Raw genomic sequence first — 137,340 nt, forward strand, 5'->3', positions numbered from 1 at the left:
GCGGCTTTAATTACAGCTTATTTATGCAAAGTGCTGCTACCTTCACATAGACTTGCACTATGCAAATATTGAGGCCTAACAGTCCTGAGCCTCGGATAAAATGGGCCCTCAAGAAAACAAAATGGAAAAGCCGGACATCAACTGAGAACCTGTATTGTTTCTTAATCAGACCGCAGATTCCCTCCCTACCATTCCGGCTGGAGGCCATGTGGTGCCCACCCCCTCACCTTCTGCTGGAGCTCCTCGATGGTCCGGAAGTAGGACTGGTAGCTGGGGCACACGAAGGGCACCTGCTGCTGGCACCACTCCCGGATCCTGGTCTCCAGCTCCGCGTTCTCCCGCTCCAGCTGGCGCACCTTCTCCAGGTAGCTGGCCAGGCGGTCGTTCAGGAACTGCATGGTCTCCTTCTCGCTGCCATTGAAGGAGCCCTCGCAGAACCAGCCGCAGTTGCCCACGTTGGCGGGGATGTTGCAGGCCCCGGGCAGGGTACAGGTGTGGCAGCTGGGGGGCACGCAGGGCCGGGAGCAGCAGGTGGAGCGGCAGCTCAGGTTGGGAAGGCAGCAGTTGTAAGGCATGGTGCGGGAGGGAGCGAGACGCCCGGCTGAACACGGAGTTCAAGTTCTCCAAGCCACAGAGCTATGGGTCTCCTGCCCCTGGGGAGCATTTATACCCCTTCCACAGAGGGTGTGGACATGGAAGGCCTCCCTTTTTTTCTTACTCATTTGGTGATTGTCAAAAGCCCTTCCCCCCTGGTTTGTTATGTTTCCTCAGAAGAGTCCCTCACCTCGTAAAAGACTTTACTTGGGCTTCTCGCTAAGTCAGGACTCCTCTGCCATGCTGTGCATCAATGAAGTATGAGCTTCATAGAGTGGCTTCAAAGAGCTGGGCTCATGAATGCCCTGGGCTTCATTAGTGGGGTGGGGCAGGTCCGGGGACACTATTGCTGCTTTGCCTCCTGGCTTGATGGCCCTGACTCCTTGGCGAGCCCCCAGCTCTTCTTGCTAAGATGCGAAAGCACAGTTCTTGCCCGTGTATCTTTTGCCAGGTCAAATTTCCAAATGCCAAATGTCAAATTCATGGTTCTCAGAGAGAGGAATAGATCCCTTCTGGAATACTTAAAATAACCTGGCTCCCAGTGGCTCTGTTTCTTGATATGGCAGAAATTTCCATGATAATATAAATCAACCAAATAACAGATAGTCACCAGGATAACAGTATGTCCGGGGCACTGTAAGGAATGGAAGGTTGGCCCAGAGCTGCCGGAAGGAGTTCACACTTGTTGAGCACCTGTACAGGCTCACCTTGGTGCTAAGCCCTTTTCACAAACATGATCTCATTCATACCTCACCATGACCCTACAAGGTACATGATATTATTCCCATTTTACAGGTGGGTAAATGGAGGCATAGAGGGTAGGAGGTAATGTGTTGCGAAGCCAGGATTCCAACACAGAGAACAGTGATCTCTGTTCATCACCCTATGCTGCTTAAATACAAATGAACTATCTCCTTCCCTAACTTTTTCAGACAGATAATTTCTTCCTCCTCTGTGAGGTCTCATCTCACTTTAAGCATGGCAGTACACAACTTCTGTGCTCATCTATCTCTGTATCTGAGTTCCCTGAAGGCAGCAGCAGAGTCTAATTCTCTGAATCCTCAGCTTTAAGTGCATGGTACTCAATAGACACTCAATGGATGTGCGTTGAGTGGATGAGGAATGAATGTGGAATCATAATCTAAGGCAGGAGATGGTAAGTGATAAGTGAGAGATTGAGGAAATGGGCAAGAGGGCACTGCCAGGATGGGAAGTTCACAGGAGCATATATGTGCTGGGGCGCAAGGCTTCTGAGACGCAGAGGAGAAATATGGGCCCTGCAGGTGGAAGAATGGTGTGCACACACAGCGGGCAGGTGTGACACACACAGTCAATGAGACTAGTGGCTGGGAGGGAAGAGGTGTGTAGGGAGGTTGTAGAAAATAAAGCTGTATGGGGAGGTCGAGGCCATATGGTAGAAGTCCTCTATGGCAAAGCTAAAGAGCTTAGACTGTCCTGGAGGGAGATGTTTTAGGAAATATTTAGCAAACATTTATCTGTTTTAGCAAAACGAAGGTAAGGCTGGAGGCAGAGGGGCCAGCAAGGAGGCGACTGCAGTAATCCAGGCCAGCGGTGAGGTGGGGCTTCATTTAGGTGTCTGCAGAGGAAGCATAAAAGAAGAAATGGTGTTAAGAATCATTCTCAAAGAAGACATTTTTTTTTAACCAGCAATCATTTAGAAAGATGAGATGTGGGAGAGGATAAAGAATGAACCCAAAATTTGGCAAGCAAAATATTTGAGAGGAACACAGACTGTTTTGCTCATCAAGGATGAGCTAGCCCACTTCCTTTAACAGACATTTAACTGAGCCCTTCATGTGCCAGCAACCGAGCAGGCACGGTGAGCGAGAGAGACAAGCCTACAATCTGGTGGAGGATGCACACCAGCTGGGTGCAGGATACACCTGTGACAGGGCAAGCCCCAGCGGCTATAGGAACGTGCAAGAGGACCTTACCAGACTGAGTGGGGGGGTCTAGTAAGGCTTTTTGGTGCAAGTGCACATTGTATTCAGGCATGCTTCCCATTTTTCACACAAAAGCTTATGTAGGAAATGATCACACTTTGCGGCTCACTGGGGCAGTCTGGGCTGCCTTGGCCAGCCACTCCAAGGATTCAGAGCATGAGCACCATGGACCCTCCAATCCGTTCACCTCAGTAAGGTTGGGAGGTTCTGCAACAGAGGAACTGAGAGAAGCTCAGTAAGCACCATGTAAGTCAGGGAGTGATAGATGAGGGTGGAGGAGAAGTAAACTCTGTCCATCATCTCATGTTGTTTAGATATAAATGACTTAGCTCTTTCCCTAACTTCTGACAGATTATTTCTTCCTCCTCTGTGAGTTCTCATCTCACCTTGAGCACATGGCATTGTCATGACCTACATTCTTCTCTCTCTCTCTCTCTACTTGAGTTCCCTGAAGGCATGGAAAGACTTTCATATGAAGGACCTTGTATACCTCCTTGAGGAGCTTAGGCTTCATCAGGAGGTCAATGGGAAGCCATTGAAGGTTCTAAGGAGAGCAGTGATATAGTTTCATTCTTGATCAGCTATACTGGAAGGAATGGTGGAATCTATACAGGAAAATGTTCATCAGGTCCTTGGAGTAACAAAGCTAGAATTCATGGCGGGTATGAGCCTAGTGAAGATGTGAAAGCTGGAGAAATGAACCAAGAGAGAATGTACGAAGAGAAGAGCAACAAGGACTTAAGGACCAAACTTTGGGGATTCCCCAACCTAAGAGCAGGAGAAGGAAAAAGAGTCATAAAGAAATGGAGAAATGGTTGGAGAAAATGAAGAGAGCCAGTTCATGGCATCAGAGAAGGTTAGGGAGGAGAGCTTCAAAGTGGAGGTGAAGGTCAAAAGTGTCAAGTGTGGCAAAGGGACCCTATAAGATCAGAATCATGGAAAGGGTCTTGGATACATTGGCCAACAAGTTGCCAGGACCTTTCCATGGTCACATGAGTGTGTTTACTGTAAACAGTACCTGTGTTCTTGAAGTACCTCCACACTGAACTTTAGGCAATCAAGATTTTAAATAACCCAGAGGTGAGATGTCCATTGTTTAAAGAAGTCCTGCCACAGTACGTTTGTACACCTGATTATAAAGATTGTGAGCTTTGGTCTTACCAATACAAACTTTCTACAATAATTAGAGTGTGCTTTAAGTAGTTTAAAGATGTCAAGCTTGTTTGGATTTGATGATTCATAATAGTTGATGATTTAGGAACATCTACCCAAGAAGCACAAGCAATCAGAAATGCTCATGAATATAACACAATTTCTGGAGTTTTTTTCAAGGCATAAGATGAGACTTATTTGTTATCTTAAAGAGAAGCTATGAGGAAAGAATTCAGTTGTGTGCCTAGGTGAAGAGAAAGGCTCCTTACTGCTGTTCTAGCGGAAGACAGCAGAACTCAGGGACCTGCTCACAGCAAGAGTCCATGATTCAGCTGTAGCTGCAGATCCAAAACCAGGCTGCTTTGCATTTGGCTTTTCTGATCCTCCCTTCCACTTCCTAATGTAAATCCCAAAAGCCAAAATTGTCAGAGAGGGAGAAAATCTTGGGAAAAGAGTGATACCAGAGATCATCATGATCATCTTATCCAAGCCTCTCATTCTATAAATGAGGAAACTGAGGCTCAGAATGGAGAAATGGCTTACTTAGGATCATATAATTAGAAGCCAAATCTGCTAATCCCCATGGATTCCCAGCCCCCATCAGCAGACTGCAGAAATGTTGAATAATTTCACAACCAATATGGTCTGTCAACTACTTAGGGGCAGATATCAAAGACAATTAAAAAAAAAAACAGAAAAAACACACTTGTTACCCATAGATATGCCATGTTGAAGAAGAATAAAGGGTGAATATGGAAATGATACAATTCAGTGATATTAAGGTTCCTTATTGCCATCCTGATTTCAATCATTATTTCTAAATTGATGATACAATTTTGTTTCAATAGTTTGGAACAACTTAGATATAATTATATCCCATTGGTTGAAACAACTTAGAACCACAAATAGTGACCCTACTCAAGAGCAGTATAGTTACCCAAAATAACACACAGTCATAACAAAATTAATGTACATGATTTTAACAATGGGGACAACTGAGAGATAAAAAGAACCACACTATAATGATGACATTGGATGCTTTTAAATGGTAGGGTTATGAATGCTTCCCCTGCCCTTCTCTGTACTTTTTTGTTCTCTCCAAATTTTTTGAAAACATACCTATTCCTCCTACACAAGCAAAAGGAATAAAATTTACATGAAAAAATCCAAAAGGAAATTCTTGTAAGTGTTCTAAATAAGTAAAGAGTTGTAAAAAAGACCAAGTAAGTCTCCTATTCCAATATAATCACTAAATTACACTTGAGCTTGTTGTTCTGGAAATAAAAGTTTTGTCACGATTTTCACTGTCACCCTTGTGATAACTGCTGACTTTGCCAATTCTGAAGGGGAGCTATTAGGAAGTGAGGAAAGGACACCAAGCTTCCTATGGGATCAAACAATCTGTAGTTCAAAAGTGACTGAGGTGTGGTTATGAGCTTCAGGCAAAGAGAATGCCAAAAGGAACAACCCCTGGAAAAATGTTCTGCCAATTTACTGCCAGTCCATAGTCCAAGATCATGTATTAGAATCACCTCACACTGAGCCACACTCTAAGAATGGACTTCCCACACAAATAAAGGATTGTGAAATTTCTCTTCTGGAAATCATGTCTGAGTCAGATAAAGCCTAGAATCTTAGAATGTTGGAGCCACCAAGGGCTCAAGTGGTCATCTCACCCAACTATGTTACAAATGGGAAAACGTTAACCCCAAAGAGGAAGTGATTTGCTTAAGGTCACACAGAGAGTTTGTAAAGAGGCTAGGTTGAAAAACAGTGAATTAGAAATGAGGGACAGGGGACAACACCTTCAGTCTGTATGAGAACGTTGGAGCTCAGACAACAGGAAAAACCCGTATCTCTCAAGGGACTGTACCCTTAGTGAAAACGTGATCTAGAAAAAGAAAAAGAAAAAGAAAAAGAGAAAGAAAAAAGTATGCTCATTGTCACAGAAAGATTAAAAAAAAAAAAAGCTGAACTTTTATTTGGTCTCTAAATTTAAAACATTATGTAAAAGAAGCCAGTCCAAAAACACCACAGATTTTACGATTCTATCCATATGCAATGCCTAAGCTAGGCGACCTTATAGACACCATTGTGGTTGCCTAATTTGAGGTGGGGTGTCCTAGGGAATGACTTCTGGGTAGTGGGTACACGGTATCTATTTGAGGTGATGAAATGTTCTAAAATTGTAATAATGGCTATACAACTCTATGACTACAATGAAAAGCACTGAATTGTAAACTTCATACAGGGGAATTTTGTGGCATATGAATTATATTTTACATAATATGAATTATACTTCAATAAAGCTATCTTTTAAAAAGGAATTCAGACGTGGAAAATCGAATAAGACAGAAGTAATACACAAACAACACAATGGCTGAGAATGTTCCACTGGTTCTGAAAAGCATGAATCAATTCAAGAAGCACATCAATCCTAATTAGGAAAACAAAACCAGACCCACCGCTAGACAAAATATAGTGAAGCCACACAACACTTCAACACAAAGAAGCCATCTTAGAAACAAAGAGAGGGGGAAATAAATAAAAGGATTACCAACATGGAACCACACTTAGATGGGTAGTATGCTTTTTAGCATCAGCAACAAAATGCGAAAGACAATGGTATGATAATCTTGAAAAGACCGGAGGAAAATAGCCACCCTTCTGGAACTCCACACTGAACTAAACCATCGTTCAGGAGGGACCACTAAGAAGAGACATTTTCAGACAGAAACTGGGAGAACTTATCACAGGTACTGTAGGAACTACCAAAGAATGCATTTCAGAAAACAAGAAATTAAAGCCAGAAAGGAGGAGGAAAGTGCAAAAAGCATTGGGAGCAAACAACCCAGTAAACATACAGGAAAATCTAAAAATAATAGTAACAATGACCAAATTTTTGAGTGCAAAAACAAGGCAGAACTATGGGCATCCGGCTGGCTCAGTCGGTTAAGCGTCCGACTTCAGCTCAGGTCATGATCTCACAGTTCGTGAGTCCAAGCCCCTCATTGGGCTCTGGGCTGACAGCTCGGAGCCTGGAGCCTGCTTTATATTCTGTGTCTGCCTCTCTCTCTGTCCCTCCCCCGCTCACGCTCTGTCTCTCTCTCTGTCTCAAAAATAAACATTAAAAAAATTTTTTTTAAAAAGGCAGAACTTAAAAAATAAAGAACATAAATCAAAATTTCTTTGCACCTTGTTTTATATGCAAGAAGAGAGAGATTAGTTAAAATTAGCACTATGTCTGCACATTTAAAAATTAATAAGCATCAACAAAGAAAACAAGATCAAGCTGATAGATCTCAGGAAAGGGGAAAACAATAAGCTAAGAAAGAAATCACAATTGATAGCAAGCACAAAATAAGATTTTAAAAATAAATCCAAGTGTGTCAGTAGTAAAATTCAATGCAATAGACTAAACCCTATTTTTCTGTCAGACGTTCAGTGCCCTGACCACCCTATCTGAAAGGCTTCTTCCCCCATCCTTCTCTGTCCCCTTGACCAGTGTCTTAGTCCAGGCTGCTATTGTAGGTTACCAAAGACTGGGCAGCTTATAAACAATAGAAATCTATCTGTCACAGTCGAGAGGCTGGGAAGCCCAAGATCAAGGCTCCTGCACACTCAGTGTTCAGTGAGGGCCCGCTTCCTGGTTCATAGACAGTAGTATTCTCATAGCAGGAGAGGTGAGGAGCCCTCTGGGGTCTCTGTTTGTAAGGGCTCCAACCCCATTCATGAGGCTCTATCCTCAGGACTAATCAGCTCCTAAACGCCCCCACTTCCCAATACTATCACAATGGGAGCGAAGATTTCAACATGAGGATTTGGGGGGCACAGTCTACAGCATCCAGCTGTGTTTTGCTTCTTAGCACTTACCACTTGACATAGTCATGTTTGTCTGACTCTTTTTACTGCCTGTCTCCCTACCTGAACGTAAGTTCCTTGAGAGCAGGTCTTAATTTCTTTCACTCCCTTGTCCTGACACCCAGGACAGTTTTAGGTCATCGTGGGCATTCCATGATTATTGAGTTGAATTTATTGAGTTGATAAGAAACCCAAACGGCCAATCAAAAGATTCTTTAAAGGCTTAATTTCACTAAGAATAAGAAAACTACAAGCTATAACAACACGATGCCATCATACCCACATTTATTGGCAGTATTTGTATCTGTTGGCACTGCACAAATTTGCAAGTGAAAACAGATTGCTGGGTGTACAATTTGATGCTTTTATATACATACACATACATTGTGGAAGGATCACCACAATCCAGCTAAATGACGTATTCATCACCTCTACTGGGTCACCTTCGGGTGTGTGTGTGTTTGGGGGGTTGCAGGTGCACGCATGCATGCTGGGAAGATTTAACTTAGGATTTTTCTTCTTAGAAAATTCCCAAAAATACAATACAGTATTATTAACTATCATCACCACACTGTATATCAGAGCTCTAAGACGTACTCATCCCGTATAACTGAAACTTTGTACACTTTGACCAACAGCTCTCCATTTCCATCACACCCCTGGTCCCTGGCAACTACCTTTCTACTCTCTGTTTTTATGAGTTCAGCTTCTTTAGATTTCACATGTAAGAGAGAGAATGCAGAAATGAATGCAACATTGTGTGTCAGCTATACTCAAATAGACAAAGGTTTTTTTTTTTTAATTTTTTAAAAAAATGTTAACAAAAAATAGGCCATGCAGTATTTGACTTTCTATGTCTGTCTGGCTTATTTCACTTAGCATAATGTCCTCCAAGTTTATCCACTTTGTCACAAATGACAAGATTGCCTTCTTCTTTCCCCTTCCATCGTGTGTGTGTGTGTGTGTGTGTGTGTGTATAATCTGTATATATATTACAGTTATCTGTGTCTACAGACATTTGTTTCCACTTATGGCTTTTGTGAGCAATGCTGTATTGAACATGGGGGTGCGGTTATCGCTTTGAGACAGTGATTTCATTTCCTTTGGATGTATACCCAAAACGTTTTTACAAAGTTGTAAAACAAAACAAACAAAGAAAAAATAAACAAAACAAAACAAAACAGATTGCTGAGCCCTACCCCCAGAGTTTTGGAGTTAGTAAGTCTGGGGTAGGACTGAAGAATTTGCATTTCTGACAGCTTCCCAGGTTCCCAGGACCACACTTTGAGAACCACGGCTCTGGAGAACGACTCACACAGGTACATAAAGAGAGATGTTGACAAGGATGTTCTTGCAACACTGTTTATAATGATTAAAGAAAGGAAGAAACACCCTAACTGTCCTTTAGCAGTGGAATAAGTAAATAAAAACATGATCTGTTTCATTATGAAATACTACAAAGAAGTTAAAATAAATTATAAGAATAATGTGTATTAACACAGATAAATCTCAGACACGTAATGTTGAATGGAGAAAATTGACGGCAAGCTTTATACCACTTGTATTTTCTAATTTAAACTGCTAATTCATACACACACACACACACACACACACACACACACACACACACACACTGTACATGGATACCCTATGTATAATTTTTAGAAATGTTTAAATTGGAGAATAATATATCACTAAATTTAGAATGGAATTTACCTCCAGGGGGACAGAGGGAGAGAAGAATGGGTAACGGATCAGTTCGAGGTCGACTTGTAACCTTTTTTTCCCAAAAACTAAACCAAACAAACAAAACACACACATAGCAATGGTATAAATACAGCACAAGGTTACATCTATCAAATCTTGGTTGTGGATTTATAGGTGTCTTAATGGTTTTTTTTTTGTATTTTCAGATGTTTGAAATACTTCATAATTAGCAATTTAAAATAAGAAATAGCAGCAGTGCCTTGTTTCACCAGGTGGCAAATCACAGCTCACCGGCAGGGGACTTCAGCGCATGTGTCTTGCCCCATATACGAGGTGAGTAGCACTGAAACCCACCCAGACAGCTCAGAAATCAATCTGGCTTTGTCCTGGGACAGAGTGATTTCCTTGAACTCCTTTCTCTTCTTCACCAAAGAAATCACTGTGGCAGAGACCAAGATTCAGGACAGCCTCCCCCAGACCTAGTCCTCCCATTGATAGACTTGACTAACATAGAGACAACGTTTTGTTTGATGCTCTACACACTGAGCGGTAAGAGAAAGTGTATTTACTGCGCTGAAACATTGGAGCTCTCACTCGCAAGGCAGAGGACTGGGTGTCTGGGAGGCACCTGTCCCTGATAAAGGCAGCTGCTGGTACCCATGGGTGAATGGTGGTCCCAGCACATACGGAGAACTGATTGCATAGGGTGCAGAAGTGTATTCATAGCCCACATGCAGGTGGCTTCTGGGAAGGAAGGATGAGAGGCTGAAGTACACCAGCTGGATCTGGGACATTCTGAGCACAGCATGGAGGGTCACTCTGTCATTGTCCAGGGCCACGCCTGAGGTCTGGATAAGGGAGCTCCAGCAGCACCAGCTAAATCAACGCCACCGGAGCAGACACTAAGGAAGCTAAGTGTGTTAAGACAAGAGTTTATGACCAACACTGGAGCAGCCATCATCCTAGCAGCAGGACATAGTGTCAGCTGCATCTCAAGGAGAGATTACATAACTAGCACTTTAGCCCAAGATGGGACAGTTGGCTTGCATGGACTCAGCACGCACAACGGTGGGAACCATCAACCGTGGCCGGACATCAGGAGGCACCAGCAGGAGCAGGGCACTAGCATAACTGTCACTTCTGGGCTCCTTACTGGGTGCAGAAGAAAGAAAATGAGTTGTGTAGTTCCTGGTACTTGCTCAGTGTCCAATAAATGTTAGCTCCTGTCCTTCTTCTTGCAGGCACTTAGAAAAGAAAAGGGGGAACTTTCTAGAAATGTTAACCACTGTGCATTATTGAGTCAGCTCCCATAGTGAATATACACCATATTCAGATGAATCCTGTTGACTTAGTGGTCCTACTGGTTTCCAGCTGGCCCAAGTGGACGCTGGGCTCACTGTACCTAATGAATGTTAATTAATGGTGATGAAGCCCTTTGGGGAGAGGATTAATGACACAGTCCTCCTGTGCTTTCAAGTGGTTTTATAAGAAGCACGTACACACAGAGTGAACACTTTGGAAAGAATGAATACAAATGAGAACCATCACTGCTTTGCAAGAGGAAAGTTTATTAGATTTACAAAGGGATTCGGGGACCCGCAAGGGAGGTCAAAGCAACAGAGAGAACCACAACACACATCGTATGACACCTTCACAGCCCAGACCTGGCAGACCATCAGGTCACAGCATAACTACAAGAGAGCAGCCTTGAATGATGAGGGTCAGGTGGGCTGGGCTCAGTGCCGGGCCACACCTGGGCTCTTTCTCTCCTTCCAGATCGTGATTTATAGGGATGCCTGGGGCTGGCTCCTGTGGCTGATGCTCGTCAGAGAAGCAGGGCTGGCCCATCGATGGCCCCTCTGTCTTCATGCAATCCTCTTGCTGGCCCCTGGATATCTAGCACCCAAAGGTGTTGCAGGGCCCGCAGCGGGAGCGTGGGCCACACGGGGCGCAGGGATTGGTGACGCAGGGCCCGATGGGCTTGTCACACGCATTGGTCGTGGCGCAGGGGTTGCAGGGCAGCCTGGGAGACAGAATTAATAGCTCATCAGCATGAGAGGGATCTTTTTTTTTTTTTAATTTTTTTTTTCAACGTTTTTTATTTATTTTTGGGACAGAGAGAGACAGAGCATGAACGGGGGAGGGGCAGAGAGAGAGGGAGACACAGAATCGGAAACAGGCTCCAGGCTCCGAGCCATCAGCCCAGAGCCCGACGCGGGGCTCGAACTCATGGACCGCGAGATCGTGACCTGGCTGAAGTCGGACGCTTAACCGACTGCGCCACCCAGGCGCCCCGAGAGGGATCATTTTTAAAAAGGAGGGAGGTCAACCCAAGGAGACAGAAAAAGCAGAAGCCATTCTCCGACATCTTAGGAAGCCAAGCCTTCTTCAGACTGTTCCTTCTACAAAGCTCTGAGACAGTGTCAGAGAAGAGCAAAGAAGACTGAGGGTGGGATTCCAGCCCTCATTCTATAACCCTGGAGCTATGGGGAAGTCCCTTCACCCCTCTGAGCCTCAGTCTCCCTGCCTGTAAGATGGGATTGGTAATACCTACCACACAGAATGTGTTCATGAAAACACTGTGTCATGCTCATATGTGAGTTGGCTATACTGTCCCCACTCCGCCTGCCTCGGATGATTCCAACAAGGATCAATGAAATAGTGGATTTGAAAGTGTGGTTTAAATCTGAAAGCGCTGCTCAAATACATGTGATGGTTGTTGAGTTTTGTTTTCCCTTTTGCTGTGACAGGCCAACCGTGAAGGTAGAAGGCTTTATTTACCCATCAGCCTCCAAAAGCTCACCAGCTGGAGAAAACAGTCAAGTCTCCTGAGTATCTTTTGGAAAAGAAAATACCTTTCGGCCAGGTAATGACAACAAAAAATTCCCTCTACGGTACACTATTGTAACAGAAACCTCTGATCTCTACAGACATGCTGGCCTCTGAAACTTAACCCGAAAAGTCTCTGTTTTGTCCTTGAGTAGAACCATACATGTGCCTTGCAGGGATGATGTCTGCTGGCCACTCACTTGCAATCCTCGCTCTCCAGCAGGCCCCGGTACGTGTTGATCTCGCACTCCAGCCGGGCCTTGACGTCCAGCAGCACCTGGTACTCCTGGTTCTGCCGCTCCAGGTCACAGCGGATCTCGGCCAGCTGGGACTCCACGTTGGTGATCATGCACTGCACCTGGCCCAGCTGGGCGCTGTAGCGCGCCTCGGTCTCCGTCAGCGTGTTCTCCAGGGAGTCCCTCTGTGTGGGGAACATACGGAACGTCACAGAGCCGCTTCTCAGGGGGCGACTCCGTGGGACTCCAGGGAAGTCACGGGCTTCACCAGGTGAGGAGAGGGTGGGCAGCACCCCGAGCGACACCCACCAGGTTGTGCTGGGCCTGCAGCTCGATCTCCAGGGCGTTGACCGTGCGTCTCAGCTCGATGATCTCCGCCTGGCAGGACTGCAGCTGCTCCGCGCTGGACACCACCTGCTTGTTCAGCTCCTCGGTCTGAAACAGCACAGGGGACGAGACAGGGTGAGACCCTGCCTCGAGGGCCGCGAGGGGCCGAGGGGCCCGGGTGGCCGCGTGCTGAGATGCCCACCTGGGTGGTGAACCATTCCTCCACGTCCCTGCGGTTGGTCTCCACCAGGGCCTCATACTGGCTCCTGGTCTCGTTGAGCACGCGGTTCAGGTCCACGGTGGGGGCCGCGTCCACCTCCACGTTGAGGCGGTCTCCGATCTGGCAGCGCAGGGTGTTGACTTCCTGAAGGAGGAAGGGAGAGGAATGAACTCAGGAAAAAAAGTCTGTCAATAAACTCTCTTTGAGCAAGTTCAGTATGATGGGAAGAAGTTTGCAATGAATTTAGGAAATATGAGTTGAGGCCCAGTTGATGTAGAACCAGCTGGTTACTTCTGTGTGATACAGGCCTCTTACCTGAGTGTCTTCTCATCTGCATGATGAGGCTGCTTGAAAAAGTGATTGCTAATGCTTCTTCCCAATCCAGGATTCTATCATTTCTTTCTGATTTTCCCTTTGCTCAGTGATAAGCCTGGTATGGTAACTGGTTTATAATTATTGCTATTTCAATACAGAGAAACCAGGCATAACTCCTCCCATTTATTTCCTGTTCTTCTGCCATTATATAGTGTATACATAGTTTCCTCTTCTACGTTAGCCAACTTGACAATACATTATATTTTTAAAAATCTAATGTTTGATACATGCATCTGACATCCTCTATTACATTCAACCATGAGGTCTGAATCACCCATTATTTCAGTTCCTTCATCTCTAATTTTTCCCATTCATCCACCCACCCATCCATTCACCCACCCACCCATCCATCCATTCATCCACGCCCCCCATCCATCCACCCCCCCCCCCATCCATCCACCCATCCATCCATCCATCCACCCGCTGGGTTCTAGTATCTAGGTGACATATAACATGAGGGAGTTTGCTGTCTTCTTCCAGTCTTAGTCCTTCATTTGTCACCTTCAAAAGCTAATAGAACTTGTCAAATAGTAGAAAGTACTTTAAATATCTTTGTGTGGACTTTTGGCCGTATATCTGGCCCCAAGGGAAAATAAGTCAGCTGACCACATTCTTTTAGGTAAAAGAGGTAAGCTTATGAGCCAGTCCCTGAAAATTCCCCCAAGAGGGTTTTGAGCAAGCAGCAAACTGTTGTGTTAGTTCTAAGACGCTTAGTAAAGACCGACCTTATCCTGCTCGGGGGAGGTATGGAGTGCTCCATTTGGGATGATGGGGGCTGGGACTCCCTCACCTGCTCATGGTTCTGCTTGAGGCTCAGCAGCTCCTCCTTCAGGGACTCCACCTGGGCCTCCAGATCGGACTTGCACAGAGTCAGCTCATCCAGGATCCTGCGCAGGCCGTTGATGTCTGACTCCACCAGCTGCCGCAAGCCCATCTCCGTCTCATACCTGCACACATGCCAAAAGGTCAAAGGGAGTGGAAAAAAAAAAAAAAAAGACTTTTTTTCCAGGGCTTTACTTGGCTGGCCCAGTCGAATTAATTACATTTTGCAGGTTTTTGAATTTCTAAAAAGTTTTTTGGAAGGGAAAAAAAAATGCTACCATGCTGAATGAAAAAAGACTTATTTCTTCCCTGAGACCCACAGGGAAGGTATTGGTTGGGGGCCTATGTACAGTCTTAATCTGATATTAACTGCATTTGTTCTAAGAAGCCCATGTGCAGGCTGCTATGGATTAGGCCTTGTCTTCTTGCCTCTTTCAGTGAGTTGGTGAACTTCATAAGCCTGTTACATAGATTGTCTTACCATCCTTTCCAACCACCTTGAAAGCAAACTGATGTAATGAAAACATTGAATTAGAAATCAGAACCATGGATAGATTCCTTAATGTCTCTGAGCCTTGACTTCTTCATCTATACAATGGAAACCAAACTAACACTTCACAGGTTGGTCCAAAGATGTAGAAATGGCATAATAATTACAATTACATTGTAAGCTATAAAGTCCCTTAAACATTCAAAGGATTCTTATGATTGTAATGATCACACCTAGAAAAAAGTCATTCGCTAAAATGGATTTTGCTTCCTATTTTTGTGATTTAGTAACTTTTTTCTGACGGGCTGATAGTGGTGAACCTACACTAAGAAACAGGTGTGAAATTCACTTTTAACCTGGGCCCACATATTAAGTTGAAAAAGAGAATGGGTGGGTGGTTTCTTGCACTCCTTAAAAGGAGGCTTAAAATGCAACATTCTTGCATTCAGTGAGGAAACTGACATTTAACCTGGCTAACCCAATGCAAGAATCCTCCCAGGGTCACCCCAGACATCTGCTTGCTCGCACCCAGGACCGAGTTCATCAGGTCATAAGTCAGCCTGTGTGTTACTAGAGTGCTCTGATCCTCAGAAAAACCTTACTTGGTTCTGAAGTCATCCGCAGCCAGTTTGGCGTTATCGATCTGCACCACCAGCCTGGCGTTCTCAGACTTGCTGCACAGGATCTGGGGACAGGATTCATTATGAAATGAGTTATACTGAGAAGGAACGCCTGTGCCTTAAAGTGAAAAGCTTTTTTTTTTTCCAAGCACACATTCTTTCCAAATAGCTTTGAGTCTTTTCAGATTTTCAGTTTGGGAATAAAAGGAAGATGAACCAATTAATAGCACCGTTCATTTCAAAACTAAAACAGTCAAGGGGAAATGTGCCCTTAGTCATTAATTCTTCCTCTCTTTGGTCTGCCTCTGGCTTCTTGCAGGAATTGAGCAAACTGGGTAATGAGCCTCACTTAGGGTGACCTGTGTCCCAGTTTGCTTAGAAATAGGGGGTTCTTGGGGCGCCTGGGTGGCTCAGTGGGTTAGGTGTCCAACTTCGTGTCAGGTCATGATCTCGCAGTTCGTGAGTTCGAGCCCCACGTCAGGCTCTGCGCTGATGCCTCGGAGCCTGGAGCCTGCTTAGGATTCTGTGTCTCCCTTTCTCTCTGCCCCTCCCCTGCTCATGCTCTGTCTCTCTCTGTCTCTAAAAAATAAATAAATGTTAAAAAAGAAAGAAAGAAAGAAAGAAAGAAAGAAAGAAAGAAAGAAAGAAAGAAAGAAAGAAAGAAAGAAAGAAAGAAGAAAGAAAGAAATAGGGGGCTCTTGGAAGGCTAAGCCCAGAAGAATCCCAGCTAAACCAGGACAGGTTGGTTTTCCTACCCTTACACCCCTTTACTCCAGCCCTGCTGACCTCTTTCCACTCCCCCTCATATTACCCTTTTCCATGCTTTTGTACAAAGCTTCTCTCTCTATCTGGAATGCCCTGGGATGTCCTTGCCCACCCAGCAAGACCCCTTGAATGACCCACATTCCCCCTCCACCCTGCCCCCAGCTCCCATAGGGGGTCACATCCCCCGTGCATGCCCACAGTACTTTGCACGTAGCCAGTTACACTTCTCACCATGTGTTTCCATGTCTGTCTCCCCTATTAGACTGCGAGCTCCTGAAGGAAAGAGACTAGACTATCTTACTCTGAACTTTATCCCCCACTCAAGCACTGTGCCTTGTGTTCAGTAAATATGGGCAAATGAATACATGATCTTCAAATTGCACGGCCCCTTTTCTGGCATTCACTTTGTCAGCACTACTGAGCAGTGACCAGTCAATCTCCTTGGAGAATCAAAGGCTTGTGCCACTGGTTATAAACTATTCATCCATCAAAGCCTACTCAGATATTCCTCTTGTGGGAAGCCCTCCCTGACCTACAGCATGTATTAAGTCTCTCTCTCTATGCTGACTCTATACTTATCCCCACTTCTGCTCCTGCATTTCTGACCCTGAATTCTCACATGCATGCTTGCTCTAGTGGATGGTACAGGGCCTGTGTATATTAGTGAGGCTTATGGGGTCAACAGCTCTTTTGCTTTGCTATGGACGTAGTCTCTTGCTACAGCTTTGAAAGGCTTTAAATATTTGAGGATCTACTCAGGAAATTCCTAGCTGAACTAATTCAGGTGCATGCTTTTTTAAGCCTACAGGCCTATAGGCCTAAAAACAAGACCAGGATATCATAACAGAACTAAAAAATCAGATGCTCTGGTTTTAGGTAAGAAACATCTTACCTGTCTGATGCCTTATCCTACCCCAGTCTGCATCCTTCCTATAGAGCTTCCCAAACAGATTTCCTAAGATGTCCTACCTAAGCCAGTGAAGTCAATGTCTTTATTGGTGTAGCTTTGAACAGCCTTAGATCCATTAAGAAGTTGGTGCGTTAAATTTAAATAGTTAACCTGGGGCGCCTGGGTGGCTCAGCTGGTTGAGCTTCCGACTTGGGCTCAGGTCACGATCTCACGGCTTGTGAGTTTGAGCCCCGAGTTGGGCTCTGTGCTGACAGCTCAGAGCCTGGAGCCTGCTTCCGATTCTGTGTCTCCCTCTCTCTCTGCCCCTCCCCGCTCACACTCTGTATCTCTGTCTCTCTCACACAAATAAAAACACATTCAAAAAAATTAAACAGTTAACTAAGTCGGCAGTGTGGTGCCCACCCCCTCACCTTCTGCTGGAGCTCCTCGATGGTCCGGAAGTAGGACTGGTAGCTGGGGCACACGAAGGGCACCTGCTGCTGGCACCACTCCCGGATCCTGGTCTCCAGCTCCGCGTTCTCCCGCTCCAGCTGGCGCACCTTCTCCAGGTAGCTGGCCAGGCGGTCGTTCAGGAACTGCATGGTCTCCTTCTCGCTGCCATTGAAGGAGCCCTCGCAGAACCAGCCGCAGTTGCCCACGTTGGCGGGGATGTTGCAGGCCCCGGGCAGGGTACAGGTGTGGCAGCTGGGGGGCACGCAGGGCCGGGAGCAGCAGGTGGAGCGGCAGCTCAGGTTGGGAAGGCAGAAGTTGTAAGGCATGGCGCTGGAGGGCTTTTCAGCAGAGCTCTGAAGGTCAGTTCCAAAGGCTGATTCCTCTCTCTGGTGTAAGCCCTGGTCCTGTCCAGAGCTTTATATTCTGTCAGCAGTGGGTGTGGTGACCACATGCAGCATTACCCACCTTTTACCTTATTTACCCATTTTTCCACTCGTTATTTAGCCACCTCACACGAGTCCTTCACCTCATAAAACGTTTTACTCTGGCTTCCTGCTAAGTCAGGACTCCTCGCCAATTATGCTGGTTGGTTAAGTGAGACCTTCAAAGTGACCAACCCATGACCTTGTCAACAGCAGCGCTTATTCATAGGGTTTTGAGTTAGAGTGACAGCTGTCCCCTGTCCCCCAGAGATGGAGGCACTTCTGTGCCTCTTTCTCCTAAAGGAGGAAACACTTGTGCCTCATCCAGCTCCCATTCAGTGAGGGCTCTGTGAGGAAAGCCACTTAAGGAAGCCTGCCTGGAAACTGGACTGTTCAGTAGGGAATCCTGGAAGCTGAGACCAGAGCAGACCTGTGAGGCCATCCTGTTCAACAGCCCTTTGCCCTTGCATGCGGACCAGTTGGAGGCAACTCTCTGCTCTCCTTAGAGGGGCTGCAGGAAGCCCCTCCACCCACCACCAGACTCCATTTCTACTGTTACTCAGTGGTCAGCAACGTTAAGGAAACAAACAACTTGGGAGTACCCACCCTGCATGAAGAATGTATTGTGTGCTTACACACAACGGGAGTGTTATCGGAATGGCACCGGATTCCTGAGGACCACTGTTCGATGCACCTCATATGCATTATTTCCTCCCGGCCTCACAAAACCCTGCAGGGTTTGTAGAGGAGGACCCCAAGCCTCTGAGAGGTTGCCTGTGGTCCCAGGGCTCCCACACTGTGAGCCAGCATTCAAACCCAAACCTCTCTGACTCCAACAGCCACGCTCTCTCCATCACACCGTCTCTTCCAGTCTCCTCACTACTGACTTGCAATAATGCGCAAGTGGATTGAGTTCAGTGAAGCTCAGTCACTACCAGACACTATCCCCTCCTACATTAGAGTGGGCCAAGAAACAAAAGCCTGTTCTCCATCAAAGAACCAAAGGTCCTTTCCATTCTAATGGAAGGAAGTCTGCTAAATGAGAAAGTGTAATACCTGCTAAAAGCTTGAAAAAAAAAGAAACCTTTGGTTGATTTGACAGAGAAACATCTGAGCCCAGTTCTCCAAAGGATGTGATCCTGAAAAACCACCACGCCGTGACATGCTTAGTAACATCTTTGACCATCAATATATTTCTGCCCCGGTGCTATTCCAGATGGAGATATGAACTATGAGCACTTTACGTTTCATCTATCAGCACTCAAAATAGGACAGAGACACCTTAAAGCAATTCCTTCTGGAAGCTATGTGCTCATTCCTCCTGTATAGCCACCGCTCACATCACCTCTTCTACAAAGCTGACCTCACACTCTGGGACACTTTCTTTTGGTTAGCCTCATTGAAGACAAATCTTCATCTTCTGAGAGTGTGTCTCCTTTTGAAACTCACCAGATATCATTTGGAACCAAGCCTAGTAAGTGGGATAAGCAACGGAATTTGGTAGCATCTTTAATGGGTCAGAAACACATTGGGACTGTAAAATAACAATGTACTTTTTCTTGGGTGATTCTGAAAGTCATTGCCAACATGAAGCTTCAGATCTGCTCCCATAAAGGGCAGCGAATTTGGAGTAAGTGTGCAGTCTCCCAGAAGGTAATGCTTTGAAGACACTGACATCCTTACCCACGTTCACAATCCACAATTCTCTGCCTCTCCTGCCTGAATCTCTACGTTTAGAGAGAGATCGGACGGGCGTGCTAGTTTAAAATCAGTACCAATAACATAAAACAAATAGCTTTCATCAGATTCATCAGCTTTTCTGTTTCGCTCCTTCTTCTATTTCTCAACATTCCAAAGAGGAAAACCGAGACAATGGCACTTTTTTAAAGAATAGGAGAGATGCTGTATTCTGGATTGATAAATATGTCCGCAGGGATTCCTAAACCATGATGGCAGCTTCTGCCTCAGAACAAAATGACCCAGAGATAAATACCCTGAATCTTCAAAAGTGGAGGGCAGAGTTTAGAAAACATGACTACTCCCACCTCTTGAGCAAAAATAACCATGATTGCTGCATAGCTACATGGTAATTAGATTATAATAGCTGAGAGGACTTGGGTTTATTTAGAAAAGAGCCAAGTTTTATCTCCCAAGATTTCTGGAAGGCAGTTGTTTTTTATTTATTCCACTTACTGTGTGCTTGAATCCTTCCCTTTACATAAGCAATGTCATTGTCTCTAGTTAATGACCCTTCAATAAACATGATGAGCAGATCAAATCCTAACAAACAAAAAAGTTTTAGACCTGCCTGTGTAATTGTGGCAGACGCCACGGTAAGGCTTCTGGTCTCCAGATGTGAGAAAATTGCACTTGAGGTGAAAAGATACTATTTATTATGGAAGCCAAGACTATATCCGTGGGAGAGATCACATGCCAACCCACCGGAGGCACTCAACCACAGAGTGGATTCAGGGCAGATCTACTGAGACCATCCTCCCATGGCAGAACTTTAAAGGTATTAGGAAGCCTCCCTCCTCCTTCCCAAAACCATCTTCTCTGATGGCCAGGTACTGGCACTTGAAATTCTCACCAAGAGAAATATAAATTGCATTACTTGGGAAATGCAAAGTAACATACTGGGCCACTTACAGATTAATTCTATTTTAATGTAGACAAATGGCAAGAAGAGACCAGGAGTGCCATTGCTGGGCACACATAGACCAAGATACTGATGTTTGCCTAAGAGATGAAGAGTTATTCACTGGAAAATCCGAAAAGCAGAAACACTGTTCATTATCAACCCTAGCCCACCCTGCTGGGCCAGCCCCCGTTAGAGCTGCTTATAAGAACAAGATATAGGGCTTCCATAGACTATTCCATAAAAGTGTCTATTGCCAGTTTATCAACCACTCAGTCTTACCACATTGAAGGGAGCAATTGTCATGGTGATCCAGGAATTAAACCAACAGGTTTGGCTTTGGGAAGATGTTCAAACAAGATTTTCAATGAGGAACAAGCAGAGGAGGATATGCAGAATGAGCTAGGTCAATGCTAATATGGGCTGATCAAAATGCACCCCGAAATAGGATTCAAAGCCCATCACTCAAATCCTCTCCAGGACTGCTGTTCTGTCCCTTACACTCAGTCTTCGACTCCCAGTGGGAATGGAGTTTGGAGGTCTTTAAGGGACCAAGCCAAATCATAAAAATGCAAAGCTCATCAGTATGTTAACTCTATCCAGTCTAGAATAGAGAAGTCAAGAAGAATGTGAAAAAAAATCCAAGACAATATAACTTAATGGTCCTAATCTGCGAAAGCTGGATTCAGGAACCACTCAGAGAAGGAATGAACACCTGTTTATGTGACTGCTCTGCATACCAAAGGGAAGAGCAGGTGCTAAAACATTTTGAGAGTTCCACAGAGAGGGCACCTGGGTGGCTCATTCAGTTAAGCCTCTAACTTCGGCTCAGGTCATGATCATGGGTTTGAGCCCATGTTGTGTCGGGCTCAGCACTGACCGCTCAGAGCCTGGAGCCTGTACAGATTTTGTGTCTCCCTCTCTCTCTCTCTCTCTCTCTCTCTGCTCCTCCCCCACTTGTTCTCTCTCCCCCCCCCCATCTCTTTCTCTCTCTCTCAAAAATAAATAAACACTTAAAAGAGTACACAGAAGATAAAGCAAAGTAAGCTTCATGTTTAGTATGAATACATTGTGTTGAACTTTTGTGTTAAGTTCACTATTAAGTTGGTAACTTGAAAAAGATGTGAAAGTCACTGAACTATGACTTCTTTCCTCAGCAACCTATAGACCCTGCTCTCTCTATGGTCACCAGTGATCTCCCTATTACTATGTCCACTGACTTGTCTGAATTCTCCTCTTTCTCTCCCTTCAAGAGAGACAATATCTTCACCTAATTGAAGCCTTGTGTAAACCAAAGAATACTGTAAGTGGAATAAATAAGGAACCATAACACTAATGAGGATTCATGAGAAGGATGCCATTGACCATTCCCTCATCAAAACCCCAATTTCTTTTGACTTCTTTTTTTTTTAATTTTTAATGTGTATTTATTTTTTGAAAGAGAGAGATGGAATGTGAGCAGGGGGTGGTGGGGGGGGGGGCAGAGAGAGAGGGAGACACAGAATCTGAAGCAGGGTCCAGGCTCTGAGCTGTCAGTACAGAGCCCGATGAAGGGCTCAACTCATGAACCGTGAGACCATGACCTGAGCCGAAGTCAGACGCTTAACCAACTGAGCCATCCAGGCACCCCTTTTCTGACTTCTGTGTTGCTTCAGCTTCCCACTCCCAACTGCTTTTAACCAGATATCACCTCTCTCCTTGGGGACTGGGCCAAATCAAGAAGGAACCTCACGTCAGGGATTTTGGAGAGCCTGAGGCCACTCTGTCATTTCTACCAGTGGTTCCCAAGGTTGTCCACAGTGTAACATCATCCCCTTGACAGTCTTAACAACTCCTATGGTTCTAACTGATCATCTCTGTTTAGGTAACTCTCTGACGTCTCTCCCAAATCCAGTCATTCTCTTCCAGCCTTCTCCACTGGAGCCCCACTGGTGTTTCATTTTCTCAGGCTCAAAAAATGTCTCTCATGTTGACCCAAAGCAGGTATTCAATCAGTACTAGTTTCCTTCCTTCCCTTTCCATTGCTCCTCTACCCCGAATTTGCTTCCACATCCCAGGCTGTGCCTCTGAAATCCACCCCACCCTTGGCTCCCCAACCACCACCCCCATCTCTGTCCTGTTGTCTCTCACCAGCCCCCCAATGATTCTTCCTTCTTTTCCACCCAATCTCACCAACTTCTAGGACTCATCACAACCCGCCTTATACATAGCTCTCGATAGATCGTATACCAAACTTCCTTACAAAGAAATCTCACAGATAACCATGAAAAGCGCTGCCAGATATGGTGCTCCATGACTACTTTGCAGTTTCATCATCAGCCACTACATTTATGCTTTGCTCCAGTTAGAAATTGGTCTGCCAAGCTCTAGACACATTTCCTGCTTCCTCTTCTCCTTACCAGGCAAAGTTCATGTTTGGGAAAACTTTCCCTCTTGTCAGACCTGCATATACTCATCTGTCCAAACATACCTCATCAAACTTCGTTTCAGAATTATGCTAATATCATACAGTAATCGTTGACTGAAGTTGGAACAAGGGAAGTATATTAAGTTTTAATAACCTTCTCATGAATCCTCATTAGTGTTACTGTTCCTTTATTCCACTTACAGTATTCTGTGGTTTACACTGGGCTATAACTGGGTGATGATACTGTCTCTCTTGAAGGATAGGCAGACAGTATTTATATGAACAGAATATTTGGGTTTTCAAAGCTCTGATTGAGCGCTACCTCCTCTCTCTTTTTACCACTCTCTCACACTTAAACTATAAAAATAATTCCTGAAATCATATAGTTTTTCTCTCACAGGTCAGAAATGTATCATTCTTTACTTACACCTTTCTTGAGCCACATGGATGTTTGTCTGCATAAGGGTTGTCTCTTTGTCTTGTCCACTCTAGACTGTGAACATGCTGTGGGCCAGGACCAGGGCTCATTTATTTGTGTATTCTCAGTGCTCCACATGGAGCATACAGAACAGATGGTTGGTTGCAGTTGTGTAGGTTAGATAGGGTCAAATCGAATGAAGACTTGACACAGTGACCAAGAGAATTGAGAGCTCTAATAATTCAGATATGAATCACGTGGGGGGTAGGGTTCATGTCTGTTGGGGGAGACAATGAGCACTGGTCTTTCTTGAAATTATAAGAAATAAAATGATACAGAAGTTACAGAAGAACATTGTAGATAGGAGAGAAGACCTAGAGGAAAGAGGGAACTTGAAAAGAGGGGGAGGTGGGGAGATGCGCTTACCTGCATTTAAAGGGTCTTTAGATTACGAAGTGTTGGGTGTAACAAGTGGGTAACAAGAGGAACCAGTTTGATGAAGATAAGTTTCAGTCCAATTAAATGTGATGTGGCAGCCTAGTATCAAGTGAAACTGTCCTATGGGCAACTAAAGACCTGGGACTTGAACGAAAATGAGAGCGAGATTCGGAGTTGTCAGCATAGAGGTGCTAGTTCTTCCTGAACAGAGATGGAGGAGAAAAAAACACAGCTGAGGATCTAGGCATTTCCTCCAATTGGGACAGAAAGGAGAAGGCAGGCTAATCAGGAGCTGGAAAATGGGTAGCAGGAGGTATAACGAGAGAACCCAGAGTGTGCTGGTTTATGGAAATCATTGAAGGCACGTCTTCAGGGAAAGGCAGCTATCTACAGTGGGGATGCAGGTACAGTTGACAGGTTGAAAGGAGAGGGTAGCTGCTCTTTGAGCAGTTTCTTCAGAAGCTGGTCTTTAGGCAGTTTACGAGAAAGGGGAACAGAAAACCAACCCCTGAATGATGAGGATGACCGTGGGAAATAGCAGTCAGATCTGGGGAGGACTCAGTATTGCCAAGCACCCTGCAGCCGAGGAAAGAGGGGCATGAGTGTTGGAGGCCAGGTTTCCTTCATGGTCGCCCCTTGGCAGGAGCTTCCCAGGAGAACAGTCCCTCCCCCTGCCAGCAGTATTTACCAGTGGAGCATAATGGCTGGGGTTAGTCATTTAACCCATTTCATCCTAACAAAGGGACGTTTTTATGAAATAGCCACAACAGGTACTTTACAGTGCATAAATATGAATGAGAAACACATTTACTATGCCAGAGAAATGAAGTTTATTGGGAAGTAAATGAAGTAGCTTCCTTGCATTCCAGAGAATACCAAAGAAGCAAGAAAAACAGGAAACACAATACATACAGGAAATGCCCTAAAAGTAATACCTGGAGCTCAGATACCATGGAGCTGGACATCTTCAGAAACAAAGACACTCGAACTTCAACAGAAAGGGATTTCCCAGACATTGGAAGTTAACCATGTGTGCCTTTGCTTGTTGAATCTGGAAGGCATTTTCATGTCTAGAGATATCATATTTGGCATGGCTAGGCTCCAAAGAAGGCAAGACCCGAGGACCTTTCCTTTGCTTGATCAGAGTGGCTTCATTGTTGTCTTCAAAGAGGGTGCAAGTTCTTAAATTAAGAGCAACGCGTTTGAGAGGCACCACAGGACCCGCAGGAATTGCCACAAGCGTTGGTGGTAGCACATGGGTTGCAGGGAAGCCTGGGAGGACACAGAGGTTTAGAGCGGGTTGGGGATGGTTGTGGAGAGAGCCCTAAGGTGCCTAATGAGACAACCCATGAATTCTCAGTGGTTGGAGATAGTTGGAATCAAATTTGATTGCCATCGAATCCTTCTCCCCATCCCAGAATGCCATGTGCTGAGGTGGAAATTGTCCTTTTGAAAAATGTTACGCTCTTGAGCTCTCCTGAAAACAATACACGCTGTCTTACCCAACAGTGATTGTTGCAACAATCTGTCCACCACCACTTCTCTATCGTTAGCTCCCTGATGCAGGGGATGTATGCCCTTCACCTCTGACCTTCCTTTTCTGCTTAACTGTCACATCATGGACTCTATACATGCACGTTGTTCTGTGAGTTGAAAACGTGGCCGCCACGTGTATGCTCACAATATCTTGTAGTCCCACCACATGTCCTCCAGAGTTCTTTGCCTCGCACTCACTTGCAATCCTCGCTCTCCAGCAGGCCCCGGTACGTGTTGATCTCGCACTCCAGCCGGGCCTTGACGTCCAGCAGCACCTGGTACTCCTGGTTCTGCCGCTCCAGGTCACAGCGGATCTCGGCCAGCTGGGACTCCACGTTGGTGATCATGCACTGCACCTGGCCCAGCTGGGCGCTGTAGCGCGCCTCGGTCTCCGTCAGCGTGTTCTCCAGGGAGTCCCTCTGTGTGGGGAACATACGGAACGTCACAGAGCCGCTTCTCAGGGGGCGACTCCGTGGGACTCCAGGGAAGTCACGGGCTTCACCAGGTGAGGAGAGGGTGGGCAGCACCCCGAGCGACACCCACCAGGTTGTGCTGGGCCTGCAGCTCGATCTCCAGGGCGTTGACCGTGCGTCTCAGCTCGATGATCTCCGCCTGGCAGGACTGCAGCTGCTCCGCGCTGGACACCACCTGCTTGTTCAGCTCCTCGGTCTGAAACAGCACAGGGGACGAGACAGGGTGAGACCCTGCCTCGAGGGCCGCGAGGGGCCGAGGGGCCCGGGCGGCCGCGTGCTGAGATGCCCACCTGGGTGGTGAACCATTCCTCCACGTCCCTGCGGTTGGTCTCCACCAGGGCCTCATACTGGCTCCTGGTCTCGTTGAGCACGCGGTTCAGGTCCACGGTGGGGGCCGCGTCCACCTCCACGTTGAGGCGGTCTCCGATCTGGCAGCGCAGGGTGTTGACTTCCTGAGGGAAGAAGAGGAAGAAATGAACCACAGAAATGGATCTGCTGTATATCTTCCTACTGTAGGAAAGTGAGCACAACCCTGCCAAAAATGTATATCCTGATCATTCCCAAAGACTGACACAGATACGATGTAGGATTAGACCCAAATAGGGATCACATCGATATATTTCCCCCCAAAACTGAAAAAAGCTCACGTTTCCAATAAGACTTAAGTCCGAACTCCCTGGCCTGTGCACATCCTACCTCATTTCCCAACTCACCCCTATAGGTAATGCATGCCCAGCCATATCAATCCGTGTGCCAAACTCTAATACACCTGCTCCTCCACTTCTGTGTCTTTGCTCAGTCTCTTCCCCCAGACTGAAACATCCAAGTGTGAAAGCCTCCTCCTTGCCATGACATGTCTCTGAGAACATTCCCTGTCTCCTTCCAGGTAGACTGGACTATTCCCTGCATGTGTTGCTCATACTTCTCATATGGAACTACTTTCCTCTGCCCGTATTCTACCATTGTTTGTACATAGCCATCTGCCTAGGCCACTGGGAGCCCGTTGAAGAGAGGGAACATGTCTTAGTTCTTTTTTTCCTTCCATCTCTACCACCAGATTTAAAAACTGACAGTGAGCAGCAGCGAGCAGGGCTCGATAAATGGATGCCTTTTCTCAGCATCTCCAACACCTGCCCAACCTCACCCAGTTGCTGGAGAATAAGCAACCCACCTCCCTACGTGCTATGGGTATAGTATCATCATTCTCCGAAGAGTCTTGAGTTCTTCAGAGAAGAGTCCCAGCTCAAGAAGCCTGATGGCACTTGCCTCCTGGTTGCTGATGCTAAAGGCTTGGATCTGAAACCTACTTTTTTTTTTCCTTTTCCTCTCACCTCCTCGTGGTTCTTCTTGAGGCTCAGCAGCTCCTCCCTCAGGGACTCCACCTGGGCCTCCAGGTCAGACTTGCACAGAGTCAGCTCGTCCAGGATCCTGCGCAGGCCGTTGATGTCCGACTCCACCAGCTGCCGCAAGCCCAGCTCCGTCTCGTACCTGCACACACAGATCAGAAAGGATGAGGCAGGAGAGAAGCCGGTCCCCTGTTCTGTGTCTTGTGTGCATGGACTGGCCTCCATCTCTTTGAGCTGGTACAGTTTTCTCCCCCTTTTCTTCCATGTTTCCCTCAAGCTCTGCACAAATAGATTGGAGAGGCCCCTGACTCACCCTAACACCAGAAGGTCCCCACAAGAACTCATGAGATGGAGTCTCTCATTTTCCTCTCAGTTTGGTTGGTTAATATACCACCACTCCCCATAGAACAGTCTCTGTCAATCTCTGAATTTGGGGATTTAAGAAGGCCTTCCAGAGATAGCAATATAGGCTGAAGTGCACACAGCATATGAGTCTGGATCTCTGTTTGAAACCAGTTTTAGATAAAGCCGGGCTTCAGAAGAGAAATCAAAAGGGAAAAATGGCTGCCTCTCCCCTTCCAGGACATGTTAGTCCCACGGGGCCATGAGAGAGCCATAAGTACCTTAGGGGTCACCTAGCCTAAAAGTCTCAACCTACTTGGTTCTGAAGTCATCAGAGGCCAACTTGGCGTTGTCGATCTGCACCACCAGCCTGGCATTCTCAGACTTGGCACACAGAATCTGAAAACAAGATTCTACTGTGAGGGCCACTTGAACTTGAGAATGTCTTATTGTTCAAAGACAGTCAGCTGCTGCTGTGCCCCCACATGGCACCCCCTCACCTTCTGCTGGAGCTCCTCGATGGTCCGGAAGTAGGACTGGTAGCTGGGGCACACGAAGGGCACCTGCTGCTGGCACCACTCCCGGATCCTGGTCTCCAGCTCCGCGTTCTCCCGCTCCAGCTGGCGCACCTTCTCCAGGTAGCTGGCCAGGCGGTCGTTCAGGAACTGCATGGTCTCCTTCTCGCTGCCATTGAAGGAGCCCTCGCAGAACCAGCCGCAGTTGCCCACGTTGGTGGGGATGTTGCAGGCCCCGGGCAGGGTACAGGTGTGGCAGCTGGGGGGCACGCAGGGCCGGGAGCAGCAGGTGGAGCGGCAGCTCAGGTTGGGAAGGCAGCAGTTGTAAGGCATGGTGCAGGGAGAGGTGATGGAGAGCAAGTAAGCTAATCTAGGTGGATGTGGTGAGGTTTGAGTTTCTCCTTCCTCCATGGTCCTTTTATACCCTTAATGGTGGGTGGGGGTTGGCATACAGCATAATTTCCTTTCCTAATGCTTCAGCTAATTTTTTCTCCAAAATATGCTAGTTAGATGCCTGCAAAGAGTCTCCTCAACCCATAAAATTATTCCATTTAGCTTGTGTCACACCAGGTTCCTCATGGGTGCTAGTGGTTGGTGAAATCAGAATTTCATCAGATGGCTTCAAAGGAGACAGAATCATCACAACCCCAAATGGCTCTCTCCATTACTCAGAGGGTAGGACAGCCAGGGACATGGGGTGGAGTTGTTTGGAACTCCTCACCCATGAGGTTATGCCACTAGATTCCCTGGAAAGAGAGTCTGGAGTGAACAGTCTTCCAAGGGGCTCTCTTTTCCCAGTCCTACCCATGGTTCAGTGTTTGGTTCAACTTGACTTCATAGCAGAAATTTGTCCCGCATTAGTTGCAAGAAACCTGGGCCCTACTTATGAGAGTATTAATTGGGGCTGTGGAAATTTATCAATACATGGAGATTGAAAATAATGGAGTGTTCATGGCTGGGAAGTAAAACTGGCTGAATGGGTGGGAATAGCCCTGAAGCAGATATCAGCAAACTAGGGCCCACAGACCAAGTTCTGCCTCCTGCCTTTCTTTCTAAATATAGTTTTATTGGCACAGCCATGTTCATTTATTTAGGTATTGTCTATAGCTGATTTTGTTCTACAATGGCAGAATTGAATAGTTGTAACAGGGACCATATGGTTTGCAAAGCCTAAAATATTTAGTCTCTGGCCCTTTATAGAAAAAGTTTACCAAACTGTACTGAAGCAACAATCTTCCTAAAGATGAGAAGGAGAAGAAATATCTAGAAGGAAAATTATGCCTGGACTAGTCCATAGAGAGAGTTCAAGTGGCAATGTTGAAGCATAAATTTGAAGCATAATACTTCAGACTCAACAAGAATAGAAAAACCAGAATGAGGAGCTCAGAGCTATCTTTGTGTGCATGGTGACCTTATCTCAAAGTCTCTGGATATTTCTCTCTCCTCGTTCCTAGACTTAATCCTCTTTGTGAGAGCAGAATACGTCCCTAGAGTTGTGACTCTGCCAACCTGAGATGCTCCCAAAACCAGTCACAACGCCCATGAGAACGCACCTTCACTCTGTCGTCCCTAAGAAGTGACACCATCCCTGATGAGTGGGTGCCTCTCTATCACCTGTGGGGTCAGATACCCTTGGACCCTTCCAAATTCCTGGGAGTCTCCCTATTGCCCAATAAAGAATCTTAACGAAGTAGCCCTCCTCATCTCACCTTCTGTTCCTTGTCACTCTGTCTGTCCTTTATTCCACACAGAAACAAAATCACGGGGGGCGCCTGGGTGGCTCAGTCGGTTAAGCGTCCGACTTCAGCTCAGGTCACGATCTCGCGTTCCGTGAGTTCGAGCCCCGCATCGGGCTCTGGGCTGATGGCTCGGAGCCTGGAGCCTGCTTCCGATTCTATGTCTCCCTCTCTCTCTGCCCCTCCCCCGTTCATGCTCTGTCTCTCTCTGTCTCAAAAATAAATAAACGTTAAAAAAAAAAAAGAAACAAAATCACGGTTCAGACAGAAGTCCCAAAAAATTATTTGTGGAACACAATATGAGTCATTTATGAAGGATGTGCCCAGATTTCAAAGGCAGTATCAAGGTAACAGAAAAGCACACACTTGGAGCTAAACCACCTGAGTTCACATTCTTACCGATGAGATGAGCTCCAAGAAGTGAGTTCCCCTTTTTCACTCTTGTTTTCTTCATCACTTAAATTTAAGTAGGAATAATCCTGCCCGCCTCATAGTTCTGTTATAAAATTTAAGTAATGTATTGTGTGTGAATATGGTTGGGGGTGAGACCAGTGATTCTTTCTTTAACTTTTATCCTTCCTAATGTTGGCCAGATGGCCCAGATGTAGAATTTTTTGAAAATTCAATTCTGTTGAGCAGACACATGGGTACATTGCCCAGGCCAATCCAATGGTGATAATACCTCATTCACCTACCTTGTGAACACTAGGGACATAGAACTAAATTCATGAATTAATCAACAAAAATACAAATTTTAACATTGACTTGGTAGCCAGAATAGGAAGTTGGCACAGGGCACACTGTGCCTACATTCTCTGCTAGGTTACTGATCTTGTGGGTTTGGTTATCTTGTCTGGGGTGGTTTTTGAGAAGACAAGTTCTCTACATGGAGATTGTATTGCCACCAAAGCCTCCTTTCTTGTATTGGCATTGAAATGGGCTCTACTCATTTTCTGAGATTTCCCCAGCCTTGCATTTCTGTGCTAGCATCCATAATAATGATGACAGTGGTTTTGGTGATACTGATGATGTTACTTACCACTTCATGAGTACTTATTCTGTGCCAAACAAGCTAGGTGCTAAGTGTTATGGCACATTTATTATTTGACCCTCTCAACAACCCTATAATATCGGTCTATAAAATTATTCCTATTTTACAGATAAATTAACAGATTAGGGAAGGCTCAGAATTTTCCCAAGACACAAATAGTAAGTGGCAGAGTTGGGATTTAAACAATTCATTGTCTAACTCTTGAGCCCAAATACCTAAACACAATGCAAACATTTGGCATAGAAATTTCTCTGATTTTTTAAGGGGAAGAAAATCTTAGATTCCTTTCTTCCCATTGCCCCTCTCTTTATCATTTTTGCTTCTGATTCCCTCTGGGACCCTATTCCCAACCCTTTCCCAACCCCATCAGTCCTCCAAAGCCTTGTCTGCCCAAGCAGCCCTTTCCCTCAGCTACTTTTTATGGTACCCTCTTGAACCAAAACCAAGTTACACTTATTACTTTTCTCCACAGGGAAATGGTTGTCCTTTTGCATTACTGATTGATGCGTCCAGATTGGAGATTACACTGCCTCTTCTTAGCATCTAAACAAATCAAAATGCACAATGGCAGGACCTAAAGTGATTTAGAATCTGAGAGACAGGCTTTTTGCCTCACCCTGAACTTTTAGCCCTGTAAAAGTTCACCTCTCAGAAGTAAGATCTATTTTCTAAGAATCAAAGAATTCTAAAGCCAGAAAGACCTGAATTTATGGAGAAGAAAACTGAGGTCCAAATGGCGAGGCAGGAAAGTAATGAGTATCAATATGTCATTTCCTCATCGGGTAGTCTACTAGAACCCTTCACGTATGGTATTCTACCCTCACCCCAAACTATGAATGTTTCAATGCCATTATTGTCACCATATATCAGAGATAAATAATCTGAAAAGAAGTGAACTTGTTCAAAATGATACAAGCAAGTAGACTTGAGTCTGCTGGGCCCTCACTGTGAGGTAGAGAGATGAGACACTGGCCAGGGTGTGACAAAACACGAGAACTAGAAGAAAACAAAGAGGTGAGCTCATGAATTCCAATGCCAGCTCTGAGCGTGGATGGCAAGACACACCTAGGCTTCCTGCATATTGCTTTGCTCCTCAGTAAACTGGAGGTTAAAAAGTGACAAATCCCACAAGCTTGTGATGAGGCGTGCCTCCTGGAAGTAATGAAATGGGCTTTTACAGAGAAAAATGCTATGCGTTCCTGGACCATCCTGCTCTTCCTGAAGACACTGACAGTAGCCTCAGGCCTCAAAGAACTTAGTGAATGACTTTGACCCCAGATATAAGGATGCAAAAAAGTGCCTTAGCTTACCCATAGCAAATACAAAATTTTCAAGGAAACAGGAAAAGAACCAACAAAAATATTCAGGACACAAGCTTGGAGTTGGGTCAAGTCTCTGAGGATGATATTCCCAGTGGGCTAAGAGTTCAGACCAGGACAGCCAAGAGCCAATAAAACAGGTCACCAAAGAGCACTGGGCATGCCAAATGAGAAGGGCCTTGGGGCCCATCAGAAGATGGGTCTGGAGACAAAGAGCATCAGATAATGCTGAATAGAGCACATACACCAGGTGCAGAGCTAGGTGGGGGACTTAAAGAAAGAAACAGTGGTGTGAAAGACAATAGGATGGTATACAAATTCTACCGTTGGGCAGGAAACAACAACAAAAATGACTAGGTTCTCTATTCTTAAGAAGCTTGTCTATGTGTTAAGTCATCAATAATCAAAATAATAACCCTGATAAAAATGTCTGGCTTGCAAAGTGTTTCCAGGAACACAATCTTCCATGATCCTCTTGGCAAGTGTATAAAGCAGGTAGAGAAGAGATTGTTACCTCCACTTTAAGGAAACCGAGGCTCAGAGAAGCTATGTGTCTCGTCCAAGGACACAGAGTAGGTGAGAGGATAAGAGAGAACCAAAACCCTGGTTTTGGCAAGTGGGTCACAACCTTGCTCATTAGAACCCCCAGTAGAGATTCTAAAACTCCTAGTGGCCAGGCTGTGTCCCAGACCAATTAAATCAAGCTTTCTAAGGACAAACTCAGTCTTCAGCACTTGTTTAGTACCCCAGGTGATTTCAAAGCACCACCAAGGTTTAGAACCACTGTCCTCATGTGTGATGATGATGACAGAGTACTTGCCAACAGTTTAAAAGCCACATAGGAGTGCTTAAGGGGATGTAGAGCACATTTATTTACAAAATTAAGGTTTAACTCTAAGGATTGAGATTTGTTTTGAAAGAACATGACAGAATTTGCAGATCCAAAAAGCTTTGCCTCTGGCCAGAATCTTCCTTTGTTCTAATGATGGCCTCTCTGTTCAAATCATGTTTGGAGCTTTATGTTTTGGCAATGTATGTATCTTTTTAACATCCAGTTTGTTGATAGAAAACCTTTGTCTTTTAAGGATGGATTTGATTTTTTGGAAGCCATTCAACAAGAAACCTTGTGAAAAAGATAAACAATCAACTTAGATAATTAAAACAACAATAACACCAGGGCACCTAGGTGACCCAGTCCATTAAGTGTCCGACTCTTAATTTCAGTTCAGGTCATGATCTTGTGATTCGTGGGATAGAGCCCCACGTAAGGCTCTGCACTGACAGTGCAGAACCTACTTGGGATTCTCTCTCTCCCTCTCTTTCTGCCCCTCCCCTGCTTATGCTCTCTCTATCTCTCTCAAAAATAAATGAATAAAGCTTTAAAAAGGAAAAAACCTCCATATGTGGCTTATAATTGATTCAAAAGCAAACTTTTTGGGTTTTTTTAGAGAATGCACAAGGTGAGGGAAGGGCAGAGAGAGAGAGAGAGAGAGAGAGAGAGAGAGAGAGAGCATCCCAAGCAGGCTCCATGCTCAGTGCAGAGCCCAACATGGGGCTTGATCGGTGACCCTGGGATCATGACTTAAGCCAAAAGCAAGAGTCGGAGGCTCAACTGACTGAACCACCCAGCTGTCCTCAAAAGTTAATTCTTAAAGAGACTTGCCAAAATTAAGTTGGAATCTTTATGTAGGGAACAATTTTGAAGAATATCATTGACCTGGATGTATTCATTCTGCTCTGATTTTTAAATCATTCTTCATACTCTATAGTGGTGTCATGTGCACCTATAACTAGAACCTGGTTCAAATATCATAAATGCTAATAACCAACTGTGATTTGAGCAAGTTTCCAAAGTTCAGTTTCCTCATCTGTTAAAATGGGTTTAATTTGAAGCATTTTATAAAGATTAAGATTAGTTCCTAGTGTTTTGCCTAACCCATAGCTGATATTCAAAAGATGTTCGCCATATTAGTTCCTTATTGCTACCATCACAAATCACCACAAATTTACTGGCTTAAACCAATACAAATATATTATCTTAAACTTCTATATGTCAAAAGCCTAACATAGGTCTAAAATCAAAGTTTTACTCTCACTGGGAGTAAAAAAATTTTTTTTAATTACAGTAACATCAACAAGAATAAAATACTTAGGAATAAATGTAACCAAGGAGGCAAAAGACTTGTATGCTGAAAACTGCAAAACATTACCAAAAGAAAATCAAGAAGATACAAATAAATGGGAAAACCGACAGTCTTTTCAACAAATGGTGCTGAAAAAACTGGATACTCACAGGCAAAGAATGGAGCTAGACCCTTACCTCACACCATATGCAAAAATGAACCCCAAATGGATCATAGACCTGAATGTAGGAGCTAACATTATAAAACTCTTAGAAGAAACCATAGAGGAAAATTGCATGACATTGGGTTTGGCAATGATTTCCTGGCCATGGCACCAAAAACACAGATAACCAAAGAAAAAATAGGTAAAATAAACTCCAGAAAATTTAAAAGCTTTTAAATTTCACTATCAAGAGAATGAAAAGGCAATCCACAGAATGGAAGAAAATACCTGCAAATTATATTCCTAATAAGGAATTAATATCCAGAATGCATAAAAAGCTCCTACAACTCAATAACAACAAAACTAAATGACCCAATTAAAAAAAAAATGGTCAGAAGACTTGAATAGACATTTCGCCAAAAACATGCAAATGGTCAACAAACACATGAAAAGATGCTTCAGCATCACTAATAATTAGGAAAATGCACATCAAAACCACAGTGAGGTACCACTTCACACCCACTAGGATGGCCATTGGCAAAACAAAAAACAAACAAAAAACCCAGAATTTAAAAAGTGTTGGCAAGGATGTGGAGTAATTGGAACACTTGCGCATTGCTGGCAGGAATGTTAAATGGCATGGCCTCAAACAATTGAACATAGAATTGCCATATGATCCAGGAATTCCACTTCTAGGTACATACATAAAAGAAACAAAAGCATGGACTTGAATATATATATATAATGTATATACATATATATTATATATATGACACATTTTTAATATATATAACATATATAATATATATTATATATAATATATGTGTATAATATATATACATATATATGTGTATGTGTGTGTGTGTGTGTGTGTGTATATATATATATATGTATACATATATATACACCACTGTTCACAGCAGCATTAGTTACAATAGCCAAAATACGCATCCATGGATGAATGGGCAAGCAAAGTGTGATACATACAATTGGATATTATCTAACCTTTAAAAAGAACAAAATTCTGATACATGCTACAACATGGATCAGCCTTGAAAACATTATGCCAAGTGAAATAAGTCAGACACACACACACAAAAAAAGAATACTGTATGATTCCACTTATATGAGGTACCTAGAATAGTCAGATTCATACAGACAGAAAGGGGAATAGAGGTTACTAGGGGCTTGAGGTAGAGGGGTTAGAGAGTTCGATGGGGACAGAGTTTCAGTCGGGAAGATGAAAAAGTTCTGGAGATGGATAGTGCTGATTGATGGACAATAATGTGGATGTACTTAATGTCCCCGAATTAAATGCTAAAACAGATAGATAAAATGGTCAATTTTATGTTATATATATGTATTTTATCCACAATGAAAAAAAAATCAAGATGTTGGCAGGGCTATGTTCCTTTCCGGGGGCTCCAAGGAAGGATCCTTTTCCTTTTCTTTTCCAGCATCTAGGAGCTACCTAATTCCCTTGGCCCATGGTCCCCTTTCTCCATCTTCAGAGCCTGCAGTGAAGGGTCCAGTCCTTGTATCACATGGCTCTGACATGTGTCCTCAGTCATATCTCCCTCTCCCTCTCACTGTCTTCTGCCTCCCGCTTCTACCTTGAAGGACTCCTGTGATTACATTGGGCCCACTGGATAATCCAGCGTAATCTCTCCATTTTAAGGTCAGCTGATTAACAGCTTTTGTTCTATCTGCACCTTTAATCTCCCTCTGTATGCAACCTAACATACTCCCAGGTTCCAGGAAGCAACATGGGCATCTTTGCCGAGAAAGGGGGCAGTCATTCCTCCCGCAGGAGGTAGTAGCATTACTTTTCCATTATTGTAAAATAATATATGTACACAGGATGCGGAATAAAGGAACAAGCAAAATCAGGGAGGGCCTCTGAACTGAGGTTGACCTTGGATTTGGAGGAAATCCAAGGTAGGGGACCACATCAGGGACGGGATTCCAGGTCAGAGGCTTCTCACAAACCAGAAGCCAGGTGTGCAAGTCTGAATCCACCCTGGAATTTGCGCTTTAAAAATAAGAGTCAAGGGGACAATTGTGGTAGAAACAATAAATAGTTCCTTTGTCAAATATATATGTAATTTCAATCCACTTGGTTATTCCAGTACACAAGATTGTGTTTCACCAAAGTGGGGTCCAATATCTGCCTCAGAAAGCCTGGTGTGATGGGAAGGTTCGTGGGAAAAGATAGAAACCTGAGTGGTCTCTGATCCTTTCATGTCAAAATGGTCCTCTGGGGTTTTAGTGAGTCAGTGTTTAGCATTTCCATGGCTCTTCTTTCAAGTTAAAGATTCAAGTTCAAGCCTTTCTTGATGAACACTGATGTCACTTCCAGTACTCGGAGTTTCGTTTGCAGCACAAGCCTGCGTGTTCGGTGTTTGGGGATAATGCCTTATAATAGCACTACTTAGGGACTAGTTTTATCCCTTTAAACAAATTGTTGGGGCGCCTGGGTGGCTCAGTTGGTTAAGCGTCTGACTTCAGCTCAGGTCATGATCTCGTGGTTCGTGAGTTTGAGCCCAAGTCTGGCTCTGTGTTGACAGCTCAGAGCCTGGAGTCTGCTTCAGATTCTGTGTCTCCCTCTCTCTCTACCCCTCTCCTGCTCATGCTCTCTCTCTCTCTCTCTAAAAAATGAATAAATGTTTTTTAAAAATGTCTTTCTCCGTATGTCTCTCCCTTCCCCACCATCCAGGGTGTGTACAGGGTAACTATTCAACAGGTACTGGATTGAGAAAGGCAGAAGTCTCAGATGAAGAGTGAGGAGGTCTCTAAGCCCCAGAGCTGGGAGGGGAAGTGAGCTGCTGGAGCCCAGGCTGATAATGATCCACCTACGCAGGAGGGGGATGTCCTGAACCCGGCAGGCAGGCAGGCCAGAGCATTCCTTTGCTGGGTGGCCCTGAGGCTGCTTGGAACGCTCCAGCCACCAGCCCCCAGATCATACAGCACTGGACCTGAAGCCTCCTGCTGAGAAAAGATGAACTTTCCAGAGCCTCTTTCTAGCCCCCACTCCTGCCTCTGCACTTCGGATTTAGATGCAATCAGCTCTGGGAGACATCCACGTCTCGAGAGGAGAGTGGGGAACATCCAAGAATGGTCAGGGGGAGGTGGGTGCACCTCATGGCAGCTGCCCTGCCCTCCCTCCTGCCAGTCTGCCTCACCCAGGCGTCCAGGGCGCCAGGCCAGCCGTCTGCCCGCCAGGCAGAGAACGGCTCTGGTATCCAAGAGTCAGGCCATTATGTAGCCTGACTTTCAAGTGGCTTTTTATAGAGTGCTCAAGTGATGGGCGCGGTGAAACAAATGAATACCAATGAGAAAGGTGTCTGCTTTGCCAGGGAAATCAAGTTTATTAGCAGGTTACCAGGGAAGGCCCTGGCACTTGCGAGGATTCTCTGGGCAAGTGAAGAAAGAACACACCTCCATGAAGGAAAGGGTGGGCAAGGAATGGTCTGCAGTAGGTGGGGTGAATTTCGTGGCTGTCTTACTGGGGCAGCTCCAGCCACGCAAACTGTGTTTTCTGCCCTTTTTTGTCGAATGAACCAGTGCCGGGTCAAAGCTCTGGAACCGTGGGCCCGGGCTCCTTGCTCCTCTGGTAGCCCCTGGGCTCTAGCGCATGAAGGAGTTGCAGGGCCCACAGCGTGGGCGGGGGACACAGGGCGTGCAGGGGGCGCAGGAATTAGAGACGCAGGACCCGGCGGATCCGCACGCATTTGTTGTGGCACAAGGGTTGCAGGGCAGCCTGGAGAAAAAGAACCATGTGGAAAGGTGAATTGAGGGAGGCTCGTGGTACACACAAGAGAGACCCCAAGAGTGGAATTGCCTGTGGGATTTGGCCTGACCTATAACAGAAAAGGCCACAAGCTTCCCTGCTGCAAAGCTCCCTATCAGACCCCTCCTGGTCTTCCCACCATACAGTGCCCAAAGCGCTAGACAGAAACTCCAGAACCTTTGACTCCCCACACTGTCCATTCCTAGCTAGCGATCTTGGGAAAGTCACCTTAGCTTCTCTTCACCTACAGAATGGGGAGAATCCTGATCCAACCTGCTTGGCGGCAACTGCAAGGTCAGATAAGGTAGTGTATGCAAATGCTCCCTCTGCGCAATACGGTCTTGTAACGTGTGAGCAATCGCATAGATCTCATATCTGTGTGGTCACAGAAGAATGCAAAGAACTGGCTGTACAATTTCAGTGTGTGCCTCAAACAGTTAGTGCTTCCCTGTATTTTGAATGATGGCCATATTGTGTTTTCTGAGTTCTGTTTGATCATGCCTGGGGTGGAGGCATGATTTCCTTTTGACAGTATGTGTTCTTTGCCCCGGGGTCAAATGAGAACCACGCTCCTGTGAGCATGGCTTCATCGGATCCCTCCAGCTGGCCACTCACTTGCAGTCCTCGCTCTCCAGCAGGCCCCGGTACGTGTTGATCTCGCCCTCCAGCCGGGCCCGCACGTCCAGCAGCACCTGGTACTCCTGGTTCTGCCGCTCCAGGTCAGCCCGGATCTCGGCCAGCTGGGACTCCACGTTGCTGATCATGTACTGCACCTGGCTCAGCTGGGAGCTGTAGCGCGCCTCGGTCTCCGTCAGCGTGTTCTCCAGGGAGTCCCTCTGTGTGGGGAACATACGGAATGTCACAGAGCCGCTTCTCAGGGGGCGACTCCGTGGGACTCCAGAGAAGTCACGGGCTTCACCAGGTGAGGAGAGGGTGGGCAGCACCCCGAACGACACCCACCAGGTTGTGCTGGGCCTGCAGCTCGATCTCCAGGGCGTTGACCGTGCGTCTCAGCTCGATGATCTCCGCCTGATAGGACTGCAGCTGCTCCGAGCTGGACACCACTTGCTTGTTCAGTTCCTCGGTCTGAAACAGCACAGGGGACGAGACAGGGTGAGACCCTGCCTCGAGGGCCGCGAGGGGCCGAGGGGCCCGGGCGGCTGCGTGCTGAGATGCCCACCTGGGTGGTGAACCATTCCTCCACGTCCCTGCGGTTGGTCTCCACCAGGGCCTCATATTGGCTCCTGGTCTCGTTGAGCACGCGGTTCAGGTCCACGGTGGGGGCCGCGTCCACCTCCACGTTGAGGCGGTCTCCGATCTGGCAGCGCAGGGTGTTGACTTCCTGTGGATGCAGAAAAGGCAAGAGTGACTCTCCTCAATGAAGAATGGACTTTGCTTGTTGAAGCCCCGTTAGTCTATTTCCTTGGGAAAGAGACCTTGAGTGGAGCAGTCTGTGACAGCTCGAGGCAAGGTGCTCTGTGCTCCATGTGGAACAGCTCCCTCCTCACAAGACTGTGCCCTGTACTTGGATTCAAAAAGAATTCCCAAGGATTTGCTCAGATGCCACCAAAAGATGGACTAATGCCTAACTTTCCCAGTTTCCAGATTGTTTGCATAAGACTTCATAATGCAAAGAATTGGCCATACAATTTCAGATCGTATAGCAAACAATTCTGGCCAGCAAATAAGATGATGGCGTGACCCCTCCAGGAGAGAAAAGGAGGAGTCTTGGCTCATTTTTCACCAAGACTTTGGAAGAGTGGAGGCTCAGATTCACCGGCTTGATTTGGTGACCTTTGGGGAGAGAAATGACTTTGCACAGCATGAATAAAGCAATGCTGAGACTCTTTCTGCAACTCAGTAACCAATCACAAGCCGATGGGGGAGCACTGGGAAATTCCCATGATGCACCAGTTTTGAGTGAAAGTACATCTTCTCTGGGAACATGGGGAGGTTTCATCTCTCCATTTTTTCACACATCATGAAGTTTTGGTGTTTTTAAAGGAAAATTATAAAGTCAACCTCAACCTCGTGTTCTGCATTCTGCCACTCCAAATCACTCAGGTCAACCTGAGGCTGAACCAGGTTTCTTCATTTCTCATTTCCAGTCTCACCTCCTCGTGGTTCTTCTTGAGGCTCAGCAGCTCCTCCTTCAGGGACTCCACCTGGGCCTCCAGGTCGGACTTGCACAGGGTCAGCTCGTCCAGGATCCTGCGCAGGCCGTTGATGTCTGACTCCACCAGCTGCCGCAAGCCCAGCTCCGTCTCGTACCTGCACAAGGACAAGGTCAGAGCAGTGACCAGCAAACACTCAAGACTCACAGGAATGATCTTTGATAACCCCATTCGCTTAGTCTTCCCACTTTCTGCAATGAGTAGACCCAGGAGACACAGGGTTCTGGAGGCTCAGTCCAGAACAAATATTGATCCAAAAATAAACAGATTGATCTGAGTCCTCATCTATTTTTGTGATTCCTTTGCTTGATTCCCCTCAATCTCTATAGAATGTCTCACCACCAATGGATGGGAACTGCTGCTCGGTAAAGCCATGGAAATCCCTTTCCTTTAACCACAGGTTAAACAAGAGGGGTGGACACCAGTGTGAATTCTGAACAACCTACTTGGTTCTGAAGTCATCTGCGGCCAGCTTGGCATTGTCAATCTGCACCACCAACCTTGCGTTCTCAGACTTGGTGCACAGGACCTGGAGAATGAGAGGCTGCTTAGTGAGGACTGAAAATAAGTATGAAACCAGCCACTTCTTTAAAATGGCTTCGAAAGCTATTCCAAAGATAAAGGGGGAAGCAAGAATCACGGTCACATAGACGCAAGAGACAGACACACTGCTCTGCTACAGACTGAGAACCACAGCAAACTCCTCTTGCTCAGAGATAACAGCAAAGACCTTCACCTTCTGCTGGAGCTCCTCGATGGTCCGGAAGTAGGACTGGTAGCTGGGGCACACGAAGGGCTCCTGCTGCTGGCACCGTTCCCGGATCCTGGTCTCCAGCTCCGCGTTCTCCCGCTCCAGCTGGCGCACCTTCTCCAGGTAGCTGGCCAGGCGGTCGTTCAGGAACTGCATGGTCTCCTTCTCGTTGCCATTGAAGGAGCCCTCGCAGAACCAGCCGCAGTTGCCCACGTTGGCGGGGATGTTGCAGGCCCCGGGCAGGGTACAGGTGTGGCAGCTGGGGGGCACGCAGGGCCGGGAGGAGCAGGTGGAGCGAAAGCTCAGGTTGGGAAGGCAGCAGTTGTAAGGCATGGTGCTGGAGGGAGCGAGACACCTGGCTGAACACAGAGCCCAAGTTCTCCAGGGAGCTTGTGGATTTCCTTCCTCTGGGAAGCACTTATATTCCCTCCACAGAGGGTGTGGACGTGGTATGTAATCTTTTTTCTTTCTATGTCTTCACTGGTTTTCAAATGCCCTTCCCTCAGTCAGTCTGTTATTTGCCTTCCTCAGAAGAGTCCCTTATCCCATAAAATTCTTTACTTGGGCTTCTTGCTAAGTCAGGACTCCTCTTCAGGAGGTATACCCATAAAGTCAGAGTTTTGTGGTAGATCTTGAAAGAGGCCACACAGTCTGGTGCAGGTATCTGCCCTTGTTAATAGGGAGTTGGTCCATCCAATGACATTCCTCTGTCTTGTGTGATCCTGTAAACCCATATTCAGACTCATTTCCTGGCCCACCTGGCATTTCTAGGGAGGGACTGAGATTGAGTCAAAGCAGAAGTTGCAGTGAAGTTCTCTATCTGCTTTCAGAGAAGAATTCTTCTATGCTGCAGCATCCCAAGCCTTGGAAGCCTTGGGGTGGATAAGGACTGAGTCTGGTCATGGCCGAAAAGAATGGGCAGCTGTTTGGGGAATGCTTCCTATATATCATGTGCAGGGACTGTAGAGGAATTTTTAAAGGAAGAGGCTCTGACAATTAGCTTAAGAACAGGGAAGGCTCTGGAGGAAGAGATCATTTGGAAGGAGGGCTGAGAGACCCATATACGTGTATTTAAACTACCCAGAAAAAGCATCTCAGGGAGATGTGGACAGGAAAAAGGCATTTCTTATGACACCCTACCATCGAAATGTCCACTGTATTAGACTAAGGTGAGCAGATAATTGAGAAAGTCAAGAGATCACCCGAAGGAGCCTCCTCAAGCATGAAAACTTTGAAGTTCATCTTAAAACCTCATGTGAATAGGCCTTATATTCCATCGTATACCTATGTGGGCTTTAACATTAAAAACAAACAAACAAACAGTTTTACAATTTCCAGTTAAACTTTCTAAGGTTTGGCCCCATCCTCTGAGCAAAATCAACCTACACCCATCCTGTCCTGGGCTCCCCTCTCCGGCCTTACTGGGTTACACGCAATCTGGCTTGAGAACCAAGCATTAAAAGGTACCAAGGAGGGCTCCGTGGTGGTGTAGTTGAGTCCAAAGACTTGGGCACCAAGACAGAAACGGCTCAGGCATAGAAGAAGGAGAAGATTTGGCAAAGCAAGTTTGGAGTCATGCAGGGTTGATTTGGGAGCTGAGGGAAGGCACCAGAAGGTCTGAGGAAGGGGGTGGCCAAAGTTCTGACTATATAAAGGTTGCGTAATTATAGGCACCATGGGGGTACCACCCGCATCTTGGGCAGCAGCATCTCAACTTCCACTGTGGCTTTGGCTGCCAGCCAGAGTGGCAGTTTTATTGACAAGTTATTGGAGTCCTTCCCCCCAGCAAGCTTTCATGATGAGATTCATGTGGCATGGCGCTTGGGTCTCAGATAAAAGGTCCTTCATCTACCCCCTCCAAGGTCATTATTTCGCCGCTTATTATAATGCTATTCTGACGGAAAGTCCCACCACACTACAAAGAAGCCCCGGACTTATAATAAAACCAAAATTTCTTTGTTTTCCTCCAAGGCAATTAAAGGGGCAGAAATAGGTGGGTCCTGAGGCAGGCATTACAGAGACTTTCCAGAGGCAGGATGCAAGTCTAGGTGTAAGGAGCTCCTTTCTCGCTTCGGCTGGGCTTGGGACAGATGGAAAGGCCTATCAATCAGACTGATGAACATTTACCCATAGGGCACAGCACAGGCCTCCTGCTTCCTGACTCTTGTCAGCCTGCTCCAGAGCCCTGGCTTTCCAGCCTGAAGCTGTTCCCCAATCCTGCCTCCCTCCCTGTCCATGGAGACTTGCGCCTGAGCACAGACCAATGGCAGCACCTCTTCAAGCTTTTTGGTCGCATCCATTGATTGACCAGTGCAGCCTCATGGGGGCTTTAGTCCAAGAAGAGGGTTTAGCTTGTAAGTACGAGAAGATTCAAGAATTGGGTCGACAACAACAACAACAACAACAACAAAAACACCAAAACTAGAATTTGCATAGAGTGCCAAGAGATCAGAGGAATGGAAACTGAGAGCACGATGTTGACTAAGAGATAAGAACACACAGAAGAGGCAAGGAGAAAACCAGAAGAATCCTCGGAACCACACAGGCTCATGCTGCTCAGACAAAGCTAGCCCACCTTCCAGTGAGTGATCCCAGAGAGTACAAAGCTGAGAAGTAGCCAATGCAACCCAAATCTACGGTCAGAAGACTGGCCCACCCTGCCGAGTGTCCTGCATGATATAAATCGAGATGATTCAGGAAAGATCTACAGACACGGGACCACAGTCTCTGAGGCCTCCAAAAGCAGTGACATTTTCCAAGGTGCCCAGATCAGAGCATCATCTCCATGATGCAGTCTGAGATTTGTTTGTGGCTGAGAAATACAGCGTTGCCTATACCAGGCAGCATAAGGTCAAAAGGGGACAACGTTACCTGTTCCTGAATGAGTACGGCGTGTGGACAGGAGAAAGGGAGAAAGAAGCAGAGGAGATCATACCTGTACTGGCTTCGGGTCACAGCCAATCGGCAGCCACACAGAGACGCAGGAAAGTACAGGTTACAAGCGGAGATTCCTTTTTTCCCCTGCTGGTTGCCCCACAGGTGAAATGGACGGGGCCACAGATGGAGTGACAGGTGAGTGGACATAATGTTGCCGTCCCTTGTAAATCTAGCCTCTGTCTTGCAGTGTTTTCAAAATATCAGTAGGCTTGGGTGAATTTGCTTTTTGAACTAGTGGGGAAAGGGGACGTGGGCGTTGTAAGGTCTTCAAGACTTCACACAGGTTGGGAGCAGACTTCGTGTACTGTCTTGATTTCCTAATTGAAATATCCACAAATTGTATTCGTTCAAAGAGAAATTGAGTGGTCAAGGGACTATCAACCCCACTTTCTTTATTTAGAGAAATTTTATTCAAAACATTTATCGCGTGGCTCCTCCGTGCTGGGCACGGGGCTACCTTGAAACAGAAAAATCATAGCTCTGGTAAAGGATTGTATTTTTGTGGGCAATTCAGGCTAATATGGGTCCCCCCCAAAATATATCAAAAGCAACAAGAAAGTAAGGAGGTGAGATATTTAAGAGGTGTGAGATGGACGTATCTGGAAATATGTGTGTATTTAAACGTAACTAAGAGACTGCATATACGACATCAAGGGCGGCTCTCATTTACTGAACATCTGCCAAGTGCCTGGCACAGCCCCAGAACTGAGGATGGGGACGCGGGGACAGTGGGGAGATGACACGGTACCGTCCTCTGTGAGCCCTCGGTCCTGCGGAGCGGACAGGCAGGCCCGCAACGAACTTTAATGTAGGAGATATAATTGGGCCCTTCCCTCCAAGAGTTTCTTCCTTCTCCTTCCAGTTCTTCCCATACCTGTTCCTGCCCCAACCTCCGGTTGGGCCATTTGGACCATTTTCTGATTCTCTGCCCCAAGAGGAGGAATGAGGCCATTTCAGGTTATCTGTATCCCGAAGGAGACTTGGTAGTGAGGCGACTCAGAAGTAGAATTCAAACAAGTGGCCTCAATCGAACCCTAATCCCTTTAAGACCCTTTCTTCCACTGGGCCTGGTCATTAGGGTTTTTTTGATATTTGGTCCTTGTTGCTTGGGAGACCACAGTTGAGTGGTGTGCCTGCCCCCACAGAGGCTCCATGACTTTGGGGTGAGTTTCCAAGCAGGTGGAAGTGGTTTCCGAGGACCCAGAAAGAAGAGAGGCAATGCTAAAGCAAGCAAGTGAAGAGGAAGTGTCAAAGGGCCTGAGATTCGTGGAGGGAAATGGAGGTGACGTGTGAACCTACTGGTGAGCACAACACAAGTCTGCCACCCAGGGGACGAAAGGCATCTACTGCAGGGCACAGGCATCTCGGCAGGGGGCCTTTGGGGGCCCGTGTGGATGACCGAGGCATGTGTTTGGGATGTCCGGCAACCAGGCAGGGATAAGGGAGAGGCAAGCAAGAGAGCTTTCCGTACAAAATCCAGCATAAAGGGGGATCCTGGGCTGGAGAAGGCCCGGGGACAGCCGAAGCCCAGAAGCACTCTGTCTGAAACGGGGTTGGGTGAGGACACTGCAGGATGGGAGTAAACACCAAGAAAATTCTCCCTGGGGAAACTCCCAGGTCCTGTAAGATCCCTGTGACCCACCTCACCCCAACATCAGACAGCGGGTCCGAACGGGCAGTTTTATGCAGATGTACCACTAGCAAAGCCCTTCGCAGTTGGGTGCAGGGCCAGGTGGTGGGCTTGAGTGAGAGACCACCTGTGAGACTCCTTGGCTCATTTCCCTCCCTAACGCCGAACTTCTCTCCCTGCGAAATGGGGACTGTGGAGCCTGCTCTGCATCTCCCAGGAGTTTGGGGGATTTCAAATTGGACAGCCTGGGTGAAAGTGAGCTTTAATGGTGGTAAAGCAACAGACATACAAGCAAGTTTGCCTGTTTCTCTTCTCTTCTTCCCCAGTAGACAGAGTGTTTTTAGCAATGGCAGGGGGTGAGTTGACCTTCTTTAGTGATTCCCAGTCATTACAATTGCCAGTGTTCTCAGGCTATTTTGAAATGCGCTGCCCCTTTTATCTCTTGTACAGCCCTTTGTGGCAGAAATTCCCAACAGTGGCTCCTCCTCAAGGAAAAGGAATCGAGACAATGGGGTGATTATGGTTCTGTCATCCTGCAGACACAACCCAACCAGAAACTTGGCTTCCGTGAAGCACAGGGGTTAGCAGCGCAATTGCTGGAGGTAGACTGCTTGGATCTGAATCCTGGCTTCACTGCCTACCAGCTGTGTGACCCTGGGCATGTTACTTACCCTCTCTGAGCCGTGGTTTGTCACTCCAAAATGGGGATTATACGAGTCTATATGCTTAAATGTATCTGTAACTTAGATCGGTGTGCGGCTCATGGAAAGAGCTGGATGAATGTGAGCTTCAGTGCTGATGGTGGTGGTGATGGTGGTTAACGAGGGACTGTTTAGTTTCCAGGGAAGCTCTTCACACTTCCCCAAGTATAGTGATCCCTCCACCCAGTATTTGTTCCCAGGAACCCAAACCACTTCACACACACATACACACCACATACACACACACACCAACAATGTCTCATCAAAGCTCATCTTTTAATTATAAATGACAGGGATGTGAACTTAACAAACACAGGTCAATTACCTGGGGCATCACTGACTCATTTCATGTCACCTGATGAATCCCTCAACCACTCAGTCCCTCAATGACTCACCTCCTCTCCCTCTCCTTAAAAGGGAAGAGCAATGCTTACCTACCCTGTCTTGATGCAGGAATAAGTGGGTTTATTTTGTTAGACAGCTTTGAACTTATTGGATGAAAGGAGCTATTTAAGTACAAAGGAAGTGGTGAAGGCATTTGGGCCAGGTGCTAAATTAAGACTTATCAAGACTGTTTTTTTTTTTCTTATTGGGACCTACCCTCAGAGATGTGTCACCTGTATGCTGTACAACTTGGGAGAAAGAGCAGAGGCCCAGTAGAGGGGAAGGGAGGAAAGGGTGTGACCACCTCTGACCGTTCCAGATTCCCTATGATGGAAGTCCTGAAGCCTCCCAGGCAAATCAGTCCTGTCCACACAGACAGTGGCCAACAGGTAGGATTCTGGACTTGACAGCAGTTGGAGGCACACCAACCAGCCCCTGGCTTAAGATCTCTCAGCCCTTGGGGCTTGGGACTGTGGTCCCTTCTGCACTGAGATGCGCTAGACTTTGTAAATTTCTCAACAGGCTACTCTGATGCAAATTGCTCAGGCAGCAGAGGGAAGATAAGAACCAGCTCCACTTTAACATCTATAATCTCACTGATGAATAAGACCTAGACCGCAGGAAGTCATAGAATTTAGGGCTAGAAGACCCTCTGCAACCATCTCATCCAGCCCCATCAGATACCTGAGTAACCTCTCAACGTCCCCACAAGGTGGCTGTAAGGGCCCTGTTTGAATGCCTCCAGTGATGGGGAGCTCACTGCTTCCCAACTTTGGCCAGCTCTGACACTGCTTTCTGGAGACACGCTGTTCCTGGCCATGGCTGCCTAAATATGGAGCTTCTGGTTCATGTGTCTACTGCCCAGAAGGCCCAAGCCAGGCAGCTGCCCAAGGGCTTTCTGGTGGAACCTGTGGGGGAGCTTAGATGGGTCAGTTTGGCCTTTTCTCAACTGATAGCCTAACAGGCTCAGAAATTGCCATCATTTAACACATTCGGCATTTCACAGCACGGAGGGAAAAGTCACGATCTTGATCGGATGAAGCCTTCCTCACACATGGGCTCCATCAGGAGCCTGGAGCCAACTCCTCCTGGGATATATCTGGCCTGTAAGGGGCTCAGTCCCAAAATAAACCCCCTAACCCAGTGGTTCTCAAATTTGAGTATACATAGAATCATCTGGAAGGCTCAATAAACTGGACTGCTTATTCAGAAAGTCTGAGGTGGGGTCCAAAAATTTGCCTTTCCTAAAAGTCCCCAAGTAAAGTGGGGGACTCCGCTCTTAGATCCGCCACCCTAAATCCCCTCGTGTTTAATCTTTTTCCTTTCAAAGCTTTCAGAGTGCAGGGTTTGGGCCTAATTCAAAGAAACCAGAGTTCAAGTCTTGATTCAGCCACCCGCTGCTCCCCTCTTTGCGGGGTTTGTGTGGGACGCTGCATCCCAAGATCCATAAAGCCTCACCAAGGGCGTGCCCCCCATGGGCATGTGAGCACAAAAGCTAACTTTAAATGGAGTCTTCTAGGGGGTCTGGGCAGAACCTCGAACCTGAGCTTTTCCTTTGCACAAGGACCAGAGGCTTCATCCTGACAAGAGGTGGAAGGCGAGGGGCGATATCTGTTGTGTGTATTTTAAAGCTCTGTGAATCAGGCTTTAGATACCCAGATACAGCTGGGTGTCTCTCAACTGTGTCATTCTGCCGCAGTCCTGTTTTCAACTGCGGTCCTTGCTGGCTTTACCATCTCCCAGAAGCCCTCTGGTGAGGGAGCCCCAGCCCCTGCTTCCATCAGCGGGCTCCAGGACACCTCTTGGCACGGCGTGGAGACCTTGGCCACAGGCCCTGGCCTCTTCATGCTGCGGAACTGAAGTTTATTAGCAAAAAGTTTCCCTACCACATCTCAGACTGTGAGGCCACAGAAGAGAGGAGAGAGGAAGCACAAACCCAGGGGTGAGGGCTGAGCCGCTGGACCGGACAGCCCATCAGCAGAGAAGCGCTGCCTGGCGTCGTCAGTCTGCAGCCGGGCCAGGCTGAGGGGGCAAGACCCGGGAGGGTAGGGGCTGGGGGAGGGGGCAGGCCCGCAGAAGGGGGCCGGCGGGGCTGCAGACATTCCCCATCCCCCGATCCCTCAAGCTGAGGGGAATGTCAGCATCGAGACGATGAGCGGGAGGCACAGGAGGCCCGAGGAGGAGGAGGAGGCCCGGAAAGGCAGGGAGAGCAGGGCCCAGAGGCCACAGGGGCCGGGCAGGGCGTCCTGGAGGCCGGGGTTGCACAAGGGTTGCAAGGCAGCCTGCGGAGAAAGAAAAGGTGTTTCAAACATTGGCGTGAGATGGGGCATGAAAGACAAAAAGTATGCGCTTTAGCATCGGAAACGCCAGAGGGGATTTTAGATTTCAGAGGTCCTGCCAGGCCTAAAGACAGGGTAGCGATGTGGTTGGAGCCCACTGTGGAGCTGGGACGGGAGCTCAGGGGGCCACGTGCAAAACCTGAGCTTCCTGCCACAGGCGAAGGAACACGGCGGAGAAAGGCAGAAAGGCTGGCCAGGCGAGAGCAGGCTGGGCGTCAGCTGCCCTCCAGATTTACACACAGCCTGTAGCCTTGTCCTTTATTGCTTAAAGGGGAGTGTGTAGCCCCCTTACCTTTCTTACAGTGCAATGGAAGGACAAAACGAGACAATGGCTGCGAGTGCCCTTAGCAATATATTTTAACGTTGAGTATGAAGATTCCCTGTTACCGGAATACTTCCTCCAGGGAGTTTAGCAAAACCTAAATGCACTGAGCTCTCCAGTATGTCAGCACCTCTCCCCCTCCCCCGTGGCAGTGACTGGCATCTGGGAACGTGCTCAGCAAAATGGAAGGCGTGAGCCGAAGAGTTCCCACGGGCCCTCCTCCGCATCCAGGCAGCTCACCAGGTTTACCGGGTACCAAGTCTGTCCCCAGAGATGTGGTCGGCAATGCCGCTCCTCCTTTCAAATCACTCCCATGAGAGGTCTCTGCTTTCACACCCGACATTGACACGAACGTCAGGGCACGTACTTGCGATCCTCGCTCTCCAGAAGTTTCCGGTACGTGTTGATCTCGCCCTCCAGCCGGGCCTTGACGTCCAGCAGCACCTGGTACTCCTGGTTCTGCCGCTCCAGGTCAGCCCGGATCTCAGACAGCTGCTCCTCCACGTCGCGGATCAGGATCTGCATCTGGGCCAGCTCGGTGCCGAAGCGCGCATCCGACTCACACAGGGAGTTCTGCAGACAGTCCTTCTGTAACACGAAAGGGGGAAGCAGGTGGGAAGTCACGGAACGCAGCCCTCAGCCTCTTCAGTAAGACCTCGACACCCCAAGGCACTGCCCAGGCCCAGAGAACATTCTGGGTCCCGTTAGCAGGCCGTCAGCTGGAAGAACGAACATCGTGCTATTGCTCGTCACTGGAGACCCTCAGGAGAAGTTTGCAGAGCCTCCCTCCCCTGGGTGAATGTTCATGCCCTCAGCCTCCACATCTATGAGAAAGTCAAGGTTTGAGCCGTGTCCTGGTCTGTATTCAAGGGAGACCCGTCCTGACCCGGAAGTGCCCTTGGGCGTGGGAGCCAAGCCGGGTCTGCCAGGCGTACAGAGGGGCTCACCAGCGTGTGCTGGGCCTGAAGCTCCACCTCCAGGGTGTTCACCGTGCGCCTCAGCTCCAGGATCTCCGACTGGCAGCACTGCAGCTCCTCGGAGCAGGACATGTCCTGCTTGCTGATGCTCTCGCACTGAAGCACAAGGGCACAGAGACATCACATCACCCCCCTGCCCAGGTGGAAGCCGGGGGGCCCTCCCTGCTCCGAGGCGGCACCCTCACCTGATCTCGGAACCACTGCTCCACGTCGTTGCGGCCGGTCTGCATCATGGCCTCATAGTGGCACCGCATCTCGTCCAGCACCCTGCTCAGGTCCACGGTGGGCTCCGCGTCCAGCTTAATCTGGAGCTTGTCCCCCAGCTGGCCCCTCAGGATGTGGACTTCCTGTGGGCACAGGAGGAGGACATCCCATTCGTGGGACCCCCCCACTGCCCTCCACCCAAAGCCTCGTCCCCCACTTCCTGTCCCCCGCCCCCGACCCCCGCCCAGTGATTTCCCTGTGCCACTCCGAGGGAGAGTCACCTACGGCACCAGCCCCACAACTCGCAGAGGCTGCGGAGGAAGAGCGGGCCCCCACCAAAGCCGGAGCTCACCTCCATAGCTCGTGAGGCTTAACCATGAGGCAGAGCCTGCAGAACTTCCATCCTGAGCAGGACGAAGAGCTTCATTTCTTCCCCCAAATGAGCGTGAATTCCCCCCCCCCCCCCAGAAAGTCTCACACAAAAGGCCATGCACCTGTTCGTGGTTCTTCTTCAGGCAGAGCAGCTCCTCCTTCAGGGACTCCAGCTGCGCCTCCAGGTCACACTTGGCGAGTGTGAGGTCGTCCAGGGCCCTGCGCAGGCCGCAGACGTCGGCCTCCCCCAGCTGGCGGAGGGAGTGCTCCGTCTGGTACCTTTAGCAGGGCACGTACAGAAATCGAGGTTAGAGAGCAGAGGGGCCCCAGGACACTGGCAGTCGACATTTCCTATGTGGCTACACGCCCAGCCCGGCCAGCAATGGGTGTTCCCCATGCGTGTGACCCTGAGCACCTAGGACAAGCCTGGCAGAGTGGCCGGTACTGAGAGTGCCAGGGTGGGCTGGTGGCCAAAGGGGAGGCAGTCGAATCACACCAGGCAGTTGCCACGCCAGGTGACCCCTGCGGACCCTCCTCGTCCCCGTCCCCTACTGAGACAGAACCTGGGTTCTCTCTCGGATTAGAAGCCAAATGCCAAAATAGGAGGATGGAAATGGCTTTCTTTAGCTCCAGAGGAGTGAGACTTCTACAGGGCCCTGAAAAAAAAAAAAAAAGAGTAAAACACAATGCCCCTTCCTATTCCCAGGTTGGACCTTCTCAGGTGGCATAAACCTTTTGATCTTCACATGCCTCCCATCGTAGACTGAAGCATGATTTCTGTCATGAGTTACTAGTGCTTACAAATTGGTCGGGCTGCAGTGTGGAAACATCCTCCGGGAGGCAGCAGAATTTGGTAGGAAATGGCCTCGGGGTAGGGAATGCGGGGCCAAGCTCCAGTTCTAGCACTCAGGAGCCACGTGACTTCAGGCAGGTCGCTTCAGGGCCCTGAGCTTCTGTATCCTCACAAAGATGAGGCCACCACTGCTCTGCCTGCCTCCCCAGGTTCTTGCAACAGTAGCAGCAAGTGGATGATGCCTTCTCAACAGTTGTGAACTGTAAAAGCACAACTGAGGAGCAGGGTGGGTGTTCTTTCAAAGTCTCAGGCATAAGGCTCTGTGTTTTCTCCTGCTGTAACTGTCGGTCTGGGATCTTGGTCAATTACATCTCTGACGCCGGCTGCATCACAAGACCGAAGAAGTCAGGGAGGCCCCTGGCTCCTCCCTCTGCGTGCCCTACCCCAACTCACTTGGTCCTGAAGTCATCTGCAGCCAGCTTGGCGTTGTCTATTTGCACAACCAGCCTGTTGTTCTCAGATTTGATGCACAGGATCTGGGGAGAGAAAGCAGGCTCAGTAATTCACTACCTCCAGAGCCATCAATGGCCTCAGGTCAAAAGACGTTCCATTGGCTAATTCACAGCATCACCCTGGGACAGCGCAAACTCCCAACACGTAAGAGATGCTGGTGTGGTGCAGGACGGGGGGTGGTGTGCAAGAAGATGCTTGGCAGAGGCTGAAGACGTAGAGCCAAAGGAACTGGGAGATAGAAAGGAGTAGCAAACCAAACATTTGACAGAGACTCAATTTTACTTCTCCAGCTGTGATGCTTCCCCTGATATAAACAAGATCTGAAATCTAGGCCACAGAACAATGGGCTGGATATGAAAGGTTTACATAAAGGGGGACCTGTTCTTTTTTTCTATACATAATTTTTTAATGTTTATTTATTTTTGAGAGACAGAGAGAGACAGAGCATGAGCGGGGAAGGGGCAGAGAGAGGGAGACACAGAATCCAAAGCAGGCTCCAGCCTCTGAGCTGTCAGCACAGAGCCCGACACGGGGCTCGAACCCACAAACTGCAAGATCGTGACCTGAGCCAACGCCAGACACTTAACCGACTGAGCCACCCAGGCACCCCAGGGAACCTGTTCTTAATAAGAAGTCCCTCATGTTGGTTGGCCAACCTCCCCAAAGGTCTTCTGTGAATCTAGCCAGGTTTTTTGGCCCCTATTCTGACATTCCTTGCCTTCCCATCTCCAAAACTAAGATGTAGGCTCTTAAGAAGCATTGCATTGACCTACAAAGGGGACAGCAGATATGCAGAAGAGACCAATGCTACTGAATGGCCGTATACTGGCTCATGAAGGACATTACAACATTCTACCTTGTGCCATGCCAGAAATTACATTGCACTGCTTTTGCAACTACAATTTGTAAGGACTGAGACTAAGTAAACATAAATCCTGGAGAGCCAAATCCTACATCTCGTCTTTTACATGTTCCCATTCACCTCCACTCAAGAGATTCTCTTCCCACAGTCAAAAAGAAAGAAAGAAAAAGGAAGAAAGAAAGAAAGAAAAAAGAAGAAAAAAAAGAAAGAAAGAAAGAAAGAAAGAAAGAAAGAAAGAAAGAAAGAAAGAAAGAAAGAAAGAAAGAAAGAAAGAAAGAAAGAAAGAAAGAAAGAAAGAAAGAAAAAGAAAAAAGAAGAAAGAAAGAAAGAAATTTCAGCTATGGCTGTTTCCACTGTCAATCAGGCCCTCAAAATTCTATGCAAGTATCAGTAATCTTTTTCTGAAAAGGGCAAAACAGTAAATATTTAAGGCTTTGAAGGCCATGAATCTCTGTCACAACTACTCAACTCTGCCATTATAGCACAAAAGCAGCCATATACAATACATTAATGAATGAGCATGGCTGTGTACCAATAAAACTTTATTTACAAAATCAGTCAGTAGGCCAAATGGGGCCATAGTTTACCAACCCCTGACCTGGAGCACCACAGACATCACCTTCTGCTGGAGCTCCTCGATGGTCCGGAAGTAGGACTGGTAGTCTGGACACACGCTGGACTCGTGGCATTTGCTCGACTCTAGGATCTTGGCCTCCAGCTCCGCGTTCTCCCGCTCCAGCTGGCGCACCTTCTCCAGGTAGTTGGCCAGGCGGTCGTTCAGGAACTGCATGGTCACCTTCTCGTGGCCAATCGGGGCACCTTCCCCATAGTTCTCACACACTCCGATGTTGCCGGGAATGTCGCGGGTCCCTGGCAAGGGGCAAGCGGTTTGGCAGCTGTAGGGTACACAGAGGCTGGGTCGGCCCAGAGGAGTTGTCCCCACACGCACCCGGTTGGCATGTGCCAGGGTGGCGGAGAGGCACAGGGAGGCAGCCGTGGGCTCTGAAACCTGTCCACTGAGGAGAGAATCACAATGAGTAGAAGTCATGGTGTACAGGCCAGGCTCGTGCTTTGCCCGCAGTTGGATTTGCTTGAAGATGAAGCCTTCCTTCTCCTCCAGAACTTATATAGGCTTGTAGTGGGTGTTGGTGCAAGAAAATAGGCATTTTCCTCATTAATATTTATATTGATTCTCATACAATCACTCTATTAGTCAGTGATTTTGTCTCTCATAAAGAGTTAATGAGCTCATGAAAGAGGCCTTCACCCACACAGGAAGCTTCCCCCTCACTGCAGGGTCCTAGAATACAGAGAAAACGAGGTCTTCTCCAAGTGGCCCGCATTCTGTGGTTTATGTCCCTTTCCCCTCAGTCAGCTTATCTCTGTGAGATCATCAAGACCCAGAGACTCCCAATATCCCCCCAAAGTCTCTCCCATTCTATATTCCTTTCCTGCCTCCAAATGTTCCCATCATGGCAAAGTCTAAGATAGTAATCAGGCACATTGAGGAAAGAAAATCAAATCACAATTAGTTTGTTTCAGCGGATGTGTATGGAGTGTCCAATGTGGGACGTGGCTTAGCTTGCTTGGAGGGAGGGGGTTAGATTTTTAGTAAGGGGAATAAGAAAGTAAATGACCTTAATATTATAAAGGCAATAAGAGAGGATGTTAAAAAAAAAAAAAAAGTTGCATAGATTTTAGGAAGAGAAAACACTGAGTGACCAGAAAGACTTCATAGAACAGGGAACATTTAAACTGTGTTTCTGATAATGGTTTCCAGGAGGGGTTGAGGGAGACAGCATCTCTCATAGAGACCAAAATGAACAGAATCAAACAAGTCTGGGAAATGGAAAATAGTCTAGCTATGCTGATGCTTATAATGAACACACATTTGCCAGCACTGGAAAGTTGCATTTAGTCCAGGTTGTGGGAAGCCTTGAATGCCAGGACCATCCCATATATAGTCTTCAGGTAAAGGTAAATCAAAGGTAGGAATCTGCCCCTGGAAGCTGACTCTCCTCAAATATGAGGGAAAATAAATATCCACGCTCCTTTCGAAGCAAAGGAACAGAAGAGAGATGAAAGTTTCCTGTATAAACATTAGAGAACAACACCAGACCAGAACAATGAAAAAGAAACCTAACTTCCAAATTGATTTTGGTGTTTGGAAACTGAATAGACACTTTTTAATTACCCATGGGTCAAGGGAGACATCAAATGAGAAATTATTTTAAACTGAATTAAGACGAAAATACAACCTATCAAACTGATGTGGGAATTAAAACTTTCCCTGTGCAGGCGTGAAACAGATAAGTAGTTTTGGAAGTGGGAAAAAAAAAATCATGAATGAAACGGGGTAATCTGTGATCCCAAGGAATAAAATTATGTTTTTGTGTATTAGAGTCTATAGACTAATTAAAGGCGGGCAGTGATTAGCACTTTATGGTGTCTGTTCTCAGGCACCTCCCCCTCTTTTCTGGCATCTTCCCTTGTAAGACACTGGTCATCCCACCGACTGACTCCCTCTTCACCTTGTTTAAGAAGATACACACTTAAGAACTTTGATCTTTCATCTTTTGAAACTTCGTACATTTCAAAGAAATGCACGTACCTTGATTGTCCATTACTTAGCAGACTCTAGAATAAATTTAAATTTCCTTAATCTTCAGACACACTCAGAGCATCAGAAGGTTTACGGCCTCCTCTATTCCTAAATAAGTCAGTGGCCGGTTGTTCAGTAAGCCCTGCAAAAGGGCAGCCTGCCAGCTTCCAGGCTATGCTAATGAAGACGCTTTGACCCCATTCCTAAGATGAATGCATTCACCAGGAGGGCCCTTGAAGCAGCAGTACGTGTTTTAGGTGGCTCTAAAACATGGAATCTGAGCTGAAAGGAATCTCAAAGTCCTCTAGTCTAGGGGCCTTTGGCATTGAATCCCTTCTGATAACCTTCCAACTCAGCATCCAGTCCACCACTCTCCAGAAGGTCTATCCCATCATTGGCCAACTGGGCCCCTGTAGCCCACAGTTTCCCAGGCTTTGTGCAAGATACTGGGGTCAAGAGATAAATAGCAGCCAGCTTTGTCTTCAGGGGCTTACAATATAGGGGACTATTAGAAAGTCCTTTATGCAGAAACCTATCTACCTCCATGCTATTTATGTCCATTGCTTTCGTTTCTTCCTTCATTCATTCAACAAATATTGAGTGAGTACCCATTCTATGCCAGACAGGCTCTGATGCTGGATGCTGGTGGTATGTTAGCAAGTAAGTCAAAGAGTCTGTCCTTTAATTTACTTTCTAGTTCTATCCATGGTGTCCCATACAGGATAAATCCAATCATTCTGCCACAATGGCTGACCTGCAGCTCTTTATGACAAATGGTTCTAATCCCCCTCACCATCCTGAGTACATCCCTCTGAATACATTCCATGGAGTCTCTACCACTCTTAAGTCAAGGCTCTAGAATGGAATTTTGGATGAGCTGGAATTAAGAGGCTGCCAACAGATGGCCCAGCAAATCTTCTTGCCCAGGAATCTTGTGTGGAATGTGCTGGTGTCACCAACTCTTCAACCATGATACCCACCCAGCCACCAGCCGGTCCCATATACGATCAGTGAGACCCATGAGGACACTCCCTCTTAACTACTCCTTGTAGAGATATGGACAGTATTCACGAAGGCAGGGTTCACCACCATCCGTGAACTTGTCCCAGTGAGCTACTCCGAGGGATCCAGTATTCGTATACGCTCCAATATTCAAAGCCCTCTCAAGGCACCATGAGGACCTCAGGGCTGAATCAGACAAATTCCCGTTGCAAAAATTGCAGAGCAGAAGGAGAAATAGGTCATGTCACTCAGAAGAAAGAGAAGTCACAGAGAGAGCTGGGGTGAGGGGCGGACATCAAAGAGACTTTATCTGGAGCTTCAAAGATAGGTAAGATTTGGACAGGCAGAGGAAGGAGAGAGAGGATTTTCTAGAAAAAAGAGGCAAGCACAGGTACACACTCAGAAGCAGAGACACGTGTGGTGGGCTCTGGAGAAGCAGGGGGTGCAAGCTTGGGAATGTAGGTGTGCAGCCAACAGAGGCCCACCTGGAAAGAAACCACCTTGAATGACACAAAAACGTACACCTTGCAGAGTCAAACCGCATTTTTAAACCCTATGAAACTGAAATGTGTGCTCATTTACGCTAAAAATGTGGTCGCCTTATATCTTCATAACTTCTACACAGATGATTCTCAAACTTTAGGCCACATCAGAATCATCCAGCGGGCTTGCAAAAATGCAGATTGCCAGGCTCCGCACCAGAGTTTCTGATTCAGTAGGTTTGGAGTCAGGCGCAAGAGTCTGCATTGCTAACAAGTTCCCGGGTGATACTGACTCTGGGGATCTGGGGAGCACACTTTGAGAACAGGACTTCTGCTCTCAGGGAAAGAGGAGCCTCATGGTGGTTGTCATCCTATGTAAACAAAGCACAATGTAGCAAAATGGTATTTTTGCGGAACATTTGTGCACCGATGTTGGGGCACATTTCAGACACGTGAGCATATGTTTTCCTCAATATAATAAGCAAGTTCTGTTTGCTTTCTTCCTGGTTTACTCTTCTTCATAGAGGTTTGTTTTGCAAGGACATCTAAGACCGGAGAAGGGAGGGACAAAAGGGGAAACCCATACAGTGTTTGTTAAACCAGTGGGTAAGCCCACATGAAACAATGTCTGTAGAGGACAGATGAAGGTCAAGTGAAGTGATACACTTTAACATTACTAGGTGCTGGGATTCTGGCTTGGCACTTACACAGGATTCATCTCTCTCTCTCTCTCTCTCTCTCTCACACACACACACACACACACACATACCTATATATCCAGAGTTGATACGAACTATCACATTTGACCACCTACTATGTGCTACACCATATTGTACCTGGTGCTTTAATCCTTTCAACCACACTGAAAAGTAGTTACCAATGTACCACTGTAGAATAAGAAAAAGCTCAGAGTGGTTAAGTAACCTGTCTGAGCTCACAAAAGTAGAAGAGGAAGTCCGTGAAACATTAGCTCAGGTCCGCCAGACGCTCAAGCCCAAGCTGCAGCTCCCAGCCAGGAGCCCAGACACCCACTCCATCCACTCCGTTCATGCAACAAACAGGCGTCGTCCTCCTCTGGGCTGCACCCTCGTCCAAAGAGCTAGAAATATATGGGGAGACAGAACAGAGTCCTCTGGAAAGTTTTGGGCAGACAAGACAGATGACCAAAGTAGCAGTTTAGGAAAAGTAGTACCCAATAAGCACCCCTGGGATGGGAACGCTGAATCTCGATTTTGTGGGCTCTCTAGTAAGTACTGCAGCGCCTGATACAAAATGCACACTCCGGAACCATTAAGCAAGAGAGTGAAAGGCTGGTGGTGTGTGCGGCATAAAGGTGGCACAGAAGAGATGGGGCAGACAGAAGAGGAGAAGGCTCTTACGAGACCCCGGGCAGCACATGATGGAATCCAAATCCTACCCCCAGCAGTGCCGACAGGTAGGAAGAGATGGGAGGCAGAGGTGTTAAAAGAAGATTCTGCCAAAAGAGTCCTCGAGGCTGAGTGATTTGCTGTATATGGGGGTCAAAGGAAGGAGGGACACCAAAAGTGCTCTTGCGGTCCCTGGGCTCCTGGAACAATAATGTGCTGGGAAAGGGAGCCAGGAAGTCAAGGCAAAGAGTAGGCTCAAGGGGGGAGATGCTGAAGTGAAGTTTGGAGAATGTGAAATATAGCCAAGTGGGACTGTCCACCAGGAGATCCAAGACCTGAATTGCTTGGACTCACTGAGAAACTCTCCTGAGCCGCTAAGTTTTCTTCTTACACCTGGCAAGCAGGTAGGGCTGTTGAGTTAGCCCAGAGGCTCATACCTGAACAGGGCAGCAATTCTCAAAAGGAGGGTTCCCTCCTCCCCCCGCCCCCCATTAGAGGGGAAGTGGCAAGGAAGATAATTTGGCGAGAGGGAGTGTCACTTAAAAACAAATACAACCTGTATTCGAAATGAGCTTTTGGCCATGATTGAGTTCCGTATTTATATTTTTGAAAGCTAAAACAACATTAAGTGACAAGTGAGGGATTTCTTTTTTTAACGCTTATCTTTGAAAAAAATGTTTATTTTTGAGAGAGAGAGAGAGAGAGAGCACAAGTGGAGGAGGGGCAGGGAGAGAGGGAGAAGAGGACCCAAAGAGGGCTCTGCACTGACAGCAGACAGCCCTATATCAGGCTCAAACTTACGAACCACAAGGTCATGACCTGAGCAGAAGTCGGACACTTAGCACCTGAACCACCCAGGCACCCCAAAGTGAGGGATTTTTTTTTAACGTTTATTCATTTTTGAGAGACAGAGAGAGACAGAGCATGAGTGGGGCAGGGGCAGAGAGGGGGGAGACACAGACTCCAAAGCAGGCTCCAGGCTCTGAGCTGTCAGCACAGAGCTGGATGTGGGGCTCGACCTCATGAACTGCGAGATCATGACCTGAGCCAAAGTCGGACGCTCAACCGACTGAGCCACCCAGGAGCCCCAGAGGGAATTTTTTTAATATGTGTCAAATGAGAAAGCATGGAGAGAAAAAAGTTGAGAAACACACTAACTTAGGTGGAGAAAGACAAAGACAACAAGATGAGCTAGTGAAGATTCTTATAAGTGGTCCTCAGAAGGGGCGAATTTGAGTTTGTTCTTTGTAAGGAGGATGATGCGGGTGTGACGAGGTAGAGCCTTAGGTATCATACATCGTGGACCACAACACACGAAAATTGGTGCCTAAATAAAAAATGTTCCTGTTCCGGAAAGTCCAGAATTCCACCTCGATATTCTTGGCTTCCAGGTTAAACAGCGGGAGCAGAAGTGTGGGCCCTTCCCCCGAACTCGCTCAGTGACGGCAGCATCTGCCCCTGAGGACGGCAGCGGGCCACCCTTACTCCTTCCACTTTCCTGGCATTTGGGAGAAATGGCATTTGAGTGAAAAAAACAAACAAAACAAAACAGGCAATGAGTACAGGGGCCTGCAGAGGCCTGCCTGGTGTCATAGGTGAAGCCTGGAAGGAAATATTACAAACCAGCACGCTGGTAGTGCAGGGGTGGTAATCCGAAAACCAATGGGCTCAGTACTTTACTAGGTGGCTCAGAACCAGATCCGGTCCCAAGTCAGAGTCTCAGGGGAAGAAAAGTAATCAGTCAACCTGGTTGAAATTATTGTGACCACAGCAAAGCCTAATAATGCATCTAGGCTGTCGGTCCAATCTGGGAGGATAGCGAGATGTAGGGGCCAGAGCGCCGCCAAGGGGAAGGTGCAGAGATGGGAGTCACTCTGTGAGTGCCCGGGTTTGGGCACCAGAGGGCGCCCTGAGCCCTCAGGCCATAATTACGGGTGAGGGTAAAACCGCAGTGTCCAGGTGCCCTGGGCCAGGCTGGATAGATACCTGCCAGCCTCCCTTGCCTGCAGCACCCATCCTGCATCTGAATTGCCTTTCTTGCCACACCCAGGAGCTTCGGGAGTCCCACACTTAGCCTGGTCAGACTAGCAGGGGGACAAGGCCCGATTTTCATGGCGCTGTTGCATGAAAACGTATGGCTACTCCTTAAAACATACGATTCTTGTGAGGTATTTATTAGAAGAAAGCCCACAGAGCCTACTGGACATTTGGACATTTTTGTCCTCTGACAGCCCAAAGAATGCTTTTTTTTTAATGTTGGTTAGGACACTTGGAGTGAAAAACTAAGCTGCAATAACAACAGTGATTGATTTTATTATTTATTTATTATTGCTTATAAGTGGACAAGGAGGGTGGTCAAACTTCTAGGCCACCAACTCAGAAATACATGGCCCCTGATACTGCTAATGGGTTTTGCTACCACCTCCTTAGTCCCTCTTTCCTTCTAAGAGGGAAAGATTATCCCTGCCGGTTCCCAGGGAGCCCCATAAACCAATATCCACCTTCTCTGTGCCAGGAGCATTGTATGGATTATCCCTCAGCAACAGTGAAGGAAAATAGAATCTTTCTAACCTTACAACTGAAGAGTAAGTCTCAAGAGAGTGTCATGGCCCGGCGATTTCACTTAACTGGTATCACAAAGGGTGGCATTTGAGCCCAGATCTGCCCAACTCCAGAGCAAGTGCCCTTCCCACCATACTGTGCTCCTGGGCAGAAGATCCGAATTTGCATTGATCTTGGGACCAGGTTCCGCAGGTGAGCCGAAACCTGAGAGCTTCATTCTTCTGGGCATGCTCAGCACATTCCAGAAGCTAAATTGAGTAGCACAGCAAAGAAGGCACATCATCTCTTGGGTGGTCTTCCACCATGTCTGACTGTGACCCACCTGGGCCTGGGTCAGAGCCATGTCCAAGAGGCAGACTCATGCCTACTGTGCTCCTCACCTTCAGCACCCCAAAGGCAACAGCAAATAGACAAGGACACCTCTCTTGGGAGGGAAATATGCCCAGGACCCAGAAAACTGTCCTGAGTACCCAAGCTAAGAGAGCAGGTAGTAATTCCATGCCTCCACACAGGAGCCAGTTTGAAGGAGAGAAAAATAAAAAATAAAAACTTGGCAACCTGGCCAGGGCAGTTCTCAGCATGACCTCCCTTTGGCTGGATCGGAACTCTAAGTTGTGTGATTTTGCTCTTGGACAAAATACCAAGACGCTAAAGATGCCAAAAGCACGGCAGGGACATGTTAGTTCTGAGCTGTTCTGAAGGAATTCAACCTTGGCAACCAACATGTCTTCCTTTCACCAGCCCATAGAGATGGATGGGCAAGGTAAATCGAATGTCAGCAAAGGGCCTTCATCCAGAGGCTAAGACCCCAGTGCCCCAGTGGAAGATCCTGGCAGTGACAAGACATGTCGGGGCCAAGGATCACCCAAGGTCTTGAGGGCCAGAGTTGTTTATCACACCATATACATTGCCAAGCACGAGAAACGTAGCACAGGACGTAATACAGGAAGGAGATTTATTGACCGTTTCATACAGGAACCCAATTACATCTTAGGAGACTCTGAAGCATAGGATTAGAAGGCAAATCCCAGAAGAGGTACTGGGATCAAATGATAGCTTAAGTGAAAGACAATGATAGCATTGGATGGGGGGGGGGGGGGGCGGATGCGGTGTGGGGACACACAGGGAGCCATGGTTTAGAAGTTTCTGTTATGCTCTGATTTAGTGAACATGCCTCCAGTGAGTTCAGTCTTCCTGGAAGGAAGGCTAATGAGCAGGTGAAGGCAATCCTAGCCTGGGTACAACCAGCCTTGACCTTCTGCACCAGCACTCAGACCTTCAGAATCACTTCTCAGCGCTGAGGCCACTTGCTTAGAGAGGGCAGGTGGCTGGGACACAGCTTGGATGAAGGACACAGGCAGCAGCCGTAGAGCAGGGATTGATGGGGAGTCTGCAGGGAGAGAGAGAGAGAGAGAAAGAGTTAGACACAGGGAGTACAAAGATGTCTCAGTGATGCACGGAAGAGGCAAGACCAAAATGGACAAAAGACAAGTCTGCCACCAAGTCACAGAGCGCAATGAAATCTGTGTGAGTAGTTCCTCTTCCAGTGCCATCTGTGTCTCTCCGTGTCCAAGGGTCCTCTAGGGGGACTTGGCTTAGGAACCAGCTATCGTTTATGTAACAGTCAATCCACAGTGCAATCCACATACACCAGGAGAGTTGAGCACATCACTAAGCCAGTGTGGACAGGGAGGCTTGCTCTCCGTGCTGATATCTCCTTCCACAACCATGTCAGTTATCTGTGAGGAACTGCTTTATAGTCAGGTATGTGCCTTGGTGAGAAATTGACTCTATCACACGTACTTGCAATCCTCGCTCTCCAGAAGTTTCCGGTACGTGTTGATCTCGCACTCCAGCCGGGCCTTGACATCCAGCAGCACCTGGTACTCCTGGTTCTGCCGCTCCAGGTCAGCCCGGATCTCAGACAGCTGCTCCTCCACATCACGGATCAGGATCTGCATCTGGGCCAGCTCGGTGCCAAAGCGTGCATCAGACTCACACAGGGAGTTCTGCAGACAGTCCTTCTGTAGTGGCAAATAACCGGGTAAGAGACCGAGGTGTCCCAAAATTCAGCAGTAGGAATCATGGCCAACCTCACCATGTCATAGGACATGCCCAGAACTCTGGAGAAATCGCTGCCCATATCACCACGACTTTTCACAAAATTCTACCTGGAGGAAGTGTTCATCCCAGTATTCCCAGTACCTGACCAAGTAGACACCCAGTGACGTCTTGTGGAACGAGGGCCTGAACCGCCACCCTTTATTGTAAAGGAAGTGGAGTTGGCTTTTTAAAGGAACCGGTTTTGGGGATCAAACCAACCTTGATGACGAGGCATCTCCCCCAGGGAGAGAGGGACCCAGCCCCTGAGTTCTGATTGTTAGTGGGACTGATGAGTGGGACTTCTAAGACACGCTGCTGCCAGGCCATGGCCTGTGGCCCCAGCAGCACGGTGAGGGCAGAGGACCGTACCAGGCTGTGCTGGGCCTGAAGCTCCACCTCCAGGGCGTTCACCGTGCGCCTCAACTCCAGGATCTCCGACTGGCAGCACTGCAGCTCCTTGGAGCAGGACATGTCTTGCTTGCTGATGCTCTCAGACTGAAGCACAAGTGCACACAGACATCACATCACCTCCCTGCCCATGTGGAAGCCGGGGGGCCCTCCCTGCTCCGAGGCGGCACCCTCACCTGATCTTGGAACCACTGCTCCACGTCGTTGCGGCCAGTCTGCATCATGGCCTCGTAGTGGCACCGCATCTCGTCCAGCACCCTGCTCAGGTCCACGGTGGGCTCCGCGTCCAGCTTAATCTGGAGCTTGTCCCCTAGCTGGCCCCTCAGGATGTGGACTTCCTGTGGGCACAGAAGGACCAACACTCTGAGTGAGGAAAGGGCTTTGGACAGAGCAGATGGCACCTGAACCCCTTCTCTGATGAGCAGCACGAGGGGTGAGCCCACTTGTGCACGATGTGAAAGATCTTGTCCAGGATCCACTGGGAAGAGCCCAGTGGGTCGCCTTCCTAAATTCACAAGGCAAACCTTTAGAGACAAGGAACCACCCCCCCCCCACCCCCACCGCTACCTCTGCTACGTCCTACAGAGTCAGCCTGACTCCCACACCCAGATCAACCCCTCATCCTGATGCCAGCTGAGCCTGGCTTCTAATCCTACAGCCACAGGGTGGGCGGTGCTCCCTTCTCTGCTCAGTGCCCTCTCCCATGGGTCTGCAGCCCCAAGCCCAGACCTGCTCGTGGTTGCTCTTGAGGCAGAGCATCTCCTCCTTCAGGGACTCCTGCTGGGCCTCCAGGTCGGCCTTGGCCAGGCTCAGGTCATCCAGGAGCTTGTGCATCCCACACATGTCCGCCTCCACCACCTGGCGTAGGGACAGCTCACTCTCGTGCCTTCCAGGACAGGAGATGAAAGGTCAGCAGGATGACAAGGACAGCCCCTTTCAGCTGCCCCCAGTTTCCATTTCCTTCACCAACTTGGATCCTCATTTCCTTGGTTAATCAACATTCACTGTGTTGGATCCTGTACCTACAGAACTCATTGTTGGAAGAAATATCATTATGCCCACTGGATGGAACTACATGGGAAACTGTGGCTCAGAGAGAATAAATGGAGTATCCAGGATTGTATATCTTGGTTAATAGTAGATACATGGATTCACCCTAAGTCATCAAATTAACGCAGTATTCATTCTGCTATAAAGGAGTCATTTAGCTAGGAAAAAGAATAGCTTGAAAGTAAGTCTTTTGGACCTACAGTTTTCTAGTTTACCCCTTGGATTAATTATTTCAAGTGATTTTTATGCCTTTCTCATTCATTCAATTGCAACTCTTGATACCAAAAAGCTATAGTGACAATTCTTCCCACTCATAAATTTAGTGAAGAGTCAGTGAATCTGTCAATGACCAATGAACTGAAAGATTATTCTTGCAATGATTTGATTTTGTTTCTGGCTATAACACAAAACCTTCTTATCTTCTAGATGGGGAGAAAATGACATAGGACCTGACCCATCTAGATGATTCTTCCTCATTTTGTTTCAATGCTTTTGTTCACTTTCAACCATTTCTAGGTTCTAGTCAGTAACCACTTTTTAACATCTACTTTGGGCCAGTACCATGATGGGCACCTAGAAATAAAACAGAAGAGGAGTCACTCTGAGCCTTCTTCCAGCCCTACTTACTTGATTCTAAAGTCATCGGCAGCCAGCTTAGCATTGTCAATTTGAGTTACCAGCCTGGTATTCTCAGCCTTGCTGCACAGGATCTGTGGAAAACCAGGAAGACAGTTCATGCACAAAACATCATACTCTGGGCTCCAGCTCTATGGGTGACATCTATGCTCATGCTCAAGAGAACCCAAAAACACAAAGACCCTTGAGTCTTCAATGGCCCTTTGACTGCCATGCCCTTCCACCTTCCTCAGACCCAGCGTACCCCAGGCTACTTCAGACCTCACCTTCTGCTGGAGCTCCTCAATGGTCCGGAAGTACGACTGGTAGTCTGGACACACGCTGGACTCGTGGCATTTGCTCGACTCTCGGATCTTGGTCTCCAGCTCCGCGTTCTCCCGCTCCAGCCGACGCACCTTCTCCAGGTAGTTGGCCAGGCGGTCGTTCAGGAACTGCATGGTCACCTTCTCGTGCCCGTTCGGGGCGCCTTCCCCATAGTTCTCACACACTCCGATGTTGCCGGGAATGTCGCGGGTCCCTGGCAAGGGGCAAGCGGTTTGGCAGCTGTAGGGTACACAGAGGCTGGGTCGGCCCAGAGGAGTTGTCCCCACAGGCATCTTGTTGGCATGTGCCAGGGTGGCAGACAGGCACAGGGAGGCAGCCTTGGCCTCTGCCCCAGGCTGGCCCCCAACGTCAATGCAGGAACCGCAGACATTTGCAGCTTCGGGCATCTGAGTGCTGCCCAGACAGCGGGATGAGCTGATGTAGCAGGAGGTCATGGTGTGGGCTGAGGTAGCACAGGAGCTTCAGAGCAGCTGTGAAGGCCGAGCCACTGAGTGTGACAACCCCTTTCCCTGCTAGGCCTTTTATACCCCATCCCAGGTGGGTGTTGGCTCAATGCTTTGACCTCAGCGCCTTGATTTTCTACCTACTGTTGTACTGTCATCCTGTTACTCAGCTGTTGGTTTACCATTAAGAGTTCCTCGCCTCATTAAAGGAATGTTGATGAATTTGACATGCCCCTTGCTGTTTGATATCAGGTTGTCGGTTGATGAAAGATCAAAGATGTATATTTCTACTCAACAATCACCAGCAGTTAATTCAACTTCCAGATGCCCTCTTGCTGGACTGAGCCAGTCTGTCTGTGGATATAGCCACACTCAAGGATTGAATCTTTCAGTCAGTGATCTGTATGGCAGGAGGGACAGTGAATCCATCACCAGCATTTAGACTCACCCAGCGTTTCCTCTGAAGAGAAAACACCACTTTATAAAACTGGGAAGTCTACAGATATTGATTATTGTAAAGTCCCCTTTCTTCTCTCTTCTGTCCTTTACACTACATACTCCTCTTGAGAAGCTTTAAAGCATCAATGCATCCCGAAACATTAGTGCTGGCTAAGTTTTGGTTGACTAGTCAGAATCAGCTTTCAGTCATTCACTTGTTGAGCATGTTTCCTGAACATTCCCTTGAACTCAGGCAGTGTGCCAATTCTTGAACATGCAGGGGTCTCTTTTCCTCAGGAAAAAACAGTTCCCCAGAAATCTCAGGATATCTTTAACTTGAATGAGAACCATAGATCAATGGGGGTTAGTGAAAGACAGAGGATCCATGGTCCTGATCAAGGATGTATCTAGAGAGAAGCTACTGATAAAAATAAAAAATAAAAAATAAAATAAAATAAAAACTTTATTTGATCCAGAAAAGGGAACTGGGCCCAGAGCTCAAGGGGTATCTCAAAAGTTTAAGAACCAGGGCGTCTGGGTGGCTCAGTCAGTTAAGCAGCCGACTTCGGCTCAGGTCATGATCTCGTGGTCCATGAGTTCTAGCCCCACGTCAGGCTCTGTGCTGACAGCTCAGAGCCTGGAGCCTGCTTCAGATTCTGTGTCTCCCTCTCTCTGACCCTCCCCTGTTCATGCTCTGTCTCTCCCTGTCTCAAAAATAAATAAATGTTAAAAAAAAAAAGTTTAAGAACCAAAATTTATGGGGACGTAGGTATATATTGCTATTATTATTAGGTGTTCTTTCCTATTGAATCCTTACTACCTGTGATGTAGCTCTTGGTGGCTTCAGTGTGCAGATGAGGTAACTAAAGTCCATCTTCTGATTCACAGAGAAATAAATTGGCAAGGGCTCGATTTGGTCTCATGTCTGCAAAGCCCATTCATTCTCTTTCCAACCCACCATGACTCCCAGTTAGAACAACCTGTGTACTGCCTGTGTTGTTGCTCAGGGGGACGCAGAAGGCTTAGTAGTTGGGCAAGAAGCTGACGTGAAAAGAAATAAAATATCCGAGGGTCCTTGTGTTCCAGCAAAGGAAGATATTTAGACATAGAGCAGGGAGAACAACAAAATGCACATAGAAAAATTATACTCAAAAATCAAGAGTCTAAAGTAGACCTCAAATCCCAGAGATTTTCGTTAGAGCCAAGGGACCAAGGCAACCGGCTCAGGAGGTGCCCCTGCAGAGTGTTGGGACCAAAGGACTGAGGGAGATCTAATGGAGGAAAACCCCAGAAAAGTATAAGTAGGTCTCTTCTCTAAGCAAAATTCAAGAACAAGCAGCCCCGAGAAAACCAAATGGGAGGATGTTGAGTATTGGTGAAACCTGGACTCTTAGAATTCTCTCAAAAAGAAATAAAGGGATCTGGAATTCTTCCCAAAAAGAAAACCCACTCTAGGGTCAGTGCCATTTGCCCTGAGGTCACCAATGAATAATCCCCTTACAAACACCATAAATTAGGAGACCTCACGAGGCCAAACCATCCCATCCTTCAGAGGCCTCTGGGTGCAATCTGCATATATTCCATCTTCAAACACCCCTTTAGTTCCTTCTTGCCTCATCACAGTGCATCACTATAATCCAGAGAATTGGACCATTAAAACTGTTTCCTTTGATTTGCTAAACAGGCTCCATGTTTTGACCCTACCCCCTGGCAGGATTTGTTCCATCAACTAAAATTATGGTTCCTCCCATCTCAGAACACCCGCGGTTTGTTACTTCTTAGGCTCCACAGCTGAAGTTTTGATGCCCTGACACCTCTCTGTAAAGCCCTGGCTTGGGCTCAGCAAGGTGTTTTGCATAATGACACTGATGCCCGCCTGTGACTCTGTAGAGAAGTGGGTTCTGCCAATTTCTTCCCTATCAAAGAACTGGCAGTAAGTGGAAAGCATGAGGCAGGTGTTTGAGATGCACTCCGCTGTGTCACTGAGGAGGAGCCCATTCTTGACACCCCAGACCGCCTCCTTCGCTCCCCATAAAGAGTCACTGGCCCCAAAGAACAACGTGAGAGCCAGACTGCATGAAGGGAGGTCCCGGCACTGAGGGGTGAAGAGGGAGGAGGTCCTGCAGCCCCTCCTTCATTCACAGAGGCCACCTCATCTCTCTTTAGGAGTAAAAGTTTTGGAGTTGAGTCCGTCTTCAAGGTGGGGGGTAGGACACTGGGTCTGGAACAGCACCATTCAATGCCATGGTGATGGGACCTACTGAGGCAACTCAGATTGAAGGAGAAAGCAGTCAACTGGGAGCAGCCCACGGGGTTAGGGTCTGATCTACGCTACCTTATCTGTTGCAAAAGGGTGACTCTGAAGTTGTCTAAGGAAGCAGGTGCTGTCCCCACACAGTGTGCACTGTGTTCACCCGGAAGAAGTTGGCAAACCACAACAGGTGGTCCATCCTGGCACAGCTGTGCCTGCGACACCCTCAGACACTCTGGGCCAGGAGACGGGGCTTCCAGGAAGAACACCCTCAGGGAGCTTTGTGATCTCAAATGTCCAGCTCTAGAGACTTTGAAATAGAGGCAACACTGCTGAGGTCTTCTCTATTAAGTGGCATTTAATAATATGATTATTTGGGAATCTTTAGTCTGACTTTAAATGTGTTTATTATTATCAGTCGGCTTTATTTCTGTCCCAGGTCTCCAGGTCATTAGAGACTAGCTGACAAAATAATTGTCCTTCTCCTCTCCCTCCTGCGCTGATGGCAGACTTCCTTTATCCACATTCTAGGGCAGCACATTTGCCCTTATTTATGTCCTACCTGGGCCCATGACAAAGCCCTTTAATGCAGCATAGTAGTATGGTCAAGGCCAAGAACCCTGGGGTCAGCCTGCCTGGATTCAGATTCTGGTTCCACCATTTACTAGCTGTGAAAACTTGGCCTGATGGCTTGACCTCACTGTGCTGTGGTTTCTGCACACGCAAAACGGAGGCAGTAATAGCACCTAGCCCACAGATTTGTTTTAACCATTAAAGAATTTGATCTCTGTAAATCATTGAAAATAATGGCCAGCACGTGGCACCGTAAACACTAAATAAGTGTTGGCTGTTTTTTTTCAAGTGGCTTTTAATCACGGGTCTAGATGCTCACATCATTTACAATTCAAAAATGCCTATTAAATTACCATTTTGTACCTATTTAGGTTAAATTAACAAAGATCAAAAAGGCTACTGGCACAATGTTGGCAAGATGTAAGAAAACAGGCATCGTCAAACACTGTTGGGGTGGGGGGTGAAACATGCAGCCTCTTCAAGGCAGTTTAGCAATATCTATGCAAATGACAATTGCACCTACCCCGTGACCCGATAATTCCACTTCCAGGAATTTATCCCACAGACGCACTTACACGCGTACAAGGATAATAAGAGTATTTATGGCAATATCTGGGGGGTCATAGCAGACCGAAGAGAAAATGAAACGCCTACCAAAAGAAGCCTGGTTAAGTGAATTGCAGTGCATGAATATAGTGAAAAGCTGGTAGCCATCACAGATACTAAGGTAGATATAGACACAGCTCTAGATCTAGACGTAGTCATAGATATAGACATAGACATAGACAGACATAGATATAGACATAGACATAGATATATACTACCATAGAAATGACAACTACAATGGAATTTTCAGTGAAGAAAAGGCAAAATGCACAACAAGATACCCAGTATGCTACTTTTTATATTTACCCAAAGAAGGACATATGTGAGATTACATTTATAGCAAAAATGAATCTCAGACCATAAAGTCAGGTGTGAAAAATATATACCTTTATTTTCTTATACTTAAACCAAATTGTACTTTTAATCTTCATCCCACACTACACCAGGTAGCAGAACCTTAATCTCGGTCATCTTGAGGACCCCTTTCCAAGAGGTCACCCCAAGTGCCAAAGGCCTTTCCTCCAGGATGTTGGGAGACAGGAGGTGGGCAGGGCTCAGCCCTTGGCATTTGCATCCATCCACACGGCCACAGAGACCCACGTGGGTCCTCCTGCCCAGTTCTTGGCTGCCAGAGCTCCCAGTGTGGCCAAGGTGTCCTCATTCTCACCCATGTGGCTCTTGAGCTGTCAGATTTCCTTTTGCTCTGTTCATGCTACTCTCTGATGCACAGGGTCATCTTTCAGATTCGGTACCACCCCAGGTCTCAGGATAGTCTATGATTTTTTTCTCAGGACCTTCTGTCCAGACTCCCCTGGGGTCTTGGTGCCTCTCCACATTCTACCTGGGAAAGGGAGGACATATGCCCTCTGCTCCTACATCCTGAACCTATTATCCTCCTGCCCTTGACTCTGTATCCCAGCCCAGGAGAAGGGGTAGGGCAAGCAGGACCCACCAGCATCTAAATTCTCTTCCCTTCCCCTCCTTTTCATTCCCTGATCCCAGCGTGCCTTCCTCTAACCAGAGGGCAGAACATTTCCCCTTACTCATCTCATCCAAGTCCATTCTCTTGTCATTTCAGGGCTTGGACTTGTGAGACTCAAAACCCTCTTCCCTGCCTTCTACTCTGCCATCCCTCTCCCAAATCACTGAGTGCTGCTTGGGCTATAGCTACTAGAAGGGCCCTGGTGTACAGTGAGAAATACAGTGAGAATCGTCTGTTAGAACCTCACAATACCCCCCCTTCCCTTGTATACATATGGAAACTAATTTGTGGAGGAGGACTATTGGCTTAGTGTAGCCTTCACTTCTGTTTCAAGTTTTTGCAAGATGTGTGTTCTATGTGTATAATTTCTGTAAGCTAGGCTTTTTTAAAGAAGACCTTCTACAAACAAAAATAAAAATGCTTGGTATTTTGTGAGAGTTTGGACACACTTGGGCTCCATTTCCCCTTTCAGGGGTCTATGTCTTTTGTGCTGAACCAGTTGGGTTCAGATGTGCCCTGTCCCAGAGTTCAGCTCTCCACAGCCCCACAGCCTCATCTTTGATTCTGGCTGATGAGGTCCCTGAGGCACTGGATTAGGAGCCATCTCTTTTGTTCTGTGCCCCCCAAAATTTGTGGATTTCCCCTCAATGTAGGAGTCCATTCCTCTGAGCTTCTCAGGGGACCACATCTTGTGGATGTGATGCTAATAAATCTCTCCCTGATCTGGCTGGAGACAGTCCTGGGACAAAGGTGTGCTGAATGAAAAGGAGGAAAATGCAATTGTAGAAACTTGTAGAGTAGATGATTTAGGAAGTCGGGAAAATATGAAATTCTGAGTAAGTCATTATAGAATTACTTACTTGGCCCACTTCACAGATTTTATGCAATAAAAATAGGGAAATATTGACAACTCTGCTTTATTTTGCACATTGACAATCCATTATTAAATACCCTAATTCTGAAACATTCTGAAGGTCAAGTCCATCCCTGGGAGTTCATATTTTTCAGCTCAAGAACTGCCTTCAAGTGAAAGCTTCCACTCATACTGAATCCTCAGTTTACGTCCTGGTAGTGTGCTTTGTTGTTGGCTTATGAAGAAGACCCTTGTAAGCAAGGATTTTGACTTACTTTTGTCTTGTTCATCTCTGGGGGCACCTGGGTGGCTCAGTTGCTTGACTATCTTGTTCATCTCTGTAATTTCCAACATGGCATCTGACTCACACAAAATACCCAGTCAATGTAAACATGAAAGAAAGAACCAAATGAGCTCAGCTATGGAGCAAATCATACCCAGTTTTACCCTCCACAGTGCCTAGTGCATGGTGATGCTCAGCAAGTGTGTGTTGAATGAATGAATGAATGAATGAATGAACGAACAAACGTGATATGAAACCAAACAATAGCTTGTTGTTCCAATGATAGAAAATCCTTGACTTCTAAACCCTGTAGTCCTAAATCAAATCAAAATCAGGTTGACATGTTTTCATCTAGGAATGTATTTCTACGAAAAGTCCTACAGAGCATTCAAAAGTAGATCACACTGAATTATGTGTTTAACTCATGTCCTTTTGGGAAAAGAATAGAATTATTTAATGACAGCATCAGTCGCTTTGGTTGTACTGGTATTAGTCCTTCTCTGCTAATGATGTACTCTCCCCTCGAAAGTCATCTTCTGTCCCTTCTCAGATACTGACATTGACCCATGAAATGTTCAACACAGACAAGGCATTCAGGAGGAGTTAGCAGTGAGCTGGGGGCAGACTAGCTGGTTCAGGAACTGACAATACACTGTCCGGTAAGGCTTGTACTAAATTGATCAAGCAAATGACATGATTTCAGCGACCCTTTCCAAATTACACTGTCAGTGACCCTGAGTGTGAAAAATAGGGACATCCAAGTCTCACATTGCAGGGTCTTCCTATTTTGTATTTTTATTCAAGTATAGTTAACATACGGTGTAATATTAGTTTCAGGTGTACAATATAGTGATCTAACAATTCTTAGAGTACTCAGTGCTCATCATGATAAGTGTACTCTTAATCGCCTCTATTTCACCACCCCTCCCCCTCCCATCTATCTCCCTTCTGGCAACCACTGGTTTATTCTCTGTATTTAAGGGTCTGATTTTTTGTCTTTTTTTTTTCTTTGTTCATCTGTTTTGTTTCTTAAATTCCACATATGAATGAAGTCATACAGTATTTGTCTTTCTCTGACTGATTTAGTTCACTTAGCATTATACCCTTTAGGTCCATCCATGTTGTTGCAAATGGCAATAAAAAGATTTCAATCTTTTTATGACTGAACAATATTCCATTATATATGGAATATCTCCATCCATTCATCTATTGATGGACATTTAGCCTGCTTCCATGTCTTGGCTATGGTAAATAATGTTGTGATAAACTTAGGGGTACATATATCTTTTCAAATCAGTGTTTTCATTTTCTTTGGGTGAATACCCAGTAGTGGAATTACTGAATCACATGATAATTCTATTTTTAGTTTTTTGAGGAAGAAGGGTCTCTCTTTAAAATGCAGCTCAATCACTCAAAGGAACAGAGGATAAATACGTAAGTGATATAATGAGAGTTGCTTTGTAGCCAAGCAATCTAGGTCTGAGTCCTGGCTCAGCCACTTGCCAAATCATATCTTTAGACAAGCTATTTAACCTCTGTGAGCTTTACTACTTCATATTTTAAAAGCAGTTACAATGCCTACCATGTAAGAATGCTAGAGAGTGGTATTAGCTTCTCAGGAAGAAGCGGCAGCACTTAACATCAGGCAGGAGGAAGCTACCACTATATAAAATTCCATTTGGGGGCACCTGGGTGGATCAGTCGGTTAAGCATCCAACCTTGGCTCAGGTCATAATCTCACGGTTCGTGAGTTTGAGCCCCAAGTCGGGCTCTGTGCTGACAGCTCAGAGCCTGGAACCTGCTTTGGATTCGGTGTCTCCCTCTCTCTCTGCCCTTCTGCTCGTGCTCTCTCTCTCTCTCTCAAAAATAAACATTTAAAAAAAATTTTTTTAAACCTCAATTTAAAAATTGTGCAGTTCTATTCAAATGTTTAACCATCAAAGAGGAAGAGAGCAAAGCAGGTTCTGTGTTTGACGTAGATGTTGCTGTTCACAAGAAGCAAAGAAATGCACCAGACACAGAGTCAGGGGACTTAAAGTTGACCAGAAGCAGGAGCCTGGGTCTTTCTAAAAGGCAGTGCTCCAAAGGTGGGCCCCAACACAACAGGCCCCATCTCATTCATTTTGCTTCTCAGAAAAAGCCAAGGTTGCAGACGAAGCTTTCTAGCTCAAATCATGGACAAAAACCAAGCCAGTTTCTGGAAAGACTCCTGTTCCTGCCCCCAACCCAAGCCAGTCAATCAACATCAGGCAAGATGGTGCCTTGTTATCATGAGAAGTTCTTCCTGAAAGTCACCCCTCACCACCAAGACCACATTCAACACTGGAAGTTGTAGCTCCTAAATGCCAAGAAGCATTTTGTCCCCATGAAGATGAAGCTGCCTTGAGCCATCCCAGTGTTACTCTGACATGGGTGGGTAAAGTGATTTCATTTCCCCATATTGCCCTTTCTCATATGATGGCACAAGATCTGAGAAGGGAGGCTAACAGGAGCTATTTTTTTCAAGCAGCTATCAACCACATTCAGAAATCAGGACTGCAAATAGGCATAATCTGCACTCCTCCCAAAACGTAGCCTCCAAAATGAAGTTCTACAAGAATCACAGTGGCTCTTAGAATTACTGAGTGCCCAGGGCAGTAAGGTACATTTGCACATCACGTCACCACTGGTGGACCCAAAGGGGGAAAAAGGAAACGAGAGCACCCATACAACTGGGCCCTGTCTTCTTGGATGGATTCAATATAAGGGAGTTGCTAAGAAGGCTCTGCCTCCTACCCCCGAAGCAAAATTTTCTCATTCTTTGAACTAATGCAGATACTCAAATCAAATTTGCTCTGGAAAACAAGTTATTAAGTACACAATTTCATTTCTGATCGCCTATAGCTGCTAAAGGAAACTAATTCTAGCTGCCCAGAGGAAACAGCCTGAGGCCACAGGTGAATTGTGAGCAGTCTGGCTCAGTACCCACACTCCTAATTATATGACACTGGCTCTGCATGAGGTCAATATGGTGCTTTCTCCTTTTCAGACTTTTTAAATTTCTATCATCTCACTTAATCCTAGAATCCATAACAATTCTAGGATGTGAGTGGGAAAGATGACATAACCCTCACTGTATGGCAGGGAAAAACGCTGAGTTAAGTGATGATTCTCAAGCCCCGTAACAAGTCAGAGATAAAGTCAGGAAGACACATTCATTCTTTCAACAGATGTTTATTAAGCATCTACTCTGTACCAAGCAGTGAGCTAGGCTCCGGGGAAGCAGCAGTGCATGAATGCTAATCTCCAGTAAGCATTTCAGTGAGGAAACAATGCAAGAGCTGGCAATTTTAGCTGTTGATGATGACAATAAGCAAGACAGAGAGTGACGAGGCTGTTGAGTATGTGGACTGATGGCCAAGCAAGAGCTCTCAGAAGCAGTAACATTTCTGCCGAGGCCTGAATAACAAGAAAGAGAGGGGAAGCATTCCAGGAAGGAGGAAGAACAGGGTCCAGTCTCAGGGATGTCCAATGGAACATACTGGCCAATGCGGTGGCATTGTGGTCAGGAAGGGGGAGGGTGGGAAGACACGAGGTGGGAGCAGAGAAGGTAAATAAGAATAAAAACTTTGAAAATATTGTAATAATATATTTTCCATCACCCTAAATCATCAGGCTTAGCAATGGTTTAATATTCCAGGAGAAACTACTAGAAAAAAATAAAGTCATTGTCCAAATTTTACTGTAAAATTAGATGAAGAGAGAAGTATAGCCAGACAATAGTTATGAGAGTCCAGATTTCTAGAGAAGAGAGATTTCTTAATCTGAAAGTTCTCTTTACATAGCAAGAGGCCAGCCTGGTCCTTTGTCAAAGAAAGGAACTCTGAGTGAAGAGAGCTCAGATCTGATACAGGGAACTCCCACCTTACTAGAGAGGAAATGAAGCCACTTCCAAGGCGGGGCGGCAGAAGGACAGGAGGAAGGAAGTGGATGAGGAATTGTTCACATATGTCATATCTAGTTTCATTGCCCCCCTCACTGGGGCCATTATCTGGGGCTGCAGATGTTAGAAACAGAATCAGTACATCGGGGGGGATGGGGAGCCCAAGCAGTGAAGTTTGTTTCTCACTTTCCTGGCCACAAACTGGAAATTTTTCAAGCTAAAGTTGGTGCTTGAAATGCAAATGCAGTTTCAGGTCCTGCCCCATCCTCGCCCCATGATACTTCTTCAATCTGATCCAATGCCTGAGTCTCTCCAATGTAGATAGTCCCACCAGTGGTGGCCGGGATCCGGCCACTGAGAGCATGGAGCTAATCTGGGAAAATCTGCAGCTGGGAAAGAAGCCTCCTGACCAAGATTCCACTTCTCCTGATATCTTGTGGCCTTTGGACAGGCTCTGCATGCAGAAAGTCAGCAATAGTTAGAAGCCATATTTTCTGGATGTATAACAAGCATTTCTCTTTAGGCATCCCCTTGCTCTAACCACCCTTGCTGGTACACGGGCACTCAGAATCGGCTCCCAGAGCTGACTCCACAGGTCGACCCAGGCCCGCAAGTGGTGCGGGGGGCACAGCTTGGACGAGGCGCACAGGGGGGAGTCACACAGGCAGCAGAGGTGGAGCATGGATTGCAAGGGAGTCTGTGGAGAGAGAGAAAAGGTGAATGAAGTGAGGGATGGGAAATGAATGATGTGTGATAGAGCACAAGGAAGGAGTCCCCCTCTTTAAAACTACAAGACGGGGACCCAACAGATGCCCTAGCCATTGACCCCCTATTGTGCACCCCTAGTGCTAGACTGAGGGATCTCTATCTACAATGTCATCCAGAATTAAGGTTTTCTAGACGAGAACCGGGTTCTAGCCTACAAGATAAAAAATACAAACAAAGATTAAAAAGAGAGCAAACGTGAGTTCAACAAACCTGCTGGGATCTATACTCAAATTGCCTGTTCAAGATACAGCCATGTGTCTACTCTCACCAGTGAATGGCTAGCCAAGAAGCCCCACTGGAGACCTGGCAATGGATCCTAATGGATGGTCACTCCCTTCATATTCTGTCAATGAGGCAGAGTGTGAGGGGCAATGGGTCACTCAACAGGAGCATAGACTGCCTTCTGGTTTGTAGACAACACTACTGTTACCGTAAGGAACTCATAAGAATTGGGCAAATGATTGGCCAAGAGTGCCTAGATCACACATACTTGCAATCCTCACTCTCCAGAAGTTTCCGGTATGTGGCAATCTCGCTCTCCAGCCGGGCCTTGACGTCCAGCAGCACCTGGTACTCCTGGTTCTGCCGCTCCAGGTCAGCCCGGATCTCAGACAGCTGCTCCTCCACATCACGGATCAGGATCTGCATCTGGGCCAGCTCGGTGCCAAAGCGTGCATCAGACTCACACAGGGAGTTCTGCAGACAGTCCTTCTGTAGTGGCAAATAACCGGGTAAGAGACCGAGGTGTCCCAAAATTCAGCAGTAGGAATCATGGCCAACCTCACCATGTCATAGGACATGCCCAGAACTCTGGAGAAATCGCTGCCCATATCACCACGACTTTTCACAAAATTCTACCTGGAGGAAGTGTTCATCCCAGTATTCCCAGTACCTGACCAAGTAGACACCCAGTGACGTCTTGTGGAACGAGGGCCTGAACCGCCACCCTTTATTGTAAAGGAAGTGGAGTTGGCTTTTTAAAGGAACCGGTTTTGGGGATCAAACCAACCTTGATGACGAGGCATCTCCCCCAGGGAGAGAGGGACCCAGCCCCTGAGTTCTGATTGTTAGTGGGACTGATGAGTGGGACTTCTAAGACATGCTGCTGCCAGGCCATGGCCCGTGGCCCCAGCAGCACGGTGAGGGCAGAGGACCGTACCAGGCTGTGCTGGGCCTGAAGCTCCACCTCCAGGGCGTTCACCGTGCGCCTCAACTCCAGGATCTCCGACTGGCAGCACTGCAGCTCCTCGGAGCAGGACATGTCCTGCTTGCTGATGCTCTCGCACTGAAGCACAAGTGCACAGAGATATCACATCACCCCCCTGCCCAGGTGGAAGCCGGGGGACCCTCCCTGCTCCAAGGCGGCACCCTTACCTGATCTTGGAACCACTGCTCCACGTCGTTGTGGCCGGTCTGCATCATGGCCTCGTAGTGACACCGCATCTCGTCCAGCACCCTGCTCAGGTCCACGGTGGGCTCCGCGTCCAGCTTAATCTGGAGCTTGTCCCCTAGCTGGCCCCTCAGGATGTGGACTTCCTGTGGGCACAGAAGGACCAACACTCTGAGTGAGGAAAGGGCTTTGGACAGAGCAGATGGCACCTGAACCCCTTCTCTGATGAGCAGCACGAGGGGTGAGCCCACTTGTGCACGATGTGAAAGATCTTGTCCAGGATCCACTGGGAAGAGCCCAGTGGGTCGCCTTCCTAAATTCACAAGGCAAACCTTTAGAGACAAGGAACCACCCCCCCCCACCCCCACCGCTACCTCTGCTACGTCCTACAGAGTCAGCCTGACTCCCACACCCAGATCAACCCCTCATCCTGATGCCAGCTGAGCCTGGCTTCTAATCCTACAGCCACAGGGTGGGCGGTGCTCCCTTCTCTGCTCAGTGCCCTCTCCCATGGGTCTGCAGCCCCAAGCCCAGACCTGCTCGTGGTTGCTCTTGAGGCAGAGCATCTCCTCCTTCAGGGACTCCTGCTGGGCCTCCAGGTCGGCCTTGGCCAGGCTCAGGTCATCCAGGAGCTTGTGCATCCCACACATGTCCGCCTCCACCACCTGGCGTAGGGACAGCTCACTCTCGTGCCTTCCAGGACAGGAGATGAAAGGTCAGCAGGATGACAAGGACAGCCCCTTTCAGCTGCCCCCAGTTTCCATTTCCTTCACCAATTAGGATCCTCATTTGCTCACTGTGCTCAGCACTGGCTTCAGAGATTAATTAGACTCAACCCCTCTACTCAATCAGCTCATGGTCTAGCAAGGTATTCATAGTAGGTATCATTTTTACCATTGAGCATTGAAGAAACTTTTGTTCCAAAAGATGAATTAGCTTGCATGAGATCATGTATTTCAGGATCCAGTACAGGACTCACACCACTAGGTTAAGCAACATCCAGGTACCTGGTCAATGATTTGCTCCCTTATTCCTTGTGTTGGGCTACTTGTCTATCTCTGACCTTTGTCTGGTAGAAATGCCTGGTATTTGAGGTCCCCATAGATAAATTTGGACCCTGACCTATCTGTAAATGGTTCCTCTAACTTACATGTGAAATTCAGTGACTGTCCTTGCTCAGTTTATTCTTGAAATCACCTTATTCTGCTCCTGATGAGTGAGCTCAAGCAGCCTTACCTTCCATTTTAGAGAAGTAAATGAAGGAGGCATAACTCTAGGCTACACCATACATACTGAATTTGATGTATTTTTTTTTCCTCAGCCACTTTCTATTAGTTTTGTTTGTAATAAAAATTTTTATTTGGAGAATTTAGGAAAGAAGAAACAGGACAGTAATTCAGTCAATTAAGTAGTTGGCCATTGTGACTTAGGGTAGAGGAAGGAGTCACTCTGAGACCTCTTCCAGCCCTACTTACTTGATTCTAAAGTCATCGGCAGCCAGCTTGGCATTGTCAACTTGAATAATGAGCCTGGTATTCTCAGCCTTGCTGCACAGGATCTGTGGAAAACCAGGAAGACAGTTCATGCACAAAACATCATACTCTGGGCTCCAGCTCTATGGGTGACATCTACGCTCATGCTCAAGAGAACCCAAGAGCACAAACACCCTTGAGTCTTCAATGGCCCTTTGAGTGCCATGCCCTTCCACCTTCCTCAGACCCAGCGTACCCCAGGCTACTTCAGACCTCACCTTCTGCTGGAGCTCCTCAATGGTCCGGAAGTATGACTGGTAGTCTGGACACACGCTGGACTCGTGGCATTTGCTCGACTCTCGGATCTTGGTCTCCAGCTCCGCATTCTCCCGCTCCAGCTGACGCACCTTCTCCAGGTAGTTGGCCAGGCGGTCGTTCAGGAACTGCATGGTCACCTTCTCGTGCCCGTTCGGGGCGCCTTCCCCATAGTTCCCACACACTCCGATGTTACCGGGAATGTCGCGGGTCCCTGGCAAGGGGCAAGCGGTTTGGCAGCTGTAGGGTACACAGAGGCTGGGTCGGCCCAGAGGAGTTGTCCCCACACGCACCCGGTTGGCATGTGCCAGGGTGGCAGACAGGCACAGGGAGGCAGCCTTGGCCTCTGCCCCAGGCTGGCCCCCAACGTCAATGCAGGAACCGCAGACATTTGCAGCTTCGGGCATCTGAGTGCTGCCCAGACAGCGGGATGAGCTGATGTAGCAGGAGGTCATGGTGTGGGCTGAGGTAGCACAGGAGCTTCAGAGCAGCTGTGAAGGCCGAGCCACTGAGTGTGACAACCCCTTTCCCTGCTAGGCCTTTTATACCCCATCCCAGGTGGGTGTTGGCTCAATGCTTTGACCTCAGCGCCTTGATTTTCTACCTACTGTTGTACTGTCATCCTGTTACTCAGCTGTTGGTTTACCATTAAGAGTTCCTCACCTCATTAAAGGAATGTTGATGAATTTGAGGTGCCTCCTGGCTCTTTGATATCAGGTTGTCTGTTGATGGGAAGTAAGAAACTTTTATTATTTTTCAAAGAACAAAATCCTTTTAGCCATCAGATGTTCATACCTTGACTAGAGCTGATGTGCCCACACTGAAGGCATGACTGTTCCTGTTGGTCATAGGATAAACCCTATGAGAACAATGGTGCCCACCTGGGTTAAGACTAAATCAGCCTTCTCTATCCAGGGAAGAGCCTGGTTTCGGGCTGATAGATGTTATGGGTTTTGGTTATCAAAAACTTCACATTTCTTCTTTCTTCTCTCTGCCTTTCAAACTCACTTTGAGGAGCAATAAGACTTTGGTAAGTCCATTCATTCAACATTCATCTCGTGGCACATCCCATGTGCCAGGCACTATGCCATGCCCCTGTCATACAACTAGTTAAGCCTGACATAGTTCCTGTCCATCAGGAAGCAACCCAAACTTAGGTAGCCATGGATGTTTTAAATAAGTTGTCTGCAAAGATCATCAGTACAAGGGTGACCTTGAACCTTGCCTGATCTGGACCAGGAAAGATAAGCTCAATAAGCCAGAAACAAGCAAAAATGAACAATAATCTTTTTACATTCCAAGGCTGTGAAACTCAATGGACATTGAGTTATCAGAGTCAGTATGGTGGTTTTTCCTGCCCTACTTCCTTGATTCTAAAATTCTTTACTGAGCACTTAACATATGTGTTAGGGGGCTTATCAACAATATTGTTTAATCCTTCCTACCATCCTGTAAGGTGGATATTCTTACCATAACTTTGCAAAAGAAAGAAAAGACATTGAGGACCAGAGACGTGAAGTTGTTTTTCTAAGATCAACCCCCTTATAAAGTGGCAAAGCCTGTTGTTAATATCAGTTTCTTTCAACTCCAGAGCCCATTCTTGTTCTCTTCACCTTGCACACCCCCCAATAGGGGAATAAGTGTGTCATTGCCAGAATTAAGAAGGATTATAAAGTCTAGAAATTGTATAAGAAGTTGAAATTAAGAGATAAAATAAGAATTTAACATTCTATATTATTCTTTGTGTCTCAGAAAATACAAGTGTTGAGATACCAGAACAATAGGGCAAGGCTTCTCCAAGGACCATGCAGAAGGATGCCCAGGAGAAATCTCCATCCCCAAAATTATTATACTACATCTCATACCCCACTAGCTCTTGGCATCAGAGAGCCAAGACTGCTGACTACTAAGGTCCCAAAAGTTCTCTTTTAAAATTTGTGGCAGGAGATAGATTGCCCCCTAGGACTGAGAAAGACCTAATATGGAGTAAAACTAAGTTATCAGAGTCAGTGTGGAGGTTATAGCTAAATCTTCATGAAAATGAATATTTTCCAGTGCTCTAAGCATTCAGCAAAAGCAGAATAGACATCTCTATAGGGACCAGATCTGTATATATGAAACAAACTATTGGGGTTCTATCAAGAAGAAATACAGAAGTCTGAGACTTCTGTTCAGAATGGGTTTCCCAGGAAGGGTAACTAGTGGTCAGCTCTGTCCTAAGGGTTACTCAGAGCTCATCAATGAATAACTCTTTATAGACATCATAATTAGAAGACCTCACCAGGCCAGCCCATCTCATCCTTCAGAGGCCTTTGGGTGCAATCTGCATAGGTTACATCTTCAAACACTGCTTTGTTACTCTCCTCTGTCTCATCACATAGCAACAAGCTTCTCTATAAACCAGGGAACTAGACTTATAAAGTCATTTCTTTTGACCCGCTAAATCGAATCTATCTTTTGACTTTATTCTCTGGCAGGATTCATTCCATTAGCTAAAACTCATGATTTCCTCCATCTCAAAATACACAACACTTGTTACTGCATAACATCGCCGCTGAGGCTTTCTATGTCGGGGTGACGCTCCTCTGTACTGAAGCTTCATCATGGTCCTGGCTTGGGCTTCAACCGAGTGTGCTGTTTTGCATAATGACACTGATGTTGCGTGTCTCTTTGTAAAGCTGCTTGGTTCCACTGAGTTGCATTTTTCTCAAAGGAGGTGAGTGTGGGGTGAAGATCCTTGCCCTCATATCTAAGACTGCCTTTCTTCCCAACCCTTTAAAAAGAGTCCCTGTGGCCCTTGGTAACCAAACATGAGCCAGAGTCAGTGACAAGAAGTGGCGAAGACAGAGTGTGAGAGACAGAAGCCTGTAGCCCTCCTTCACTCACCTGTGTGCACACAGTTCTCTCACTGAGTCTGACTTCAAAAATACCAGTCTCTAGAAGCAGGAAGCCCACTGCAGATGGAAAGGCAGAGCTGTGGTCTTGGGATGCTGTTTTCAAACATGGTGGTGTTACAGATGGATGCATCTCAACCAGCGGGAGGGAAAGGTGTGGACCTGTAGACTAGCCCCCAGGAATCGTGCCTAGCCCACAACCTACTTTTTCTATGCTGTGGCTCCTGCTGCAGGAAGATGTGTGAGGCATCCAAGGGTTTGTGCCCTGTAAGGGAACCTCGCCCATCACATAATATAGGGGGTGCAAACGTCGAAGACAGCTCCTGTGTGTGGAGCCTCATACTGCCGTGTCCTCTGGGTGTTAGGAAGTGGTGCCAGAGAAAACTGTAGGTCAAGAAAATTATGAAGACTCTCAAAAGAAGAGTAATAAATAATAATAATAAGTAATAAATGATCTATTATTCTAGGTGTACAACTCTTGAGGCTTTGATGAATGGAAAAACCACACTTTTATTCAAATTAGATAGGATTTTGCCATCAGGTTTCTTAGATCCAGCTCCATAATCCACAAAGTTTATCCACTTAATCAGTGTTGTTTTCCTCCTACCACGACATCATCTAGACACTAGGAGTGCGTCTATAAAAGACGCAGTCCCTGCCTTAGAGTAGGGGAGACATTTGTGACACGGCACCACAGTGGCCTGTGGAGGTGGTGCCACACTCACTCTGAGGCCTTCAGACATGTTATCATCTTTCTCCCCATTACCCATTACCCTGCGGATGGCCCCAGAGCAGAATCCACTTTTCCCTTGCAGCTGTCTATTCCGTATACCAAGTAATTCTCTGTGGCATCAGCTGGGTGTCCTATAGTTCAATTTAATCCCTATGTTACCCACCTGGATTTAGCATCAGATCTCACAAGGCAAAGGCTCAGTCCCACAAGGCTGCCCTTCTTCAGACACCAATCGTAAGTTCCAGGTTGTCACCTGTCCTTCTGAATGACTGGCTATAACTCAGTGTTCCCGTGACCCCTTCCTTGGGTTTGATAATTTGCTGGAATGACTCCCAGAACTCAGGGAAACATTCATGTTTACCAGTTTAGCATCAAGGATATGATAAAGGACACGAAGGATAGCCTGATAAAGAGACACATAGGGCAAGATATGTGGGGAGGGGTGCAGAACTTTCATGCCCTCTCTGAACGAGCCAGGCTCCCTGCACCTCCATGCGTTTGTCTTTGTACAGTGTTTATGTATCCTACTCAGCAGAACTTTCCATACACTTCATGGCAGAATCAGTAAGGAGTTTGTTCACAAGAGCTTCCCCAGAAGCTCAGAGGTCTGGGAGAAAGAGCACCCAGCCACCAGGGGGCTGGGGGAAGGTAGGGAGGGGGACTCTGCGAGGAATCCACCTTCTCATATTCTTTGGGTACCTATAAAGGTACTCTTTATACCTTGAGTATGTGAGTATAGTATAGTATAGTATAGTATAGTATAGTATATGAGTATGAGTATAGTCTCATAATCTTCGGGTACCTATAAAGGGATGGCCAGGGTCATAATGTTGAATCTGGTGTGTGGTTGAAGCCTGTGAGAGTAGAGCCACTCCCCTGGGCAACGTGGAGACCCATCCAATATATCCCTCACCTGCAGAGGAGGGGCATTCACAGAAAGGAAAGAAGCATTCAAGGGCTTAGGTCCTCCTTGGCCTAGCGTCTGGGAAGGAGCTCCTGGGAGCCCAGGGGCTGGGTACGGTATCCAGCAGACAGAGGGAAATGGGAGCTAGAAGGAGAGGGTGTCAGACAAGATCCCTTTCCTCCCAGAACCATGAGATTGGACAGGTCTGTGTGCCCCACAAGCAGGCTGTAAGTTGGGTCTAGACTCATGTCCCATAGATCCCTTTTGCTATTATCAAGGTGGAGCTGAATCCCCTCTCAACCACCCATCCTCCACCCAGCCACAGGGAATCTGGGGTCCTTTATGCACTCTTGACCAGTATCAGAGTGACAGAATGCTCCAAGTCCTGGCCATGGAACTTAGTGCCTGAGGACAGGTGACCCAAAAGGCAGGACCTAATTATTTGGCCCCTTCTGCACCCCAGGAGAGCCTCCTTCTAGGGCTGACAAGGCAGGATTAGGGCTGTGTTTTCATTTAAGGAGGGGGTATTTCTGGACAGCCTCTGCTCCCAGCGCTGCCCCTCACTAGCCAGGTGGCCCAGAGCAAGTCAGCCAGCTCTTCTGGTCCCTGGTTCCCCACTGAAAATACAAGCTCTGGAACAGACCATGGGCTTGAACTCTTGAGCACAACCCAAGTAAGAATTACACTGAACATTTTGCAACTATATATGTGCTAGACACACATACATATTATTTTCTATTCTGTTCTCTCTTTCTCTCACTCTCTTGCTCTCTCTCTCTTGCCCTCTCTCTAGCTGATCAAAATCCACTAAAATGACTTCACAGACCATCAACGGATCACAGCCATAGTTTAAAATACACCACACAGGTGCCCACTGTAACTCGGTGAAATAACCTGACAACAATAGACACACACAACAGGCAGCTTCATTTATTAATTTATTCTTTTAACTTATTGGCCAGGAACCAGAAGAGAGATATAGCTCCCCAAGTGCTGCAGAAGGAAAATGGCCCCGCTGAGAGAACTTGAACGTCAAAACACAGGCGGAAGTCGCGAGAAGCCGCAGGGCCTCAGGGACGCCCCACCCCAGAGACGAGCCGTCTGTAAGGTGGGTGTCAGCCACGGGGGAGTCTCCGGCTTCCCGTGTGTGTCATGTGCGGCGACAGGAAGGTCCCCACTGCCCTGTGTACAGGATCTGCTGCTACCATGGCAGCCTTGGGCTCACAGGGTGAGCTCAAGGAGGAGGTGCCGTGTGGGGCTTGTGGGGTGCAGGTCACGGGACACACTTGTGGGTCGCCCGAGGGAGCGGCATGTGGATGGAAGGCATTCTGCAACCCAGATGCACAGAGACGTCCATCCTCAAGCCCAGCAGCTAAGAAAAGACAGACTTGGCCTGAGTCCCTGCCCTCCTGCCTTACTAGCTCAGGCCCCGGGGCCAATTACGTTCTTTGAGCCCCGTATCTTCATCTACAATAACAAGGACGGTAATGTTAACTGCATGGCCTGCTATTAAGTCTTAGGGAAAATAATGCTGAAATCCATAGGAAGAGAGACAACAGGGCTCATCAGAGAGGACTGGATCTTCTGTTCACACATAGGTGCTCTTCCCACATGCAACACTCCAAATACTTTCCTGCCACATGAGTTCTTTGCTGCCATCATTCTCTGAGCCTCAGTTTCCTCGATTACAAACTGGGGCCCCTAGTACCCTCACATACTCCTTCAGCTATGGCACAAGCAAAATTGACTAGGCCTGATAGAGATGAGGGGAGTCCAGTCAGATTTTTTTTTTTTAAAGAAAAGTGGCATATCTTTATTTTAATTTTTTTAAATGTTTTTATTTATTTTTGAGACAGAGACAGAGCATAAGCAGGGGAGGGGCAGAGAGCGGGGGAGACACAGAATCCGAAGCAGGCTCCAGGCTCTGAGCTGTCAGCACAGAGCCTGATGCAAGGCTCGAACCCACAAACCGTGAGATCATGACCTGAGACGAAGTCAGACGCTTAACCGAATGAGCCACCCAGGCGCCCCCCTTTTTTTTTTAATGTTTTTATTTTTTTTTTTAATTTTTTTTAGATGTTTATTTATTATTGAGAGACAGAGAGAGACAGAGCATGAGCAGGCGAGGGGCAGAGAGAGGGGGAGACACAGAATCCGAAGTCAGGCTCAGGCTCTGAGCTGTCAGCACAGAGCCCGATGCGGGGCTCGAACTCACAAACTGCGAGATCATGACCTGAGCCGAAGTCAGGCGCTTAACTGACTGAGCCACCCAGGTGCCCCTGTTTTTACTTATTTTTGAGACAGAGAGAGACAGAGCATGAGCAGGGGAGGGACAGAGAGGGGGGGAGACATGGAATCAAAGTGGCATATCTGAAAGAAAGAAAGAAAGAAAGAAAGAAAGAAAGAAAGAAAGAAAGAAGAAAGAAAGAAAAGAAAGAAAAATTTAAGGTAGGCTTTATCATGTTGCATGGATTCAGTGAAGGAAGACAAAGTGCCCAGAGCATCAGAAACGTTCTGACCACAGATATTCCTCCTTATCCCTCACCCTGCTCATGGCCCAAGGCCACCGGCTAAAAGGAAAGAACCAAAATTAAGGGCCAGGCATGAGAGCAGTTGGGCACCCTGAGGAAACAGAACCCCAAGTGTCCGCTAGGACAGGGTGGCACCCGTGGCCGAGAAGGAAGGAACTCAAGAGCTCTGGGCAGGTGTGTGATGTAGGATGGTCACAAGACACGCATCAGCGTCCTGGAGATGCTACAAACACTGGCCCTCCTCAGCCTCACACGTACCCGCAGTCCTTGCTCTCCAGAAGGTTCCAGCACGTGGTGATCTCGCCCTCCAGCCTGGCCTTGACTTCCAGCAGCACCTGATACTGCCGGTTCGGCTGCTCCTCGGCCAGCTGGGCCTCCGCGCTGCCCATCAGTAGCTGGATCACCGCCGGTTCCGGTGGTAACCGGACCCAGGCCTGTCCTGCGAAACCGCCCTTAGGCAGTGGCCGGCCCCATGAGTAGCTCCCCACCCTCAAATCAGAGAGGGCTAAATGCGCTCCTTGCCAGTGCCCTCTGTTGCTAAAAGGGAGGTTTCATGTCATCTCTTTGGAGAAGCTGAGTTCTGTTCCCCGAGCGACCATCTGGCGTCTCCCTAGAGGGGCACGGCCTTGAAGATGCAACAGTCACCTGGAAGAGGTAGAGCTCGGTGAGCGCGGGGGCCTCTGGTCTCAGCGCGGGCGCCCAGAGAGACGGGGCAGTAGAACGGAGGGGTGCCGACGTGTTGGAACTAAAGGAAAATTAGAGTGGCTTCGACCCCTTCCTGCCCCAACCAGAGACCAGAGGGGCTGTGCGCTCCCCGGGGACCCAGAGCAAGTCAGCTACAGGGTCCGGACTGAGGCCTGGCGCTCCTGACTCCAGCACGTTCTCTCCCTCTACACCAAACCTGTCCTGTTAAAAGGCCAAGCGGTAAACATTTTGTGCTTCGCAGGCCATACAGGCTGTTTGCGCTAAACTTGCAGCGCGGGGCAGACGCAGACAGTGTGGCTGTGTCCCGGTGAAAGTGTATTCACCAAAACAGACAGCAGCTGGGTGTGACCTGTGAGCTGCAGCTCGCTAACCCCACTCTACACGACACAACGAATGAGGCCTGAGAATTGGACCCCTCACAGCACGTGGGGAGACCCTTAGCCTGCCCTGGAGCCAGAGCGCTGGGACAGGGGAAGGGCATTGCCCAGGTGGACTCCAGAAGTGGGCACTGCACCATCCCCTGCCCCAAGACATTTAGACCGAGACCGGCAGTCCGTCCAGATGCTCTTTAACCTCAGAGCAAAGCAAAAGCTGCCCGGGTAGGGGCGGGTGGGGGGGGTGGTTGGTGTGGTGGCCTCGTTACTGCTGCTACTTCTGTTCTTTCTGAAACTTGGGTGTCCAAAGGCTCCAGAAAGTAACTCAGCTGCCGAAGTCACTGGGGGGAAAGTCAGAACGGGGAAGTGGGGGGACTTGTGTGCCAGCCAAAGCAGATTTTCTTTAATTGGCATTAATTGAGCACTTATACTATGCCGGATATCACGATAGTTCAGATGCATTCTGTGCCAGTAACGCGGTGAAGGAGGTAGAATTACCCCCCTTTCCAAAGGGGAGGAGCTTGCAGTTTACAGAGGTTAGGGGACCCGCAGAAATCACACCGCGTGTGGTGGCGGAACTAGGATTCCAGGAGATGTTTTTTGAAGCCGGAGTCACTGATGGTTTCCATTATGGCAAGAGGCTCATCCGGGTATTTGGTTACTTACTTAGGGCTAAGGGGCAGGGACTATCTGGAAATAAATTTGCCTCGACCAGTTGTTCAAAAGGATAGAATGCAAACGATCTTAGGACATTTCTATTTAGCAAAACTGAGATCATCACACTCATGTGCTAAAATTTATGAAACACCAGACGAGAATTGTTTTATTGTTAATGATCTTCCCAGTTACAACTCAGCATATCCTTTTTTTGATCATACTGGAGAAGTCTTCCCAATATTATAGGGAGGGTGCTAATCAGTGTCATTCAGTCCACAAGCTGTCCTGGTGACTCTGCCAGTCACTGTGTCTGACTGCTGGGCCTTTCTCTCTGGAAGCCGTCACCCTCTGGCCAAGCTTCCCCGAACCCAGCTCTGCCCCGTGGGCCCTCACTCCCACGCCCAGGAGGAGGCCTTGCCCTTGCACAGTGAGAGACAGACCCAAGGCTGCGCACCAGTCTCCTTAGTGCCTCAGGGAAAGTCTCATCTTTGAAACACATGTCCTCTTTCTTTTCCAGTCCCCACTCAGGGAGGATCCTGCTACCTGTGGGAGTTTCTCCCAAACATCAAATACGACAGAGGTTTTATTACTTTACCGTGGTCCTAAGTTTTCCTGTAAAGTGGAGTTAATGAAATCCAAATGCTTTGATATGAGGACAGACTTCCTCTGAGGATCCCCATATGTGTAACACGAGGTCCACTTTCCAGGCGGTCCCGGTGCTGGTGGGCAGAAATATTCCCCAGCGTCTACATCCGTAGCTTCTGCATCCCTCACAAAGTGGAGGTGGACCAGGAGGGAGGATAGCTGTCAACCTCTCTAGCTTGGAAGCATCATCCCAACACAGAGGATGGCGACCATCCATGGCCAGCAGAGGGGGCAGCACTAACTGCGCCTGAGCCTTGGGGCTTGGTATCCTATAAAAAGCTTTAATAGGCATTTGGGTTGTCAGACAGGTCCTGGCAAGTCAGATGACACACAAGGTGGAAAGAGGAACCAGGTTGGATCGGACAGTATGCTCTGAGGGAAAAGGAGCCTGCACAAGTCCCCAAAGGGCCCAGGGGACCTGGACTCCTGGCCTACAACCCCTGTGTCATTGCTCCTGGCCACAGCCTGAGTCCGTCCTCTTATTGAGCCAAAGGCTCCAAGGATAAGGAGATTCTGAATTTGGTGGTTTCCAGATATTTTTTTAATTGGGAACTACGGTCCTGGGAAGGAGTTTCAGCATCTCAGAGAAAATATCTCCGTTCTTAGGGACAGGAAAGAAGGCAAAAGGAAAAGTATTTATTAGCCTGAAATAATAATAAACCTTCGTGCTTGGAGAAAACATCAGGGAGACCCGCTAGGCTTGGCGTGAGAGCACTTACTTTGATTCCCACCTGTTGGTTGGTGAGTGCATCTTTCCAGCTCTCTGGGCCTTAGACTCCCCATCCATAAATGGGAGAGGCTGGGCGACATCATCTGGAAGGCTCCTTATGATTCTGATAGCTTAGGATAGTGTTGTTGAATAGAACTTTCTGGAATAACGGAAATATTCTACATCTGCACTCTAGTATATATAGTACCCCTAACCACATGTAGGTACTGAGCACTTGAAATGTGGGTAGTATATTGAACTGAATTTTTCAATTTTATTTCATTAAAAATTCAATAGCCACATGTAGTCTGTGGCTACCATATCGGACAAGACAGAAGAGGCCTAGGATTTTAGAACCATAGATCTGGTTCTGTTCAGTCTATTGTGTTTATCAAGCTAAGCACATTCTAGACAAATTTGCATGGGGACTGAAATTAAGAGGTATTGCCAGTTTGCACTCAGTTATGAGAATATCCACATGGCCAGAAGCTCCTCTCTCTCGGCATTCCAGATCACCGAAATGCTACCCTCACCTCCCCACTCAGGAACCACAGCTGGCTAAGCAGTGTGTTTGTGTCTCCCATCAGGCTCACAGCCTCGCCTGCCAAGCCTGCATGCCGAATCCTGTCCCGAGAGCCCCAGGCGGCTCCAAGAGCCAATTCACTTCTCATCATTTCTTGGCAAGTCCGGAGGGCAGATCTTTAATAGAAACATCACCTCAGCTCATTAAGGAAGAACAGTGTGTTTAGAGGTTGAGGTTCAGAAAGGTGTACAAGATTCCTGTTTCTGGCCCTTTCCTCTTAATCCACCATGGCCAGTCTTGCCAAGTCAGGTCCTCTGCTGAGCCTCTCAGATTGAGCCCTGATTTTTTCCTTCCCACTGTCACAGCCTGAGCTGAGGCCCCATTAGCTTCTTCCACATACTAGTTATCAGCTCTGTCCCTGCCCCTCAGCCATCTTTTTTATACTCCTCAGTGAAACTTTCTAAAAGGCCACTCCGGCCATGCCATCCTTGGGCTCAGAACCTACAGCAGCCCTCCCACAGCTTTCCGGATGGAGTCCAGGCTCCATCAGAGATACCTGGGGCCTCCCCGTGGTCTGACACCTTCCTACCACATGAGATTTATTCCCACCAACCTTCCACAGGGACCCGCTGCTCCAGCCGGCAAGGCCACTCAAGGCGTCTGGAGCCAGACCTTGGCTTCCACGCAGGCCCCACGCGGCTCTACCTCTTTTTTGCTCAGTAGACATTCAGGCCCATCTCAAATGCCACCAGCTGCAGGAAGCCTTCCCTGCTCTCTCCAGGCTAGTACTTTGTCCCAGCCTTTGTTAGCATGTGCTCTTTCTAGGTGGCAATTTGCCATGTAGTGGAGTGCTTCGAGTAAGTGCTTCAGGGCACACAGCTGGACCTGGGTCCGAATCTTGGTCCTTGCATGTAACTTTGGGCAACTGACTAACCCATTCTGCACTCCTCGGTTTTCCATTTCTAAAACGGACATGAGGCCTACCTTACACGGTGGTTGTGCAAGCCGCATAGGCCGGTCTATGCGTGCACCATAGATGTGCTCAGGAAGCGGTAGTCATGGTTATTATTATTTACACTGGCCCCAGCTCCATCGCCAATCATAGGCTTCCGGACAGTGGGGATCACTTGCATTGTTTTTTTTGGTAGCCCCTCCCTGCATAGAGCTGTAGTTTGCAAATACGAGGACTCAGAATACGAATTGCTTGATTTATCCCTGGGGCCTAACAGCCTATACTGAGTCCTGGGTCCACTACATACTAGTTGGATGACCTTTGGGCAAGTTTCTTAACCTCTCTGGCTCTCAGCTTCCTCATTTACAAAGGGGAGAAATAATGGTACCTTTTTTCACAAGTTGTTGCAATGTTTAAATGGGGCACTAAGGAAGTATCTGGGGGATGACCCTGGGGGTATCTACATGTAAGTAGGCCATTAGTGAAGACGTTTTGAATGAATGAATGAATGATCCCATTGTAACAGCTGTAATGAGGTGGGGAGGTGGGGTCATAACAGTATTCTTCTCAATTACAGTAGTTTGGCCTAGGTTTCAGGCATAATTATCTCCCTCTTCTCTTTATTCCTTTATGACTTGGCTCTGGACTGATTGCCTGGCTTTAACTGGCTTATGGCATGCGGGCCTTTCTAGCGAATGCCTCCCAAGCCTCCGTGGAAACAGACGGGGCCCAAAAATAAGTATAGAATTTGGCCACTTTCCTCTTGAGCCCAACTGAGTAGAACTGGCTGGTGGATACAGCAGCAAAGGCGACAAATAGAGAAAGATGCGTTTGCAGGGCCACTGGATGAGGCTTTATTCGCCAGTTTACTAAGAGCACGTGCCCTTGAGGCAGCACAGACAACCAGAAACATCAGCCAAGAGAACAGTCTGGCTGTGGAAGTGAGAGGCAGTTTTCCAAGACGTGGGGGCCCGGGGCGCCCCCTGCAGATCCGAGCGTGTAGCACACAGCCCACCTCCCAGCTGGAGGGCTTCCTTGCTGACCACTGAATGGGGGTCAGACTCCACCTGAGGAGGCTCCAGCCTCCCAGCTCCGGTCTGTCCAGGATCCACCGACCCTGAGGGACTTTCAGTAGCGGACCTGAGGACAGGGCACGCAAGGCACACAGACGGTGCGGGGCACACAGATGGTGCGGGGCACGCTGGGGGAAGGTGCACAAGGGGGACAGGAGGGAGTGGAGCACGGGTTACAGGGCAACCTGCGGAAGACAGGCACAGGGGGCAGGATTAGAGAAAAGCCCAAGGCAGCAACGAGTGCGTGGCTCTGCCCCAGATGCCTCGCAAACTCACCCGCTGCTCACCTTCTCCACTCGGCTTCCCTAATCCCACCTCCGTCATCTTTGCCTGTGTAACCCTTAACTGGCCTCCCCAGCCCCACCCTGGCCCCTCCTAACCACTGTCAGCTTCGTGGCCAGAGTGATCTTCCACAGACACAAATATAAGTATGCCACTCCCTGCCTAAAACGTTCGGTGGCTCCCATTTGGGCCAGGATGGAGAGCAGCTTCCTTCAACTCAACTGTCACAACCTCCTTGAAGCCCTCCATGATCTCTCTGTGTCAAATCCCCCAACGGTACCGTGTGTCCCCTCCCAGAGTGATGTGTGATTGTCCTGTTACGGTCTGTCTCCCCATTAAACAGTGAGGTCAGCAGCCGTGTGTGCATACACATTCTGCATACCTGGCCTGGAGCAGGCACTTAATAAGAATGTGTTGGATAAGGTGAACTCAGTAATTAAAACAGAACGAAGACATGGCAAAAGGAGAAAGGATGATCTCAGAGACCAACAGGTGTGGGCTCAAAACCAGAAACCACAGCCTGGACAGTAGATGGGAACCAAACAGCCCAGAAACTGGACAGGGAGCCCAGGGACCACATCCAGCCTGAAATATGTTTTGTGTGGCCAGCACCATATTCTTTTTTCATTTGTTGAAAATATTTAAAAATTTTTAAAAAAAATTAAGAATTTAACATTTGAAAGACATCTAGATTCCCAGTTTCTCTTGAGCAATCAGAAGATCCAACCATACTGGATGTGCCTCTCACACGGTAGAAACGGTCCTCCTCGGGGGTGGCGCCCTCGCCGGAGTAGACATCGCTCTCTGGTTCCCCAGAGTCCCACCGTGACCCACGTCACACATGTGCCTCAGCACCCTGTTCCTTGAAAAGCATTTGATTTTGCAACCCTTGCCCCAGAGGATGAAACTGAATGACAGACAAGCAAAGCTAAATGTGGACTAAGAAACCGCCTAGAGGGAGCGCCTGGGTGGCTCAGTCAGTTGAGCATCCGACTTCAGCTCAGGTCATGATCTCACAGTTCATGGGTTCAAGCCCCACGTCGGGCTCTGTGCTGACAGGTCAGAGCCTGGAGCCTGCTTGCAATCCTGTGTCTCCCTCTCTCTCTGCCTCTCCCCTGCTCATGCTCTGTCTCTCTCTGTTTCTCAAAACATAAGATAAAATGTTTAAACAAATTTTTTTAAACAAAAACAAACAAAAAAAAGAAACTATCTACAACAGTAATCAGCCCAGTGGGTGTCCACGGACCCGAGGTGTCCTGTGCCCAGGTGACTGCCAGGCCTTGTTGAGTGCCTGCCCCACCCGGATTCCTCCTCTCCCCACTGCTCACATGACCAGGACCTCCTGGACAGTTTCCCTGCCTGGACCCTCTTCCCTCTACTTCCTGCAACCACCTGTGCCGTCTTCCTGAAGAACAGCTTTGAGCTTTCACTGACTCACTCAGGAAACATTTACTAAGCATCTACTACATGCCAGGTGAAGGAAATAAAAATAGTTTCTATGATCTCTGAGTTCTAGATGATTACCATCTCACTGGAGAGATAGGCCGTTAAGCAAACTCTATCATTTCCTCCTCAAAACAAAACAAAAGGACATCCCACTGCCTATTAAATAAGGTCCTCCTTCCCCAGCATGGCCTTTATGGTTCCCCATGAACGGGCCCCACTGACCTCTTGTGTCTTCCTTCCTTCCCGCCACAGCCCAATCACGTTAAGCCACCTATTGGTCCTCTCAAGTGCAGAAAAATCTTTCCCCCAAGTATGATCTCCAGTTGCCCGTCTCCCTAACCAGACAGAAACAACCTGAGAGCAGATGCCTCGTCGTCATCTGTCTCCACATCCCTAATGGCACCGGGTACATGGGAAGCCCTTGGAAAGAGTTTGCTGACTTGGGAAGGAGCGCAGTGGCCTCCAGTGGGCCAGGTTTGGGATGATAGCATGAACACCTGCCTGACTTTCTTTGGATCATACCAGCTTCCTAACTGCTTCTTAATCACGACAGGGCTCTATCTCCTGGGTAAGCCCTTATAGCCTTCTCCTATAACCTCCTATAGCCTTCTCCAAACCCATGTTTGCACCCATGTGTACAGCCTCAGCTGGGCCCACTCACTTGCAGTCCTCGCTCTCCAGCAGGCCCCGGTACGTGTTGATCTCGCCCTCCAGCCGGGCCCGCACGTCCAGCAGCACCTGGTACTCCTGGTTCTGCCGCTCCAGGTCAGCCCGGATGTCGGCCAACTGGGCCTCCACGTTGCTGATCAGGCACTGCATCTGGGCCAGCTGGGAGCTGTAGCGTGCCTCGGTCTCCGCCAGGGTGTTTTCTAGAGAGTCCCTCTACGGCAAAAGGAAAGACACAGTAGCTGAGGAGCAGACCTATCCTCCTGGTTCAGAAAGAACAAAGAAAAACCAGGTCTCTCTTTGGGCTTGGGAATGACCCCTCCCTACCTAAGTCACGGTGGAAACTGAGGCCCAGGAAGGTTGAATGACTTGTTCAAGCTTAAGCAGCTGGCAGGTAACAGACTGGGATGTGAACCCAGGTCCCCGTGACCCTAAACCCCTTATTCCTTCTTCAGCCTCGGTCTGGCTTCAGACTTTGGATCTGAGGTTCCCCAGGCTCCTCCCCGACAGCATCGTCAAGATCTGTGGCCTTCAGCCCTGGCTGTGCTTTGAAGTCACATGAGTGCCTTTAAAAGGTCCTTGTGCCCGGCCCCCACCTCCAAGAGACTCTGATTTCACTCATCCAGAGAGGAACTAAGCATGGGGAGTTTTTAAAACTCCAGTAGGAAGCCTGGGTTTAGAAGGTTCAGACCAAGCAGAGAACACGCCTTCCTGGGGAGTTGTGTTTGACAGTGTCCAGCTAACCCATGTCAGGGTTGAGACAAGCCCCTTTGATCTCTGGGATGGGTCTTGGGAGCTACCTCAGCCTAGGAGAGGTCAGCTGGGCAAACGTCCGTGGTGGCTGAATCGGGGCCCCCTCCCCCCGCCTGGATGCCGGCACCTAAGCGCATTTGCCGCCTGGGATCCAGAGACCACCCAGCAGCACCCACCAGGCTGTGCTGGGCCTGCAGCTCGATCTCCAGCGTGTTGACCGTTCGTCTCAGATCGATGATGTCCGACTGGTAGCTCTGAAGCTGCTCGGAGCTCGTGGCCACCTGCTGATTGAGCTCCTCCATCTGCAAAGGGGGAGACAGGAGAAGGGCAGGAGAGCCTTCTCAGGGACCCTAGGGAGGCCGGCCCACCTGCGAGAGGCCCACCTGCATGTTGAACCATTCCTCCACGTCCCTGAGGTTGGTCTCCACCACAGTCTCATACTGACACCGCATCTCCTCCAGCATCCTGTTCAGGTCCACAGGCGGTGCAGCGTCGACCTCGATATTAAGGCGGTCCCCCAGCTGGCACCGGAGGGCACTGACTTCCTGAAAAGGCACGAGTGTGAGGTCACGTGATCCCACTCACCACCCCAGGGAGACACAAAATGGTGGGACGAAAGATGCTAGGATGTCTATGTTACAGGGGCCCTTTGAGGCTTGCCGTCCACTCTGCGGAAGCTCTGTGGTCTTCCAGCTCCGACCGGATGTTCCCATGGTGGCGGCAGCGCTCCATCACACTTCCTGTCACTTTGGCAGAAGCCAAGAGCAATGCCAGGGTTTGTCTGATCTCCTCGGGCCAGAATGGGAAACCCATGCCCCCGCATTCCCAGCCACCCTCCCAGCCTGTGTTCGTCTGGGAGGGAGGACAGCAGGAGCCTGGCTTCACTTGGTTCAAGGCCTGAGTGAGAGCAGACGCCTCCCCAGGCTTGGCTGCCAAAGAGAGAAAGTTGTCTCAGAGGCTGCCCGAGTGTGCGATAATGCCTCATTAGTGGCCTCTTGGTGCCGTTCCCAGTTCTCTGATTTAAGTAGGATGAGTCAGGTACCTTAGGGCACCCAGTGAGTACATGGTGACTGATTGTTACTTTGCATTTAAGCCTAAGGAAACCCAGCCAGGTTTCAGAGGCACTTGCTCTTTCAAATCCCCACTCAAGAGGTTGAGAGTCAACGCAGAGAAGGTGGAGGGTGGGGGGCGCGGCACCAGAGGTCCGGTGGTCTATGCAGCACACAGGTGCCCGGGAGGGAGCGATCTCCCTCTGCGGACGTGCGGGAGATGAGAAGGAAAGTCAGAAAATAAAGTGTCGACCGATAGACTTTGGATTAAGTATATTATATGCAAACAGGAGCAAAGAAGGACAGAATGGGGTAAGAAGAAAGAAAACCACTGCAATTGACTCTCCCTTGGAAGAGCCCCAGCGGCCGAGCCTTCCGGAGAGGGACAGGCCATTCCATGTGAGTTCTGGAACACAACCCCTCTGGGCCTCAGGCACCACTCTGCCCCCAGAAAGTGATTCTCATGAGAAAAACACAAGCATCTGGCAGTCACACAAGACCAGGAAATGCAGAAGAGAAGGTTGCTTGCATTTCTGAGCAGGGACCAAGTGACGGGTGTTTCACACCCATGACCTCATGGAATGCTTGCAGTAGCCCCGTGTCATAGTGCTGCTCCGTTTTACAGGTGAGGAGGCTCAGAAAGATTCAGTGAGTTGGGCAAGTCACAGAAACAACACACAGCAAGCCTGGGAATTTCAACCCAAGTCTATCCAACCCAAAACCTCACGTGCTTCCCATTCCACTTCCCGGGGCCACGTCAGCTTGATTTTAGGGCTCACCTCCTCGTGGTTCTTCTTGAGGCACAGCAGCTCCTCCTTCAGGGACTCCACCTGGGCCTCCAGGTCGGCCTTGCACAGGGTCAGCTCGTCCAGGATCCTACGCAGGCCGTTGGTGTCGGCCTCCACCAGCTGCCGCATGGCCAGTTCCGTCTCGTACCTGCACAGGGACAGGGTCAGCAGCCGAGGGCTGAAACTGAATACAGCACTCAGGGAAGACCCACAGCTACTGGCACTTTTCCAACCCTCCCTGAAACTCACGGAGAGCTGCCCCCAAAGATGTGCGGGAAGGGGGGGGAGGGGGAGGGGGAGGGGGAGGGGGAGGGGGAGGGGGGAGGGGGGTACCCCACCATCCCCGGGCCAGACTCACTTGGTCCTAAAGTCATCGGCGGCCAGCTTGGCGTTATCAATGTGCACGACCATCCTGGCGTTCTCTGCCTTGGTGCACAGAACCTGGGGGCCAAGGCACAAGAGGGGGTGCGTTCAGAATAAGAAGGAAAAAGAGCCCAGAGGAAAAGCTGGCAGCTGAAGGGACTCAGCAGCCTGGTGACCATCCCTTCAGGAGCCCCTCTTCTCTGGGACTCTGGGGAATATTTGGTGAACTGCTAGTCCTTGGAGAACTACGAGGATTTATATTTGAAGCACCTAGGTTCTTCATAAATCCAAACGCCCCACTTTGGTCGCAGTGAACAATGTGGAAGGAAACAACGTCGTTAAGTCCGAAGTCCTTCGTGGGACAGGCAGATCCTTAACAAGCGCTAACATTGACTAAAAACTCACCGTGTGCCAGAGGCTGTGTTAAACACTTCACGTGCATCAACTCATGGAATCCTCTGGACAGACCCCTTAGGTGCGAACCATTACTGCAACCAGTTTACCGATGAGGACACTGGGGCCTAGGGAAGGGAAGGCCCCCCTCCCAAAGCCACAACGTGGTAGAACTGAGTCTAGATCCCAGACCTCTTTCCATGTTAACGACTCTAGCTGAACCCTCAAACTGTGAGACAATCCTATGCACTGGGGAAGTCTCTTTCCCCTGAATGAGGCTTAATAAGCTAATGAGATTCAAATCTGGAGCTCCAGGCCTTCCGGTTGCCTTCCCGGTGAGTCCGTTCACCGCTTGCCCTCACCTTCTGCTGGAGCTCCTCGATGGTCCTGAAATAAGACTGGTAGTCAGGACACAGGGTGGGCACTTGAGACTGGCAGGCCTCTTGGATCTTGGTCTCCAGCTCCGCGTTCTCCCGCTCCAGCTGGCGCACCTTCTCCAGGTAGCTGGCCAGGCGGTCGTTCAGGAACTGCATGGTCTCCTTCTCGTTGCCATTGAAGGTCCCTTCACAGTACCAGCTGCATGTGCCCACGGAACTGGCGATACCACTGGCTGGCCGGCAGATGCTGGGCCAGCAGGAGCTGGATAGGTAGGTCTTGGAGAGGCAGCTGGCTGGCCGGTAGGCGGTGGGAGTGCAGACAGAAGGCACGTATGTCACGGGCTGGCAGACGTAACCCAGGCACAGCTCGGGCCGGCAGCTCATGCTGCTGGAGCAGACAGAGGGGGGCCGCGGGCAGCTCTTGACGGAAGCTGGTGAGCAGTTGGATACCATGTCAGGGAGGCCCCTTCGCAGCTACGGCTACCTGGATTGTCAGTGTCCACAGACCCCATCCTGCTCGGGCCTTTTTATACCCCTGGAATGAGGGGGCTCACGCTAGAAAGTCACCATGGGGTGGTGTGGATGTTTATACACAGCCCCAGAGGAAGCTGCTAATTAATTTATAATTTGGTTTCCAATAAGGAGTTCCTTTCCTTGTAAAAGAGGCTAAGCTAGTCATTTGGCTAAAGCAGGACTCTGGGCTCCTGTCATTGATCACCAGGGGAGAGCTTCAGGACACATCTTCAAAGGATCAGCTTTGGGCTTGGGCCCTCATTACCCGGGCGGGGCCACCCGGACACCACAGCACCTGGCCCTGTGCCGCCAATGCCCGCTGCGCCCCCGCCCGCTCGGGCCCTGAGAAAGGGCCGCAGTTCCGTGGGGTAGCTCTTCCTTTTAATGAGAGCATTCCCTGTGGGAAGAGGCCGGCCCCTTAAGGAGGAAATGTGTGGGTGCCAGAAGCTTCACCGATACTGGCAGTGCTATAAATCGAAGGAGCTGGGAAACAGAACCTCAGAGCCTTCTAAACCTGCATCACCGCCCTACCTAGGGGGAGAAGTGATCTCAAGGAGGAGAGATCCAGACAGAACTCGAGACCCAGACAGAAAGCCTAAGAATCAGGGGCATCTTTGCAGCTGGATGCTACTAAGAAAGAGAGACGTGGGGATCCCGCTCTCGGGAAAGTGTCGTGATCATCCCGGTGGGGCAGACGCTCTATCTTGACCATCTCTGGATCCTCCCTTCGTGAATCACCACCCCCATAGACAGAGATGTCGAGAGTTCATGACTGTTAAAAGGACAGGGGTGGACAGGCTGGAACAGGCTCTACTTTCGCTTTCTACAGCGCAGGGCTCCCCGCGGGACCTCAGAGATGGGAGGCAGTGTGAATCAGCTCCCTGGAGAAGTGGCACCCTGCAGCCCTGGTGTGAGCTAAGCCAGGGGACTGGAGCAGGCGTCTCCAAGTATAGAAGCCTCAGGTATTCCTTAAGAAAGCGACAGGCAGGACCAGTGGTTTCCTGTCCTGCCTGCGATACCCGTGGGCTGACACTTCACGTTTAATCTATGGGTGTTACATGGCCACTTTTTATTCATTAATCCTCTCAATATAACACTGGGGTGTGAGTGCTTGTCTTTTTCTTTCATATATTTCTAGAAGTATTGGCGAAAGGGTAGGGAAGGGAAAATGCCACTCAGCCCTGTTCCCTGAAATCTGTTGCTTGAGAGAAGTCAAGATCGAGAATGCTACATAGAGCCAGTGATCTGGCTGCAATACACACCGATAAATAGGCAAGAACGGCTTCGGTCTATGGGAGGAAAGCAAGAAACAAGGCTGACAATTCGGTTTTAAAAGGTCTTCAAATAAAAGGAAGAATTCTTGAGTTTAAAAAAAAAAAAAGATAGAGATGCTAACCTTCTAATTTGCTGTGTGACCTCGGGAAAATTGCTTTACCTCTCTGGGTTTCCATTTCCTCATGCATATCGAAAGGGTTAGACTAAATCATCTCTCAGTTAGAATTCCTGCACCAACCATCAATTCCAGGTCCTTTGTCTGGATGAGCTATTTAGAGAAGACAGTAGCATCAGATGGGAGGAGGTATGATGGCGATACCAGCCAAATGGAATGAGGCGCATTGGACCAGTCTTCAAAATCATAACTAGCATTTATTGAATCTATGCAAGTACCAGGCACTGTGCTGGGTGCTGGGCATTAATTTGCCCATTTAATCCTCATCCAAAAAAAAAAAAACTGTGAAAAATTATTATTGTAATAAAGTATAGCAGTGGCTCTCGAAATGTGGCCTCCAGACCAGCAGCATCAGCATCACTCAGGAACATGTTAGAAATGCAATTCCTGGGGGCATCTGGGTGGCTTAGTCAGTTAAGCGTCTGACTCTTGATTTCGGCTCAGGTCACGATCTCACTGTTTGTTAGATCGAGCCCCGCGTCGGGCTCTGTGCTGACAGAGCTCTCCCTCTGTCTCTGCCCCTCCACTGCTCACACTCTCGCTCGCTCTCTCTCAAAAATAAATAAACATTAAAAAAATAAATAAATAAAGGTAGGTGGGATGCATGCAGGGGTCTGGCCCAAGACTGTCTCCGTTCTTTGAAAAACCAGAATGATTCCAGACAAAAGATTATAAAAGCTGAATTTAGGTAGTTCTACCATCCAACAAGCCAGTTTGGGGGCGCCTGGGTGGCTCAGTCGGTTGGACATCTGACTCAGTTTCAGTCATGATCTCACGGTTCATGGGTTCGAGCCCCACATTGGGCTCTCCTCTGACTGTGCGGAGCCTGCTTGGGATTCTCTCCCTCCGTCTCCTCTCTCTCTCTCTCTCTCTCTCTCTCTCTCTCTTTCTCTGCCCTCTCTCTCAAAATAAATACATAAACTTAAAAAAAAAAAGCCAGTTTGCCAACCCGCCCATACACACAGCACTTTCCATCAGCTTTTAGTGTCATGTCTTCAAATATAAGCGGAAGGATCACCAGACGTTTGAGGGAAGTTTCCAGCATCGCAAAGAGAGACAAAACAAAACAAGCCAACAAACAAATTGTTGAAGAGGAAACTGGGGGAGACTGAAGCAAGGCAGAATTTAAGACAACCTATTAATACATACGTACGTGTGTGTCTGTTTTTTAATAACCTCAGGGATAAAAATGGCAGTCTTGAGACAGTGTTATGGAAGAGGAAGAGAGAACAGCAAAAACATAACTCTTTGAAATTAAAACTATGGGAACTGAAATTTAAACTTCAGTGCGGGTGTTTGAAATTAAAGGAGAGAGTAAAGCCGGAGCTGAGGACTAGTCAAAAAGTACAGTTCAGGAATCCGCTAGCCCTCAGGGAGACGTCAGAGCTGCCCTGAGCTCCCAACTGCCTTGCCAAAAGGCCCTCCCACTAATGGAGGAGCCCTCAATCCTGGCTGCACCCCGGAATCACTCGGGGAGCTTTCTAATATCCCAACACCAGGCCATATCCCAGTCCAACTAAGTCAGGATTGCTGGGGGTCAGACCACACATCCCATATGCCCCCCAGGTCATTGCAATGTGCGGCCAAGGTTGAGAATCTCTGACCTAATGGAATCAGCATTATATTCAAAGTTGAAGTAACTAATAATAGGAATAAATAAATAATAGTAAGTGGCAAGGCTACGCAGGATCTGGTTCTCTCCATCTGGGGAGGGGAATTCTGATGGGTTTGGAAGGGGTTTGTACCACAGGGAATGTCCTAAAGAGGACGTGTGGCTGATAGTAAACGGAGTTACCTGGAGCCTGTGCGCTCGAGACGGCGCCCACGCATTGCTTGCTAACTGTGGCTCCCCTACGCCCGACTTTCTTCCGAGTCAGAAAAAATAATAAGTCATGGAACTGCCTCTCCACCTCGGCTGCTAGGCGTTGCTGCTTGGAACAAAAGCTCAGAAATGAAACTCCGGGCAGGGAGAATGTAGACGCCCACCCTCACAGCGATCCAGGCCTCCAGCTAGCATAGACAGTCAACAACACGAGCCCTTTTCCAAGGCCCAGCAAAGGCTCGGCAAAGCAGGATGGACCTTATAGTACAGTAAGTGTCATGGCCTCTGTTTTACTGATGAGGAAACTGAGGCTCGGCAAGGGGCTGCCCCGTGCCAAAGCTCCCACTGGCGGTAAGTGGCGGGGTCGGGATATGAACCCCAGGTCAGTCTGACTCCACGTTCAGAGCCCAATTTCATCACACTAACGCCAAGGCCCCTTTGCCGGGCCTCGTCCTGCCACTGAGGCAGGGAGTGGGTGCCCTTGCTTTCCCATCCCAAGGCCTCCCTCTGATGAGGGTCAGTCCTGCTCCTGGCACCTGACACACTGTCCAACCCAGGGAGGCACCCAGTAAAGACGTGTTGAATAAACTAAATGATCGCGAGACCATCAGCCTCTTCGGGGGGCTGAGCCTCAACAAAAGCAGCCAAGGTGTTCCAAGAAGGCCAACATGGGGGTGGTCAGGATTCCAGGAGTCAGGGGGCTGGGAGAAACCAAAGCCCCGGGCCCTCCTTTACAGGGGGTTAGAAAGGGGCAACTCTAGGGGCACCTGGGTGGCTCAGTCGGTTGAGCATCTGACTTCAGCTCAGGCCATGATTTCACAGTTTGTGAGTTCAGGCCCCACATCGGGCTTTGTGCTGACAGCTCAGAGCCTGGAGCCTGCTTCAGATTCTGTGTCTCCCTCTCTCTCTGCCCCTCCCCTGCTCTCTCTCTCTCTCTCTCTCTCTCTCTGAAACAAATATTTTTTAAAAAATTTAAAAAAAAAGAGGGGATAACTCTAAAGTAGAATCAGGGTGAATTATACCAGGCCCTCTTAAGAGGTGGGGGTCTCAGGCCCACCTTTGTCAGCATCTTTCCCCGATCAGTTCTCCACCTCCTGTGCTATTACAACTCTCTAAACATCGCTAACATTTCATAGTGGTGCTCTTGGCATCTTATGAATAGCACAGGGCTATCTGGAGAAACCGGCCTTCCTTTCTGCCTGAGAAAGTTTTACCTTCGTCTCCATTTCCCATTGGGATCCACAGAGCTTGGTATTTACCTGGACTGGACATAAATGAGAGCCTTTGGGCCAAGATGCTGGGAGCGCCCACTGCCACGCGGAAATGCTCTGAGGCCCAAAGGTGCTGCGTGTGGTAACAGGTTCCAAAGGCACACAGCACATGATGAGCCTCTTACGGACAAGAATCTCTAAATCGTGGGTGGAAGTCACAAAGGCGGGCTCACTCTCCCATCTCCTGCTTTTGATGGGGTGTGGGTTTTTAGGGTGCTTGCTGGACCGGGGGGCTGTGGGAAAGTTCTGCAGCGGAAGAAAGAAACGAAAGTCCCCTGGGTGTGGGATTTACATGTTGCTGCTCTTATGAGAACCCCAGACATGAAATGAAAAGCAGCCTAAGATGCTTCACACCGCACTGGCCTCGGCTTTATCCTCCCTCCTCTGGGATGTAGTCTCCTGAATAGACTAAGAAGGGTAGTGGGAAGGGGCTGGTAACACGGGTCACCACATCAGAAACTTGGAGAAGCGTCTTCTTCATCAGGAAAGCGGAGCAGCTGAGCAAGAAACCCCACTGTACACCCTTCTCCACCCCAAACAGGATCACAGGGACCCTGTCATCCCCAGGGTCATACATGGTCAAACAGCCCTATTTGTCAGCCCAGGGGTCAGCCCTCTTCACCCAGCAGAGACACAAAACAACGATACCAACGTGGTGCCAGTCAGGCGTCGAGAGCCAAAGCAAATGCACTTTATTATTCTGCCCACACAAGCCCTCTATTGCATTTCAGAACCCACTAAAGAGCGCCCAGAAGGAAAACCTGACCCAGGAGGCAGCCTGAGAACAGAGAGCCTGGCTGGCACCCATTGAAATGATGAGTTGAGGCTTTCGGGGGTGACCAGCCTTAATGATAGGCTTTGAGAGACTTTGAGGCATGGATTTGCAGTGAGACCGCTCAGGGCCAGGCCCCAGGGCCCTGGGCTCCGCACAGAGAGAGGGGATTGGGCTTTAGGGTTAGGGTTGAAAAGAGGCCAAGCCTAAGCCCTGGAGACAATGGCCAGTCACTCTCAGAACCGGCCCCCCGGGCAGGGCACACAGATGGGGCGGGGGCTGCAGGTTGTGCGGACAGCGCCCGGACCACAGGAGGCTGCAGGAAGACAGGGGAGGCAGGCCTTGGAAGGCGAGTGGTCAGGAGCACACGGGTTACAGGGCAGCCTAAGAGGAAGAAAAAGTTCCGATTACTATGATTTCCCAGTCGCTGTTTTCAGTAACTCAGAGCACCTTAAAAATCACCTAGTCCTACCCCCCCGGTTTTATCAATGGGGAGACAGAGTCCCAGAGAGAAAAAGGACTTGCCAGGGTCACGTGATGAATTTGTAATAAGACCAGAACTAAAGCCCCAGGGCTCCCGATTCCAAATACCGGGCCCTTCCCAGGCACCGTGCCGTCTCCCAGATTTTGCAGACCGCATTCGGAAGACGGGGGAGCCTGCGGCGCCACTCACTTGCAGTCCTCGCTCTCCAGCAGGCCCCGGTACGTGTTGATCTCGCCCTCCAGCCGGGCCCGCACGTCCAGCAGCACCTGGTACTCCTGGTTCTGCCGCTCCAGGTCAGCCCGGATCTCGGCCAACTGGGCCTCCACGTTGCTGATCAGGCACTGCATCTGGGCCAGCTGGGAGCTGTAGCGCGCCTCGGTCTCCGCCAGGGTGGATTCCAAAGCATCTCTCTGTGAGGACAAGGATTGGGGAGGGAAGACAAAGGTGGGAGGTCCGAGAAGGAGCAGGGAATCACTTTGAGCCAAGATGCACCACCACTGGGCATCTCATTTGAGATAACCAATGAGCCCCCGTAGCCCCCCTGATCTGGAGAGTAGCTCCCCTATTAACAACACCTCCGAGTAACTGACAATTACTCAGAATGAATCTACAAGAGCTGCTGCCAGGACATGTCGGTTGCTATAGGTCTCCTGTCTTTTACCTCTGGGACATTTGTGAATGGGGGCTGGGACCTCATTCCCTCTACACAGAAAGTCCCTGATGCTTAAGACCTTGAACCCCTGGAGCCTGCCTGTGTGTTCAGAGCATGGAAGCCCGGGGGCTCATGTGCTGCCAGGTTTGATCCCCCAGCAGCCTTGCTCAAGGCCCGGGCTCACCATGCTCTGCTGGGCCTGCAGCTCGATCTCCAGGGCATTGACCGTGCGTCTCAGCTCGATGATTTCCGCCTGGCAGGACTGCAGCTGCTCGGAGCTGGACACCACCTGCTGGTTCAGCTCCTCCGTCTGAAACAGACACACACAGGACCTGGTCAGGAACTTCGGGACTCAGCTTCATGAAGAGGTCTACAGAGGCCACACAGAATCATGAGCCAAGAAGGACCTTCCAGAACACCAGTCCATCCCCTTCATTTCATCCCCATTTCAGTAACGTCCCTGAGGACATTATTGCTTAGAGGATAGCAACCTGCCCAACGTGCATAGTGAGGTCGAAACAGAGCTGGGGCTCAGACTCAGCTTCTTGGTTCAGAGCCCCAAGGTCAATTCTGTTTGACCCACCTTGTGTCTCCATTGCACTGACTGTGTCCAGGCACGTACCTGGGTGTTGAACCATTCTTCAGCATCACGGCGGTTATTCTCCACCAGGGTCTCATACTGGCATCTCATCTCATCCAGGACACGGTTCAGGTCAACAGGCGGGGCAGCGTCCACCTCGACATTGAGCCGGTCACCAAGCTGGCACCGAAGTGAGTTCACTTCCTGTGGCACAGATCAGGGTCAGCACTAACTTTCCCAGCTGGCTGCCTCGCTCACCCTCCTCCCCTGTGCCTACCTGCTCCCGATGTTCACCTTCTTCCCCACGCTCACCTGCCCACCTCCTCCCCTGTGCTCACCTCCTCGTGGTTCTTCTTGAGGCACAGCAGCTCCTCCTTCAGGGACTCCACCTGGGCCTCCAGGTCGGCCTTGCACAGGGTCAGATCGTCCAGGATCCTGCGCAGGCCGTTCATGTCTGACTCCACCAGCTGCCGCATGGACAGCTCTGTCTCGTACCTGGCAGGCGCATAACAGGGTGCCTGAAGCTACGTCTCCTTTTATGTCCAAGTCAGATCCCACCCCAAGCTGGCCTGGTTCTGTGTGTCCCATCTTAATGCCTCAGCGACTTTAGTGTGGCCAAAACACTGAGTCCTGGCCTCACCCATGTCCATTTCTACCAGCCCCCGGCCGAGGAGCCAGCAGAACACTCACTTGGTTCTGAAGTCGTCTGCGGCCAGCTTGGCGTTGTCGATCTGCACCACGAGCCTGGCATTCTCTGCCTTGGTGCACAGGGTCTGAGGCAATAGAGAAGTGACATCAGGGCAAGGAAGGACATTCTGTCAGCTGGAGCTCCCCAAAGCTGCCAAGGGCCACCTCCGGAGGGAGTCAGCCATCCCGGGACTCCCAGCAACTGAGGCTCCTTGAAAGCTTATTATGGGCACGCAGAGGGGGTCAGAGAAGGAGGCCACAACAGCCTCTGAGACCCGTAACCTGGCTTGGACAGGGGCAGATGGGGAAAGGCTCCAGCAAAGACTGGCATGGTGGCTGTCTCTTGTCTTCCTGTCTCCAGACCACTGGGGGCTCAGGGTGGGTCATGAACAACAGCGTACTCTGTGATTCCTTGGTCACAAATGGTCCCTCCCAAGAGGCAGCTGGGACTTTCAGGGGATGTGGGCTGGGCAAGAAGGAAACATCTGACGGGCCCTTTCTTCCCTGGGTTCTTTATAGAAAACCTGATGTGCACCAAACAAATCAAGTCCAAGCCCCTCACCTTAAAAAAAAAAAAAAAAAAAAAAAGAAGAAGAAGAAGAAGAAGAAGAAATTAAAACTCAAAGAGGTAGGCCATGCTAGCAAATGTTACACAGTCCATCGGTTCACGGAGCCTGCGTTCAAACTCGGGCTCCACCAACTGCCAGCTGGACCACCCAGAATAAGTCGCTTAACCAGCCTCAGCTTCAGTTGTTCTCTTCTGTAAAATGGGCTAACGATACCTCTCTCATCAGATGACGGGGAGGAGCAAATGAGGCCACAGATGTGAACGTGCCCTGCGACCTCTCTCAAGTACCCCGTGGGAGCAGGGCCTACCGCCACAGCTGCTCTGGCTTCCCCGTCCAGTGCTGGTGACAGCAGACTCCCGGGCAGCCAAAGCCACTCTGGACGTCTCACCTTCTTCTGGAGCTCCTCGATGGTCCGGAAGTAGGACTGGTAGTCGGGGCACAGGTAGGGCACCTGCTGCTCACACCAGTCCCGGATGCGGCTCTCCAGGCTGGCGTTGTCCCGCTCCAGCTGGCGCACCTTCTCCAGGTAGCTGGCCAGGCGGTCGTTCAGGGACTGCATGGTCTCCTTCTCGCTGCCGGCGAGGACGCCTTCCCCGAACCAGCCCCCGCCCACGCTGGAGCTGGTGGCAAAGGCTCCGTACGGGAGGCAGAGAGCGGGCAGGCAGCTGGCCGCCCTGCAGCCGCTCCGGCCCAGCCCCACGGAGCACGCAGAGAAGCTCCGGGCCCCGGGGGAGAGGCTGGGGAGCTTGCAGGAGCCACTGGAGTACATCGTGGACACGCGAGCGGAGCCCCCGCCGGCCGCTCCCGGGCCCTTGAGAGACCCCGAAGAGAAGCTGGCCTTCAGGCACTTGGAAGCCATTGACCTCAGCCTCCCAGACACGAGCGATCGGTCTTCGAGGCCAGGCGCCCCCCCAGTGTGGACAAGCAGCCCTTCACCCCGCGTTTATATCTCTGCCCCAGTGGGCGTTGGCCTTTACAAAGGGTTTTCTCCTCATTAAAGTTAATACCACTTTCTAGAAGAACCCCTCATTACCCTGTTATTTAGCTTCCCGTGAACGTTTTTCGGCCTCGTAAATCGGGAGCCCCGTTGAACTGGTGGCCACCACGAGATGTCTCCTCCGCCCCGTGTTGCCGGGAAGACCAAGTATCCGTCAGTTCTTCAAAGGGGCCTGTCATCCGAGCCCAGACCTCATCAGCCTCTGCCTTAGGAGGTGTGGGAACCCACAGCCACAATCTTGACTTTCTCCAGCATTATCTCCTTTTATGGGCCCAAGGGAGTAGAGGAGGCCTCTGGGTTGGCCCCTGGGTGTTGGAAAAGCAAGCCCGGCTGTTGCAGGAAACAAAGACCTCGTGCCCAAGAAGACACAGAAGGCTCTAGAATGGCCCAGAAATGTGGCAATGGTGACCAACTATCCCAGTTTCCTCAGGACTGTTCTCGATTTAGTGCTAAAAGCCCCATATCTCTGAGAACCCCTCAGTCCCCTGCAAAATGGGAGAGTTGGTCACCCCAGACAGAGCAGAGCCTTGGGGTGAGACCCCCACTCCTTCCCTCACCAGGAAATATGGCTGGTTGTATAGCCCTACCATCAGCCAAAACAACTAAAGGTTAGCCTACTGAGCGCCTGTCCATGGTCACACTTACCATGTGTAGGAAGGTATGTCTTCCCACACCCCAGCCAAAAAGTGGAGAAGCCTTTCTTGCTGGCTGCCTCGGGACTGAGGGGGAGAACGGAGACATGATTCACAGACCTCATCAGAAGACACAGTCGGATCTTCAGAGTTTTATCTCTGCTGCAGGAGCTGTCTGGACTGTTGTCCAGAAAGCTTGACTAGGGGTGGAGTGTATTTTTCCAGAACATCCCATCTGCCAAGCGAGTGAGGCCTGGGAGAGGGTCTGGGAGCCGAGCCAGAGGGCAAGCGGAGCCCTGTGGGATTTGCCTTCCGGTCTGCCCTGCAGTTCGTGGCCCTGCCGACTCTTCTGGAGACACGTTTCACCTTCCCATCGGGAGAACGACCATGAGCTGAGCGCCAGCAGCCTTCCCGGTACATGGTCTCGCTTCACCCCCATGTTGCCCTGTGAGCCCAGGCTTGTCATCCCCACCTCAGAGCTGAGGAACCCAAGACCCAGGGATGATAAGAGCTTGCCAAAGTGCCACCACCTAGTGACCGTCTGAGCCAAGATGCCCTCTCCACCACACCACCCGCCTCCGCCTCTGCTGGGAACCCCTCCCGGGCTGCCAGGTACGGCTGGGCTCTGCAAAGGACAGAAAGAACGAATACTGTGGGCTCCACAAGGGGATGACCAATAGCCTCTGGTGTCCCAGGAGAAGCAGCTCAGAAGCATGTGAACTCTGCGGGTTCCAATCCCAGTCCCAACATGTACCAACCGTGTGCTTGAATTTCTCCCCATCTCTCTGTTCCCTCCTCTGTAAAGTGGCAGAAGATAACAACACCTACTTCCTAGGGCTGCTCTGAGGATTAAAAAGCAGAAACAGCACCTGCTCACAGGAAGTGCTCGGGAACGCCAACCGCTGTGATGGGTGGAGTCTTGCTGTGCTCAGACTGACAACGCTAAGAAGCTGTCACTAGGGAGTGTAGATGGGCTCTGAGCACCTAGGCCACCATCCCATAGGCCAGGTGCATGCGTTTGGGGGCCCTCAGATATAGAACTCTCGTGAGTCACCATGCCCTTCCCACACCCAGGAGCCTGGTGTGACCAGCACCCTCCCAGCACAGTTCCAGGGCCAGTTGGCTGCCTCACCTTCTCCTCCCTGGAAATCCATGCCTCAGTGCAAAGGACGCGGCTGAGCTAAGAGCTTAGATGAGCCTCCTCTGGTGTTCGGATTTCCCATCCATGTGAGCACAGGGCTCCACCCCAGCCCTGCTAAGCCTCCTGTGCTCTGGGCTCAAGGGCCACCCTGGATCCACAGGGCCCAGAGAAGCCACAGCAACAAAAGGCCTGGGAAGCCCCATGCTGTTTATACCTGTGACCCCGAGGGAGGGGGGGGGTCACATGGGTTCCTAGAAAGGGCTCCACACCTATGCTGCCCAGAACGGGTTTGCCTCCCCGACACAGCCCTGTTAAAGGCAAGGCTGATGGTACCAGCCATTAGTCACTAAGCACTTAGTACCTGCCAGGCCCCATGCTGAGCTCTCTCCAAGCATTCTCTCATTCATTGCTCACAACAGTCTCATGAGATTGGCATCGCCAATATCCCCCATTTAGTAGATGAGTAAACTGAGACTTGGAATGTCTCAGAAGCCTACCCCGCTCCAGCCCAGCTTTGCCCTCCTGGCTCTGAACGCCCATGGCAGTGACTGGTGGTTGATCTGCTAGCCCTCCCTTCACTGATACCCTCCAATTGTCTTGTGTTTGAACCGTGTCTTCCCGGGGAGACTGTTTTGGGGGCAAGGACAGACCTCCTACTTCTTTTGAAATCTCTATAGTTCAAGCATGGAGCTAGGCTCCCAGATGTCTCAGAATGAAAGAATAAATGAAAGGAAGAATGAATGAATGAATGAATGAATGAGTGAATGAATGCTTGGCCCATGGTAAGTTGTGCTAAGTGAGAAAGAAAAGAAAGGATTTTGAGAGAAAAGGAACATTAAAAACGGGGGCAGGGGGGATAAGGAAGGGAGGGGGGAAAAAGTGGGTAGGGAGCTGGGAGGGAAAAAACACTTCCAAAGTCAGACTTACTATCCCTACTGTTATAGATGGGGAAACTGAGGCTCAGAGATTGGGCAGCTCTGTGTAGGGGAGCAGCACTGCCCAGACTAACACTAACAAAGTGTTCTCTGGGCCAAAAGCCATTCTGCCAAAGGGAGACAGGCCCATAAGCCTATTCTGTGGCTAAAAATTCTTGATAAGTTTTTTTAGATAATTTTATAAGACATATAAGTAATATTTTTAAAGCTATGAAGTAGCCTCTAAATCATTCTGGTCTATTTCCATTCTTCCTCAGCATTCTTTTTACTAAAACGAAATAATGACCTAGAACGCCTTATCAGCAAGAACCAATCTTGTTAGTAAGTATCCTAATTATTTTCCAAGAGGACCTGTGCACCCCACCAAGGTAGAGTCTGTGCTGTCCCCAGAACATGCCGTGGGTGCACTTGGCCATACTTTAAAATACCTTTGCCCTCCTCCTTCCTGCTCTGCCCATCCTTCGAAGCTTCCATTAATTCCAAATCTCCCCTAAACCCCCAGCTCTCAATGACCTCTCCCCATCCTGAGAACCTGAGAGCCTGCCCCACACCCACACCCGCCATGTCTGGTACGGCATGGACCATCAGCTTCTAGAAGACTGGAGGGCCCGTGACCCACCGTTTGATCCAGCTGCTTCCCCCGCACCCCCTCTTCTCCCTGGATGTTCCCCTGCATTAGCACTTTTTTCATGCATGAGGTGTTGGTTGATTAATTGATTGGAGCATGAGAAAGATAGCCAGATAGCAGCTCTGCAAGTATAAACAAGATCAGAACCACCTTGAAATAAAGGATTATGTTCACTCTGGAGGAATTTGATAAAATGTAATGTGTGATATCATCTCTCCCTTGGTGTCAAAAAAGAGCAATGACATAGGAGTCAAAAGGCCTGCAAGGGTGTCCTGTCTGCCCTTTACTGTGCCGGTGCCGGTCCCCAGCAGTGCTGAGCAAAAGTGCTGAGTTCTGGTTTACACAGCAGTTAGTGATTTAAACTGGAACCCAGTTAAGTGTGGGTGTGAGGTCGAGGATAGGAGGGGTTCCTTAACCAGTGCAGATACTCTGAAATTTCTTTTTTTTTTTTAATTTTTTTAATGTTTATTTATTTTAGAGAGAGAGAGAAAGAGACAGAGCCCAAGTGGGGGAGGAGCAGAGAGAGAGGGAGACACAGAATACAAAGTAGGCTCCAGGCTCTAAGCTGTCAGCACCGAGCCCAACACAGGGCTTGAACCCACCAACTCGAGATAATGACCTGAGTTGAAGTCCGACGCTTAACGGGTGTTATCAGTCAGGTTTCTCCAGAGAAACAGAACCAATAGGATGGAAAGAAAAAAAAAAATATATATATATATATGTGTATATATATATATGTGTGTGTGTGTGTATATATATATATATATATATGGACTCACGTAGTTGTGGAGAGGCTTGCAAATCTTAGATCCATAGGACAGGCTGGCAGCTGGGAACTCAGCAGGATCTCTATGTTACACTCTTGGACTGAGCCACCCAGGTGCCCTGATGCTCTGAAATGTCATAAACAGCTAGACAAAGCTACATAAAGAAAGTGCCTACAGGGGCACCTGGGTGGCTCAGTCAGTTAAGCGACTGACTCTTTTTTTTTTTTAATGTTTAATTTTGAGAGAGAGAGAGAGACAGACAGACAGAGCGTGAGCAGGGGAGGGGCAGAGAGAGACAGAGACACAGAATCCGAAGCAGGCCCCAGGCTCTGAGCTGTCAGCACAAAGCCCAACACGGGGCTCGAACTCACCAATCGTGAGATCATGACCTGAGCCAAAGTCGGACGCTTAACCGACTGAGCCCCCCAGGTGCCCCAGTGACTGACTCTTGATTTCCGCTCAGGTCATGATCATGTGGTTGTGGGATTGAGCCCACATTAGGCCCCTCACTGAGGGTGGAGCCTGCTTGGGATTCTGTCTCTCCCTCTCTCTCTCTCTCTCTCTGTCCCTCCCCCACTCGTGTTCTCTCTCTCTCTCAAAATAAACTTTACAAAAAGAAGAAAAGAAAGCACCTACAACCACACAGGGCAGTCTGAGTGCCTGAGACGAGGCTGTGAGTGCACCCCATAAGCTGTAGAGGGCGTACATAAAGGGGACACGCTGTACGACAGAGTGAGGCGCTGACAGTGTGATTATTTGCCAGGATACACGACCCGGTGTGGTCTGTCTGCCTGCAATAGCAGGGCAGCTCGAGCGGTGGCCAGAACAGAGGGCTCAGTCCACCTCCCGCTCCCTGGCCGTCTCCACACACCAGCAAGCAGGGCTGGGATGTGCTCTGTGCACACCCTGCGGCCCACCGTCTCCAGAGCCTCAGGCCAGAGCAGGGAGTGGCAGACATCAGCCCCCAGAGCAGGAGCATGGAGTACCGGGGGAAGCGGGGCCTGACCAGTAGGTAGCAATGATTCAGGTTGGGTGGAGGTGGGGAGAGACACTACGCACTGGGAAGAGGACCAGAGTCAGAATCAGAATAGCTGGACGATGGCCTCTTCTCTGCCACTCACTGCTGTGTGGCCTAAGGAAAGTCACTGTCCACTCTGGGCCTGTCTTCCCAACTAAAGAATAAATCAGGGGGGCAAAGAAGACATGGGGCCCTCAGACTTCTCACAGGCCACGCGTCTCTGACCAGAGTGGTGTCCAGGGCCCGGCACCGTTAGGCTGGATGCCCAGAAGGGCATAGCTCAGCCAGTAGACTTTGGGGCACTCTGACCTCTGCCCCACAGTGAGGTTCCCTCCCGCCTGCTTCATGTTTCACCCCCAACACTTCACTGTCCCTGTTGCCCTTCATTCAGCCCTGTATCCAGGTCTGGGGACAGAGGGTCACCTGGCCCTCCTGCCTTCATCTTCCAGCTCCCCTCCCCGAAGTGGTCTGCCCAGGCTGGCTGCCTGCCGTTTGCCTCTCCCTGGTTAGTCCCTCTCCCAAACTGGCACCAGTGTTAGGCCTGAGGGTGAGCCAACAGGTCAGTGGAAGCTGGACTAAGGAGGAGAAGCTAAAGGGAAGGACAGGGAGCCACCAGATCCAGGCAGGGTGACCAAGGAGGGCTGGCTTGGGAGCCTTTGCAGGGCCACCAGGTGGGTACCCATGGGCAGGGCTGAGGCTGTGGGTAATGGCTGTGCCTGTCTGGATTGGGTGGGTGTCTGTTTTCATGAGCCAGGGCATGAGGTGTCCCCGTTATTAAATATCTTTAATCACCCTATCACTTCCTACCACTCAGACCCAGAGAAGACAGACGTGAAACCAAAGCCCACAACTTTACTGTGACCCTTGACCAAACATCCCCACTAACTAACCTCATAAGAATAGACAGAGCCACGTTTGCAATGCCAAGAGAACACACTTTATTGGGTAGAATTCCAGGGGAACCTAGTTTTGCATAAAAGCAGTTAAGTCCAGAAAAACAATATAAGAAGTTATTTTGGTAGAAAAAAAATCTGCTGAGCGGGGAGCCCCTCTAGGGAATGGAGGGGGGGTCATTTAGAGCCAGGAGCCACAGGGGTGTCCCTCAGGGGGCTGGCTACAGTGGGCAGGGCTGCAGGTGCTCCCTGGAGGAGACGACCTTCCCGTCTCTGATCTCCTCGGTGATGGTGCGGATCTGGGTGCTGACCTGGGGAGCCGGGCCGCAGGGCACAGCCGGAGCACAGGGCACAGTCGAGACGTAAGGTACCCTAACGGAAGGCTTGCATTCCGTGGCACAAGGGTGGGCAGGCAGCCTGAGGAAATGAAATCATATCAGAGTGCATTTGGCATCGGGGCATGGGACTGAGATTCATGTTAAGCGGACTTAGGGGATAGAGTACAGTTTAGGATGACAACAACCGATGGCTTCGGTGCCTCTGAAACCCCCCAAGGGCTGCAGGGGGGAAGACGAGGAACTCCCAGCTAAGCACCATGGTGGGAAGGCACTGGGGGGGGGGGGGGGGCGGTGCAGCTTGTGCCCCTGTGATGACGAAGCTGGGACAAGAAGGGATCTCAAGGGAGAGGTTTTGGATCAATCGCTGTCACCCACTGCAGACTGACACCCTCTCTGAGGCACTGAGGGCTGGTCCCCGGGAGCCCTGTCCCCACGCCTGGCTCTCTGGGGCTCACAGCCACTCACTTGCAGTCCTCGCCCTCCAGCAGGCGGCGGTAGGTGGCGATCTCCGACTCCAGCCGGGCCTTGACGTCCAGCAGCACCTGGTACTCCTGGTTCTGCCGCTCCAGGTCACAGCGGATCTCGGCCAACTGGGCCTCCACGTTGCTGATCAGGCACTGCATCTGGGCCAGCTGGGAGCTGTAGCGCGCCTCGGTCTCCGCCAGGGTGGATTCCAGGGAGTTCCTCTGGAAGGGGAGAGAGGAAGAGCCGCCAGTGGAAGGGAGTCCCAACCAGAGACCCTGTAGCCCTGGGTATGTGCATATCCTGTGTGATCACGCCCCATCATGAGCCCGCATGCTGAGGCTGGGGGGTCAGAGCTTTGCCAGGAGCTGTGGCCAGTGACTGGGGCAGAAGCCACCCACCATGCCGTGCTGGGCCTGCAGCTCGATCTCCAGGGCGTTGACCGTGCGTCTCAGCTCGATGATCTCCGTCTGGCAACACTGCAGCTGCTCCGAGCTGGACACCACCTGCTGGTTCAGCTCCTCGGTCTGAGGGCCCAGAGCATGGTCAGACCAAGTGAAGCTACTTTAAAGGGGAACCCCCTGCCCCGGGAGCTGGTGCCCGCCCCAGCCCAGCGGCCCCAGCCCCACCTGGGCGTTGAACCAGGCCTCCACGTCTCGACGGTTATTCTCCACCAGGGCCTCATACTGGCATCTCATATCATCCAGAATCTTGTTGAGATCCACTGGGGGGGCGGCATCCACCTCCACGTTCAGTCGGTCCCCGAGTTGGCAACGGAGTGTGTTGACTTCCTGCAGAGGGGAGGCAGGATGGGACACGGTTGGGAAGAGGGTGCCGGATTGAGGGTTCCAGTGGCTGGGCTCAAACCCTCCTCCCGCAGGTGCCGGCTGGGTAACGTTAGCATATCAACTTCTCTGAGCCTCGGTCGCCTCACGGGCATACACCTGCCTCCTCTGGGGATTTGGGAGGGTAGGGTGACATGAGGCAAACGTCAGGCAAATAGAATAAATGTTATCAGACACTAGTATCCAGAGGGAGATCTAGTGTCATGGGCAGGAGTGTGGGATCTCTGTGACTTTAGGCACGTGGCTGAACCCCTCCATGCCTCGCTTTTCTCATCCGTAAAATGGGATCATTGTGAGGACGAAATGAAGCGAGAACAAAATGCAAAGTGTTTCAAACAGCTCCGGGCACACAGTGTGATGTCAACAAATGTCAGCTGGAGCTCCTGGCGGGGGGGGGGGGGGGGGGGGGGGTAGTTGTCACAGTTGTTAGCCCCAAGGGTCACCGGGGGCTCCCTGCCGGGTGGGAAACTCCGGAAAGTCGCACGACACGAGCCTCACCTCCTCGTGGTTCTTCTTGAGGCACAGCAGCTCCTCCTTCAGGGACTCCACCTGGGCCTCCAGGTCGGCCTTGCACAGGGTCAGCTCGTCCAGGATCCTGCGCAGGCCGTTGGTGTCGGCCTCCACCAGCTGCCGCATGGACAGCTCCGTCTCGTACCTGCACACACACACAACCCTGCTGGGTCTGCAGCGAAGGAGCCACGCACAGGCAGGGTCCCCCGCCCTCCATCAGCTGCGGTGGCTGATTTGGGGTCAGCAGCACGCTGGGCCTTTCCTTTGACCCGGAAGGGATCCAGGGCCTGTGCCGTATTCCCGCTTACGGTTCGGTCTGGCCTCACTCCCACCTCCCCAGCTCCCAAGGCCGGCGGGCAGAGGCGAAGGAAGGCACAACGGACCTTCCCTGATGAGGCCCACTCACTTGGTCCGGAAGTCGTCGGCAGCCAGCTTGGCGTTGTCAATCTGCAAGACTAGCCTGGCGTTCTCAGCCTTGGTCAGCAGGATCTGGGGAACAAGGGGCGTCCTGGGAGCTAGGAAAGGCCCAGCTCACAGAGGGCATGCTTCTAAGTACCACCGGCACCTTCAGCACGCCCAGCCCTGAGTCCTGAGCCCTGAGCCCAGACATGGAAGGAGCATCAGTCCCAGGAAGGGCATCACTAGAAGTAGGCCCCAGAATGGCACGGTGGGAGGCCTCAGGCTGAGGTGCAAAGATCCAAGCCAACCCGGATTCAGATTCTGCATCTCACACTCACAGGCTGTGCGATCTCGGGCAAGTTTGCTGAACCTCCCGGATACTTAACTTCTGCCTCTGTTAAATGGGCCCAGTAATACCCATCTCTCCAAGGTGAGATCTCCAAGGTGAGTATTACCCATCTCTCCAAGTAATCTAACAGATGGGAAAGCATCAGGCGCTGTGCCTGCATCTGGTAGAGGCTGGGTACATGTTATTGCCCTTCCTATAGCTAAGACAGCCAGGGAAGGAGAGGGATGGCTGGCATAGATGCTCTTAGCAAGAGACTCACAGAGAGGTCTGGGTTCCCTCCCCCGCCCCAGAAAACCAGAACCCCCAGAGAAAATCTTGCCCTGAACAGAGAATTCCCTAAGAGGTCCTAAGAATTCTCATCCGTCTGTAGTCCCTTGGAATGAGACAGGACCCTCCCCGCCCCACCACCCCACTCCCAGCCAGGGCTGGGGACGCTGGGGAGGGGCCAGGTCCCCATTACCTTCTGCTGGAGGTCCTCGATGGTCTTGAAATACGACTGGTAGTCTGGGCAGATGTACGGGATCTGAGACTCATACCACTCCCGGATCCTGGTCTCCAGCTCCGCGTTCTCCCGCTCCAGCTGGTGCACCTTCTCCAGGTAGTTGGCCAGGCGGTCGTTCAGGAACTGCATGGTCTCCTTCTCGTTGCCATTGAAGGCGCCCTCGCAGAACCAGCCCCCGCTCCCAACAAAGCCAGAGGGGTAGCAGCCAGCGGCCAGGTAGGAGCCGGGCAAGCAGCTCCCGAGGCTGGAGAGGCCCAGCCTGATGGAGGAGGCAGACCCCACAGCACCAGCAAGACTGGGGACCCTGCAGGAGCCCACAGAGCGGACGGAGGACACCCGAGAGACGCCGCCTGCCGTGCCACACAGGCCCTTGACAGACCCAGAGGAGAAGACCGGGGAGCAGACCTGGGTGGCCATGATCCTAGCAGAGGCAGGTCACAGTGAAGCAAGGAGCTCAGGTTCTAGACTCTCAAGGCCTCTCTGGGGTGTTTATATACAGTCTCCATGGGGTGTTGGCGTGTTTCTCTTGGGAAATCCTATTCCTATTCCAGAAAGCTAATCTCATCAGAATGTGATTTTTTTGCTACCCATCCAGAATTTCTTAGCTTGTAAAAAATTAAAAAAAAAAAATTTGAATTTTGTTTGCTAAGTCAGGACTCTCGTGTGTTGTCATTTCCTGTCAGAATATGAATTTTATTGCGTCTTCAAAGTCTTTGCACCAGATCCCATAAATCGGGAGTGGCCTCACAAATGACATTTGGTTCCTGCTCTCTCTGCGTGCCTTCCCCGGAGCAGCCCAGTCTGTCCGTTCGTCACCCCCTCACAGGTGCTCCCCTGCGCCTGGGCCCCTGGGACGGCTAAAAGGGAAGGACAATTCCCGGAGCTACTGTGTTCAGGACCCGTAGTCACTTCATTTACACCACACAACAATCCTGGGAAGCGGCCGGTCCTGTCTCCAAGGCACCGACGTGGAGACTCCGAACGGCTAAAAATAAGCTTGCTCAAGGTGAACAGGCAGCGAGTGACAGAACTTGGAATGGAGACCAGGTCTCCCAGACCCCAAATCCTATATTCCTGTGTTCCCGCTGCTTCTCTCACACAACCAAGGTCAAGTGCAGGCACCCAGAATCTGGGACCCAGAGACCTAGGTCCAAATGATGGCTCTGCGGATAATCGGTCCTGCGATGTGAGCACATGACTGTGGTGTACCTCAGTGTCCTCATCAGGACAGTGCAGGTCATCAGCCTGCCCTGCCTGCTTCCCACAGATACGAGAAGAATCGAGAACAGAGGTAAGAGTATTTTGAAAACCCTGTGCGCTCTAGAAACACTGCTTACACAGGACAGTCTTTGATGATGGTTTGTGGCTGTGGCCGGCAAAGGATTGCGCGTGTGAGCCCTCCAAGGGGCTGCCCTGGAGGGCAGTGTCCTTTGTGACCCACAGGTCTCTGAACCTGGGAGAGTAGAATCAGGACCCTGGGCAGCCTCCACCATCCCCCTAGGCCCTGAGAGACGGCTCAGTGCAGATGACAGGAGATGGTCAATGCAGACGCGTTGGACAGGGAAGGAAAAAATGAGAATAAACAAAACACCGCCAGATAATTAAGCAAGCTGGGAGGAGCACCTGAGAATTTAACCACCAAAAGTAAACTCCGTCTGCCGCCTCACAAAATGGGATTTCCCAAGGCTCAGGCGACCCGCTCACTCTTCTCCCACACAGACTTGGTTTGCAAGACTGGCGTTTATGGAAGCATTTATGTGATACTGAAGTTGTAATTTAGCAACCTCTTAAAACGCTTTATAAGCTTCTCTCTGAAATTACTCAGGAGGGTTGGCTGTGATGCCCATGCCTCACCCACTTCGGCAGACACCTCGACAGGATGCCTGACAGCGCCCCCCCCCCAACCGGGAGCGGAAAAGGGGACATTAGGCCCCCAGAGCTCTGGATGCCACGGAACCAAGTCCTCACAGCAGCCCCGTCTTCCAGCAGAGCCTAGGATGGGGCTGTCCCCGGGGTTTCTCAACCTCAGCACTGACATCGTAGACTACATAATTCCTTATGGGCGGGGAGGCTTCCGGTACATCGTAAAATGTCAGCAGCGTCCCTGGATTCTATGACCAGATGCCAGTAGCAACCCCCTCCCCCAGTTGTGGCAACCCGAGATGTCCCCAGACACTGCCAAATATCCCCTGGGAGGCCAAACCCCCCCCCCAGTTGACAACCACTGACCATCAGCACAGGGGCTCTGACCACACCTCCCATAAATGCCCCCCTCTGATTTCTAGGACAACTCACGCAGAGTCTGGCTGTCCCTAAAGCACCCATGATTCAACTTACCTTATGTGGGACACAGCATGCTCTTCCAAGGGCAGCCCTTCCAAGGCCTGGCACGGCTCTTCTCCGGGGCCTCTGGCTGCGAGGCATCTGAAGTTTCTGGGTTTTCTCACCCCTCTGCTAAACAATCCATATCTGAAGATGATTCCAGGTTTCCTTCAGGGCAACCGAGTGGGCAGGTGTCTGATGCTCTGTTCCCATCGCTCCCAGCCTGTGCATCAGGGTGGCCACCAAGGGCCAGAGTCCAGGCAGGTGTCTCCCAGGCTATGAGGAGAGGCACGTACCTCTCCTGAAGCGGGTGACAAGCGGGTCAGAGAAGGGCTTTTGGTCGCGCTTGGTCCTCTGCCTTTCTCCATGTTGCAAACTGCGAGGCCACCCCTCGGAGGGAAGTGTGGAGGGGGCTTCACGGGAGGAATTGCTCTGCTCTCTTCCACCCAGAAGCCGGGGCCATGACAGGATGGAAGTGAGGCCCATGCGGAACAGATGCCCTGCCTGCATCAGGGAAGAGAACCCAGGACTCACAGAGCCACTCGTCTCCCAACACAGCCCCAGGGATCTGCCCACCCCACTCCCCATGGCGCCCCAGCCTTAGAGAAAATCCCCCCTGTTCGGCATCAAGTAAACCAGGAGTGCCCATTCATCAGGTTTTATTTCAAAATAGAATCCATTTCAAGACCATTCTTTCTAACATTAATCTAAAGGAGCTCCTGGGTGGCTCAGTCGGTTAAGCGTCTGACTCTTGGTTTCAGCTCAGGTCATGATCTCGTGGTTCATGAGCTCAAGCCCTATATTGGGCTCTGCATTGATGGTGTGGAGCCTGCTTGGTATTCTCTCTCTCCTTCTCTCTGCCCTTCCCCTGCTCCTGCTCTCTTGCTTTCTCTCTCTCTCCTCAAAATAAATAAATAAATAAATAAATAAATACAATACAATACAATACAATACAATACACTGGGCTAAGGGTCAGGGGCCTGGACTCCAAGCCAAGCTCTGCCCCAAACTTCCCAAGTGACCCCCGTCCATTCCGGGCCCCAGAGCCCAACCTGAACAGGAAGTGCCCAGACAAGGGAAGCTTGAGGCCCTCTTCCATCTCAGACATTATAGGATTTGAGGCCTAGGCATTTCCTGTGGAGGGGGCCAGGAGTCACCTGCACATGTCCGTGACTCATTCACCACCCCCCACAGCCACCATCCTGCTTCTTTGCCACTAGCCTGGAGAATAAAAGAATGGAGAGGAGTTACAGAGATTCCAGCTTATGACATGATTGAGTTTTCTTATTTTTTTGTTTTTGTTTTTGCAAACCCTCTTGGACCTCAGGCCACCCTTTGCTTCCACGCCTCCACCAGAGCAAAGGCATGGGCTTCCTCCGGGCCTGCCCTGGTAGGCAGAGGCCACACGAGCCCACCTCCTGGGGCTGTTCCCCAGAAGCCCCCATTTGGAGGTACAGAGTCACCGGGATGTTGAGCCGGCACCCCAGCACGTCCAGGCTGAAATGACATCTCTGGTCAACTGAGCCAGGGACACGGCTTTGCCAAAGAAGGGGCTCAGAGGGTCTCAGGCTGGCCCACAGGGGCCTGAGGCCTGAACTCAGGCAGACCTGGGTAGTTGAAGCTACTCAGCCACTCTGAGCCTCGGTTTTTCCAGGAGTAACCACGGTCACAGGATTGTGAGAAGTAAACATGCTTGATGAACAGAAACTGGTGTCACAGATTTGAGAGATCAAAACTGTTCTTAGAACCCATATAGCCTAAGCTCCAGCCAAATGCTGTATCCAGGGGCTCAAATCACTCACCCTGGTTTCATGGGATGCAGCCCAGCTGTGCAAGAAAGACAGCTGATCAAAGAGCAGCAGGAGCCCCCTAGACCAGGACCCTCTGGCCTCTGACGAGAAGCTAGCACCTTCCAAAAGCTACCCCCACTTCCTGCCAGCACCGGTGCTGGCTTTAGGGCTACAGAGCTGACAGGATGCTCTCTGCCCACTATGGCCCCAGCTTCAGGGTCAAGGGGAGGAGGGGAGGTGCTGCTGCAGGAACATAAAATGTCCTGGCTTTTCCCAAGCCCACCTTGGAAGGCCACCAAGTTCAAAATCAAACACTGGGTTTGTGGATCCTTTTTTGGTTGAAAGAGAAGAAAGAAGAAGAAGAAGAAGAAGAAGAAGAAGAAGAAGAAGAAGAAGAAGGAGGAAGAGGAGGAGGAGGAGGGGTATCTGTTCTCAAATGAGCTTCCATCTGAAAGCCAAGGTTCTCCGTGGCCGAAGACCTAAGAAATCAAGCATGAGTCTGCTGCCCAGCTGATCATTCCCTTCAACATAGAAGGGACTGGGCACGGCCTGTCACAGTGGGCCCGAGGAGGAAAGCAGGGTCCCTCTTTTCCTGCTTCTCGGTGCTGGTGCTATAGTTAGAAGCCAGCCTCCACCATCACATGGTGCCCCAAAGGCATTGGAGGAAGCAGACCATGGACCATGGGGCAGCCAGGTCTCCACAAAAGGGCACAAAAGGAAAAAGGTCACTCAAGAAATACAATCTCTCTCTCTCTCTCTCTCTCTCTCTCTCTCTCTCTCTCTCGGCTTAGGCTTGAGCTTCCTGGTTTTCCTGGTACCTGTTTGATCTTTGACACCCATACACACGGGTCCTGCAGAATTTCTCACTCTAAGAGGCATCTAGGACATGCTGATCCCAAGTCTTCACCTTTTTAGACCCCACCCAGCACCCACCCACCCAGAAACAGGGACACCCACACTGACCTCCATTTCTTCCCCCCACACAACTGCTTTTTCAATTTACTCAAGCGGCAAAGCACCTGGGATTCCCGGCCCCTCCCAGAAATTTCTGTGCCAAATAACCACATCAAAACCCCAGGCCAGCTCTGCTGCCAGCTGTGAGATTCTAGTACAGACGTGCAGTAACAGGTACACGAAGTTGACGGAAGCATTATGGGGGGGTGAGGGGGAATCTTTCAATTAAGACATTTTGAGCCACCAATTCGATTTATCCAAAGAATCAGAGAAAGGTCTCGCCTTTTTTAGTCTTGACTGGAAGAGACTCAGAGCTGTTCCCAGACCTGCTAAGGGCAGGGCTGCCAGATTTTATTAGCAAACAAAACTGCATACAATATTGGGACATACTTGTACCTGAAATCATTCACTGTCTGTCTGTGGTTCCACATTAACTGGGCAAGGCTGCCATCCGGCCCTAGCCAGGCTCAGGACAATCTGGACACACACTGATTGAACAAGGGCGGGGGGCGGGGGGGGGTGTCTTTCCCCACTCCCTGGCTGCCCCTCCATAGGACCAGGAGCCCATGCCCTGGGACCTCAGGAGAGCTGACGAGGAGGCCTCGGCTCCGGGAAGTGGCTCCTCCTGAGGACCCAGGCCTCTACCGGGCTCCCGGGGACATGGCTTCCCAGCATGCTGCTCCTTGTATGGCCCTGAATCCCCACTGGGCCTGGGCCCCACCCAGATCAGGACTTGAAACCCCCACCTCACCAGCTCCAGAACTCCCCCAGAACTCTCATTCCCCCCAAAACACAAAGGTACTTTCTCTCCCCCTCGGGTGTCACTTGGCAATCGCCCGGGGCTTCTGGATTCTGCTCCAAACTACCCTTGCTTTGGGGGAGGCCCAGAGAGCCACCCCGACCCCAGTCCGCGGCCATACCTCTCCACGGTTCTCTGTCACCAGGCTCTGTTCCTGCATCCCAGGACCCACTTCCCTCACCTACAGCCAGCTCTTCCTTCCTGCACAGCTGCGTCGGCTGACAGCTCCCATCTGGAAGAGTCCAGGGCCTCCTGCTCGGATCCACTCAGCCCCTAACTCCCCCCACCCAGCTTTTATGGAAAATTCCAGAGCTGTCACTGCTTTCCCTCAAGTGCCTGGAGAACCTGTGGTTTGTGGGAGACGCGGAGCCAGGCCCAGTGGGAGAAAGAAGCGGTACCTCAGCCTCCCGCGTCCACTGGATTCAGGTACCACTTAACTGAACTACAAAGCAAATTTCCCAAACACCCTGTTTAATTGAGTTCCATCGTCCGCATTTACAGGGCCTCGTGTGCACTCGGTCTCAGTACTTCCTACTGACGACGGCGTGTCTGCAAAGCACTGTGGGCTCCAGATTGTAATTAACTCGGCTTTATACTGTGGGTTCTGCTTGCAAACTAGGCTGAGATCCTTGGTTGAAAGAAGCCACAGAGTCATCACGGCCGTTCATAAAAATGGGCCAGAAGAGTGAATACCAGTTCTTGGCCAACTCCCCCGCCCCCCTCCCCACCCGCAACAGGAGCCTGTGTGGGTCTGAGGACCCACCCAGCAACCTGATCCTTCCCAAACTCTGCAGAATGGAGTCTGATGTGTGCTCGGCTCATGCTGGACCCCCCGGAGGAGCTGCTCAAAGGCGTATCACTCGCATACCCTGCCCCACTCCAGCCACTAAGCCCCAGGAACACCATCCAATAGGAGGCAGGTCCCCAGGCAGCCCCGAGACGCACGCTGACCCAGGCAGGGAGAGAGGAAGGGCCCCAGTGGCTGACGCGGGAAAGCCGGAACAGCACATCATCACACGCCATTGACCACAGCCTTTGAGTGACATCCCTCCCTTCTCTTCCCTCAAGCTCCCCTTAGGAGGGACCGTGAGCCTCCCCTTCCCAGAAAGCCCCAGGCACCTTCACCTCACACTCTGAGTCTTTTGTGGACCCTCAAAGGTTACCACCCAAAACAGAAAGACAACAGGCACCCGAGGAGTCTCGGGGCTCAGCCGTGCCCCGTTCACCAGGGCGCCCAGCTGCCCAACATGAGGCCGGGGACTGGCCAAGGCCTGGTGTGGACACTGGACCCAGGTAGGATCAGGTCTAGGGCTCTGTCCCTCCGCCCTGGGTCCCAGCAGGTGGCCGAGAGGAACTGATCTGCTTTCTGGGGTGAGCCTGCCCCCTGCAGGACCCAGACAGGACACGCACCCCCATCAGGGAGGGCAGAAGTTGACTGCCCCGTCCATTGGGAGGAGCCTGAAAGAGAGGGAGGCACCTTTGCTGAGGGTGAGGAGGAAGAGGGCACAGAGGCAGCACAGAAATTAGCCAACTTTGTGCAGCACCTACTGTATGGAGGTGCTTGCCTCGAGAGCCTAACTAGCTCTGAGGCACGGGACGCCACAGGAGCATCGCATGGTTGACACCTCTATCCCTTAAGCATTGGGGCTTAGAAGAGAGCCTCGTTTCTTTCCCTAGAGGCCCGGAACCGAACGCTTGACTTTGACAAAAGGCCAACCACAGTGTCGAAAAGCACATTGGAACATGGATGCCAGCTCTCTCGATAGACAGGTCACTTCAGCAGCCTGGGCCTCAGTCTTTAGACGTGTAAAATGGGCACAATGGTGCCGACTCATGGGATTGTGACAAAAATGAAATAATGCAAAGGAGCTCCGTAAAGAGTCAGGCGCTAGACACACTGTCGCTTTCCCCTTTGTTTTTACCCCGTCTGATTTGGCACCTCTGGCATTCACATGTGATTAGCCACACGCTCGTGACCACAGCCCTGGGAAGCAGAGGTGTGGGCCTGGGGTGGGTGTGGGCACCTAGCGAACTGGGAGAGGGAAATACCAACCCTGCAGGCCTCCCTCAAAGCTGCCCTCCCTCAAATGGCCACCCCCTACAGATGACAGGGGGAAAAACTGAGTCCTGGATGGAAAGGGCGGATTCCCAGCCCGCGCACCACCCTACCGAGGTGACCACCTTCTCCCGGTTCAGGAAGGCTCCTGGGTTGCCTTTGATGGCCCCTCCTGGGCTTCCCTCTCTGGCTTCCCTGGGACTCCCGACAGGGCCACAGAGGCCCTTGTGTGAGTCCGGCTTCGATGGCCTCCCTGACGCCTGGGTGAAAGAGTCCCCAACCAGAGCCCCCACCAGGCCCAGGGTCCAGCTCATTTCGTGGCTCCACGTGGACCACACGGACCTGGGCATGTGAGCTAGAATTAAGTCCAGCCCGTTCTGCAGTGGGCGGGGAGAGGGGAGGAATCTGGAATGCTCTGGCTTAGTCAGCCGGGTGGGCCGCATGTCAGTGATGTTTGTAGGACTAAGCCAGCCACCTGAGCCCACAGCAGTGCCCCAGCGGTTGGTAGGCTGGTCCAGGGAGAGAAAGGCAGCCCCACCCTCCCAAGCACGTGGTCAACACCGGGCTAGGCAGGTGCAGACACACACACACCTGAATGCACCCCACACTGTCCGGGTGCCACAGGGGAGGGGGTGTGCATCTCAGTCTGAATGGTGAATAAAAACCCGGTAGTTCAGGACACGCGGGTGGCTCAGTTTAGTTAAGTGTCTGACTTCGGCTCAGGTCACGATCTCGCGGTTTGCGGGGTCGAGCCCCACAGAGGGCTCTCTGCTGTCGGCGTGGAGCCTGCTTCGGATCGTCTGCCCCCCCCTTCCCCTCTCTCTCTGCCCCTCCCCCCCTGCAAAAATAAATAAATGCGGAAAAGAAACACCTGGTAGTTTCCAATAACACAAATGTGGGGGCGCAGAGGGAAAGCGAGGAGGAAGGTCACCTCAGACTGAGGTCACTCATTGAACAAGGGCCCGAGGCTCCCAGTCACATGACTGGGTCACCAAGACCGGTTTGCATAACAGGGCCTCAAGTTGTAAGAGGGGGCGATTGTAGAATTCAGGGCCAGAGACAGGCAGGAAGAGGCCAGACAGTAGCGGCCTCTGCCAGGGAGGAGTCCAGGTTTTCTTCAGTGGCCAGGGGAGCCACGGAAGCATCACTAGGCCAGGAGGAAGATTTCCCAGTCCCAAGAATCATCCCCAATTGAGTGTGGAGCAAGAACGCAGGGGAAGCTCAAACTGGAGGCAGGGAGGCCAGGGGGGCCGGCTGTGAGGACATTACAAGCTACCAGCATCCACAGGATGGACCTGGGAGGGCAGTCAGGGAGAGAGCAGGCCAAGGTGGCTCCTGGGCTCCTGACTTGGGCCTCCGGAGCCTCTGGGATGGGGGCCAGGATGGCACAGATCTGGGAGCATGAAGGGTGCTCCTTCGGACAGTGGTTTAGAGGAGGTAGCGGGCATGAGGGTCTGGGCTAGAGGAGAGGGGCTTCACTGGAGTGCCAACAGAACGTATTGGCAATTGTGACCATGGACTTGTCCCAGATGAGCCAAGGGGAGGGTTGAAAGGATAAAGAGAAGCATGCTCATGCCAGAATCCAGAGGACCAGACTCCATGTAAGGAGCGCGCCCAGCAAGAGGAGGCTGCAAATCAGAGCTGTGACATGGACAGAGGTGGGGACACGGGTGCAGAGGGGAATTGGGGAGGAAAGTCAGCTCAGATTGAGGTCACCCATTGAGTCATGTGGCCAATTCATTGAGCGGGTTGGCATGGCAGGACCTTGGAGTGGGTAGAGGGGAACTGCAGGTCCGGATGTCCATCATCTTAAAAGGAAGCACCTTGCAGAAAGGGGGCAGCAGGTTGGGCTTGGGGTAACTGTCCTGGGTCTCCTTCCCCAAACCAGCCCCAGTGTCTCCTGCCCCTTCTGTTTCTCTGCAAGGGAACACTGGCCCTCGAAGCCCTCCCCAGAGCCGTCTGGACCTCTTTCCCAAATCTCCCCATCCCCTGACTCTATTAGTGTCCCGTTGCCACCTTCTAGCCTATAAGGTGTTGAACTGGCTCACGTGGCCTCGCGTGTCTCCAGTTTGTTGCATTTGTCCGTGTTTGCTGAGCACCGTGGCCCATGAGCCACCCATTTCCCCCGTGTCTGTGCCCTGATGGTTGGACCAGGTGCCTCGTGTCCTGCCCACCTGGGAGCTGCCTGGGCCAGGCCTTGTTGGGGTAAGCCACTTGGCCCAACAGTACCCGCCCACCTGTCACCCCAAATCAGGGCCTCGGCAGGTCCTGCCCTCAGAAATCAGGCCAGAGTCAAAAATACATATGCAGAAAGGCAGGAAACTTTATTGAATCGTCTTTTCTTTTTAGCAGAGAAGCTGAGAAATCAGAGTAACCAGATAAGGGAGAAGGGGAGGTGCCCAGGGAGAGAAGCGCAGAGCGCCCGCCCTCGGGAGAGCGCCGGGGGGCCGGTGTCCTGAGCGTCCTGCGGTCCCTCCCTCTCTCCTGCAGGGACCTGTCATCTCTCTCCTCTGGGTGCTGAAGACAGAGGGAGAGGAAGCCAGGTGGATTTAAGGCTTACGGGGTTCGGAAATGCGGCGACTGGGAGGGGAGGCAGTGGTGACAGTGACACTGGTGCTTCCTGAGAAACAGAGGGGGCAAGAGACACTCAGGCTGGAGAAGACCCACCTCAGCAGGTCAGGGCCCTTAGGAGGGCCCCAAGCCCCCTCACTGGTCAGGCTGGGCGTTAGCTGATAGAGACTCTCATGTTATTGTCCCCCAAGGTGGGGAAGCCTCCAAAGCCTCCCAGTGGCTCCGTGGGGCAGAGCCAGCTATTCTGAAAAGAAACAGACGAGCAAATGACCACGTCCACCATAACCCCCTCCCTCTGTCCACTGGGGAGTCTGGCACTGCCTCCACCCACCCCCCCCAGGGCAGCGAGCAGGAGCCAACTCGTCTCTCCCACCGGGTTGTTTCCTTACCTCCTGAGGAGGGTAAGCCAGCCATCCTGGGAGAGAGAAGAAGAGTGAAGTGAGCACAAATCACCCAAGGACAGCTGCTCCCTCATCTGCCCTTGGATCGAGCGACTCCGATCACTGAGAGGCCCCCAAGCTGGGCTTCCTTACCAACTGTGCCCCAGCCCAAGGGCCACCACAGGTAACTGGCAGGCCTATGGGACCTCAGGAGGACATAGTACCGGCCCCAAATCCAGGACATCTGCCAGATCTTTTGTCCTCCCTCTGGTTCCTTCGAAACCTACACCCTACTCCCACTGAGCCCACAAGGACAGCCTGGTCCCTGCAAATGGTCTGAAGGCAGTGAAATCGCCATTTTTATCGCTTTGTTTAGCCGACCTGAACCCAAGGCAATATTCTTCCGATATGAGCCGTTCTGTCCATGGCCCCTATTCCTGCCAATCTAATCCAAAGGCCCAAATTGGAAAGCTTAAAGGTATTGACCCCGCAGGCCGCTGAGGAAATCCCCCCGCAGTCTGACTCAAGAAAACAGGAAGCCCTGGTCCTGGATCTCCATCCAGTCAGTTTAAGCTCAGAAGGTCCCCTTCCATATGGAACATGAGGACCTGATCCTTAAAGGCCTTGCCTGTTCGAATGTCCAAGGGTCCTGTGGTCACTTTCCCAAGAGAGAGGCTTGAGAGGGCCTACCTGGCGTCCTGGCCCTCCAGCAGGCTGCGGTAGGTGGCGATCTCCTGCTCCAGCCGCGTCTTGATGTCCAGCAGCATCCTGTACTCCTGGTTCTGGCACTCCATCTCGCTGCGGAGCTCGCTCAGCTGGGCCTCGATGCCGCCGATGAGCCCCTGGATCTGCTGCAGCTGCATGGCATAGCGGCACTCCATCTCCGCCAGCGAGCTCTCCAGCCCGGCTTTCTGGGGGGGAGGGGGTAACAGAGAAGTGAGAAGGGGAGCCAGGCCAGGCAGAGGCCTAGAGGTGCTGGCTGCTGGGCAGGAGGCAGCAGGTGTACCATGCTGAGCTGGGACTGCAGCTCAATCTCCAGGCCCTGGAGGGTGCGTCTGAGCTCTGTGATCTCTGTCTTGCTGGTCTGGATCATGGCGGTACTAGAAGACACCTCCTTGTTCAGCTCTGCACTCTGAAATCCGAGCAGGAAGAAGGTTTCAGAGGAGCCCAGTGGAAGGCCCTGGAATCCCTGGGCGCCACTGGGTGAGAGGGCCGGGTACCTTGCTGTGGAACCATTCCTCGGCGTCCCGGCGGTTCTTCTCAGCCATGGCCTCGTACTGTTCCCTCATCTCGGCCAGCACGCGGGTCAGGTCCACGCCCGGGGCCGCGTCCATCTCCACGTTGACCTGGCCGGCCAGCTGGCTGCTGAACTCCTTCATCTCCTGTAGGGATGGAAAAGGAAGGTGTGTGAAGCTCCTGACCTCCCTCTCCTCGGCTCTGTGTGCTACCAACGTGTTCTAGGAAGCACCTCCAGGTCCCACCACGGAGGGCTAAGTCTGGCTGCTCCCCTTTCTCAGTGGAGGCCATTGAGCCATGGCAGGCCCCTGCCGGCCCTCACCTCCTCGTGGTTCTTCTTCAGGAAGGCCAGCTCCTCGTTCAGGCTCTCGATCTGCATCTCCAGGTCGGTCTTGGTCAGGGTCAGCTCGTCCAGCACCCTGCGCAGGCCGTTGGTGTCGGCCTCCACGCTCTGGCGCAGGGCCAGCTCGTTCTCATACCTAAATGATTTTTTTTTTAATGTAAAAAGCAACACAGAAGTTAGACACTCCCCTAATTCTGTACTGGACTCTGCTACTTCTCCAAGACCTTCACCCCTGGGATGCTCCGATCTCACTGTTCAGATGAGCATTTGTGTCAAATAAAAGACAGTTTGGAAAGGCCAGGACTCACTTGAGCCTAAAGTCATCCGCAGCCAGCCTGGCATTGTCGATCTCCAGAACAACCCGGTTGTTGTCGATGGTGGCCGCCAGGATCTGCAAAATATAGGAGGTAATCACCGGAGGGTCCACGAGTTTGGGGAGGAGGAAGAGACAGCGTGGGCAGGACGGCTGTCATCATCTGACTGCCTCTGTACTGTCCCCGAGAGCCAGAATAAGGCACTTCTCTCCTCTTCTTGTAAAGGGAGGGGTGGGGCAAGTCCTTCCGCTTGCCCAGTCACTCTGGCATTCTACGCCTGGTCATGGTGGGGAAGATAGGGATGCACATTTCAGGGGAATGACCCTACCGAGAACATCTTTGGTTCATCATGTCTCAATGGCCCCAGACTAGCAAGCCCACCATTGTGAGAGCAGGTGACCTTAAGGTCAGGAGGGGGTCAGCCTGGCTCCAGACAGCTCATAGTAACTTCGTTGGAGCTGGCCTCCAGGCTGAGCAGAGGAAAGATCTAACAAATACTCCCAACGGTTTGAATTTATTGTCTAAACTTCCATATTCTGAAGCAGGCCGCTAGAGGAGAGGGTGGGGGTGGGTTAAATGGGGGACAGGCATTAAGGAGGGCACTTTTCCAGGTGAGCACTGGGTGTCATATGTAAGAGATGAATCACTGGGTTCTACTCCTGAAGCCAAGACTACACTGTATGTTAACTAACTTGAATTTAAATTAAAAAAGCAAATTCCACCGCACATAGCTGGGACATAGCCCAGGCAGGTGGATTTCTGTTCTAGCAAGCTGGGTCCCAGCGTGATGGACAGTCCTCGATGAAGGAATCTCAGTTTAATGTTGGCTGAGCCTCTTCTCCATCTTTCCCACCTGGCCGAAGCTAATTGAGTGTAACAGTTTAAATGGGGCCCTTACAACATCAACCAGTATTCCGAGACCAGTGAATGAACACGTATCCCTCTCTGAGGATTGGAGTCATTCTTAGCGGCTTTTAAAACTGTCATGGTTGGGGCGCCTGGGGGGCTCAGTCTGTTGTGTCCGGCTTTGGCTCAGGTCATGAGCTCACGGTTTGTGAGTTCGAGCCCCGCGTCAGGCTCTGTGCTGAAAACTCAGAGCCTGGAGCCTGTTTCGGATTCTGTGTCTCCCTCTCTCTCTGCTCCTCCCCTGCTCTTGCTCTGCCTCTCTCTCTCTCTCTCTCTCGAAAATAAATAAACATTAAAAAAAATCTTTTTTAAACTGTCATGGTTTCCAAACAACTCAGTGGGTTAGAATTATAGGGATCCAGTCACTGATAACAAAGCAGTAAATGTTGACAGTAAAAAGTGGTAAAAATGTTGACATGAGTGGTAATAACAGTAAAAACGGATAGTAGGAGAAAACGCGTTTGGGGAGCAGTGGCCTAAGGAAGGTTATCAGGAGTAGAGACACTTGCTGGTAAAAGACTAGAATTTTCCCCTACGGGGGGGTGAGGGTTCTACCATACTGCATTTCCTGGCCTTTGCGGCTCTGGCCTGCACAAAAGAACCCTTGCCAACATCCAAGGACTCACCTTGTCCCGCAGGTCCTCCATGGTCTTGTAGTAGTGGCTGTAGTCCCGCTCAGGGCTGCTGGGGCTCTGCTTCTGGTACCAGTCCCGGATCTTCACCTCCAGGTCAGCATTGGCCTCCTCCAGGGCGCGCACCTTGTCCAGGTAGGAGGCCAGCCGGTCGTTGAGGTTCTGCATGGTGAGCTTCTCGTTGCCGGAGAGGAGGCCGCCATCGCCGCCACCAAAGTCACCAAAGCCAGCGCCAAAACCCCCACCAAAGCCACCTCCAAGGCCACCTCCAAAGCCCCCTCCGAAGCCTCCTCCAAAACCACTACCAGCCCCTGCACCGAAGCCGCAGCTCATGCCGCCCCCGTAGCCCCCAGCTGATCCCCCAGAGACAAAGCGTGATGAGCAGGTAGAGATACTGCGGCCTCCTCCCAGCTGGCAAGAGCCACCCCCGAATCCACCTCCATAGCTGGCGGAGGAGCTCTGTATGCGGCAGCTCATGGTGAGAGCAAAGATGGGGAGCAGGTGAGGACAGCAGCTGGGCTTGGCCTGGGCCGAAGACGGTGGCTCTTCCCTGGAGTGGGGGGCCTTTTATACCGCCTTCTACGAGGTTGGACGATTGCCCCATCTTCTCTCCTCCCTTCCCCACCCTCTGACTGGTGCCAACTGTACTGTTTCCCACAAGCCAGTTACCTCTGCTCTCCAAGGTGGGTTGTGCCTTTGGGGGTGGCTTTAAGCCTTAACAAAAGGGATGATTCAGAGGGAACGGTGTTCTGCCCGAGACTACCCTTTTGACAGCTGAATTCAACTTCACCTCTGTACTGTGGGAGCTCCCTCCACGGGCTCTCAGCTCCACCCAGTACTAGAATGGGGACAGAGCCGTAAGGTGGCCCTGTGCTTCACGAGGTCACGGCAGCCCTCGACTCCCTTCTTTCTGTCTCCAAAACTTCAGACTGGAATGTTCTGCCCCCTGTTTAGCATTTCATCGACTCCGGTGCTCCCAGAGACTCTGATGACAAACTGCTCGGTCTTGTAGAATCGACTACCTTGAAAGTGTTTAAACTGGGGGGAAAAAAATAGTTCCCAAGACCATCAAAACCCAGGGAGACTGAGGTACAGAATGAGGAAGGAAGCAACCCTGAACATCATAACAGCTAACACACTCGCCATGGGTGGGCACGGGACTAAGTACACTCACTTGTCATTCGATCTTTGCAACAGCCTGATGACGTGGGTCCTACTCGTAACCCCATTTTACACATGGGGAAACCGAGGCTTAAGGGTAGTCAGGCCTGAGACCCAAGTCTGGTTCAGTCTGACACTAAAACTCCCTTTTTAGGTATATTATTCATACGGTAAATTGTACAAATCATTTGTGTCCAACTTAATGCATTTTTTAAATGTGTATTTATTTTTGGGAGAGAGCACAAGTCAGGGAGAGGCAGAGAGAAAGGGGGACAGAGAATGCAGAGAATGCAAAGCTGGCCCAATATAGGGCTCGAACTCACGAGCTGTGAGATCACGACCTGAGCCGAAGTCAGATGCTCAACTGACTGAGCCCCCCAGGTGCCCCCAGCTTAATGCATTTTTACCTATGTATGAAGTTTACCCATCACCCAGAACATTTCTGGACTCCATAAAGCTCCCCATACCTTTTCCCAGTCAGCTACCCGTGCCCTATATCCCTAGGAAGACCACAATTCCCTCTACTGTTACCCTAGATGAATCCGCAGATCTCAGCCAGGGACTCTTTTGCTCCTTAGAGAACATTTGACAATGTCTGGAGACATTGGTTGTCACCACAGGGGGTTGCTGCTGCTGTCTAGAGGACAGAGACCAGGGATGCTGCTAAATATCCTACCACGCACAGGACAGCCCACAATAAAGAATTCTCCAGCCCAGAAGGTCGATAGTGTCGAGGCTGAGGAGCCCTGGATCAGCCTGACCCATGTGTTCAATCATGCCATCATCCCAGCTGCCTTAGAGGCACAGTCAAGTCCAGAAAGGGAGTCTTATAATGCCTGACAGGGCTCTCTCCAGCCCTCCGGTCACATGACACCTGTCTCAGCTTGTGAGCATTTGACCAAGAGGCCCCATAGGAGGATGTAACCCAGGGCCTGGGGCCAGGGTCTCCTCCAAGGAGCCTAGGACGCAGCTAAAATTCGGAGACTGCTTAGTAACCCTGCCTGAGGAGCCCTCAGGCTGGAATAAAAGGGCTTAGCAGTGGTCTCTCAGAGCCCAAGGTAGGAGAAGTTTCTAGGCCTAAAATGGAGGACTGTGGGCTCAGGCTCCAACTCCCACTCACCAAGGGGGCCAGGATTGTCATGAATGGCCTCTCAGGGGGAGACTGCTGGCCCACAGCAGCCAGGAGGTCTGGACTAGACCAAGGGCTCGGGTGGGGTGACACAGGTTTGTGGTTCTCCCCAAAACCCCTTCGCTGATTCAGCAACCCGGACCAGGAAAGAGGACTGTGAGTCAGCGCTTTCCTGCCCTTTGTTTTCTGTGAGTAGGGAAGCAGGGCCTGTGTTTCATCCAGCGAGTGTCAGCACCAGGGAGAGAGCCAGGGCAGGCTTGGGGTCTCCCAGGGAAGACAAAGGCTGGGGCGGGGGTAGTTAAGGCTGACCTCTGACCCTGTCCAGCCCTCCTGCCCCAAACTGATAGCTCAGCGCTCTTGCCCTCTCTCTGTCTCTCTCTCTCTCTGAAAAGCTGTGATTCAGCCCAAAGTAGGACCTCTCAGGCTGTCTCTCTCTTCTCTCTCTCGGGGAGAGGATCAAAACTGACAAAAAGGTGATTAATGAAACCTGCCAGGCCTGGAGTGACGATCCTCCCCCCGGGGCTGACAGCAGATTCAGGCCAACGCCTCTTAGAGGAACAATACCACAGATCCTCCAAAGTCCCAGTAGTACAAACATAGGGTGGCCATGACATGCCTCCCCTCGCAGGGTCAGGGCACAGCCCCTCCCCACCACTCCCCTCCTGAGCAGGTACTTATGGTGCCTGATGCAGGAATGCCTTCCTCTGACCCATGGTGAACCCCAGGGCCCTCCTGGAAGAAGCTGGGCAGAGACCCATCCTGGGGCCCCAGTTTCGCTTCTACTGGCCCTGCTCCAAATGAGGAAGGACAGAGTGTGGGAGCTGAGGCACTGCTCACACATCTTGAGCTTCCCTCTTTGCTTTCTGACAAAATCACACCAAATTCAGCAAGGGCGGGGGGCGGGGGGAATGCTGCATTTACAAGCACCCCCTGCAATCAAGGCTTTGCTTCACACATTGTCACTGAGTCCGCACAACAACGGGGGAGGGTTTTTACTGGCCCCATTTTACAGATGAGGCAAGTGAGGTGAAGGGAGGCCAAGCTACTTGCTCGAGGTCGCTATGAAGTCAAGATTTAAACCTCGTCTCTGGCTCTCTCTCTACCCCAAATGATGGTGCCTCTGAGCCTTGCTGTGAACTCAGTGTGTGATCTCTGAGGGTTCCATTCCATACTTACCAAAGATAATAAAATAATACTAGCTAACATTTCGTAAACACTCTACGTGCATAACTCGCAAACAACTCTACTGTTTTTATCACACCCTTTTTCTCAGATGAGGAAACTGAGGTCCAGAAAGCTTAAATTCATTGTGAACCTCTGTCTCCAGGGTCTGCACCCTTCACTACTGCCTGCTCAATCCCTTTCAGGCCAGTGTCAATGCCACCCCACCCAAGCACGGGCGTCCTCTGTCACTCTCTGCATTCCCGGGCTCCCTGTCACCGCAGGCCCAGCTGGTGGATGGTCCTGTTTTCCCACAGTGGCTGGACCTGTGCAGCTGATGGCCTGATGGGTCGGCCTGTCTACTGTCTGTCCTAGCATGAGCTCTGAAGCTTGGGGGCTTGCGAGGATAGTCAGTGCAGAATGTCAAAGCCGGAATTGTCATAGGAACTTTCCGGCCCAATGCCCTCATTTCTCACGTGTGAGGAAACCAAGACCCAGAATTCCAAGGCCCAAGGCGGTGGGAAGCAAGGAGAAATGCCTGGGTTTCCAGCTCCAGCACCAGCTCACTGTGGGCTTTGCGTTGAATTGCGTTGCCTTCAGCAACGGCTTTCTGAGTCTCTGGTTCTCAAAGATCTGTCCAGAGTTGCCAGATGGTTCGCCTGCACAGCTAAGGCTTAAATCCTGTCCCCCAGCTCCTAATCCAGCCTTCCTCGCTTGGCTCTTGGATCAGGCTCCTCCCTCCTTCCCTCTTTCCCTGGACCGCAAGGGGCCTAGACCCCAGGATGGCCGACCCACCTCCCACAGTGGAGGAGCCTTTCATGAAAAGCAGACCTTCCCCAGACGGTGGTCATCCTCCTTGCCCTCAGAGACACCTGCTTCACATAGCAGGACTCAGGAGCCTTCTCCGGCCCAGCCTCAGTGCACCATGTCCTTACGTGGCTATGGTACCCGGCTCTCCAGAATCCCTCTTCTACCGCCGTGCTTCCCAGCAACCCAGTGAGGTCGGCAAAGCCTTTGAATTAGATGGAACGGAGTTTCAACCTACATCTGCCATCAACTGGCTGTGTGACCTTGGGAAAGTTACTCAACCTGTCAGTGCTTTGGTGGCCACAACTGAAAAACAGGCATTTGATGAGTGAGCGTTTGAGAAGCACCTGACCTAGGGAAGCACTTGGCAGGCAGAGCCCCTCCTTCTTACAAATGAGGAAATTCCAGCTCATCTGTGCATCGTGACCTGTCCTGGGCCTCCATTCTGTGCCAGCCTGCTCTGCCTCCCTCTCTGGTCCCTGCAGCCAGCACGCCACCCACAACAATCAGACGAGTGACAGCTGGTGGTGTGCCTACTTTATTTCCCCGACTCGGTTTTACATTCCCTGAGGAGAAGTCCTTTTTTTCACATTTTATTTTATTGAAGTTTATTTTTATTTATTTTGAGGGAGAGAGAGAAAGAGCAAGCAGGGGAGGGACAGAGAGAGAGGGAGAGAATCCCAGCAGGCTCCATGCTGTCATCACAGAGCCCAATGTGGGGCTCAAACTCATGAACCATGAGATCATGACCTGAGCTGAAGTCAAGAGTCGGACACTTAACTGCCTGAGCCACCCAGGCACCCTGAGAAGGTCTTCATAAACCTCCAAGGCATTCCCTCCTGGCAGAGAGAAGCTCTCAAACACCCGAGAAGTGGTGTTCTGTTTGTTTGTTTGTTTGTTTGTTTGTTTGTTTGTTTTGTCTGCTGGCTTTACT

General features: G+C 49.8%; 11 protein-coding genes across 12 annotated transcripts in view; all 11 read right to left on the reverse strand.

Moving 5' to 3' along the window:
- The window catches only part of LOC102950013 (keratin, type I cuticular Ha3-I), a 4,629-nt gene extending 4,054 nt beyond the window's left edge, over nt 1–575 (reverse strand). The window contains exon 1 of the mRNA XM_042966093.1: nt 228–575. Within this exon, the coding sequence (XP_042822027.1) occupies nt 228–575 (348 nt within the window). The remainder of the gene's footprint in view (nt 1–227) is intronic.
- Nucleotides 576–11,174: 10,599 nt separating this feature from the next.
- LOC102951210 (keratin, type I cuticular Ha3-II) lies at nt 11,175–17,633 on the reverse strand. Its single transcript, XM_015540020.2, has 7 exons — nt 17,283–17,633; nt 15,180–15,262; nt 14,056–14,212; nt 12,873–13,034; nt 12,653–12,778; nt 12,308–12,528; nt 11,175–11,301 (listed from the first exon to the last, which is right to left on the reverse strand). Exons 1-7 carry the CDS (start codon nt 17,628–17,630, stop codon nt 11,175–11,177), a joined length of 1,224 nt encoding a protein of 407 aa, XP_015395506.2. The 5' UTR covers nt 17,631–17,633.
- A 7,181-nt stretch (nt 17,634–24,814) lies between these two features.
- On the reverse strand, nt 24,815–28,187 carry LOC102950908 (keratin, type I cuticular Ha1-like). The gene is made up of 7 exons (XM_042966012.1): nt 27,825–28,187; nt 27,641–27,723; nt 26,968–27,124; nt 25,927–26,088; nt 25,707–25,832; nt 25,362–25,582; nt 24,815–24,899 (listed from the first exon to the last, which is right to left on the reverse strand). Exons 1-7 carry the CDS (start codon nt 28,170–28,172, stop codon nt 24,815–24,817), a joined length of 1,182 nt encoding a protein of 393 aa, XP_042821946.1. The 5' UTR covers nt 28,173–28,187.
- Nucleotides 28,188–37,858: 9,671 nt separating this feature from the next.
- Nucleotides 37,859–41,282, reverse strand: LOC102950601 (keratin, type I cuticular Ha1). Its single transcript, XM_007087637.2, has 7 exons — nt 40,932–41,282; nt 40,642–40,724; nt 40,136–40,292; nt 39,202–39,363; nt 38,982–39,107; nt 38,637–38,857; nt 37,859–37,991 (listed from the first exon to the last, which is right to left on the reverse strand). The coding sequence occupies exons 1-7, from the start codon at nt 41,277–41,279 to the stop codon at nt 37,859–37,861; spliced, it is 1,230 nt and encodes a 409-aa protein (XP_007087699.2). The 5' UTR covers nt 41,280–41,282.
- Nucleotides 41,283–48,735: 7,453 nt separating this feature from the next.
- On the reverse strand, nt 48,736–54,028 carry LOC102969282 (keratin, type I cuticular Ha8-like). Its single transcript, XM_015540007.2, has 7 exons — nt 53,600–54,028; nt 52,059–52,141; nt 50,935–51,091; nt 50,422–50,583; nt 50,207–50,332; nt 49,627–49,847; nt 48,736–48,880 (listed from the first exon to the last, which is right to left on the reverse strand). Exons 1-7 carry the CDS (start codon nt 54,026–54,028, stop codon nt 48,736–48,738), a joined length of 1,323 nt encoding a protein of 440 aa, XP_015395493.2.
- An 8,278-nt stretch (nt 54,029–62,306) lies between these two features.
- On the reverse strand, nt 62,307–66,072 carry LOC102950297 (keratin, type I cuticular Ha8-like). The gene is made up of 7 exons (XM_007087636.2): nt 65,459–66,072; nt 65,184–65,266; nt 64,236–64,392; nt 63,683–63,844; nt 63,468–63,593; nt 62,799–63,019; nt 62,307–62,385 (listed from the first exon to the last, which is right to left on the reverse strand). The coding sequence occupies exons 1-7, from the start codon at nt 65,948–65,950 to the stop codon at nt 62,307–62,309; spliced, it is 1,320 nt and encodes a 439-aa protein (XP_007087698.2). The 5' UTR covers nt 65,951–66,072.
- Nucleotides 66,073–76,431: 10,359 nt separating this feature from the next.
- Nucleotides 76,432–80,386, reverse strand: LOC102951512 (keratin, type I cuticular Ha8). The gene is made up of 7 exons (XM_007087639.2): nt 79,776–80,386; nt 79,501–79,583; nt 78,562–78,718; nt 78,010–78,171; nt 77,795–77,920; nt 77,126–77,346; nt 76,432–76,564 (listed from the first exon to the last, which is right to left on the reverse strand). Exons 1-7 carry the CDS (start codon nt 80,265–80,267, stop codon nt 76,432–76,434), a joined length of 1,374 nt encoding a protein of 457 aa, XP_007087701.1. The 5' UTR covers nt 80,268–80,386.
- Nucleotides 80,387–92,567: 12,181 nt separating this feature from the next.
- KRT32 (keratin 32) lies at nt 92,568–99,145 on the reverse strand. Its single transcript, XM_042966682.1, has 7 exons — nt 98,615–99,145; nt 97,855–97,937; nt 97,488–97,644; nt 96,043–96,204; nt 95,836–95,961; nt 94,902–95,122; nt 92,568–92,697 (listed from the first exon to the last, which is right to left on the reverse strand). Exons 1-7 carry the CDS (start codon nt 99,080–99,082, stop codon nt 92,568–92,570), a joined length of 1,347 nt encoding a protein of 448 aa, XP_042822616.1. The 5' UTR covers nt 99,083–99,145.
- A 5,134-nt stretch (nt 99,146–104,279) lies between these two features.
- On the reverse strand, nt 104,280–112,603 carry KRT35 (keratin 35). 2 transcript variants are annotated; one of them, XM_042966681.1, is made up of 10 exons: nt 112,542–112,603; nt 109,072–109,145; nt 108,463–108,598; nt 107,818–108,240; nt 106,864–106,946; nt 106,512–106,668; nt 106,216–106,377; nt 105,778–105,903; nt 105,131–105,351; nt 104,280–104,841 (listed from the first exon to the last, which is right to left on the reverse strand). In XM_042966681.1, exons 4-10 carry the CDS (start codon nt 108,196–108,198, stop codon nt 104,694–104,696), a joined length of 1,278 nt encoding a protein of 425 aa, XP_042822615.1. In that variant the 5' UTR covers nt 108,199–108,240; nt 108,463–108,598; nt 109,072–109,145; nt 112,542–112,603; the 3' UTR covers nt 104,280–104,693. The 2 variants fall into 2 exon arrangements, with proteins under 2 accessions (XP_042822615.1, XP_042822614.1); XM_042966680.1 differs by having other exon boundaries at nt 107,818–108,598.
- A 1,988-nt stretch (nt 112,604–114,591) lies between these two features.
- Nucleotides 114,592–118,262, reverse strand: KRT36 (keratin 36). The gene is made up of 7 exons (XM_007087705.3): nt 117,804–118,262; nt 117,002–117,084; nt 116,584–116,740; nt 115,870–116,031; nt 115,642–115,767; nt 115,244–115,464; nt 114,592–114,857 (listed from the first exon to the last, which is right to left on the reverse strand). Exons 1-7 carry the CDS (start codon nt 118,260–118,262, stop codon nt 114,662–114,664), a joined length of 1,404 nt encoding a protein of 467 aa, XP_007087767.2. The 3' UTR covers nt 114,592–114,661.
- A 9,826-nt stretch (nt 118,263–128,088) lies between these two features.
- KRT13 (keratin 13) lies at nt 128,089–132,625 on the reverse strand. The gene is made up of 8 exons (XM_007087706.3): nt 132,143–132,625; nt 130,605–130,687; nt 130,276–130,432; nt 129,938–130,099; nt 129,724–129,849; nt 129,408–129,628; nt 128,727–128,752; nt 128,089–128,386 (listed from the first exon to the last, which is right to left on the reverse strand). Exons 1-8 carry the CDS (start codon nt 132,623–132,625, stop codon nt 128,316–128,318), a joined length of 1,329 nt encoding a protein of 442 aa, XP_007087768.2. The 3' UTR covers nt 128,089–128,315.
- Nucleotides 132,626–137,340: the final 4,715 nt, after the last annotated feature.

This window comes from Panthera tigris, chromosome E1 (genome assembly GCF_018350195.1).
Source record: "Panthera tigris isolate Pti1 chromosome E1, P.tigris_Pti1_mat1.1, whole genome shotgun sequence".
NCBI lineage: Eukaryota > Metazoa > Chordata > Mammalia > Carnivora > Felidae > Panthera > Panthera tigris.

Excerpts from the sequence above, each read along its gene's own strand:
- LOC102951512 (XM_007087639.2), bottom strand. The coding sequence starts at position 80,267 with ATGACCTCCTGCTACATCAGCTCATCCCGCTGTCTGGGCAGCACTCAG. Across the intron at positions 79,584-79,775 it reads TTGAGGAGCTCCAGCAGAAG|ATCCTGTGCAGCAAGGCTGA; the intron begins GTGAGGTCTGAA and ends GGTTTTCCACAG. Across the intron at positions 77,921-78,009 it reads AGCAGTGGTTCCAAGATCAG|TGCGAGAGCATCAGCAAGCA; the intron begins GTAAGGGTGCCG and ends CTTGTGCTTCAG.
- LOC102950601 (XM_007087637.2), bottom strand. The coding sequence starts at position 41,279 with ATGCCTTACAACTGCTGCCTTCCCAACCTGAGCTTTCGCTCCACCTGC. Across the intron at positions 40,293-40,641 it reads GCAGATGACTTCAGAACCAA|GTACGAGACGGAGCTGGGCT; the intron begins GTAGGTTGTTCA and ends GTCCTTGTGCAG. Across the intron at positions 39,364-40,135 it reads TCAAGAAGAACCACGAGGAG|GAAGTCAACACCCTGCGCTG; the intron begins GTGAGACTGGAA and ends CTGCATCCACAG.
- LOC102950908 (XM_042966012.1), bottom strand. The coding sequence starts at position 28,172 with ATGCCTTACAACTGCTGCCTTCCCAACCTGAGCTGCCGCTCCACCTGC. Across the intron at positions 27,724-27,824 it reads TCGAGGAGCTCCAGCAGAAG|ATTCTGTGTGCCAAGTCTGA; the intron begins GTGAGGGGGTGC and ends TCTTGTTTTCAG. Across the intron at positions 25,583-25,706 it reads TGCAGGCCCAGCACAACCTG|AGGGACTCCCTGGAGAACAC; the intron begins GTGGGTGTCGCT and ends TTCCCCACACAG.
- LOC102950297 (XM_007087636.2), bottom strand. The coding sequence starts at position 65,950 with ATGACCTCCTGCTACATCAGCTCATCCCGCTGTCTGGGCAGCACTCAG. Across the intron at positions 64,393-65,183 it reads GCCGATGACTTTAGAATCAA|GCACGAGAGTGAGCTGTCCC; the intron begins GTAAGTAGGGCT and ends CTGTCCTGGAAG. Across the intron at positions 63,020-63,467 it reads TTCAGGCCCAGCACAGCCTG|AAGGACTGTCTGCAGAACTC; the intron begins GTACGGTCCTCT and ends TTGCCACTACAG.
- KRT13 (XM_007087706.3), bottom strand. The coding sequence starts at position 132,625 with ATGAGCTGCCGCATACAGAGCTCCTCCGCCAGCTATGGAGGTGGATTC. Across the intron at positions 130,688-132,142 it reads TGGAGGACCTGCGGGACAAG|ATCCTGGCGGCCACCATCGA; the intron begins GTGAGTCCTTGG and ends TATATTTTGCAG. Across the intron at positions 130,433-130,604 it reads GCGGATGACTTTAGGCTCAA|GTATGAGAACGAGCTGGCCC; the intron begins GTGAGTCCTGGC and ends AAAATCATTTAG.
- KRT36 (XM_007087705.3), bottom strand. The coding sequence starts at position 118,262 with ATGGCCACCCAGGTCTGCTCCCCGGTCTTCTCCTCTGGGTCTGTCAAG. Across the intron at positions 116,741-117,001 it reads GCCGACGACTTCCGGACCAA|GTACGAGACGGAGCTGTCCA; the intron begins GTGAGTGGGCCT and ends GTGTGTGTGCAG. Across the intron at positions 115,465-115,641 it reads TGCAGGCCCAGCACGGCATG|AGGAACTCCCTGGAATCCAC; the intron begins GTGGGTGGCTTC and ends CTCCCCTTCCAG.
- LOC102969282 (XM_015540007.2), bottom strand. The coding sequence starts at position 54,028 with ATGACTTCTACTCATTGTGATTCTCTCCTCAGTGGACAGGTTTCAGAG. Across the intron at positions 50,333-50,421 it reads AGCAGTGGTTCCGAGATCAG|TGCGAGAGCATCAGCAAGCA; the intron begins GTGAGGGTGCCG and ends CTTGTGCTTCAG. Across the intron at positions 48,881-49,626 it reads CTGGAGAGCGAGGATCGCAA|GCTGCCTTGCAACCCTTGTG; the intron begins GTACGTGCCCTG and ends CTTTCTCCGCAG.
- KRT35 (XM_042966680.1), bottom strand. The coding sequence starts at position 108,288 with ATGGCTTCCAAGTGCCTGAAGGCCAGCTTCTCTTCGGGGTCTCTCAAG. Across the intron at positions 105,352-105,777 it reads TGCAGGCCCAGCAGAGCATG|AGAGATGCTTTGGAATCCAC; the intron begins GTGAGCCCGGGC and ends TTGTCCTCACAG. Across the intron at positions 104,842-105,130 it reads CTGGAGAGCGAGGACTGCAA|GCTGCCCTGTAACCCGTGTG; the intron begins GTGAGTGGCGCC and ends TCTTCCTCTTAG.
- LOC102951210 (XM_015540020.2), bottom strand. The coding sequence starts at position 17,630 with ATGCCTTACAACTTCTGCCTTCCCAACCTGAGCTGCCGCTCCACCTGC. Across the intron at positions 14,213-15,179 it reads GCGGATGACTTCAGAACCAA|GTATGAGACGGAGATGGGCT; the intron begins GTAAGGTTTTTC and ends GCATGTGTGCAG. Across the intron at positions 11,302-12,307 it reads CTGGAGAGCGAGGATTGCAA|GCTGCCCTGCAACCCCTGCG; the intron begins GTGAGTGGCCAG and ends TCTGTCTCCCAG.
- KRT32 (XM_042966682.1), bottom strand. The coding sequence starts at position 99,082 with ATGGTATCCAACTGCTCACCAGCTTCCGTCAAGAGCTGCCCGCGGCCC. Across the intron at positions 96,205-97,487 it reads TCAAGAAGAACCACGAGGAG|GAAGTCAGTGCCCTCCGGTG; the intron begins GTGAGCCCTAAA and ends GTGCCTTTTCAG. Across the intron at positions 92,698-94,901 it reads CTGGAGAGCGAGGACTGCAA|GTTGCCCTGTAACCCGTGCT; the intron begins GTGAGTGGGCCC and ends TGTCTTCCGCAG.